The sequence below is a fragment of the Mobula birostris genome, chromosome 8, assembly GCF_030028105.1.
Source record: "Mobula birostris isolate sMobBir1 chromosome 8, sMobBir1.hap1, whole genome shotgun sequence".
NCBI lineage: Eukaryota > Metazoa > Chordata > Chondrichthyes > Myliobatiformes > Myliobatidae > Mobula > Mobula birostris.
This window is the reverse complement of record NC_092377.1, coordinates 110,230,940-110,367,043: the sequence shown is the minus strand read 5'-3', so window position 1 is coordinate 110,367,043 and position 136,104 is coordinate 110,230,940. Positions and strand designations below refer to the sequence as shown.

Sequence of the window (136,104 nt, the reverse complement as noted above, 5' to 3'; positions counted from 1 at the left end):
ATTGAACATTGAAGTTTAAAGTAAGATGGGAAAGGTATAAAGGGATATGTGAGGACTCCTTTCCTGTTCCTGTGTCTGCCCAAATATACCTATACGGTACAGTCTCTATCACTTTCATACTCAAAAGGAAACTTTTGATAAGACCTTAAGATATAGGAGCAGAATTTTCCCATTTGGTCTATTGAGTCTGCTCCATCATTTCATCATGGCTGATTTATTATCCCTCTCATCTCCATTCTCCTGCCTTCTGGCAATAAATTCCACTGATTCGCCACATTCTGTCTAAATAAATTCCTCCTCACCTCTGCTCGAGGGATGTACTTCTGTTTCGAGGCTGTGCCCTCTGGTCCTAGACTCTCCCACTATAGGAAACATTCTCTCCATATCCACTCTATCTAGGCCTTTTAATATTTGATAAGTCTCAGTGACACTCATACTGATCAAGAACCTATGAACCTGTTCCTTGTCATCACCCAGTGTGCAGAATCACCCAATGACTCGGCATCCACAGCCCTCTGATTCACTACACCTGGCTAAAGAAACTCCTCTTCTTCTCAGTTCTAAAGGGATGTTCCCCTGTTCTGAGGCTGTACCCTTTGTGATAAGGAAAAAGTGACTGCACCACTTGCAATTTATAATTACAGACATTTATAAAGATCCAGATGAACATAATTAAAAAATCACTACAAAAACTTGTCCTGCATTGCTAAGTAAACAGATATCAAAATGTTACTATAATTATGCTGATAAGGAAACTTATTTTAAAATTGAACCTTCAACTATGCTCCATTCGCTGTAATTAAGCTTATCATTTCAAAACTTTAAAAGAAGTTGGACTGCAAGTTTGGACTCTGTTATAACCTGTTGTTTCAGCACTGTAGGCGTTGACAGGCTGAAGCTCTCCACTTACATTGTAAATACAGACATCTGGTATGCAAGTTCAGCATGCTACTGTTGCTTGGAGAGGTTTGGAGGATGTCGAGATATCCCAGTGATACAGCTTCCAATATACACAAAATGGCCACTTTATTAGATACACCTGTACACCTGCTTGTTAATGCAAATATCTAATCAACCAATCAGGTGGCAGCAACACAATGCATGAAAGCACGCAGACATGGTCAAGAGGTTCAGCTGTTGTTCAGGCCAAACATCAGAATGGGGAAGTAATGTGATCTAAGTGATTTTGACTGTGGTATGATTATTGGTGCCAGACAGGGTGGTTGGTTTGAGTATCTCAGAAACTACTGAACTTCTGGGATTTTCACACAACACAGTTTCTAGGGTTTACAGAGAATGGAGCACAAGACAGAAAAAAACATGTAGTGAGCAGCAGTTCTGTGGGTGAAAATGCCTTGTTAATGAGAGAGGTCAGAGGAGAATGGCCAGAGTGGTTCAAGCTGACAGGAAGATGACAGCAACTCAGATAACCACATGTCACAACAGTGGTGTGCAGAAGAGCATCTCTGAATGTATAACACATCGAACCTTGAAGTGGATGGACTACAGCAGCAGAAGACCATGAACATACATCCAGTGGCCACTTTTTTGAGTACAGGGGATACCTAATAAAGTGGCCACTGATTGTAGTTCAGTGGGTTTGCTGAGATGTCATAGAATGGCAAAATACAAAGAGATTTGGGGTTTGGTATGCAGGTGTGCCAAGTAATTATTAAGACTAACCAATTTTGGCCTTCATTGCAAAGAATCGTAAAGAGAGCTTTCAGAACATTGGTCCTCATAAATCAACGTATTGAGTAAGGGAGTTATGATGTTATGTTGAAGTTGAATAAGACGTTGGTGATACCTAGTTTGGAGTATTCCCTGTAGTTCTGGTCGCCTACCTGCAGGAAAGTGATCAATAAGATTGAAAGAGTACAGAGAAAAGTTACAAGGATGTTGCTGGGACTTGAGGACCTGAGTTATAGGGAAAGGTTAAATAGGTTAGGATTTTATTCCCCAGAGAGTAGGAGAATGCGGGGAGATTTTATAGAGGTATATAAAATTATGAGGGATATAGATAGGGTAAATGCAAGCAGGCTTTTTCCACTGAGGTTGGTTGAGTCTAGAACTAGAGGTGATGGGTTAAGGGGACCATGAGTGAAATATCATCACTTAGAAGGTGGAGATGGAACAAGCTGCCAGTGGAAGTGGTGGATCTGGGCTTGATTTCAACATTTAAGAAAAGTTTGGATCAGTATATGGATGGAAGGCATAGGTGGGCTATGGTTTAGGGCAGGTTCATGTGAACAGAGAGAATAATAATTCGGCATAGACCAAGAGAGCAATGTCCTTGAACAGAAAATCCTGCAAAAAGCAGTGGATGCCACCCAGTCCATCACGGGTAAAGCCCATCCCTGCATGAGCACAACATAGAGCATTAGCACTGGAAAGCAGCATCCATCAGCAGGGGCTCCCACCACCTAGCTCATGCCCTCTTCTCACTGCTGCAATCAGGATGAAGGTACAAGAGCCTCAGAACCCACACCACCAGGTTCAGGAACAGTTATTGCCCCTCAAACATCAGGCTCTGGAACCAAAGGGAATAACTTCACTCAGCTTCACTTGCGCCATCACTGAAATTTTCACACAACCCATGGACTTTCAAGGACTCTTCATCTCATGTTCCCGATATTTTTTGTTTCTTTCTTCTTATTATTATTTCTTTCTTTTTGTATTTGCACAGTTTATGTCTTTTGCACATTGGTGCGGTCTTTCATTGATTCTATAATGGTTATTATTCTGTTATGGATTTATTGAGTATTCCCACAAGAAAATGAATCTCAGAGTTGTATTTGGTGACATATGCAAACTTTATTAATAAATTTACTTTGAACTTCAACAAGCGGGCTGAAGGGCCTGCGGTTAAATCTAAACTGGCCATACACTTAGTGAGGGCTAGTGTCAAATCAGCCTTGCATTGACATTCTACCCAACTTCCTATACTGGGTTCACCCCCCCACCCTCCAACATGGGTGGGTGAGGCATGCCACCCATTCTGTAGATAATGCACACTGTTTTTGATCAAGATGGCAGGTAAATCTGTATGCATGGCACTGAAACCTTAATTGTTATCAGTTATGGAAAAAAATATTGGAGTTAATTTCTAAGTGAGTGGTAACAACACTTAGAAACGCAGACGGCTCCTGTATTACAGGAGGGTTGTCTTCCAAGGAAAGTGGTCAATATCACATCTTTCCATAATGCAAAGCCACTTCATTTGTTCATGTGTGAAGACAAGCCAAGTGGAAACCTATACCCCCAGGTTCAGGAACAGTCGATACGCTTCAACCATCAGCCTCCTGAACTGGTGTGGATAACTTCAGTGAACAATGAACCAATTCCACACCCCATAGACTCACTTTCAAGGACTCTGCAACTCATGTTCCAATATTATTCATTTATTTGTTTCTTCTTGTTTTTGCACAGTTTGCCTTCTTTTTGTACATTAGTTGTTTGTTTGTGTTTGTTTGTGTGTAGTTTTTTAATGATTCCATTGTATTTCTTCGTAGTATCAACTATGAATGTCCACATATAAAGGAATCTCCGGATGCAAGGTGGTGACATACTGATAAAAAAATTACTTTGAACTTTTTTTAAATAAAAAATTGCATTGATTTATTTACCATCTTTCTTCCCACACATGCCTCAAGAGAATAAATTTTATTCTGTATTTTAAATTATAGGTAGATGATTTGAGAATTTTGTGGAGAACTTCTGTAATCTGAACAACTGTAAAATGAGAGTCGCTTGCAATGGGATTGTTCAAGGGATGAGAAGATCATTTCAGCTCTTTCTGATCTTCAAGGAAACTGAAATAAAATTTGGAAACTTACCTGCCAGACGATTTAGGAGATTTGAATTTGTAGGAAGTCACCCCTCCTTCCCAAGCTGGGAGTGAGATTTAAAAAAAGCTATGACTATGTTGTATCATTAGTGATCGATGTATAGTACTGGCAAAAAGTCTAAGGCACATGTATATAGCTAGGGTACCTAAGACCTTTCTACAGTACTGTAGTAATCTTACATATTGCACTGTACTGTAGTTGCAAAAAAAAAACAAATTTCATGGCGTATGTGAGTGATGATAAACCTGACTCTGATATGGGTCTCTATTGAGGACTGAGAGCGGGAAGGGGTCAGGGAGAGGGGAATTATGGTTGGGAAAGGGGAAGGGAGAGGGGAGTCATGGTTGGGAAAAGGGGAAGGGAGAGGGGAGGGAGTGGGAAGCACTGGAGAAACATTCTGCGATGATCAATAAACCAATTGTTTGGAATCGAATATCCTTGCCTGGTGTCTCAGGGCTGGAGATATCTGTACCTGCACCATCCCCCTCCCTGTCCCTAGCACTCCTTCTCTGCCACCTGTCCCACACCTCTCCCATGGTACTCCACCTCACCATTCCCAACATCCTTTGCTCCCAAACTCACTGTCCGCTCCACGTTGACAAATACTGTAGCTAGATGTATGAGCTGAAGACTTTTGCACTATACTTAACATACTTAAATAGAGCTTTGTCAGCTTTGGGCTGATATCATCGTAATCATCTGGATTTGGAAAATAATAGATAAATATTCTTGATTTTAATTGTATCCAAGCTTGAAAGAGATAAATGTTGCTAAACAAACTGTAATCAGTATCATATATATTATATTATGCAGATAAGAAATTAATAAACAACTATTGCTTAAAAGTTGAGCCCTCTGTGTCATTTTTCTTCAAATTAGACTTTGCACTTTAAATGTAACAACATCTTAATGTGTGTAAAACTGAGCTCTATAGTAAGACAAACATGCTCAAAATGCTGCGGGATCTCAGCGGGCAAAGTAAGATTATTATCAACGTACGTATATATCACCATATACAACTCTGAAATTCTTTTTCTTGTGGGCAACTCACTGTAAATACAAAGAAACAAAATAGAATCAATGAAAATCAGCAACCAACAAGAAGACTGTCAAACAAACTGTTCATATCATATATAAAAGGGAAAAACAATAAGCAATAAATATCCAGAGTCCCTGAAATTAAGTCCATAGGCTGTGGATGTGGTTCATTGTTGGGGTGAGTGGAGTTCAGTGAGATTATACCCACTGGTTTGAGTGATGGTTGAGTGTAATAACTATTCCTGAACCTGGTGGTACAGAAACTGAGGGTCCCATACCTTCTTCCTGATGGTAGTAGTGAGAAGAGAGCATAGCCTGGATGCTGGGGGCCTTGATGATGGATGCTGCCTTCTTGCAACAATATTTTGTGTAGATGTGTTCAGTGGTGGGGGAAGGGTTAACCTGTGATGATCTGGGTGCATCCACTATTTTTTGCAGGCGTTTCCATTCAAGGGCGTTGGTGTTTCCATACCAGGCCATGTTGTACCCAGTCAGTATACTCTCCTCCGTGCATCTATGGAAGTTTCTCAAAGTTTAGATAACATGACAGATCTTCGCAGACTTCTAATAAAAGAGATGCACTGTTGTACTTGCTTCATAGTGGCACTTGTGTGCTGGGTCCAGAGCAGATCGCAAGAAATGATAACACTGAGCAATTTAAAGATGCTGACCCACCCCACCTCTGATCTCCCCGATATGGACTGGCTCGTGGACCTCTGGTTTTCTCCACCTGAAGTCAGAATTAGCTCTTTGGTTTTGCTGACGTTGAGTGAAAGCTTGTTGTGGCACTATCCAACCAGATTTTCAGCTTCCCTCCAATGTGCTGATTGGTCACCACCTTTGAGTTGGCTGCTGGCAGTAGCATCATCGGCAAATGTAAGTATGGCATTGGAGCTGTGCTTAGCCTCACAGTCATAAATGTGAAGCAAGCAGACTAGTGGGCTGAACACACAGCCTTGTAGAGCATCTGTGCCAATGGTGATTGTGGAGGAGATGTTTTTGCCAACCTGAACTGACTGGGGTCTGCAGGTGAGGAAATCGAGTTGCTCAAGGAGGTATTGAGGCCTAGGTCTTGGAGAGGAATGCCGAGCTGTACTGAATGAAGAACATCCTGGGGTATGCATTTTCACTGTCCAGATGCTCCAGGGTTGAGCGAGGAGCCAATGACATGTCATCTGCTGTTAACCTGTTGTGACAGTATGCAAATTGAAGTGGATCCAAGAGCAGAAGTTGATATGTTTCATCACTAACCTGGACGATAGTTGCTGAGGCAGGTTACCACATTCTTCTTATTTCTAAAGCCTTGCCCTTTAGCCTCTGCCTGTATGCAGGGAGGAGGAGGAGAGCCAGATGGTCAGATTTTCCAAAAGGCAAATCAGAGGTGGAACAGTAGATATTTCTTATGGATGTATAGCAGTTGGGCATGTTGGGACCCCTGGTGCTACAGGTGAGATGTCAATGATAATTGGGCAGAGAATTCTTGAAGCAAGCTTTTTTTTAAATTAATTTTTAATGTGTTTCTACAATACAGCGACAGAAAAAGACCATCAACAAAATGGAGATTTATACAGTGCAAAACAAACATGTCCAATATATAATTCATAACAATAAGGAAAAAGCACCCAAAATAAAATCATATAAAATTAGTGTCCTCCCCACCCTCCCACTATAAAACTTCAGGCCAACCGTTTCTATGTATAAAAGAAAAATTAATTGGAGCATTCAACCCCACAGAGCAGTAAATATACATAAAAAAAGAAAATATAATGCTGACTACCAAAACTATAATGTAATTCACAACAAAAAACCATAAAACTTCCAGAAAAAAAAGTTGAAAGTAAGGGATTGTAGTACAAAAAAAACTTAATCTAAAGAGGAGTTACGAAAGTATTCAAGAAAAGGCCCCCACACCTTATGAAACTTTATGTCCGAATTAAGAAGTGAATAATGAATTTAAGTTTAAGGTCTAAACAGGACATAATATCACTAAGCCATTGAGCATGAGTGGGTGGGGCAGCATCTTTCCACCTAAGAAGAACTAACCGTCTAGCCAAGAGAGAGGCAAAAGATAATGTTCGATGTTTAGTCAGACTCAAGTGCATATCTACTTCACCCAAGGTGCCAAAAAGAGCAATCAGAGGGTTAGGTTCTAAGTAGCAATTAAGAATATGGGATAAGGTTGAAAAAAGTTCTCTCTAGAAGTCTTTTCTCTAGACTAGGACAGGCCCAGTACATATGCATAAGGGAAGCCTCAGCCCCTTTACACTTATCACAGACAGGACTAATGTCAGGGTAAAACTGCGATAATTTAGTCTTAGACATATGAGCCCTGTGTACAACCTCAAACTGCGAAAGGCAGTGGCAAGCACATAGAGAGGTTGAGTTAACTGACTTAAGAATTGAATCCCAAACCTCAGACAGAGAAATATTTAAATCATGCTCCCAGGCAGTTCTAATTTTATCAAAGGGGGCACACCTCAAGATCACTAACTTATTCCGAATAGCAGATATTAAACCTTTACCCAATGGATTAATACAAAGAAACAGGTCCACAATGTTTTTCTCAGGCATCTCAGGAAACTTTGATATTAAAGGGTTAATGAAATGTCTAATTCGAAGATATCTAAGGAAATGACTATTAGGTAGGTTAAACTTTACAGACAGTTGTTGAAAAGTTGCAAAATGATTACCTATGAAAAGATCTTCAAAGCACCTAATACTCTCTCTGTACCAATCATGAAATGTTGAATCCCGCATAGAAGATAGGAAAAGATGATTGTGTAAAATTGGGTTAGAGAGAGAAAAACCATGAAGGCCATTATATTTTCTGAACTGAACCCATATTCTCAGAGTATGTCTAATAAGAGGATTAACAATTAGTCTAGGCAAATGACAAGGAAGTGCGGATCCAAGAAGTGCAGAGATGGAAAGAAGCAATCTTGATTGACGTCCTCGGCAATGATTTGAAAGATATCAGGGTTGGCTGTTTCTTGTTTTCTGGTGGCAGTATTCAGTACCTTGAGTACCTGCTTAACGTTGGCCTTTGGTGGTATGTAAACTGTGATTAGGGTCATGGAGGAGAACTCCCTTAGTAAGTAGAATGGACAGCAGGGGACAACAGTGTGTCAAGTCTGCAATGACTGAGCACTGTGAATAATTTATCATGAAACACAGATCCCCACCTTTTACCCTCTTTGAATCAGCAGTCCAGTCCATCTGGTGATGGAGAAACCCTCGAGTCTGTCGCCAAATCCAGTGTGTCTGAGTGAGCCATGACTCCATGAAACAGAGAACACAGCAATTCCTCATTTCCCTCTGAAACAGCAATCTTGCCCTTAAGTACTCAGTCTTGTTCTCCAGAGACTGTATATTCGCTAACAAGATATTGGGTAGAGGAAGCTTTACACCTCACTGTTTTAGCTTGGCTTGGACTCTTCCCCCCTTTCTCTCTTTCAGCCATGGCTATGTACCTTTGTTCACTTAAAGGTGCCATACCCACAGTCCTAAGAGTTTAGTTCACTGACTCCTTCAGGATATTATAAAATCGGTTGTTCATTAAGCTGGGTTAAAGGTACTTTACTTAAAGGGAAAATACACACTGCAGATTGCAGTGACAGCAGTTCAGAAGAGGTATATCTAGAGGTTCTGTGCTGTTGTTGTGTGTTGCCAGTGCCATCTTCACGCTCCAGTCAAACAGTCTGGCAGTATCTATGGCAAGGAGTAAAGAGTTGGCATTTTGGGCTGAGACACTTCAGCAGACTTGTTTAATGTGCTTAAGAGTTCACTGCCAGTTACCAACGCAGTTTCATAAATCACAAAGTAAGGCTGTTGTTGTAGGTTGAATTTTAATGAAGTCTACAACTTCTTCCACATGGCTCAAGAATGGTTATTACCTTACCACCAACAGGCTCCTGAACCAGCGAGGATAACTTCACTCACCTCAACTCTGAACTGATTTCACAACCTATACACTCACTTTCAAGGTCTCTACAACTCATGTTCTCAGCATGATTATTACTTTTTTTTGTTATTTGCATGGTTTGTCTTCTTTCACACATGTTGTTTGTCAGTCTTCATCTTTTATAGTTCATTATTTATAATTTTTTAAATAAATTCCTCTGTATTTCATTATTTTCCTGCAAAATGCCCGAAAGACAATGAATCTCAAGGTAGTATATGGTGACATATCACAAACAAGAGAAGATCTGCAGATGCTGGATTCAAGGTAGCACACACAAAATGCTGGAGGAACTCAGCAGGCCGAGCAGCATCTATGGAAAAGATTAAACAGCCATTGTTTTGAGCCAAGGCTCTTCATCAGGACTCATGAAGGGTCTCAACCCAGAACGTCAACTGTTTACTCTTTTCCATAGATGCTTTCTGGCCTACTGAATTCCTCCAACATTTTTTTGTGTTGTGTATAAGGTGACTTAATGCATTTACTTCGAACTTTGGGTGGCTTGGTGGCCATAGTCCTTCAGCTTTAGATATGAGAATTCTAGCAGCAGAACTTTTCCCTCTCATTTTCTTTTCAGTTTCCTCCATGACTTTCTGGTTTCTCTCAACCCTCTCACAGTACCTTCTCAAAACTACTGCAGCAGATGCAATTCCTGTGTCTTTTACCTTCCCACCATTCAGCAAGCTAAATAAGATCATCAGACATAGGAGCAGAATTAGAGCACTTAGTCTGCTCTGTCATTTCATCATATTATCCCTGTGACCCTCAACCTCTTGCCTTCTCCCCATAACTTTTGACACCCCTGCTAATCAAGGACCTATCAGCCTCTGCTTTAAGTAGACACAATGACTTGGTACCCACAGCCATCTGTGGTAATGAATTCCATCGATTCACCACCTACTGACTAAAGAAATTCCTCCTCATCTTTGTTCTCAAGGGACATTCCCTTATTCTGAGGCTGTGCCCTCTGGTCCTAGACTCTCACACCAGAGGAAAAATCCTCTCCACATCCACTCTGTCTAGGCCTTTCAATATTCAATAGGTTTCTATGAGATCCCCCGAAATCCTTCTAAACTTCAGAGAGTAACAAGCTTAGAGCCATCAAAAGACAAAACATTAACCTTTTCATTCCCAACATAGTCAAATTTGGGATTCCTGAATGGTCCCTTCATGTGAAGCAGTAATTCATCAATACTAAATTATGACATCTGATGCCCATCATGTGATGTCTTCTACGTTCAAAAGATCTTATACAAATTGGCATTACCACTTTGTAGAACACCACCATCAGCAAGAGTGTCTCAGACCTTCCAATTATAATCTCCCTCTCTTTCTCTTTCTCTCTCTCCCTGTCTTTCTCTCTCTCTATCTGTATTTCCCTCTATATGTTTCACTTTCTCTTTCTCTCTATCTGCCTTTATAGACTCTCTCTCTCTGTCTCTCTCTCTATCTGTATTTCCCTCTATATGTAACATTCTCTCACTCTCTATCTGCACTTACAGACTCTCTCTCTTTCTCTCCCTCTCTCTTTCTCTCTATCTGTATCATTCCCCCTCTCTATCTGTATTTCAGAATCGGAATCAGAATCCTTTATTATTGCCAACTACGTGGACACATACAGGGAATTTGATGCCGGTTTCCCCGAGCTCTCGCTGTACAGAATCAAGAAGTAAACAAAACAATAGTGCAAATAATCGTGAATATATACAAAGAGGTATACCTGTGTATGTACAGGTGGATTTGGCTTATAATAGACTAAAATTCAAGTGTTCATAAGACTGATGGCATACGGAAAGAAACTGTTCTTGTACCTATTTGTCCTGGCATACGGTGATCTAAAGCGCCTACCAGAAGGAAGGAGTTGGAACAGGTGATGTCCAGGGTGTGATGGGTCTACAATGATACTGCTTGCTCGCTTCCTGACTCTAGATGCATATAAATCCTGGATCGAGGGCAGCTTCACACCAATAATCCTTCCTGCTGCCCTGACGGTTCTTTGGAGTCTATTCTTGACTTGTTTGGTAGCTTATCTAAACCCACAGTGATGGACGAACAGAGAACAGACTGGATTATTCCTGAATAGAATTGAATCAGCATTCAATTCTATTCAGGAATAATCCAGATTCATTTTCTCTCTCTCTCTATCTGCACTTATAGACTCTCTCTCTTTCTCTCCCTCTCTCTTGCTCTCTGTCTGTATTTCCCTCTATATGTATCATTCCCCCTCTCCCTATCTGTATTTCCCTCTATATGTATCATTCTCTCTCTCTATCTGTATTTCCCTCTATATGTATCATTCTGTCTTTCTCTATCTGCATTTATAGTCTCTCTCTCTCTGCATTTATAGTCTCACTCTCTCTCGATAAACATTTCAATTTTATTTTCTTCTTGTGTCTCTAAATGTCACTTTTCGAAGTAACTGTTACCTTTAAAAATTTGATCTGCACCTATCATAAATATTCCCACTGTCCTTTTCACTCTTCCCACAGCCCTGCCACCAGTGCCCATTCACCCAACTTAAAACTCTCTTGTTTTCTTACTTTCTCCTGTTCTTAAGAAGAATTCCTGACCTGAAATCTGAGTGAGTTCTCTAATGTTGTTTTGGTACCTGGAGATCGGTGGACCACCCTTAGTCTGGCCTCTACCCTTTGACCTTTTTGTCATGGGTAAGTTGTGGTCATGCCACGTTGGCATTGGAAATATAGTGACACTTGGGTTCTGCTCCACGCACATCTCGGGTTGGGTTGGTCGCTGATGTATGTCACGTACTCCGTGACGGGAATAAAGAACCAGCAGAAATATTATTAACTAATAATATTTATTAGTAACTACCCAATACAGTAATATAAATGCAGATAAATCAAACAGGTTAGCAATTATTATGTATAAGTAAGTAAATCAGTAAGTGTGGAAATATATGTGAAAAACCAAGCTTCTTCAAGTCTAGGGGTAAAAAGATACAGTCTTATGACGATGAGTAAAGTTCAGTTCAGTTCAGTTTGTGGTATTAAGTTGACTAGTGATGGAGAGAGACAGAGGGAGAGATTTGAGTCTTCAGATGAGCTGACGCCGTCGATCTTCTCGTTGTCCTTCGAAATCCTTTAAAAGTCACCGACTGTGACCACAACAAAGAGGTCTGGTTTTCTGAGGTGGAGCTATCACCCAGGCAAAGGTGGACACATGGACAACTCCCCACTGGTCATTACCTTTCCTTTTCACTGCAAGAGCTGCTGATCGATCTGCCTGATCGATCCTCCAAAACCCCACTTTTCCTGTGGGCACACAAAGCTCATTCAGTGTCCAAACCATGTGCCTGATGTCTCTCATCCGACCTTCTATTTTATCTTCCTGTGCTGAGCATCTACTGTCACTCAAATAACTCCTCCTTCCTTTGCCTGTGTAAGAAATGTACAAGCAGGCACATATCCTTGAAGAAAGTATAAACTCGCTGCCGAAAAATCATAACATCGATCATCCATCAAATAACACCCCCCATCACCATAGCAACTTACGAGCTGCTCGGTGCCATCTCCAACTCAGCAGAAATCCAAAAGTTAGCCAGTTCTTTCTCGTGCCTTAAGGTGACAGTCCAACCGTTAGTCTTTGTCTCTCTCTCTCTCTCTATCTCTCTCTCTCTCTCTCTCTCTTTTCAAAAACACAGTTCATAGGGATAATTATGCACAGTTCATAGGGGTAATTCAGGACCCCGTCTTCAGAGAAAAAAAATTTGACGAAGGTGAATTTTTTTGTCCAAATGTAAATTACAGAGTTTGAAACAATACAGGTAAAATCATCAGATGACAGAGCAAAAATGTGTACAATTTCCAACTTAACAATGAGATAAACAATCAGCTATAATATTGTCAGTATTTTTCACATGTTTGATTGTCAGATCAAATTCTTGCAATATCAGACTCCAATTTAACAAATTTCTATTTTTATCCTTCATTTTGGTTAGAAATACCAATGGATTATGATCCATGTATACCACAAGTGGTCTCTGGGCAAGAGAAATTTTGAGGTCTCTGAACATAGACCTTAAAATGTTGTAAGGCCAGATAAGTGCTAACAATTCCTTTTCAACAGTTGAGTAATTTTGTCTGGTGCCCATTAAATTCCTTTGAGAAATAAGCTACTGGATGCTCAATGTCATCCACACCCTTCTGTAACAGTACTGCCCCAGCAGCTTCGTCACCAGTGTCTGTTGCTATCGAGAATGGTTTTGAAAAATCACGTACTTGGAGCACAGGATGATAACACAGGATGGTTTTCAGGCGTTCAAATGCCTCCTGGCAAAGGTCATTCCATACAAATCTTTCACTCTTCCCTAGGAGTTTTGTTAGGGGAAGAGCGATGTCAGCAAAGTTCTTATAAAACTTACGATAATACCCAGCCATTCCTAAAAACCTTCTTAAAGCTTCCTTGCAGGCCGGCACAGGAACTTCAGCAATAGCTTGAACCTTGGCCTGTACAGGAACCAGTTGGCCCTGGCCTACCACATAGCCAAGATAAATACCAGTAGCTTGACCAAACTCACTTTTAGCGAGGTTCACAGTAAGATTGGCCTTGGAAAGTCTGTTAAACAGTTTTGCTACCACTGCAATATGCTCTTCCCACATGTCATTCCAGACCCCTAAATCATTGATATAAGCCTCTGTGTTTTCTAAACCTCTAATCACAGAATTGATCATTCTTTGAAATTTCTCTGGAGCATTTTCCATCCTGAAGTGTAAAACATTGTATTCATACAGTCTAGATGGTATCACAAATGCTGATATCTCTTTAGCCCTCTTTGTTAAAGGAACACCCCAGTATCCTTTTAACAAATCAATCTTTGTAAGGTATTTAGCCTTCCCCACTCTATCAATACAGTTATCTATTCTCTTTCCTTGTTCTTTCTTGTTTCTAATTTCTTCGACCATTTTACTTTTCTCAAAGTTCACTCTTGAAGATTCTGTTTCATGGGCTGGGCTGAATTGATAATGACGTGATGCCCTGCACCTGGACACCGCTTCAAAATGCCAATTAGTCCTTTCACTTGTTTTTGCTGTGTAGGGTCCAACTGATGGACCTTATCAGTAATATTTTCCAAAACAAAGGAATTCTGACATCTTGATGAGACTAGATTCAGTGGGTTAACATGTTTTTCCACCCCACTATCAGATTCCACAACTCCATTTTGTTCCATAACAATTCTCCCAGCTGCAATTCTAGCAAACAAGTGTTTTATTTTAATTCAACCATTTTGTAAACTTTCCTTTGCAAGGACGCAGATCTTATTAAATCCCTTCCAGAGTTCTGAAACATAATTAAGCACACTGACACATGTTTCCAAATCAGACCATAGTTCTCTGAGTAGGGTCAAAGGTCCTTTTGGTCTGTAACTGAACACAGATTCCAACAAACTACCCTCCAATGGCTTCTGAATTGAATCTCCAACAATAAATAAGAGGAGGGGAACCCTCTCATCCCAATTTTTCCCATTTTTCACACAATATGTTTTAATCGTGGTCTTAAGAGTTGAGTTGAACTGTTCCAAGGTTCCCTTGGACTCTGTGTGATATGCAGATGACACAATGTGTTTAGCTTCCAATTCTCTAACTATCCCCTGGAATGTTCTTGAAGTAAAGTTACTGCCCTGGTCAAATTGAATTTCTTTGGGCAGACCTACTAATGTGCAAAACTTACTGAATGCTGTTACCACAGTCTTTGCCTCGATACTTTCACAAAATATGGCTTCAGGGAACCTAGACACAGCACACATAATTGTTAACACATGCTGATAACCAGCTGCAGTCTTTTACAATGGGCCTACACAATCCACTATGGCCCTAGAAAAAGATCTACCAAAAGCAGATACTGGTTTAAGTGGTGTGACTTGAATAACCTGATTAAATTTCCCCTCAACTTGACAGGTATAGCAAGTCCTGTTACAATTCACAACATCCTTTCTTAAACTAGGCCAGTAAAATTCCTTCATAATCCTGTTCACTGTCTTTCTCACTCCACGAGGTCCACCTAAAGGTAAGCCATGTTTAAAATTTCAGCCCTGTAAACTTTCAGAACCACCACGTGACTTTCAGGCATAGTGACTGGTCTCCACTTCCTCATTAACATCCCTTCTTTAAGGTAATGTCCCACTGACTCTCTCTGAACCTCCTCTCCTGTGAGAGCTATCTCTTTTAAAGCCACCATTCCAGAATCTCGCTTCTGTTCCTCTATAAATTCCTTCCTCAATAAGGACAAACCTTTCTTTTCCTCCTTGCTCTCCTCAGCTTTACTACCCTCTAAGTCCTGTGGAAATCTGGAAGGTAGGAAAGTCTGTGACACATTCTCATAATTTAAACTTCTGGTTTTACTATCATAGGCCTCAACAGCAACTTTGCTTATCAGTTGAACAGCTATATCAACCTTACCTTGGAGAGGTGTCAACATGTCTCCATTGTTTACCAAACTTAGCACCATCACCAGGCTTATAAGACCCATGTATACATTATGGAAGAGACCAAACAATCCATTCATCTGATTACAACTTCCACTTTGACTTGCTTTCATAACAACTTCCACTCCAAAATCATAACAATTCTTCTTCTTTACAACACCATAACCTTGCAGGTGTGTTTCTCCAAATGTCCAAACAAAATTCAACAGAGTAGCACATCTTTCTTCAGCAGCCCTCTGTCCTGCAAGCAGGGTTAAAGGTCGCGCAACCAATCCAACCTCTTCCAGCACTTTATGCAAAAGTCCAGGAACAGCCCTATTCCCATTATTTTCAGCAACACTGACTTCATCAATTTACATCTCATCACTAACTTTTAAAACACTGTCTAATACAAGTGACTGAGAATCCTCACATTCCACCGGTACCAATGTTAACCCCTTATTCATTGAATCAAGATCATCTGACACAACAAAACTGCATTCCTTTTCAACCAAGTCAGACACCTCAGACTTTAACTGAGCTTTAACACAAGGTTCAGTACCCTGTGAATTCACAAGTACTTCAACAATCTGAACACAGGCAATCCGGACAGCTGCCTCTTCTGGGCTGTCATCACTTGTCCCAGTTTCAAATTCAAGGTCATCCCGAACCTCCCAGCTATTCTCTGGCAAACTCTCATCTGGAGTAAACTCAAGCTTGTGGGTTAAAACAACTTCATCTGCTTTCTTAGCAGACCCCTGCAAGGTAGCGGCATCCTCTGCATCTGGGTCTGCCCTTACATCATCAGGAACACACCTTTCAAATTCATCACACAAAACAAGCCCTTCCAAGCTGTAAAAATCATCAGGGTCCGACACTAAACCTCTCAGCTGCCACATCTTCCTTTTAAACTGTCTCTGTCTTCCTGCCTCTCTAGCCTCGAGCTGTTTCAGTTGCAACTCATGCTGTCTTTTCCTCTCCTCAGCCTCCAGCCTGCATTGCTCCACCTGAAGCTGAAGCTCAGCCTCAGCAGATTCACCTCCACGAACGTTTTCAACACATCCTCAGTAAATTGCTTCATCGAAATATAATATTCAACTATTTTTCTTTGAATTTCTACCTTAGTCATACCCTTCTTTACCTCAGTTCTCAATTCTTTAGCAATATCCCACACATCATCCTTTCTAGTTATCTTCAAAGTCACCAGGTCTGGTGATCTCAGAAAGTCCCTAACATCCAATTCTGCTGTATTTCCACACAACCAAATCAAAGGCGAATTTCCCCAATCAATTCAAACAAGCCTCCCAAACAATTTTGTTCATATCACGGACGCAGGCCCCAATTTTGTGAGGGACCCAGGATGGGAATAAAGAACCAGCAGACATAGAAAACTCTTTGAAGTCCAGTATTGCTATTAACTAATAATATTGATTAGTAACTATGCAATACAGTAATATAAATGTAGATAAATCAAACAGGTTAGCAGTAATTATGTATAAGCAAGTAAATCAGTAAGTGTGAAAATATATGTGAAAAACCAAACTTCTTTAAGTCTGGTGGGGGGGGGGGTAAAAAGATACAGTCTTATGACGATGAGTAAAGATCAGTTCAGTTCAGTTTGTGGTATTAAGTTGACTAGTGATGGAGAGAGAGAGAGAGAGATTTGAGTCTTCAGGTGAGCTGACGCCGTTGACCTTCTCGTTGTCCTTCGAAATCCTTTAAAAGTCTCCGACTGTGACCACAACAAAGAGGTCTGGTTTTCTGAGGTGGAGCTATCACCCAGGCAAGGGTGGACACATGGACAACTCCCCACTGGTCATTACCTTTCCTTTTCACTGCAAGAGCTGCTGATCGATCTGCCTGATCGATCCTCCAAAAACCCACTTTTCCTGTGGGCACACAAAGCTCATTCAGTGTCCAAACCATGTGCCTGTTGTCTCTCATCCGACCTTCTATTTTATCTTCCTGTGCTGAGCATCTACTGTCACTCAAATAACTCCTCCTTCCTTTGCCTGTGTAAGAAATGTACAAGCAGGCACATATCCTTGAAGAAAGTATAAATACGCTGCCGAAAAATCATAACATCGATCATCCATCAAATAACACCCCCCATCACCATAGCAACTTACGAGCTGCTCGGTGCCATCTCCAACTCAGCAGAAATCCAAAAGTTAGCCAGTTCTTTCTCGTGCCTTAAGGTGACAGTCCAACCGTTAGTCTTTGTCTCTCTCTCTCTCTCTATCTCTCTCTCTCTTTCTCTCTCTTTTCAAAAACACAGTTCATAGGGGTAGTTCAGGACCCCGTTACACATAAAACAACACATTTCACTGTATGTTTCCATGTTTCACTGTACACGTGACCAATAAAGCTCATCTTTACACCATTTCCACCAGGTATTTAAAAGTAAATTTTATCCCCTTCTCTCTCTCACATACACACACACACAGACTGAATAACCCTACCCAGATCCTGACTACTAAATCCTATTTGATTTTATAAGGCAACAAGAGTTTATAAATTTATACATTGCCATTAGTGTAAGATTTTAACTTCCCCAAAAATCACATATTATCCAAAAGGTCAAGAGAGAGAGCAGTTTTATAAGCTTGTACAGAAATGACAGTTACTGCATTTATTACGGCAGACTAAACTGATACACAAACTTTAGGAAGTCTGGAGATGCTGGAAATCAAAGCAACACACACAAAATGCTGGAGGAACTCAGCAAGCCAGGCAGCATCTACGGAAAAGAATGAACAGTTGACGTTTCAGGCTGAGACCCTTCATCAGGACTGAAAAGGAAGGGGGATGAAGACAGAATAAGAAGGTGGGGGGAGGGGAGGAAGAAGTACTAAGGGGTAGGTGATAGGTGAGACTGAGAGAGGGGGAGAGATGAAGTAAAGCTCACCTAACACCTTGTACTTCTTCCTCCCCTCCCCCAACCTTCTTATTCTGACTTCATCCCCCTTCCTTTCCAGTCCTGATGAAGGGTCTCCCCTGAAACATCAACTCTTTTCCATAGATGCTGCCTGGCCTGCTGAGTTCCTCCAGCATTCTGTGTGTGTTGCTACACTGGGACCAATTCCCTTACATTGAATTGGTCTGTCAGTAGTAAACATCAAAGTGCCTCAGCTTTAGCTATGGGCAGCACGGCTATTTTTCTCAGCATCCTTCTTCTTGGATGTCTTACCCCTACCTTTACCCTTCATGCTCAAACCTAAATATTTCAAGAGATGAACAAATGCTTCCTGTCCATACGTGAATCAATCACAAATGAGCAAATAGCTTGAGCGGAGTCACCTTGACTAAGTAATGTGGTTTTCACCTCTTCACCTCTGATTTAAAAAAGTGGTCTTGATATGCTGCCTTGTTTTGACACCAGGGCCTCTTTTTCCTGTACCTGTATCTCAGCTGTAATGACACATTTACATTATTTCTCCAGAGAAATTGTGACCTGGCCTTACCCGGATACTCGAACACAAAACCGTTGCTAAAACTAAGCTGTTGAAGCTTTTAAGTTGAAAAGTGACTTTTCAACATTTTTCTGTTCTTTCTTCCTAAAGTGGAAGTTAGAAGTTCAAAGACCAAAGTAAACGTGTTATCAAGTATGTATTTGTTATCAAATACCACCATGAGATTCTTTTTTTTTTGCAGGCATTCACAGCAGAACAAAGAAACACAACAGAATCACACACAAAGGCTGACAGGGCACCCAATGAGCAAAAGAAGATAAACTGCAAATACCAAAATACAAATAATCAATCTGAGAACATGAGTTGTAGAGTCATTGAAAGAGAGTCTGTAGGTTGTGGAATCAGTTCAGCGTTGAGGTGAGTGAAGTTATATACACTGGTTCAGGAGCCTGATGGTTGTGGGGTAATAACTGTTCCTGAACCTGGTGGTTCGGGACCTACATCTCCCATACCTCCTTCCCAATGGTAGCAGTGAGAAGAGAGCATGGCCTGGGTGGTGGGGGTCCTTGGTGATGCATGCTGCCTTCTTGTGGTAGCACTCCTTGTAAATATGCTCAGTTGTGGGGAGGGCTTGACCTGTGATAGACTAGATTCTATCATCACTTTTGTAGACTTTTCCATTCTTGGGTCCTGGTGTTTCCATACCAGGTCATGATGAAACCAGTCAATATACTCTCCACCACACATCTATTGATGCTTGTCAAAGTTTTAAAAGACATGTCAACTCTAAAGCAAACTGTTAAGCAAGCAGAGGCTTGAATGATTTTCTTCCTGATTGCAATACCTTTGCCATAGCTAGTCTGTTACATTGTTAATGTTGTGTGCAAGTGATGCCTCAACTTTTCTCATTATAATCCTACCAACTAATGAAAGCCTGAAAACACATGCATTTCAGGGCAGCGGTTTCAAGGTCATCTGTTCCTGTACATCAATTAAAACTGTTATACTTCCTTGATTCCTTGCAAGCAAGATGTTACTAGTGAGACACAGTGACCCTTTAAAGGTAGCAAGCAAAACTACTAACTATTCTATTAATTTTATTTTTTCTGGACTAGGATCACCGCAACCCACAACCTGTAATTTTCCTTCGGGAGTTGTGCTTTTGAACCATCTGAATCACCTTGCGTTTTTCTGATACCCTGAGGGATTTGGCAAACTGCACTCTCCAGAATGCAGCTACAGCCACGGTGGCCATTGCTGGAGTAGACTTGGGGCCAAGTTGAAATTTTGGGCTGGATCGAAGCAGCCCAGGCTCGAGAGCCGAAAACAAACCAATGTTTAGCCAATTTAAGCGCCGAGCCAGATTAAAAAGATCAAGGCATCGAGGCTGAGGGTGAAAGATAAACCAGTGTTCTGCTCACTACCTCGTGAAGTTCACTCACCACAGACTGTACTGGATCCATGACTGTGGCCTGTAGCCATTGACACTCACCCCAGCACTGAACTGGCTCTGTGACTGTGGCCTGTAGCCATTGACACTCACCCCAGCACTGAACTGTCTCCCTGACTGTGGTCTGCAGCCATTGATACTCACCTCAGTATTGAACTGACTCTGCAGCTGTGGCCTGCAGCCATTGACACCCTCCTCAGTATTGAACTGTCTGTGACTGTGGCCTGCAACCATTGACAGTCACCTCAGTATTGAACTGTCTGTGACTGTGGCCTGCAACCATTGACAGTCACCTCAGTACTGAACTGTCTCCCTGACTGCGGCCTGCAGCCATCGGCACTAACCTCAGCACTGAACTGGCTCTGTGGCTGTGGTCTGCAGCCATTGGGCTCCTGGACCAGCTACAACGCTGAACTGGCTCTGTGGACTCACTTTCGGGGACTTTGTAGTTCAAGCCCTTTGCGCTATTTGTTTACTTTTTTATTGTTTGCACGGTTTGTTTTTTTTTGTACTTTTGGTGTTTGATGGTGTTTGTTGTGTGGGTTTTTTTAATGGGGTCTATTGTCTTTGTTTTGTGGCTGCCTGTAAGAAGACGAAATTCAAGGCTGTATATACTTTGATAATAAATGTACTTTGAAATACAATTTAAACTAAGAATTGGATGCTTATCACCCTGTCTAAATGTTCTGGTAGGATACAAAAGGAAATGTTCAAAGTACATTTATTATTAGAGTTCAATAACTTATTGTCCAAATGTAGCCGAGTGATGCTGCCCAGCAGGTACAGTGTCAAGGGTGTTTTTAACCCATTGAGGAGCCTGTAGTAACATTAATGGAGATAAACATTCACTTCAAATTCCAGCAAACACAGCATGACCAGGTGGCCCTGCAGGGGAGGCGGGGCTTCATCTTCAAACTTTCTCAGCACTCCACACCCACACAGAGTGTCAATGCGTACAGAGTGGACGTGGACACCAGCTCCTGGCTTCTTTGAATCTTCCTCCCAAATGACGATCCTCTGCCTCACAAATTACCCAGGGTCAGGGATTAGTTAAGAGAACTGTCAATCATCTCCAGCCATCCAGAGCTGGTTTTACTACGGCATGCTCATACAGCACGTTATGCATTATAAACTGGATAGAACTGTAAACCTACACATGAGGGTCGGAAAAGTTGGCAAAGAAGTGTTCTTTACAATTTGGAATCAGCACATACACCATGAAAGAAGCCAGCACAGACTCAGCGATCAATTTCATTTCTCACCTCCATCTGAACTAGATCCAAACTAGAACATTATTGTGGCCAATTTGACCACAAGTTAAGATTTTGACCTAATGTTTTCTCCATCGTCAGTACCAGCCATATCTGATTCTGTGACAAAGCTCTTCCCCATCCATTTGCCACCTCATGTGCCACCGAAAATCTTGATCTGTGTCTTTGCTTTCCTTAGAGTGAACAATATTTTGGCCACCCTCTTCGCATGCAACCTTCATCAACTTGCACACATCCAAAGAACATTGACCTCATTAACTCTCATCGTCATATTCACTTCTTCCTTGCTTGATAACACTGAACAACACAGACTTTGTTTCCTACATACTTTTGGATGTATCTTATAGATTTTGGGCCACTGATCATGAAAATCACCCTATCATGAAATTTCCCTATCATGCACAATTTTTTAAAAAATGGCTATATTTGTTATTTCAATTCACAATTCAAGTCAGGATTACTGATGCCAAGATTAAGGAAGATTTTTTTGTAGGTCCACAAAATCAAACAGGTCATCAATGATGGGAAATTTGAAGAACTTCTAGTGGGACCAGAGAAAATCACATGGAAGGCATTCAAGGATGCCTTGATGGAAAGCAGCCAGTGAGTGAGTGGGCCAGTGAAGGAGCAGAGCTTTGAGGCTTTGACTCGAGAGATTCTGACAGTTTTGGCAGTTGGTCTGTGCAATCAAGTCAATCAAGATTTGAATCGATCAGCAGAAAGCTGTTGATAAGGCAATCAAGATTTGAATAGCTCAGACTCAGCAGAAAGCAGTTGATGGGGCAATCGAGGTCAGGAGACCAAGCATTTTGAAAAGCTCAAACAGATAAATAGGGGGATAGCTTAAGTGAAGCGGCCTGTGGAAAGCAGCCAGTGAGTGAGTGGGCCAGTGAAGGAGTGGAGCTTTGAGGCTTTGACTCGAGAGATTCTGACAGTTTTGGCAGTTGGTCTGTGCAATCAAGTCAATCAAGATTTGAATCGATCAGCAGAAAGCTGTTGATAAGGCAATCAAGATTTGAATAGCTCAGACTCAGCAGAAAGCAGCTGATGGGGCAATCGAGGTCAGGAGACCAAGCATTTTGAAAAGCTCAAACAGATAAATAGGGGGATAGCTTAAGTGAAGCGGCCTGTGGAAAGCAGCCAGTGAGTGAGTGGGCCAGTGAAGGAGTGGAGCTTTGAGGCTTTGACTCGAGAGGCTTCGACAAGAAGAGGCGGAGGACAAGCTAGCTCGCAGTTAGTTTTTACAATGCCTCCTGAGACGGTGATGTGCCTCTCATGTGAGATGTGCAGTCTTGGGGGAACGCCCCTCTCCCGCAGAGTCACACCTGCCAGAAGTGTATACAGCTGGGCGATCTGGAAGACCGTGTAAGGAATCTGGAGCAGCAGCTGGATGACCTTCAACTGATAAGGGAGAATGAGGCAGTCATAGATGAGAGCTACAGGGAGGTAGTCACACCTAGGCTGTCGGAAGCAGGTCGTTGGGTGACAGTCAGAGGGGGGAAGGCGAAGGTGAGCAGACAGGTAGTGCAGAGCACCCCTGTAGCCATTCCCCTGAATAATAAGTTTACCATCCTGGATACTGTTGGCGGGGACGACTGACTGGGTGTGAGCCATGGTAGCAGGGCCTCCGGCACTGAGTCTGACCCGGTGGTGCAGAAGGGTGGGACGGAGAACAGGAGAGCTGTCGTCATTGGAGATTCTATAGTCAGGGGAGCAGACAGGAGATTTTGTGGACATGAGAAGGACACCCACATGGTTTGTTGCCTCCCGGGTGCCAGGGTCCGGGATGTCTCTGACCGGGTGCACGACATCCTGGTACGAGAGGGAAGGCAACCAGAAGTCGTGATACATGTTGGGACCAATGACATGGGCAGGAAGAAGGATGAGGTCCTGAAGTGTGAGTTTCGGGAACTAGGCAGTTTGCAGATGACACAAAGGTTGGTGGTGTTGTAGATAGTGTAGAGGATTGTCAAAGACTACAGAGAGACGTTGATAGGATGTAGAAGTGGGCTGAGAAGTGGCAGATGGAGTTCAACCCGGAGAAGTGTGAGGTGGTACACTTTGGAAGGACAAACTCCAAGGTCGGGTACAAAGTAAATGGCAGGATACTTGGTAGTGTGGAGGAGCAGAGGGATCTGGGGGTACATGTCCACAGATCCCTGAAAGTTGCCTCACAGGTGGATAGGGTAGTTAAGAAAGCTTATGGGGTGTTAGCTTTCATAAGTCGAGGGATAGAGTTTAAGTGTCACGATGTAATGATGCAGCTCTATAAAACTCTGGTTAGGCCACACTTGGAGTACTGTGTCCAATTCTGGTCTCCTCACTATAGGAAGGTTGTGGAAGCATTGGAAAGGGTACAGAGGAGATTTACCAGGATGCTGCCTGGTTTAGAGAGTATGCTTTATGATCAGAGATTAAGGGAGCTAGGGCTTTACTCTTTGGAGAGAAGGAAGATGCGAGGAGTTGTTGCTGCAAAGATTCATGTCAAATCAGTTATCGAAAAGCTCCATGAACAGCATTGCAATCATCGGAACACTGAAATTCTCCTGATTCAGAGATGGGGAAAACATCACTGAACAATAGCTATCCCTTGCTCAGACATACATTGTTAACTAGAGTGAACTCTTAATGTATAATACAGAAGATGTTCAAAGACATTTTTTGATTAAAATACAAAACCAATACATTAATGATTTCTTTAAAATTAGCACGATAGAGATTGAAGATCACGTCAATGTAAAATGTATAGGTGAAATATGGTTTAAGTTTGACTAATAAATGTTCAAGTCCGGGATTATTAAGTAGAGAATTTGTTATTTATTTAGAGATAGGCATCCGTTAGTCTCATGAGACCATGGATTTGTGCCTTGGAAGGTTTCCGGGGCAGGCCTGGGCAAGGTTGTATGGAAGACCAGCAGTTGCCCATGCTGCAAGTCTCCCCTCTCCACACCACCGATGTTGCTCAAGGGAAGGGCACTAGGACCCATACAGCTTGGCACTGGTGTCGTCGCAGAGCAATGTGTGGTTAAGTGCCTTGCTCAAGGACACAACACGCTGCCTCAGCAGAGGCTCGAACTAGCAACCTTCAGATCACTAGACTGACGCCTTAACCACTTGGCCATGCACCAACATAGTTATTTAGAGATACAGAGCAGAAAAAGCCCCTCCGGCCCAACGAGCCATACTACGCAGCAACGCAGCTATTTAACTCTAGCACAGGACAACTTACTGTACAATTACCAACCAGTACGCCTTTGGTATGTGGGAGGGATCCGGTGTGCTCAGAAGAAACCCATGCACTCATGGGTAGGACGTACAAATCCTTACAAAATTGAACTCCAAAATATGACGCCCCAAGCTGGTACCTTCCAGATGGCTACATTTAGAAGCTTAATAATCAAGTAATTTTCCACTTATTCCTTTTTAATGAGACTGTATACAGTATTTCATAAATTTAGGTAGTTTTTTCAGATAATAGAATCCTGGTAGCAGTATATGTTCTATCTCAGGTCAAGGTCAGGCAGATACTGTCGGAGCTGAGCAGCCTGATCAGCAGGCATGTAACTGTGCACCCTGATGACTTTCCTATCATTGTGGGAGATTTCAACCAGGCCAGCCTGGCAAAGTCTCTGAACAAATACCACCAACATGTACGAACATGAAACCAGAGGAACCAACACACTTGACTACTGTCATGCCACCATCAAGACCGCTTACCATACCATCACCCACCCTCACTTTGGAAAGCTGGATCACTTGGCTGTACTTCTACTCCCAGTGTACAGACAGAGTCCAAAGATCACAGCACCAGTGATGAGGACCAAGATGGTATGGTCAACGGAGGCAGAGGATCGCTTACAGGACTGCTTTAAGTCGGTGGACTGGACAATATTCAGGGATTCAACTTCGTCAAGACCTGTGTGGATGAGTGTGTGCCTTTGGGAACCTACCAGACATACACAAACCAAAAGCCATGGATGAACCAAGATATTCATAGTCTGCTGAGGGCGAGATCCATGGCAAGAGATCCAGGTATGACCTACAGAAGGCTCTTTTAAGGTTGAAAAAACAATTCGATTGATGTTAGAAAAGGAATCGGATGTACGTCAACTATGGCAGGATTTGCAGGCCATTACTTCCCGAAAAGCAAAACCTAACATCATGAATGGCTGTAATGCTTCACTCCCAGATGAGCTCAACACCTTTCATGCACACTTTGAAATGGAGAATAAAACCACTGCTGAAGTTAGAAGTTCCCACCTGTTTCAAGAGGATGACAATCATACCAGAGCCCAGGAAGAGAGAGCGGAATGAGCCTCAACAACTATCGCCCAGTGGCACTCACATCTACTGTAATGAAATGCTTTGACAGGCTGCTTATGATTAGAATTCACACCTGCCGAAGCAAGAACCTGAACCTTCTGCAATTTGCCTATCGCCACAATCGGTCTACAGTGGATGCAATCTCACTGGCTCTCCACTCTGCCATGGACAAATGCAATACCTACGTCAAGCTGCCATTTAGTGATTACAGCTCAGCAATCAACACAATCGTACCCCCAGTTCTAATTAACAAGCTACAAAACCTGGGTCTTTGTATTTCCCTCAGGATGCTTGACTTTCTCATCAGGAGACCACAGTCTGTGTGGATCAGAAATAACACCTCCTTCTCGCTAACAATTAACACCGGCGCACCTCAACAATATGAGCTTAGCCCTCTGCTCTACTCTCTACACCCATGATTGTGTAGTCAGGCACAGCTCAAAAGCCATCTATAAATTTGACGATGACAGCTATTGTTGACATAGTCTCAGACGGTGATGAGGTGGCAGGGAACATAAAAAGTGACTGTAAAAGCTTTTATAGATATGTGAAAAGAAAAAGATTGGTTAAGACAAATGTAGGTCCCCTACAGACAGAAACAGGTGAATTGATTATAGGGGGCAAGGACATGGCAGACCAATTGAATAATTACTTTGGTTCTGTCTTCACTGAGGAGGACATAAATAATCTTCCAGAAATAGTAGGGGACAGAGGGTCCAGTGAGATGGAGGAACTGAGCGAAATACATGTTAGTAGGGAAGTGGTGTTAGGTAAATTGAAGGTATTGAAGGCAGATAAATCCCCAGGGCCAGATGGTCTGCATCCCAGGGTGCTTAAGGAAGTAGCCCAAGAAATAGTGGATGCATTAGTGATAATTTTTCAAAACTCTTTAGATTCTGGACTAGTTCCTGAGGATTGGAGGGTGGCTAATGTAACCCCACTTTTTAAAAAAGGAGAGAGAGAGAAACCAGGGAATTATAGACCGGTTAGCCTAACATCAGTGGTGGGGAAACTGCTAGAGTCAGTTATCAAAGATGAGATAACAGCACATTTGGAAAGCGGTGAAATCATCGGACAAAGTCAGCATGGATTTGTGAAAGGAAAATCATGTCTGACGAATCTCATAGAATTTTTTGAGGATGTAACTAGTAAAGTGGATAGGGGAGAACCAGTGGATGTGGTATATTTGGATTTTCAAAAGGCTTTTGACAAGATTCCACACAGGAGATTAGTGTGCAAACTTAAAGCACACGGTATTGGGGGTAAGGTATTGATGTGGATACAGAATTGGTTGGCAGACAGGAAGCAAAGAGTGGAAATAAACGGGACTTTTTCAGAATGGCAGGCAGTGACTGGTGGGGTACCACAAGGCTCAGTGCTGGGACCCCAGTTGTTTACAGTATATATTAATGACTTGGATGAGGGAATTAAATGCAGCATCTCCAAGTTTGTGGATGACACGAAGCTGGGCAGTAGTGTTAGTTGTGAGGAGGATGCTAAGAGGATGCAGGGTGACTTGGATAGGTTAAGTGAGTGGGCAAATTCATGGCAGATGCAATTTAATGTGGATAAGTGTGAAGTTATCCACTTTGGTGGCAAAAACAGGAAAACAGATTATTATCAGAATGGTGGCCGATTAGGAAAAGGGGAGGTGCAACGAGACCTGGGTGTCATTATACACCAGTCATTGAAAGTGGGCATGCAGGTACAGCAGGCGGTGAAAAAGGCGAATGGTATGCTGGCATTTATAGCGAGAGGATTCGAGTACAGGAGCAGGGAGGTACCACTGCAGTTGTACAAGGCCTTGGTGAGACCACACCTGGAGTATTGTGTGCAGTTTTGGCCCCCTAATCTGAGGAAAGACATCCATGCCATAGAGGGAGTACAAAGAAGTTTCACCAGATTGATTCCTGGAATGGCAAGACTTTCATATGATGAAAGACTGGATGAACTAGGCTTATTTTCGCTGGAATTTAGAAGATTGAGGGGGGATCTGATTGAAATGTATAAAATCCTAAAGGGATTGGACAGGCTACATGCAGGAAGATTGTTCCCGATGTTGGGGAAGTCCAGAATGAAGGGTCACAGTTTGAGGATAAGGGGGAAGCCTTTTAGGACCGAGATTAGGAAGAACTTCTTCATACAGAGAGTGGTGAATCTGTGGAATTCTCTGCCACAGGAAACAGTTGAGGCCAGTTCACTGGCTATATTTAAGAGGGAGTTAGATATGGCCCTTGTGGCTAAAGGGATCAGGGGGTATGGAGGGAAGGCTGGTGCAGGGTTCTGAGTTGGATGATCAGCCATGATCATACTGAATGGCGGTGCAGGCTCGAAGGGCCGAATGGCCTACTCCTGCACTTATTTTCTATGTTCCTATGTTTCATACAGGAGTGAGATGGATCATCTGGCTGAGTGGTGTCACAACAACCATGCCCTCACAATCAGTAAGACCAAGGAATTGATTGTAGACTTCAGGAAGAAGCTGAAGGACAGCAAACACCAAAAGAATCAACAATCTCATTCGTAAGGCCAGTGATGTTGTGGGGATGGAACTGGACTCTCTGACGGTGGTGTCTGAAAAGAGGATGCTGTCCAAGTTGCATGCCATCTTGGACAATGTCTCCCATCCACTACATAATGGACTGGTTGGGCACAGGAGTACATTCAGACAGAGACTCATTCCACCGAGATGCAACACTGAGCGTCATAGGAGGTCATTCCTGCCTGTGGCCATCAAACTTTACAACTCCTCCTTTGGAGGGTCAGACACCCTGAGCCAATAGGCTGGTCCTGGACTTATTTCCTGGCATAAGTTACATATTACTATTTAATTATTTATGGTTTTATATTGCTATATTTATACTCTATTCTTGGTTGGTGTAACTGTAATGAAACTCAGTTTCCCTCGGGATCAATAAAGTATGACTATGACAATGACTATGACTAGGAACTCACACCAGTCCTCATTGAGGGAACAACAGTGGAAGGGGTGAGCAGATTCAAGTTCTTGGGTGTCAACATCTCTATCCAGGGCTAAACATATTGCTGCAATTAAGAAGAAGGCAGAACAGTGGCTATATTTCATTAGGAGATTGAGGAGAATCGGCATGTTATCAAAAACGAAAATTTCTACAGATATAAATTCTTACTGGTTGAATCACTGTCTTGTACGGAGGGGCCACTGCACAGGATCAGAAAGAGCTGCAGAAAGTTGGAAACTCAGCTAGCTCCATCCTGGACACATTCAAAAGAGACTGCCTCAAAAATTCAGCATCCATCATTAAGTACCCTATCACCAAAGACATGCCCTCTTCTCACTGCTACCATCAGGGAGGAGGTACGGGAGTCTGAAGACACAGTCATCATTTTGGGAACAGCGTTTTCCCCTCTACCATCAGATTTCTGAATGGACAATGAATCCATACATATGGATGTATCACTATGTACATATGGATAGATAGATAGATAGACAGATATACTTCTTATTGTAATTTATAGTTTTTATTATTATGCATTGCACTATACTGCTGCCACAAAACAGCAAATTTCACGACAGTCTGCCAATGATGTTAAACCTGCCTCTGATTCTGATTCTAACAGATTAGAGAGTGGGATTTTTGTCATTGTAGTATGTACATGACATAATAATTAACATGTATAAAGCATATTAAAGCTTGCTTACAGGAGTTTTGCTCTTGCTGAAGATGGAACAAAAGAAAAGCCTGCTCTTCCCATTTGTGCCTTTTATGGTCTCCACAAGACTAGAAGACACGGGAGCAGAATTAGGCCACTCAGCCCATCAACTCTGCTCCGCCATTTCCAACATGGCTGATTTATTATCTTTCTCCTGCTTTCTCCCTGTAGCAGTCAGCAAATGTAGAGAAGGGATGACCCAAAAGCGAAACCAGTGGAGATGATTCAGTAGTAAATGATAATTTTAATAATAAACCACAAGGGGCCACAAAACAAAAGGGAAGAGAAACTAAACACAACAGGCAACAAGGTAAACCTTAGGCAGGGAGAGGGAAAGCTCGGGATGACTGGTTTGTATAGTGACCGAGGGCTGTGGACAAGAACTGGGAATGGGCTGCAGATGATGAATATGGAACAAGTGGCAGGTGAATCCTGCAGACAGGGAGGGGCCTGTATGTGTGGGTGGGAGGTGTCAGTAGGAGCAGGCCTGACAAGGTACCCTCTGACCCGACCCCCATGGTTTCATGCTGACTGCCCTGGGCAATCTGGATGAGTCCGGTGGGACTCATTGATAAGCAATGGATCCAAGATGTAACTGGACAACATCCAAGACCTCTCCTCTTCCCAGTCAGCAGGTACCCCATCCAGGGAGATGTGAATCCAGCAACTGGTGAACGATATACACCATCCTGGGTTCTGGAGGTGCATGCTCAGGTTCGTTGAGTGGTCCATGGACCATGGTCTTGAAGCAGGACACGTGGAAGGTAGGTGTGTTCCTGAGGTTCGGTGCCAGCTGGAGATGCTAAGGGATTGGGTTCATGCCGAGGGTAATGTTAAAGGGACCAATGAACCGGGGCGAGAGCTTGAGGTGTACAGGGGCGGATCTGGGGTGGACAGTCAGATACAGTCCCCAGGCCGATGTGGTCTGGCTGGGCACTGACGGCGGTTAGCAGTTGGCACTGACGGCGGTTGGCCAGGCTGCGGTAGGTGCGATTGGCGGCTAGGCTGGCCCTCTTCCGGCATCAGCAAACCAGAGCCCTGGCAGCCCTCTCCTCTTGTAAGGCAATGAGGTTCCAGTGGTCACACCAGATCAGGAAGAGCTTGGAGTTTCCCATCAGACAAAGTGTCCATTCCTCCAGGGCCCATTTAATAGCGAATAGCTCTCTGCCTCCTACTCCATAATGACATTATGGGGGTTATGACGCCATCTTCCACTCATCCCATGGGGAATGCGGATCAGGTTAGACGAGCTCTGTAAATCCAGTTTGGTGAAGATATGCGCCCCGCGGAGTGTTTCAAATGCGCTATCATCAATGGGAGAAGGTAGCAGTTCTTAATGGTGGTTTTGTTGAGTCCATAGCAGTTGATGCAGGGTCGAAGACCCCAATCTTTATTCTTCACAAAGAAGAATCCTACACTAGCTGGAGACTGGGAAGAGAAAATGAAGCCATGCTGTAATGCTTCGGTGATGTAGTCATTCATGGCTTGGGGAAGAGAGGGAGAACAGATGGTCTCGGGGAGCAGGGTGGTGCCCCGGTTGTGTGGTCTGTGAGGTGGCAAGGTGCTGACTTCCCCTTTACTGAAAGCAATAGCTAGGTCATGATATTCGAGCGGGAGATTGCTGAGGTCAAGGATTTCTTCCATCTCCATGGGTTAACGGGGTGAAGTCGGCTGAGGTTGCAGGTCATCAGACAGGTGGGTCCCCAACTCAGCAGTGAACCGGATGGCTGGGCGAAGAGAGGGTCATGAGCGGAGAGCCAGGAGTAATCCAAGAAGATGAGGAGAGTGTTGGATGAGTTGATAAGGAGGAATTAGATGGACTCCTGGTGCTCTCTGTTGCTCATCTGCACAGGCTGAGGGTTCAATGTGACCATCCCAGACCTCGAGGGATATCTGTCTGTGGCCGTGATGCAGAAGGGGTGAGATGAGAGTCAGGTTCAGTAGGGATTTCCAAGCTGCTGACACAGAGTCCGGTCCAGAGGGTTGTCTCTGCATGGGAATCCACTGGAGCCTCCTGTAGCCGACCAAGTGTGGGGGGGTGGGATACAGAGAGAGTGAGACAGGCTGGAACGAGGAGATGTGCTCAGTTTGCCAGGTAGAAGTGTTGGGGGGTGGGACAGAGAGAGAGTGAGACAGGCTGGAATGAGGAGATGTGCTCAGTTTGCCAGGTAGAAGTGTTGGGAGGTGGGACACAGAGAGAGTGAGACAGGCTGGAATGAGGAGCTGTGCTCAGCTTGCTAGGTGGAAAGCCCCTCATCTCTAATTGGAGGGGGTATTTCCCTGACACAGAGGGCATTTGATGCGTTGGTGGTCAGCTGCTCTGCAGTAAGTGCTCAAGTGCTTTTCCACCAATGCTCGTGCTTGGGGGAAGGGGGTTAAGGGAATTCTCCCTAACTGTACTGGTTCTGGAGGCATTCATGATGAAGGTCTTGCAGCATGAAATGGTTTTGGGAATGGAACTGAGCACCAGGCTGATGATCTGGAGGGTTGTTCCACAAGACACTTTGCAAATACAGAGGGCCAGGGTGATGTGGTTTTCGAGGCCAGGTAGACAGCTTGTCCTTCAAGTACTCCAAGAAGCCATGTTGGTAATGGGCCAGTAGCACTTCGACATTCCAGCTGCACTCTGCTGCCAGGTTTCTGAACTCCACAGTGTAACCCAGCACAGAGCACAAGCCTTGACACAGACCAAGTACCTGATCTGGTGCCTCCCTTCCCCTTCCTGGATAGTCGACAACCCGCTGCACCTCAGCAGTGACACCCGTCCTGGAGCCCTCGGCAATCTCTATTCGTGAGTCAACTAATGTATTTGGCATTATTCGTGGGAATGGAACACATAAAGTATCACTATATGCAGATGACCAGTTACTATATATCTCTAATCCAGAGAAAACTATCCTTGCAGTAATAACACTATTTGCTCAGTTTAGTAGTTTTTCTGGTTATAAATTGAATCTTAATAGGAGTGTGCTTTTCCCATTAAATATGCCAGTTGCAATTTATAGACAATCACCATTTAGATTAGTTACTGATTATTTTACTTATTTGGGTGTTAAAATTACTAAGAAGCACAAGGATCTATTTAAAGTTAATTTTTTACCCTTAATTGATCAGGTTAAACAAACGTTTACTAAATGGTCCCCTTTGACCTTAACTTTGATTGGTTGAATTAATACTATTAAGATGACTATTTTACCTAAATTTTTGTATCTATTTCAGGCAGTATCGATTTTTACCCCTGAATCTTTTTTTGATATTATTGATTCTAAAATTTCTTCATATATATGGCAGAATAGAAATCCCAGGTTAAGTAAGAAATATTTGCAGTAATCAAAAAAAAGAAGGCGGTTTGGCTCTGCTGAATCTTAGATTTTACTACTGGGCAATTAACATTCGGTATTTAATGTTTTGGACACAAGAATTGGATGAAACTCAATGACCACAATGGATGAACCTCGAGCGGGAGTCTGTACAGGGTTTTTCGCTGGCTTCTATTCTAGGAGCTGCGTTTCCCTTTGCACTTACTAAATTTAATTTAATAAACAAATGATAAATCCAATAATTAAACATACAATACGAATATGGTTTCAATTTCGTAAATTCTTTGGATTGAACAAATTTATCCTGTCAAGTTCTACTATATCTAATTTTTTCTTTCAACCATCTAGAATTGATCAAGCTTTTCTTTTATGGAAAACAAAGGGAATAACGTGCTTTTGCGATTTGCTCATGGATGATTGTTTTCTGTCTTTTGAACAGCTGTCTAATAAATATAATTTGCCTAGATCACATTTTTTCAGATATTTACAGATTAGAAACTTTCTGAACACTGCTTTATCTACCTTTCCAATATCGCACCAAATTGAAGTTACAGAAAAAAATTTTAGGTTTAAACCCCTATCAGAAGAGTTTAATAGCAATTATTTATGATCTGATTATGAAAATATGTCTAGGTACATCTGATAAAATTAAGTATGAGTGGGACAGAGAACTTCAAATATCTTTAACTACAGATAAATGGGAAAAAATTCTTCAATTAGTCAATACTTCCTCAATGTGCGCCGGACCCCCTTGATACAATTTAAGGTGGTTCACAGGGCTCATATGTCCAAGGATAAGCTAGCTCGCTTTTATTGCCACATAAATCCTGTTTGTGATAGATGTAGATCTGAGGTAGCTTCCTTGATACATATGTTCTGTTCTTGTCCTTTTCTAGGAAAATATTGGAAAGATATTTTTGATATTTTCAGTAGTTCTGCATATTGATTTACAACCTCACCCTATTACTACAATTTCTGGACTACCAGTGATAGACTCTAGTTGTTTATCCTTGTCAGCCTGTCGTCTAATTGCGTTTGTTACATTAATATCCATTTTATTTAAATGGAAAGACTCTAATCCCCCTACTACATTTCAATGGTTTTCCCAAATGATAGCATGCCTAAACTTGGAAAAAATTAGGAGTGGTACTATGGATCCTTGGGTTAAATTTGAAGAAACTTGGAGGCCATTTATTCAATATTTTCATATGATGTAAGCTGACCCTTTCTGAATCCTTTGTAGTAATTTTTTTGTTCAGGTATAGAGGAACGGAGTTAACGACAAATAATAATTTTAGTCGATGTAATTTGACAGCCCAAGCTTTGTTTTTTTTTAAGTTAATTTTTCTTTAGTTTAGGGGGTTTCATTTTTTTTTCTCTTTATAAAATATCTTTTTCATGGTCAGTTACTTGAGATTGGGAGGGTAAACTATATTTGCTACTTGGAATCTGTGCTTGTTAACTGTTATTATTGTAATCTCGATCTCTATGTATCATTACTATTATCATTATATTTAATTTTGAAACTTAATAAAAAGATTGAAAAAGAAAAAAGCAGTGAAATCCTGTTGTTTGAAATATTGGTCTTATTGTCCCAGTTAACAGTGGTCCAGGTCAGAGTTTGCACAGACACAAGAGAGAGATGAGGAAGCCGACCTTGGGCCGGTGCATAGAATACAGAAACAGTGGAAGTGTTCAGGCACGGGAACCAGAGGGAGGAGGTTAACTGGTGTGCAATTGCTTCACCATAGCGGAGAGCTGGTTGGGAGTGGCGAGGAAACAGCCAATGGTTTCCTGCTACTTTGGGATTGTGCGCTTTTGTCAACAGAGAACTTCCTTTAGGTAAGCATACTCTTCTGGGTCAGTCGAGGGTTTGTTCATCTTGTCAGGAAATGTAGAGAAGGCTTGACCCGACAGTAGAGCAGCTGACATGACTTAGCAGTAAATGAGGCCAGTTGGTTCAATGAGTGAACCAGCACTGAGGATGAGGACTAGGGTTAAATAGGCTGCAAGCGATGATTCTGGAATGAGTGGCAGGTGAATCTTATTAAATGGATGGAGGCTGGGAGGTGCCTGCATATGCAAGCTGGAAGATGTCAGGTGGGAAGAGGCCCAGCAGTAACCTTTGACCTTTCCACATCTGCTTTAAATATACCCAATGACTTGGCCTCCACAGAGTCACCATCCTCCGGCTAAAGAAATTCCTTTTCACCTCTGTTCTGAAGGGACATCCTTGAATTCTGAGGCTGTACCCTCTGGTCCTGGACTCCCCCACTGTAGGAAGCACACACTCCACATTCACTTTATCTAGGCCTTTCAATATTTAATAGGCTTCAATGAGACCTCCCCTCATCCTTCTAAACCCCAGTGAGTGCAGGCCCAGAGCCATCAAACATTCTTAATATATTAACCCTTCCAATCCTGGAATCCTTCTTATGAACCTCCTCTTAGACCTGCTTCAATTCCAGCACATCTTTTTTTGGATGAAAACCCCAAAACTGCTCACACTATTCCATGTGTGGTCTGAAAAAAGCCTTTTAAAGTCTCAGCATTACATCCTTGCTTTCATATTCTAGTCCTCTCGAAATGAATGCTAACGTTGCATTTGCCTTCCTCACCACTAACTCAAACTACAAGTTAACCTTTAGGGAATCCTACATGACGACTCTCAAGGCCCCTTGCACCCCTGATTTCTGATTTTGCTTCCTGTTTAGAACATAGTCTATGCCTTAATTCCTTCAACAGACTCAGTATGCCTGCTCTTCAGTAGAAGTGTTGGATCTCGACCAGCCAGGGGAGCAGCTTCACTGTAGTGCAGCTCCCATCAGCTCTGAGAAAAGATAGTCAAGCACTAAATGTCACTAGCCCAATCACAGCCATATCTCAGTAGCTTGAAGGTCATCAAAGAGAAGAGGCAGCTTGTAGTAAAATCAAAATCGTTAAAAATTCAACCTTTCTGTGTTTCCTTCCCCAGAGACAGATTTCTTCCTGGAGTTCCCTGCCATCTCAAACATTAACCTTGTCTTATCAACCGGATGAACACCGAGCCAAGCATAACCCTTTTCCCCTGTCAGGTAAATTGTGCAGAGTGCTGGTTTTGTTAGTCTGAACACAGAGCGAGCAGTGTACAAGGTATACTGTATTGAGATATTTCCAATGAATTTTGGAGCTGCTTTGTGAGGTTTTCAAAATCAGAATCAGAATCAGGTTTAAATCCACTGACATATGTAGGGTTCTCAGTAATATTAATTATAATGTTAACTGTTAACTGCTAATAATAAAATGGCTTCTCTGTAGTGTTATAATGAAATGCTTCTCTGTAATGTTAACTATGAGAGAATATTCTCTGTAGCTGAAATGTTTGGGTTATAGTTATAGATAACAGAGGAACTAACCAATGGAAGTCATGTTATTCTATCTGTATGTGTGGGAACCTGAGCGAGTGCGGGAGAATTCGGCGAGAAGAAGCGAAGAGGAAGGACGTGTGGAAAGTGCCTTGGTAGACCACCGTGGTTGGTCCCAGTCCGAGGGTCGAGGAGTTCGGAGGAGATCGAATGGTGGAGAGAAGACCTCTGGTTCTTGAGCTCCAATGACTGTGCACAAACTGATTAACTCTGATAAGTGTGGCGCCTTTTTCTTTTATATTTGTTTCCCTACTAACCACATAGTCACAGTAAGATTTATAAAGTGTAATCATTTAATCATACCTTGTGTCCTGTCTGATGTTTTACTGTGTGGGGTTTGTGCCGGGTGCATTAAACAGCATCTATGCAGACATGAGACACAGTTTGGCGGGCAGACGGCGGTTTCCCCTGGACGAATGTGAGCTGATAGCACTGAGCGTTACACATGTATAGTGTATGTCATGAAATTTGTTGTTTTGCAACAGCAGTATGGGGCAATAAGTTAATAAAATTAAAATTACAATAAGAAAGGTTTATTAAAAATTGAATTAAATAAGTAGTGCAAAAAGAGAGCAAAATACTGAGCAAGTATTCATAGTTTGTGTCATGTTTGTAGCTCCAAAAACTAACTGAAAGAGAGCTTGTGGATAACATGTACATTTTGTTTTTACTTCTAGTGAGACACACACCTATATGTTAGTGTAATGATATATGCTGTTCACATAATTTTACTTATAACTCATAATGAATTATATAAACAACAAAGAGTGCTTAATCAAACAATATATTTACAATATTACTGAAATATTAAATGCACTGCAGGTTGGTTCAGAAATCTGATAGTGGAAGGGAAGAACCTAAAACACAGGAGGTTCCTAATAAAGTGGCCAGTGAGTAACTTACAGTTGTAATTATTTCCGGTAGCAAGATTATTACAACACATTTGTCCCCAAAGAAATTTGCTCAGCAAACTCGTCCATCCAACAAATCTAGTAAAATCAGCAAAGGTTACTGTGGTGTTTCAGGAATAAATATCTCCCGTTTAACACTTCGGAATTGACTTGTTGCCGAGTATTAAATATTGAAAATTAACAGTGGGGGTTTGACAACATAGCCTTCCCTTGAACAGAGATAATATAGCACATTGTCCCTCCTAAATCAGTGCCCAGGTTTATTATTAACAGAAGCTAATACCAATATTCAGATGCTAAATGTAGGATTTGCTGTGTTGCATGACAAAGCTATTTGTCATGCTGAAGTCCACACAGACTGTAAACAATTGATTGAAAAATATTTTAATTGTTAGCATTTTTGTACATAAATTTTAAAAACTCGAATTATACTATGAAAGTTCCCATTAGTTTTTTTTAATTATAAAGATTGCGTTTAAAAAATAACTTCCCAGAATTACTGTATTTCTTCAGGTAAATATTACAGCACCAGTGATGGTGTTCAAATCCCGCCGCTGTCTGTTAGGAGTGTATACGTTTTCCCTGTGACTCCGTTTCCTCCAGGCGCACCAGTTTCTCCACACATTCTAACAATGTCCAGTTTGGCGACATGGCGTGATTGGGCAGCACGGTCTTGCTGGGCATTAAGGGCCAGTTACTGTGCTGTATTTCTGAAAAGAATTAAAAATGATAAGTAACTATGGGAAAATTACTATGACAAATAGTGAATATAACGATATCAGAAACTACAGCTATCCACATCTCTTTAAAAGGGGACCAATGTCAACCTAATGCTCGTAGCGTGACCATGTTTAATTGTTCTGCATGTGTAAGTGGATTGTAACTTTAAAGAAAATTCAATGTTACTTGAAAACGTTCATTTTGCAACTCAGTTAGAGTCTAGTGGGCCTACAATTGGAAATATGGTAAACAGTTTTAATTTCCACATTGATGGAAGGATGTGCTTGCATTAGAGTCAGTGCAAGGAGCGTTCTTGGAATGAAGGAGGTGTCTTATGAAGAAAGGTTGAACAGGTTCAATTTGTAATTATGGAAATGTAGAAGAACAGGAGCTGATCTTATTAAAATATCAAACTTCTGAGAGAGATTAACAGGATGGATGCTGAGAAGACATTTTCCCACATAGGACAGTCCCTTAGGTCTGTTCTCCATTCGGTAAGATCACAGCTGATCCCATCTTGGCTTCCGCACCACTTTCCCCCTCTTTATCCCCACCTGTCGATTCCCCTGTACTTCAAACATCTGCCGAACTCTGCCTGGAATAAGCCATGTTTCCACAGCTTTCTGGGATACAAAACACTAAAGGGTTACAAGACCATAAGACATTAGAGCAGAATTAGGGCATTTAGCCCATCTTTCATGCCTGACATTTTCTTTCTCAACTCCATTCTCCCCCTTCTCTCTGTAACCTTTCACACTCTTACTAATCTACCCAATGACTTGGCCTCCACAGCTCTCTGTGGTGATGAACTCCACAGCCATTTGGGTAAAGAAATCCCTCCTCATCTCTGTTCTAATGAGACACCCTGGTATTCTGGTGTGCCCTCTGGTCCTAGACTCCCTCACTAATGGAAACATCCTCTCCAAGTCCACTCTGTATAGGCCAGATCATTTGTCAGAATAGATTCTCCCCCCGCCATCTGCATCTGAAATAGGCAACTATTATTTTGAAACTGTTTTCCAATTTCTATTGTGCCCATGAAAGTGGGGTTAACAGACTTCAAATAGAGATTCAAGTAGAGTTCAATGTTTCCAAGTAAGAATAAACTCCATTGAAGCCACTTGAACTATTACTTGCAGAGCTATAGAAGTATCTGTTCACATTTAAATCTGTTTGAAGTAAAATGGAGCCAGAAAAACCATGTAATGTTGTAATAATGTAGTTATTGCAACTTCAAAATTTTGCCTTGCAATGTGCCTTCCCTCCTCTCTAACACCTCTTGCCTTACCTTCATCATTGGTAGATTGGTTTGTTATTGTCACAGTTACCGAGGTACAGTAAGAAACTTATCTTGCATACCGTCCGTAAGATAATTTTAGTACAACAGTGCATCGAGATAGTACAAGGTTAAAGAATAGCAGAATGCAGAATCAGGGCTCCCATTCCAGAGGAGGTGCAGTGCAGGTAGGCAATAAGGTGCAAGGTCATAACAAGATAAATTGTGAGGTCAAGGGTTCATTTGATCATATTAAAGGACCATTCAATAGTCTTAAATCAGTGGGATAGAGCTTGATGGTATACGCCTTTAGACTTCTCTGCCTTCTCCACAATGAGGGGAAGAGAAGAGAAAATGTTTGGGGTGGGTGGAATACTTCATTATGCCGGCTACTTCATTCTTCCTGAACTTCAATAATATGATAGCTATGTCCATTTATTGAACACTATTAATGTAGCAAAATTCTCGAAAGGCACTTTGCGAGAGCATCATGTGAAATAAAAATTGATAGCAAGGCAATGTCCAAAGACTTAGTCATTTTAGTAGGGTCTTAAGAGCATTTTATAATAAATGGGCTTGTTCTGGAACTCCTGCAGCTTTAAGCTTTGATAGTTTAAGGTGCACTCAGTGACCAATTCATTAGCTACACCTGTACGTTTGATCGTTAATGCAGATATTTAATCAGCCAATTGTGTGTCAGCAACTCAATGCCTAAAAGCATGCAGACATGGTCAAGAAGTTCAATTGTTGTTTGGATCAAACATCAGAATGTGGAAGAAATGTGATCCAAGTCACTTTGACCATAGAGTGACTGTTGGTGGGTTGATTGTCTCATAAACTCTGGATCTACTGGGATTTTCACACACAACACAACTGTCAGTTTACAGAGAATGATGTGAGAAATAATAAAGATACCCAGTGAGCGAGGTTTCTGTGGGTGAAAATACCTTGTTAATGAGAGAGGACAGAGGACAATGGCCAGAGTGATTCAGGCTGACAGTAACTCAAATAACGCCCATGTGTTACAACAGTGGTGTGCAGACGAGCGTCCCTGAGCACAGGTGTTGAACCTTGAAGTGGATGGGCTACGGCAGCAGCAGAAAACCATGAACTTACACTCCGTGGCCTCTTTATTAGGTCCAGAAGGTCCATTATAAAGTAGCCACTGAATGTATGTATGCCAGTGGTGAAATGATTAAACTTGACCTGATTTGAAAGAATCATGGAAGGATTCGAAAAGGGATGAAAAGCTGAAATTGGAAGGTACAGGGAAGTCGGGTGAGGGGCTTGGTGTGATTTAGAACTGAGGGAACAAGGTGAGAGCAAAGGTTATTACTGAAGAATTGAATGCACAGGCCACATTTCAGGAGGAGTTTGAAGAATCTCATAATAAAGAGCTAATGTTTAAACTGGAAAGAAAACACAGTTATCTGAAGAGAAAGAGACAAAGTCAACATTTCAGGTCAGCGGACTTTCATGTAAAGGAGTTTGTAAATTATAGCTCAATTTGTGCCACTCCGCTCCTGCAAATTTATGAAAAGTGGGTCCTTCAAGATATTAACTACTTCTGCCTCCTCAGATGCTAGTGGTTGTGTAGTCCACTGCACTAATTTTATTAATTTAGCAAAATTCCAATAATCCGGCATCTTCAAGACTTTGGTGGTGCTGGACGAGCAGATTTATTGACCTATTGGATATACGGTACCCTTATTAATACACCAACACCGTTTTCATTTTTTAAATGTTACTACATCTAGAGATCATGGGTTAAAGGTGAAAGGGAAATAAAGGGGAATGTGAGAGAGAACTGCTTCACACAGACAGTGGTCAGAATGTGGATCGGGCTACCTATGCAAGTGGTAGATGTGAGTTCAATGTCAATATTAAGGATAAATTTGGATAGGTACATGGATGGGATGGTATGTTGGGCTGTGGTCCGGGAGCAGAATAGAATAGAATAGAACTTTATTGTTATTGCTCAAGACAACAAGATTGTACAGCTACTCCAGTTCGTAGAAAACAAATATTTATAATGCATGTGGGACGGATTAATTAAAAAAACACTAAATTTACATGCAACAAGTGACTTTGATAGTCCATAACACTCAAAGGCCACTGGCAAGCCAGGGCATAGCATTGTTCAGCTGCACAACAGGCCTCGGGAAGAAGCTGCTGTTCAGTCTTTGCTGCTGTCTTGGCAAAGATGTTTCTGTATCTCTTACCAGATGGCAGGAGATTGATTAATAATTGATTAATAGTTAATGGCAGATTAATACTTCAGCATGGACTAGATGGGCTGAAGGGCCTGTTTCTATACTGTGGTGCTCTATGACTCTTTAACACAACGATAGGATAAAATTGATAAATTGACTTATTTTTGCAGAATGTACTGAAGAACAGTGAAAAACTGCATCGATCTCATTTTATTATGACAGTGCAAGAGAAAACAATAATGTAATGCAGAGTAAAGTGTCACAGTTACAGAGAATGTGCAGTGCAGGCAGACAAAAAGGTGCAAGGCCCCAACAAGGTTGTTTGTGAGGTTAGGAGTCCATCTTATAGTAAGGGACTGTCTGGGATAGATGCTGAATTTGAACCTGGAGTACATGCTTTACTGCTTTTGCATCTTCTGCCTGACGGGGGTGGGCATTGGGGGAGAAGACCCCATCCGGGGTGGATGGGATACTTGATTATATTGGTTGCTTAATGGATTTTCCTGTGAATCAAGTGAGCTTAAAGGGAGTTTAGGAAGTCTAGCCTATGAGCTGAAAGGGACTGCGGGAAACGGAGCCCTGGTGAGCTAGAGGAGCGTGGGAACAAAGTCCTAATGAATTTAAAAGGAATGTGGGAGAAGGGCTCCAGATAATTTCAAAGCAGATTGGTAACAGGAGACAGGGAATTTAAAAGAAGCAATGGAAACAGGGTGCTGGTGAGTTTCATGGGAGTGCAGGAAACGGGGCCATGCTGAGTTTAAAGGGAATGTGTAACAGAGCATAGGGAGCATAAGAAACTGAACCAACAGGCCAGATATTGAATCATCAGGATATCCAAACAATAACAGAGTGAATTATCAGAGGGTTACTGCATTGTCTACCTGTGAGAGAGCTTTTGTCTTCTTTAAAAGAATCAGACCTTCCATTCAGCAAATGAAGGCATTTAAAAGCAGCACAGAGGTGCCTGTTTCTTGTGAAACCCTGGCACTTGCTGGTTGCCATCAGGCCCAGTGCCTCCAGCAGCAGGGTGACAGAGCTCGCACTCTCAACACTGAACCCTCACCAATGCCCTCGCATTCGCTCTACATCCACTGCCCAGACTGAGGTAGTCCATGCACAGATGGTACAATTACCCACCTGTGCTTTCTATGCAAAACTCCGCCATAGACAGTCCCAAGCCTGGCTACAAAAGGAGGAGAATTGGATATGAGGCTAGTAAACCCATCCCATAATAACCCGGAGCTACAGAAGCCCCAAAGACCTCATGCCTGGAAGGTGTATGAATTTGTGTTGTTAAATCTGTAGGTTCGTGGAACCACAAGGCCAATCAAATTTCTTCATCCAGGACCACCACCAGACCAGCCGAGGCCTGAGGACTTTGGCGAGCTGCTGTTGGTGGCCTACGTTCCAGTAAGGGTGATGGGTTTAAAATGTGAAAGAAAAACTTTCTATGCAACAGCTAATGGCAGAGAACTTTGATAGGCTCCTGCTAACATTGGCTCTGCCACAGAGCAGCTGTCTGACCAACCAATCTCCCCCTGGGATCAATAAAGTATGACTATGACTATGACCATGACTGAGGGCTGGAAAGCAACTTCTAGAAGGAGTAAGACTTTCAAAGCAGCTTGAAAACGATCTCACGGCTGCCATGACAGTGCAGTGGTTAGAGCGATGCTATTACAGCTTGGGGTGTCGAAGTTCAGAATTCTCTGTAAGAAAGTTTGTACGTCCTGACCACACTGGCGTGTGTTTCCTCCAGGTGCTCCAGATTTCTCCCATAGTCCAAAGATGTACCAGTTAGTAGGTTAATTGGTCATTGTAAATTGTCCTGAGATTAGACTAGTGGGCTGCCAGGTGGAGCATGTCATTGGTCTGGAAGGGCCTGTGCTCTGCTATAAATAAAGTAAATAAAGGTCAATCAAAAAAAGTCAAGAGTGAATAATGAGCAATGGCACCAATTTAGAAAATACTTTCAGATTGGAACTAATTGATGTTATAGTTTTATTTATAGATAGTGAGATTGAGAGATCTGTTTCAACAACACTCTGTTGCATGTTTTTAAAAAAATTTTCTACCAGACCTTTCAGCTTCTAAAACACAGAGTCATCGTGCAGACAGCTGGAGAGCTGTGATATGATAAACAGCCTGAGAGAGCGATGGTGGTGATGACCTGGTCATAGCCAAGCTCTGCAAGATAGTGCCATCTTCTTCCGTCATAACGAACACTTCAAACGTATTGCTTTCAATCTACTTGAGGTGTTTTTAGAACATCGTACATAGACTAGATTAGATTAGATTCAATTTTATTGTCATTGTGTCAAGTACAGATACAAAGCCAATGAAATGCAGTTAGCATCTGACCAGAAATGCAAAGAATAGTGTTATTTACAAAATAACTGTGAATAAAAAGTAAGTGCTACAGCACACAAACATAAAAGTACTGAGACAGTACAATACGGATGCAATACTGCTCAGCGCTGTGATATGAGGTTCAGCAGGGTCACAGCCTCAGGGAAGAAGCTCTTCCTGTGCCTGCTGGTGCAGGAGCAGAGGCTCCTGTATCGCCTACCGGATGGGAGGCGAGTAAAAAGTCCATGGTTAGGATGAGATGTATCCTTGATAATGCTTTTCACCCTGCCCAGGCAGCGTTTATGGTAGATGTTCTCAATGGTGGGCAATTGGGTGCCGATAATCCGCTGGGCAGTTTTCACCACACGCTGGAGTGCTTTGCGGTCCGATACGGGACAATTGCCATACCACACTGAGATGCAGTTGGTGAGTATGCTCTCAATGGTACAGCGGTAAAAGTCCATCAGTATCCTGGGACAGAGGTGAGCTTTCTTGATGTTCCGCAGGAAATAAAGGCGCTGTTGCGCCTTTTTGATCAGGATGGAGGAGTTCAGGGACCAGGTGAGATCCTCGGAAATGTGGACACCAAGGAATTTGAAACTTGATACACGCTCCACCACAGCTCCGTTGATGTAGATGGGGACATGAGTGTGGCTCCTAGCATGCCTGAAGTCCACAACCTTGGTCTTCTGGGTGTTAAGGGGCTGTTTCGTCATCTCCTCTGATCAGGCCAACCACCATGGTGTCATCTGCGAACTTGATTATGGAGTTAGAGCCATGTACAGGAAGGCAGTCATAGGTGAAAAGGGAGTACAGAAGAGGGCTCGGCACACAGCCTTGAGGCCCGCTGGTGTTCAGGGTGAGAGTGGAGGAGGAGAGGTTATCTAACTTAACAGATTGGGGTCTGTTAGTCTGAAAGTCCAAGGTCCAATTGCAGAGGGATGAGCTGATACCAAGCTGGTGAAGTCTGGTGATCAGCTTGGAGGGGATCACAGTATTGAATACCGAACTAAAGTCAATGAACAGCATTCTGACATAAGTGTTGGGGCTGTCCAGGTGGGTCAGGGCAGAGTGAAGTGCCGTGGAGATGGCATCCTCTGTTGACCTGTTGGTGCGATAGGCAAATTGATGGGGGTCCAGAGTAGCGGGCAGACAGGATTTCAGATGTGAATGCTATAGCATAGTACAGGCCCTTCGTTGTGTATTACATATTACAGTAATCTTGTACATATTGTTTGATTAAGCATTCTTTGTTCATTTAAACAATTCATTATGGGTTACATGTATAAATACGTGAATTACATACATCATCATGCTACCACATGATACGTGTGCATCTCGCTTAATGTAAAGAAGAAACTAAGACTTGCATTTTGGACTCTCTGTCTTTTCCTTTGAATAGGGAGGTACAATGCAAACTTTTGAGGGGTAGTTAGACACGTGCACAGATGGGAGGATTTGAAGGGTTGTGGGCAACTGGGACTAGCTTGTATGGGCATTGAGGACAGCATGGAAAAGATGGGCCAAAGGGCCTGTTTTCATTCTCCATCGCTGCTTCCTTCTGGTGACCTTAACACCTTTAACGCATGCTTTGAAAAGGAGAATAAAACGACATCTGTGAGAATCCCTACAACCTACAATGGCTCTCTGACCTCTGTCTCGTAGGCCAATGTCAAAATACCTTTCAAGCGACTGAACCCTCACAAGGCATCAGGTCCCAATGGTGTACCTGGCAGGGTACTGAAAAACCATGGTGACCGTCTAGTGGAAGTGTTCAGGGACACCTTCAGTCTCACTGCTGCGGACAGAGGGTCCCACCTGCTTCAAAAGGGTGACAGTCATACCAGTGCCCAAGGAGAGCAGGGTGAACGGCCTTGACAACCATCGCCCAGTGACACTCACAACTACAATGATGAAGTGCTTTGAGAGGTTGCACAAAATCACCCGATTCGATGAGAAACCTGTGGCCAGAAACATTTGCTATGGGACATACACCCCATTGTTTACCTGCACCGCACTTCCTCTGTAGCTGTTACACTTTATTCTGCAATGTTATTGTTTTACCTTGTTTCGCCTCATTGCACTGTGTAATGATCTGACCTGTACAGACTGTAAGCCAGGCAAGCTTTTTACTGTACCTCAATAAATTTGACAACAATAAATCAATTGTAATTCATCAGGGAATGATCGTGTGCAAGGATTTTGACTGATTCAATTCAAGAGTCTCTGTTGGTCAGAAAACCACGGATATTGCATCCTAGTAGTCTAGATACACAAGCCTGAGCAGTGCAATATGGAGAGGAAGCTGTTGCCCATGTGCAAGCTCCCCAGCTTCATGCATCTGATGAACCCAAAGGAACGGCAGAGACCGATACAGTTGGTGCCAGTCAGCGTCGAACTCAACACAGGACTGCCTCAGGGACTCCAGATCTGGATTTTTCCCTCAGGGTTTACTCTCAAAGCCTTCCCCATGAGTGGGTATAGCAGAGGCTTGAGATCAGAGTTTCCCTCCTCCAAGATGAGCTGCCAACCACTGCTGACGAGCCCCACCTGTCCAAAGCGATTTGTTTTAAGGTGCCTGTAACCTATCTTTGCCCCTTCTCCTCTCAGTAGGAACAGTTCCTCCGGGCTTGGTAGCTCAGCCACACATGAAGGCCAAGGCCAGGAGCTGGACTTGGTTGTCAGAGGCTATTTGAGGCGCACACCATTAATAGGTAGTGGGAGCTTGTCCCCATACAACCCCTGGCTATAACAATCTTTAGAAACCATTTGATTGATTAAACACTACAATTTCACGTTTGTGCTAAAACTGAAAAATGCAATCACACAGCCCACATGAGAATTGCTCTATTTATACAAATTCTAGGCCAGATGATCCATTTCTTCTGGTGAGTCAGACAGAACAAAGGTGCACAATTTTATAATTGGGCAGTTAGGGAACTATACAAGGAAATATATTTTTCTGCATAAGCACAGAATCTGGTGTGCCATGGGAAGTTCCAAGATTCAGCAATTTGCTATTTTTTCCTATCTTTAGTAGTGCATATTTTTCGCATAACGAACCAAACCATTTTTTTTTCAATTCTGCCTCATCCAAAACTAACTTAAGAGGAGCTCAAAATGCAGTGCCTGGCACTCAACACAAAAAGCTGGAAGAACTCAGCAGGCCAGGCAGCATCCATGGAGAGGAATAAATGGTCAACATTTTGGGGCAATACTCTTCATCATGACTGAGGATCCTGCAGAGTCCTGTTGAAGGGTCTCTGCCCGAAATGTCAGGTCTTTATTCCTCTCCATAGACACTGCCTGGCTTGTTGAGTTCCTCCAGCAATTTTATATTACTCTGAATTTGTAGCATCTGCAGAATCTCTAACGTTTAAGTGTTACTCAGCGACAAGAGTTGGGGCTGATGCCAGTCAGGTTCAGTGCTGGGATTTACGTGACAGAGTCTGTTGGGGATTGACTTGTTGTGGGATCACATTTGGTACTGGACCCTGTGACTGCAGACCTTCACATGTCATTGGGAAAAGATCATACATAAATGCACCTGGATGTTCTTGAACATCAGCAACTAAAATCAAACAATTGGGTGCAACAAGCAGTTCAGAAGGCAAGTGAAACATTGGCTTTTATTGCAAGAGGTTTGAGATTTTGAGTATAGGGGTAAGGATGTGGGAAACTGGGCAGGACACCATGTGGAGTTTGCACGTCCTCCCACATCCCAGGGACATGTAGGTCGCCAGATTGACTGACCACTGTGAATCATACCACATGTTGGTGAGAGATGGAACAGGGGAGGCGTCAATCACAACGTGGGTCACTCCGTGTATCAGTGAGCTATGGACGGGGGAGCTGTCGATGACGATGTGGGTGAGGGATGGAACTGGGGAGGTGTCAATGACGGTGTGGGTGAGGGATGGAACTGGGGAGGTGTCGATACCGATGTGGGTGGGGGATGGAACCAGGGAGGTGTCGATGACGATGTGGGTGGGGGATGGAACTGGGGGGGTGTCGATGACGATGTGGGTGAGGGATGGAACCGGGGGGGTGTCGATGACGATGTGGGTGGGGGATGGAACCGGGGGGGGTGTCGATGACGATGTGGGTGAGGGATGGAACCGGGGGGGGTGTCGATGACGATGTGGGTGAGGGATGGAACTGGGGAGGTGTCAATGACGATGTGGGTGAGGGATGGAACCGGGGAGGTGTCGATATCCATGTGGGTGAGGGATGGAACCGGGGAGGTGTCGATATCCATGTGGGTGGGGGATGGAACCGGGGAGGTGTCAATATCCATGTGGGTGGGGGATGGAACTGGGGGGGTGTCGATGATGTTGTGGGAGAGGGATGGAACTGGGGAGTTGTCAATCACAATGTGAAATGTAGAATTAAATGTGGGAGATACAGTGACCACACATTTTAATTCCATGTCCCATTCCCATTCTGATATGTCCACCCACAGCCTCCTCTACTGTAAAGATGAAGCCACACTCAGGTTGCATTCTGTCTGGGTAGCCTCCAACCTGATGGCATTAACATTGACTTCTCAAACTTCCGTTTATGCCCCACCTCCCTTTCTTACCCCATCCCTTATTCATTTATTATTTATTATTTTTTTCCCTTTCTTTCTTTCTCTCTCTTCTCTTGCCCTCTGTCCCTCTCACAATATCTTCCTCTGATGCCGCCCTCCCCCTTTCTTTCTCCCTAGGCCTCTTGTCCCATAATCCTCTCCCTTCTCCAGCCTTGTATCCCTTTTGCCAATCAACTTTCCCGTTCTTAGCTCCATCCCTCCCCCTCCTGTCTTCTCCTATCATTTCGGATCTCCCCTTCCTCCTCCCCTTTTCAAATCTCTACTAGCCCTTCTTTCAGTTAGTCCTGATGAAGGGTCTCGGCCCGAAACGTCGACTGTACCTCTTCCTAGAGATGCTGCCTAGCCTGCTGCGTTCACCAGCATTTTGTGAGTTAACTATGTCAATATTCATCACTTTTCATAGAATGATTGAAATCTTCATTGAAATATGCAACGTTCTGACAGATTTTTAACAGAGTGTGGATCTTTCTCCAATATCAGGATTATGGAGCAAGGCACTTAACACTGCAATGAGGAAACATCTCTTCACACAGACACTGGTGAACTTCTCTATCAGAAAGGGGTGTAGAAGACAAGCTGCTGAATATTTAAGAGTGATAGACAGATAGAGGTAGAGAGGGAGAGAAGGTGGGAGAGAGAGAGAGAAAGAGAGAAAGAGAGAGAGAAATGGAGAGTGTGAGAGATAGAGGTAGAGAGAGAGATGGAGAGAGTGGGAGAGGGAGAAAGACTTTGAGGGAGAGAGAGAAAGGGAGGCAGAGAGAGAGGGTCTTGCAAGAAGATCTGTGTACAGGAGAAAGACTGCCTTGCCACAATTAATAAGAGCCAGGGCGGGAAAACACTCCTGCTTTCTATGTGGTGCATACTTCCAAATGGCTTCTGGCCCCACCTTCTCCTTAGAGTCTGTGGACAGCAGATAACTGCAGCCGCACCCCAGCAGCATGGTTCTAGCCAAAAGATTTCATTTCAATAGCTCCCTGGGCACATCAGGGTTACTGACCTATGAGAGCCTGAGCTAGCAGGTGGATGGTGCCAGTATTGAGCTTCGAGGGACGAGTGCCAAGTCTCGACCCACTCAGGCGGGGCACAGAGCCTTCACACTCTTTGCTCTGGCAAGTTATATTTTCCCTCACAAAAAATAAAAGACTGCACTTCACTTAACATAGAAAGGCGGTTCAAGCAACAAATTGACTCATGAACATGAGGAAATCTGCAGATGCTGGAAATTCAAGCAACACACATCAAAGTTGCTGGTGAACGCAGCAGGCCAGGCAGCATCTCTAGGAAGAGGTACAGTCGACGTTTCGGGCCGAGACCCTTGATCCTCTCTTGAATCATGAGTCCTGACAAAGGGTCTCGGCCCGAAACGTCAACTGTACCTCTTCCTACAACTGACTCATGAACCTTGTTACTGAAAGGGGATATGTGCAGCATTTTCAGTAGATCCATGTCATAAGGGACCATTGTGAAATTGTAGATATTAAAGACTTAAAAGACTGCAGATTCTGGAATCCACAGCAACCAGTAATCTACTGGAAGAATGCAGCGGGTCGGGGAATTGGGTGAATATTTTAAATCAAAATCTTGCCTGAATACTGAGCATAGAGAGACAAGATAGCCAGTAGATCTTGTAGGTCTTTAATGCATTATTGAGGTCCCCAACAAACAATTGCAAGTGAAACAAAGAATGTTATCAACATCAGCTTCGGATTTTTCTGCCCTTTACTATTTATGGAGCACTTTAAATTATCCAGATATGTTGGTCCAACATTTCAAGTTACTTCTTGATAAAACTTTACAATATGCAGTTTGTGGCCAGCATGGGAATGTCATAGTTAATGTAATGCTATACAGTGCAAGTGACCCATGTTCGATGCCCTCCATTTTCTGTAAGGAGTTTGTACTTTTGCTCTGTGTCCGCGTGGGTTTCCTCTGGGTGCTCTGGTTTCCTCCCACAGTCTAAAGATGTACAGGTTCGTAGGTTAATTAGTCACATGGGTGTATTCGGGTGGTGCACGCTCATTGGAATGCAAGGGCCTGATACCATGCTGTACCTCTAAATAAATTGTGGAGGAGGAGCTTAAGAGAACGATGGCGCCTAACGGCGGCTTCTTTGCTTGCATCTCTGGAAACAGCTCTATTTCTATCTTTAATATCTCTATTTTTCCCTTTCAGGGTTCTTTTGAAGACCCTGACCTGGAGTTACACGCTGACTTCGGTTCTTTGTGGGAATGGGACCCGCTCACGGGGTCTCACAACTGGCCACTATTCAATATACCAAAGACACGGCCCAGAAGACTAGCGCGCCTTCAGGGTTCCAGGATTTCGTGGCTTTGGAAACAGGTAGACTTGAGGTCGGTGTCATCGCAGGAAACTGGTGTGTCGTGGGAGATGGAAGATCGAAAGCAGCAAGCTGGCTGCTGACTGTGTGCCCAGAGACTCGAGTTCTTTGGGCACAGAGCTCAGAAGAAGTGACACAACAGACTTCTAACATCATAAATCAGTGAGTTGTTTTGTTATGTCTCCCCTCTCACCCGTGAAAAGGGGACACCCCTTTTTCCCTTATTAGGGAGAGAGAGAACTGTGGTATGTCGAATACCAGGTGAACGAGTAGTCTTTGGGGTACTGCAAATCTGTATCTTTATTGATGCTGGAGTGCTCAGTGGAGGGCGCTGATGCTTTTTTGCTGGTGGGGGGGGGTCATTACTTTGCTGCTGCATACGCATGGGAGGGGGGAGCTGGGGAGGCCTTTGGGGTTCAAAGTTCCTCCGCAACTTCTGCCACCTTCAACAGGACCCCACCACTAAGCACATCTTTCCCTCTCCACCCCTCTCCGCTTTCCGCAGGGATCGATCCCTCTGCCACTCACTTATCCACACGTCCCTCCCCACGGATCTCCCACCCGGCGCTTATCCCTGTAAGCGTAAGTGCTACACCTGTCCCTACACCTCCTCTCTTGTCACCGTTCAGGGCCCCAAACAGTCCTTCCAAGTGAGACAACACTTCCCTTGTTGGTCTGTTGGGGTCATCTATTGCATCCAGTGCTCCCGGTGCGGCCTCCTCTACATCGGTGAAACCCGACGCAGATTGGGGGACCGCTTCGTCGAGCACCTCTGCTTTGTCTGCCACAACAGACAGGGTCTCCTGGTTGCCACTCACTTCAACTCTGCTTCCCACTCCCATTCAGATATGTCCATACATGGCCTCCTCTACTGCCATGATGAGGCTAAACTCAGGTTGGAGGAGCAACACCTCATGTACCGTCTAGGTAGTCTCCAGCACCTTGGTATGAACATAGAATTCTCCAACTTCTGGTAATTCCCTCCCCCTCCCTTCCTCTATCCCTATTTCGCATCACCTCCCTCATAGTTCCGCCTCCTTCTACTATTGTTCTCCTGCCAATCACCTCCCTGCTTCCCCTCCCCAACCCCTTTGTCTTAAAAATTACTGTTTTTTTCAACTACCAGCATTCTTCAAACCCTCCCCAAAGTTCTTCCTTCAGTCCTGATGAAGGGTTTCGGCCTGAAACGTCAACTAATCTTTTCAACTGATGCTGACTGACCTGCTGAGTTCCTCCAGCGCATTGTGAGTGTTCCTTTGGGGTTCAAACGGTTAACTGTCATTCATTCTTTGGGGCACTCCTCTGTTTTTGTGGATGTTTGCGAAGAAAAAGAATTTCAGGATGTATATTGTATACCTTTCTCTGACATTAAATTTACCTTTGAAACCATTCAAACTTTACATTGCAACTTTAAGAAGGATGTGCTTGCATGCTTGCCATGTCATAGTTTGTCAAATTTTGTTCAAATTTTTAAGGAGGAAGCAGATATTTTTGTTTTCAAAGGCTGGGAACTGAGGGCTTTGGGAAAGAGATCAGTCATTATCTTATTGAGGAAATAGGTGACCCACTCAGACACTTATTTTCATGTGTTCTTAGCATCCTAGAGCACAGAAGCGGGCCCTTTGGGCCAACAATTCAATTCCAACTTAAATTAGTCTCATTTCCCTGCATTCTAAACCTTTCCTATTCATGTACCTGTCCAAGTACCTGCTAAATGCTTCTGTACCTGCTTCAACCATGTCCATGTCCACACTCCCTTCGTGGCTACACAGCAACTACACCAGGTTCACCAGATTCACAGCTACTTCCCCCAAGCTGTCAGAATGACCAACATCTCCATCCTTTAACCCACCCCACCACCACTAAATACACATCGCCACTCCTTTCCACAGATCCTCAGCACCCTTCATCTCCCCCCGCCCCGCCAATGCACAGCCAGTTCACACTTACATTCCACACCTCATACCTACACTGACGCAGTCACTGTCCTACAGTGTTTCCATATGTCCTGCTGCTGCCTGGAAGAGTTCCTCTTGCCAAGAGTCACTTTGTCACTTAATCATTTCCTGTAAGAGTCAACTAATGTAGAGGTACTCCTGTCCTAGTGTCACTCTATGTACATATGATCAGTCTATCCGTATAAACTAATCTTATGTACATATGGCTACACTCAAACTTACAATGTGTTTTATAGGATTGCTTTTATATTTATATTTATTGTGTTTTTTCATGCTAGTTCTGTTTTTTTAACACTGTATCAGATCCATAAGACCATTAGATAGAGAAGAAGAATTAGGCTATCTGACCTATCAAACCCACCCCGCCTTTCCATCATGGTTGATTATCATCCCTCTCAACCCCATTCTCCTGCCTTTTCCTCAGAACTGTTCACACCCTTACTACTCAAGGACATACAGAAACCAGGCGTGAGCTCTGGAAAGCCATTAAGGGCGCCAAGAGGCAATATCTAGCCAAGGTGGAAGCCCAGGCTAACCAGAGGGATGCCAGTAGACTATGGCAGGGTCTAAATGAGATCACTGGGAGCAAAGAAAAGGCTGAGAATATCAATAACAGTGGTGCTTCTCTTCCTGACAAACTTAACATATTCTACACAAGATTCGAACAGAAGAGGAGCATCCGGCTCCCTCCGGATGAACCGGACCTGGTGGCATCGAGATTCATCGTCACCGAGGAGGACGTTAGAAGGGCCTTCCTGAAGATAAATCCAAGGAAGGCGACAGGCCCAGATGGCGTCCCGGGACGGGTTCTCTGGGCCTGTGCAAGTGAGCTAGCTGGAGTGTTTGTTGTCATCTTCAACTGCTCCTTGCTTCAGTCTAAGATTCCCTCATGTTTTAAGAAGGCAACAATAATCCCAGTGCCAAAGAACAGCAAGGCAGCATGCCTGAATGACTATCGACCTGTGGCTCTGACATCAATTGTTATGAGGTGCTTCGAGCGATTGGTTATGGCACACATCAACCACAGCCTACCGGTCAACCTCAACGCCTTGCAATTCGCCTACCAGAGCAACAAGTCAACGGCAGATACCATCCCTCTGGCCCTACATTCCACCTTAGAACACCTGGAGAATAAAGACGCATACGTAAGGCTCCTTTTCATTGACTACAGCTCTGCCTTTAATACCATCATTAAAAATAAACTGATTCCTAAGCTCCAGAACCTGGGCCTTAGCACACAGATCTGCAGCTGGATCTTCAACTTCCTCACAGACAGGACCCAGGCTGTAAAAATAGGGGACAAGCTCTCCTCTACAATCACTCTGAGCACCTGTGCCCCACAAGGCTGTGTACTCAGCACCCTGCTGTACTCACTGTACACCCATGATTGTGTAGCCAAGTTTCCATCAAACTCAATATATAAGTTTGCTGATGACACAACAATTGTAGGCCGTATCTCGGGTAATGATGAGTTTGAGTACAGAGAGGAAATTAAGAACCTCGTGGCATGGTGTGAAGACAATAACCTATCCCCCAAAGTCAGCAAGACAAAGGAATTGGTTGTTGACTTCAGAAGGAGTAGCAGACCACACAACCCAATTTACATCAGTGGTGCGTAAGTCGAACAGATCAAAAGCTTTAAGTTCCTCGGGGTCAATATCACAAATGACATGACTTGGTCCAACCAAACAGAGTCCACGGCCAAGAAGGCCCACCAGCGCCTTTACTTCCTGAGAAAACTGAAGGAATTTGGCCTGTTCCCTAAAACCCTCACTAATTTTTATAGATGCACGGTAGAAAGCATTCTTCTAGGGTGCATCACAACCTGGTATGGAAGTTGTCTTGTCCAAGACCGGAAGAAGCTGCAGAAGATCGCGAACACGGCGCAGCACATCACACAAACCAATCTTCTGTCCTTGGACTCACCTTACACCGCACGCTGTCGGAGCAGTGCAGCCAGGATAATCAAGAACACGACCCACCCAGCCAACACACTTTTTGTCCCTCTTCCCTCCGGGAGAAGGCTCAGGAGCTTGAAGACTCGTACAGCCAGATTTGGGAACAGCTTCTTTCCAACTGTGATAAGACTGCTGAATGGATCCTGACCCGGATCTGGGCCATACTCTCCAAATATCCAGACCTGCCTCTCGTTTTTTTTTGCACTACCTTACTTCCCATTTTTCTATTTTCTATTTATGATTTATAATTTAAATTTTTAATATTTACTCTTGATTTGTAATCCAGGGAGCTGGAAGCGTAGAATCAAATCTCGCTGTGATGATTATACGTTCTAGTATCAATTGTTTGGCGACAATAAAATATAAAGTATAAAGTACAAAGTACAGCGACATGCAAAAGTTTGGGCACCCCTGGTCAAAGTTTCTGTTACTGTGAATAGTTAAGCGTGTAAAAGATGAACTGATTTCCAAAAGGCATAAAGTTAAAAATGACACATTTCTTTAATATTTTAAGCAAGAAAACTTTTTCACCCCCATCTTTTACAGTTTCAAAATAACAAAAAATGAAAAGGGCCTGAAGCAAAAGTTTGGGCACCCTGCACGGCAGTACTTAATAACACCCCCTTTGGCAAGTATCATAGATTATAAATGCTTTTTGTAGCCAGCCAAGAGTCTTTCAATTCTTGTTTGGGGGATTTTCACCCATTCTTCCTTGAAAAGGGCTTCTAGTTCTGTGAGGTTCTTGGGCCGTCTTGCATGCACTGCTCTTTTGAGGTCTATCCACAGATTTTCGATGATGTTTAGGTCAGGCGACTGTGAGGGCCATGGCAAAACCTTTAGCTTGCGCCTCTTGAGGTAGTCTATTGTGGATTTTGAGGTGTGTTTAGGGTCATTATCCTGTTGTAGAAGCCAGCCTCTTTTCATCTTCAGCTTTTTTATATGGTGTAATGTTTGCTTCCAGAGTTTGCTGGTATTGAATTGAATTCATTCCAGTGAAATGTTCTCCGTGCCACTGGCTGCAACACAAGCCCAAAGCATGATCGATCCACCCCCGTGCTTAACAGTTGGAGAAGTGTTCTTTTCATGAAATTCTGCACCCTTTTTTCTCCAAACATACCTTTGCTCATTGTGGCCAAAAAGTTCTATTCAAAAGGTTCAAAGGAACAACAGTCCTTTGGACTGCTGAAGTTAAAATACAACTTTTTGGCTGCAATGAGCCTCACTCATATAGATTCTGTGTCCATTTCCTGAGCAAATACAGATGCAAAAAATCCATTTAATATCTTCTCCATCTCTTTTGGCTCCACGCATAGATTACCGTTCTGATCTTCCAGAAGTCTAATTTTGTTCCTTGCAATCCTTTGCTCTTAACATATCTGTAGAATCCCTTAGGATTCTCCTTCACTTTGCCTGCTAGAGCAACCTCCTGCTTCCTTTTATCCCTCCTGATTCCTTTCTTGTGTTCTCTTGTGTTTCTTATACTCCATAAGTACCTCATTTGTTCCTACCTGCCTATACCTGCTATGCACTTCCCTTTTTTCTTAACCACAGCCTCACTATCTCTTGAAAACCAAGATCCCCGAAACCTGTTATCTTTACCTTTTATTCTGACACGCACATACAAGCTTTGTACTCTCAAAATTTCCCTTTTGAAGGCCTCTCACTCACCAAGTACACCTTTGCCAGAAAATAGCCTATCCCAATCCATACTTGCCAGATCCTTTCTGATACCATCGAGATTGGGCTTTCTCCAATTTAGAACCTCAACTCGCAGACCAGACCTATCTTTTTCCATATTTACTTCGAAACTAATGGTATTATGACCACGATATGCAAAGTATTTTCCTATCCAAACATGTTACCTGCCCTGTCTTATTCCCTAATAGGAGATCAAGTATCGCACACTCTCTAGTTGGACTTCTATGTGCTGATTAAGGAAACTTTCCTGAACACAAATGACAAACTCTATCCCATCTAGTCCCTTTACAGTATGGGAGTCCCAGTCAGTACGTGGCAAGTTTAAATCACCTACTATAACATTCCTGTTTCTTGCAACAATCTGCAATCTTTTTACAAAGGTGTTTCTATAAATCTCGCGGACAGTTGGGTATTCTATAATATAACCGCATTAACGCGGTTACACCGTTCTAATTCCTCAGATTCGTTCAGCCTTTCTAGACGAGTTCTCCAGTCTGTCCTGACTTTGCACTGCCGTGATGTTTTCCCTGACTAGTAACACATTAGTCGCTCAACCTTTTGATTCCTGATTTTGTCTCCGGTCTTAACAACTTTTGTCTCCACCTATTAGCTCCTCCCCCTCCAGTTCAGGTGCAAACCGTATTTTCTGTACAGGTCACGACTTCCCTGAAAGAGAGCCCAATGATCCGAAAATCATCCTCCTTCCTACATCAGATCCGTAGCCACGTGTTAAACCGAATAATCTTCCCATATCTGGCCTCACCAGCACGTGGCGCGAGTAGCAGTTCTGAGATCACGACCCTGGAGATCCTGCCCTTTAATTTAGCACTTAACTCACTTTGCAGAACCCCGTCACTCGTCCTACCCATGTCCTTGGTACCTACATGGACCACGATCTCTGACTGCTCAACCTCCCAGTTAAGAACGGCCAGGACTCGATCCGAGATGTCCCGGACACTGGCACCCGGAAGGCAGCATACCATCTGGGAATCTCGTTCTCGCCTTTCTGTCCCCCTAACTAGCGAATCTGCTATCACTACAGCCCGCCACTTCTCCCCTCCTGACCTTCTGCGTCGCAGAGTCAGAGTCAGTTTCCTAGGCTGGGTCATCCCCACCGCCCCTCCCCGACAGAACCTGCTGCTCAGATCCTCCCTCGTTCTATCCCGATTTTTACAAAATCATTTCGCTCTCCTTTGCTGAAGAATAGCAATAAACAATCTTGAAACTTGAACATTGTGTTCAAGTGCATATAGTCTGCCTTAGGGTGGAATAATACCCCTTGTGATAAATTTGTGCAAAGTTACGATGCTATTACGTAAAGAGACACAATTCAGATACTAACGCGCGAAGACGAGTGAATCGATTGGTGAACCGCGACCACACCGTGCCGGCTGGTGAGTGGACTAGTGTAACTTACGTAAGGAAACCAGTCGGTGAAATACTAGTGGTTCCCATGACAGAACCAGAGCAAGAAAATACTTCCGCTCTTACAAGGGTTATTGCAATACCAGTTAACTGATTTCGTCACCAAAATAATAAATTTCCAGTACAATATACACAATCGCTTACATGTGAACTTTGTCATCCAATCAAGGTCATCTAGCTGACATGCATATCAAACGAGGCGAACCCGGAGAGCAGTTCACCGTAGGACTATTTCACCCCGTTCCTTGCACGTTTCTAAGGTCTCAGGAGTCGCTCGGTTTTAACTAGCGGGATTGAAATCACTCGGATAATAACCAATCAGCAGGATGAAAATTACTAGAGAAACAAAGAATGCCGTTGTTGTGAGCTTTGGGTTTTTACTGCTGTTTACTGCTTACGGAGGGCTTCAAACTGTCCAGGTATCTATTTCCAGTAAAATAAACTTAATACTTCAATATAACTTTCAATTTTCGATTTCAGGAGGGGTGCAAATTTATAATTTGGAATATATAATGCGTTTTCTTTTAAGTATTGATAGCTTTGCCCCGAGATAAGCTTCTATTGTATACAACAGGAATTCTGCAAATGCTGGAAATTTAAGCAACGCACATCAAAGTTGCTGGTGAACGCAGCAGGCCAGGCAGCATCTGTAGGAAGAGGTGCAGTCGACGTTTCAGGCCGAGACCCTTCGTCAGGACTAACTGAAGGAAGAGTGAGTAAGGGATTTGAAAGTTGGAGGGGGAGGGGGAGATTCAAATCCCTTACTCACTCTTCCTTCAGTTAGTCCTGACGAAGGGTCTCGGCCTGAAACGTTACCTGTACCTCTTCCTGCAGATGCTGCCTGGCCTGCTGCGTTCACCAGCAACTTTGATGTGTGTTGCTTCTATTGTATACAACAACGTGAGTACGCCGCTCGGTTCGCAGTGTGCAGACCTTTAACATGCCCTGGCTGATAGTTAAAATGATCCGTCACAAACAGAAACCTGTCACTACGGGGCTGTTACCCATAGCGATATAGATCATCCGGCAACCAACTCCAATCTTAAAATTATAGAAGTTAAAGAACACTATATGCGAATTGAATTCTCTATAAATACGTGTAGGTTAATTTCAGATCAAATCCTTTCCCGGCGTCGGTAGAAACACTACAATTAGTTTAGCGCTTTTAGACCAGAGAGGTGGGGAGAGGACATCTGCGTGAATGTGTTAAAAACAAGCCAGGGAAGACAAGGGAACCTTTCTAAATCAGGATTGCGGGGGACGCCATTCCCACGCAGCGGCTGACATTCGTTCCCTCTTACTGGCCAGTGCAAGGCGGGGCTCCCGTCCGATGCGCGGACGTGGCCGGCGAAGTGGGCAGACGGTGCTGGACAGGAAGGGAGGCGAAGGGCTGAAGGAAGGTGGTCAGAGTGGGCGATGAGATGCGGAGGTTGGAAACTTTAACACTTAGTGTGAAAAAGGATCTCGTGCATTCCCGGCGCATGTGACGTATAAACTCTTCTCGGGCTTCCAGCTGGGTATATCCTCTCTCGACGCCGATGAAAAGGCTTCCTCCACACTCCCGATCCGAATCTCAGTCTTCTTTCTCGCAATTAAACTCGAATCAGGATTTCAGTCCTATTAAATCTTCCTCGTTTCCCTCCACCACGTCACACGCCTGCGCAGTCCTGCCTCTCTCGACGCCGATGAAAAAAACCGAAAACTTTAGAAAAGACTTCCTCCCCACGCCTGCTCCGAATCTCAGTCTGCTTTCGCCCAATTGGGTGGAATCGAGGAATTGGAAAGGTGTTGTGATGCTTATAGGGGTGTATTATAGACCACCTAATGGGGACCGAGAACTGGAGGAGCAAATTTGTAAGGAGATAGCAGATATTTGCAGTAAGCACAAGGTTGTGATTGTGGGAGATTTTAATTTTCCACACATAGACTGGGAAGCCCATTCTGTAAAAGGGCTGGATGGTTTGTAGTTTGTAAAATGTGTGCAGGATAGTTTTTTGAAGCAATACATAGGGGTACTGACTAGAGAAGGGGCAGTGTTGGATCTTCTGTTAGGGAATGAGACAGGGCAGGTGACGGAGGTATTTGTTGGGGAGCAGTTCGAGTTCAGTGATCACAATACCATTAGTTTCAGTGTAATTATGGAGAAGGATAGGACTGGACCTAGGATTGAGATTTTTGATTGGAGAAAGGCTAACCTTGCGAAAGGATTTAGAAGGAGTGGATTGGGAAAATTTGTTTTATGGGAAGGATGTAACAGAGAAATGGAGGTCGTTTAAAGGTGAAATTTTGTGGGTTCAGAATCTTTATGTTCCTGTTAGGTTGAAAGGAAAGGTTTAAAGTTTGAGAGAACCGTGGTTTTCAAGAGATATTAGAAACTTGGTTCAGAAAAAGAGAGCGATCTTCAATAAATATAGGAAGCTTGGGGTTAATGAGGTACTCGAGGAATATAAAGAATGTAAGAAGAATCTTAAGAAAGAAATTAGAAAAGCTAAAAGAAGATACGAGGCTGCTTTGGCAAGTAAGGTGAAAATAAATCCAAAGGGTTTCTACAGTTATGTTAGTGGCAAAGGGATAATGAGGGTTAAAATTAGTCCCTTGGAGAATCAGAGTGGACGGCTATGTGCGGAGCCAAAAGAGACGGGGGAGATTTTGAACAATTTCTTTTCTTCGGTGTTCACTAAGGAGAAGGATATTGAATTGTGTAAGGTAAAGGAAACAAGAAGGGTAGTTATGGAAAGTATGACGATTAAAGAAGAGGAAGTACTGGCACTTTTAAGGAATATAAAAGTGGATAAGTCTCTGGGTCTGGACAAGATATTCCCTAGGACTTTGAAGGAAGTTAGTGTAGAAATAGCAGGGGCTCTGATAGAAATATTTCAAATGTTATTAGAAACGGGGATGGTGCCGGAGGATTGGCGTATTGCTCATGTGGTTCCATTGTTTAAAAAGGGTTCTAAGAGTAAACCTGGCAATTATCGGCCTGTGAGTTTGACGTCAGTGGTGGGTAAATTGATGGAAAATATTCTTAGAGATGGTATATATAATTTTCTGGATAGACAGGGTGTGATTAGGAGCAGTCAACATGGATTTGTGCGTGGAAGGTCATGTTGGACAAATCTTACTGAATTTTTTGAAGAGGTTACTAAGAAAATTGACAAGGGTAAAGCGGTGGATGTTGTCTATATGGACTTCAGTAAGGCTTTTGACAAGGTTCCACACAGAAGGTTAGTTAGGAAGGTTCAATCGTTAGGCATTAATATGGAAGTAGTAAAATAGATTCAGCAGTGGATAGATGGGAGATGCCAGAGAGTAGTGGTGAATAACTGTGTGTCAGATTGGAGGACGGTGTGTAGCGGTGTGCCTCAGGGATCTGTACTGACTTCAATGTTGTTTGTCATATATATTAATGATCTGGATGATGGGCTGGTAAATTGGCTTAGTAAGTACGCAGATGATACTAAGATAGGTGGCGTTGTGGATAATGAAGTAGGTTTTCAAAACTTGCAGAGAGATTTAGGCCAGTTGGAAGAGTGGGCTGAAAGATGGCAGATGGAGTTTAATGCTGAAAAATGTGAGGTGCTACATTTTGGTAGAACTAATCAAAATAGGACATACATGGTAAATGGTAGGGCATTGAAGAATGCTTTAGAACAGAGGGATCTAGGGATAATGGTGCATACTTCCCTGAAGAAGGAATCTCATGTGGATAGGGTGGTGAAGAAAGCTTTTGGTTTGCTGGCCTTTATTAATCAGAGCATTGAGTATAGGAGTTGGGATGTAATGTTGAATTTGTATAAGGCATTTGTAAGGCCAAATCTGGAGATTTGTGTACAGTTCTGGTCACCGAATTATAGGAAAGATGTCAATTTAATTGAGAGAGTACAGAGGAGGTTGCCTGGGTTTCATCTCCTAAGTTACAGAGAAAGGTTGAACAAGTTAGGTCTTTATTCTTTGGAGCGTAGAAGGTTGAGAGGGGACTTGATAGAGATGTTTAAAATTATGAGGGGGATTGATAGAGTTGACGTGGTTAGACTTTTTCCATTGAGAGTGGGGAAGATTCAAACAAGAGGACATGGGTTGAGAATTAGAGGACAAAAGTTTAGGGGTAACATGAGGGGGAACTTCTTTACTCAGAGAGTGGTAGCTGTGTGGAATGAGCTTCCAGCAGAAGTGGTTGAGGCAGGTTCTATGTTGTCGATACAGGAAGGGAATGGAGGGCTATGGGCTGAGTGCAGGTCGGTGGGACTAGGATCGGGTAAGAGTTCGGCACGGACTAGAAGGGCCGAGATGGCCTGTTTCCGTGCTGTAATTGTTTTATGGTTATATGGGTACAAATATCGGTTTTAACCAACGTTTCAATAACATCTTCATCAGGGATGATGCCGAGGTACTTAGAGTTCGCTGGTATATATACTCCCGTCATCCGTCCCTTCTGATTGGTTAGTCCTCATCCAATCAGGTTTCTGGTGTCCCACCTTGTTTATGATTGAATTCCAGTACTTACTAAGGGCAAGACCTTCATCTTTGTTAAAGCTATTATCCTCTAGTTTTATTTCAATGGTTCCTTCACCAGGCGGTCCCAAAAACCTATTGGTGCGGCACAGTAGATTTAAGCCTCCTAAGTCAATCCCATGGCTACAGCCAATTTTTTCCGGGGAACCCAAATGAATACACCTCCTGTTCTCCTTAATATGGCTTTCCACCATGCGTCCCGTCTGGCCGATATGCGCTGCTCCGCATTCACAGGGAATGCTGTAAACGTCAGCCGTCTAGTGCAGGGGTCCCCAACCTTTCTTGCATTGTGGACGGGTTTAATATTGACAATATTTTTGCAGACCGGCCGACCCGGTGGGGGGGTAGGGTTGCCAACGGACAAGAGTAGCAGTCAAGTATGTTGTGTTTACCCAGAGAAAGACTACAATGACCACGAAGCCTTGTGCTGGCACCAGTGCACATGCGTGACCTGCGCATGCGTGTACCTGCCGATTTTTTTTCTGCAAATCGTTTTTGGTGATTCTGTTGCTGGGGAGGGGTGTTAATCACGACCGGAATATAGGTGATAAGTGGCTAATACACTCATTTTCATTCCTAAAAGGGTTTATCTAATGAATTTAATATTAAACACACAGCGCATATTTTCCACGCGTGAATATAGTGATAACTCAATTATCAGGGGAGGACAGGAGAGCTTGAAGTAAGTGTTGAACGAACAACCAGTAGAAGTGGTAGAGACAGGTTCGATGTTGTCATTTAAAGTTAAATTGGATAGGTATATGGACAGGAAAGGAACGGAGGGTTATGGGCTGAGTGCAGGTCGGTGGGACTAGGTGAGAGTAGCGTTCAGCACGGACTAGAAGGGCCGAGATGGCCTGTTTCCATGCTGTAATTGTTATATGGTTACATAAGTCACTTATAAGTCAATAGCATCATAACACACATCATGTTCCCAGACACTTGGAACTTTTACCATATTGTAAGTGTCCTCCATGGTGAAGACTGATGCAAAATACTTATTCAGATCTTCTGCTATTTCTTTGTCCCCCATTACTACCTCTCCAGCATAATTTTCCAGTGGTCCAATATCCACTCTTACCTCTCTCTTACACTTCACATATCTGAAGAAACTTTTGGTATCCTCTTTAATATTATTGGCTAGCTTACTTTTATATTGAAGCAACACTCACAACATGCTGGAGGAACTTAGCAGGTTGGGCAGCATCCGTGGAAACGATGAGTCGACGTTTCGGGCCGGAACCCTTCGTCAACCCTTCCCCTCCTTCAGTTTCCTGCTGCTCTGCCATTATCCCTGCCAGTGTTCTTTTCCAATCAATTTTGGCCAATTTCTCTCTCATGCCTCTGTAATTTCCTTTAAATTTACTGTAATACTGATGTAATACTGACTTTAGCTTCTCTTTCTCAAATTTCAGGGTGAATTCAATCATATTATGATCACTTAACCCTAAGGATTCTTTTACCTTAAGCTCGCTAATCAATTCTGGTTCATTGCACAATATCCAATCCAGAGTAACTGATCCCCTAGTGGGTTCAACCACGAGCTGCTCTAAAAAGCCATCTTGTAGGGATTCTACAAATCCTCCCCTCTTGCAATCCAGTACCAACTTGATTTTCCTAATGTACCTGCATATTAAAATCTCCCATGACTACTGTTACATTACGCTTTTGGTGTGCATTTTTTATCTCCTGTTGTAACTTGTAGACCACCTCCTTACTACTGTTCAGGGGCCTGTATACAACTCCCATCAAGGTCTTTATACATTTGCAGTTCCTTGGCTCTATGCACAATGATTCAGCATCTTCCGACCCTATGTCGCCTCTCTCTAAAGATTTGATTTCATTTTTTTTACCAAAAGAGCAACACCATCCCTCTGCCTTCCAGCCTGTCCTTTTGATACAAATTGTATCCTTGGACGTTAAGCTCCCAGCTAAAATCTTCGTTCAGCCATGTTTCAGTGATACCTGCAACATCATACATGCTAATCTGTAACTGTGCTACAAGTTCTAACGTTATTCTAAATACTGCTTGCTTTCAAATGTAACACTGTAAGAGTCCTGCATTCACTCTCCTCAATTTTGTCCACCTTTTATGCTGCAACCCATCCTGTTAACAGTAACTTTGCCCCATCATCAGCCTGTCACTTGCTTGGAGTCTCACTACACATTACCTCTACCTCATCCTCAGCACTATCACTCCGGTTCTCATCCCCCTGCCAAATTAGTTTAAACCGACCCGAATTACTGTAGCCAACTGGCCACTGGGGTATCAGACCCCCTTGGGTTCAGGTGTAACCCATCCCTTTTGTATCAGTTATATCTTCCCCAGAAGAGATCCCAATGATCCATAAATCTGAACCCCTGCCCCCTGCACCAGTTCCTCAGCCACACATTCACCCACCAAATCATCCTATTCTTACCCTCACTGGCACATTACACAGGCAGCAATCCAGACATTACTATCCTGGAGGTCCTGTTTCTCAGCTTTCTACCTAGCTCCCTAAAATCTCTCTTCAGGACCTCCTCAACTTGTCTACCTATGTCATTGGTGCCAATATGTACCAGGAGTTCTGGCTGCTCACCCTCACCCTTGAGAATGCCTTGAACATGATCTGAGACATCTGTGACCCTGGCACCATGGAGGGAACATACCATCCAGGTGTCTCTGTCGTGCCCAAAGAACATTGTCTCTGTCCTTCTGGCTATAGAATCTCCTTTCGACCTGCAGTCCTCTTCACCTCTCTGCCCTTCTGAGCCACAGCACCAGACTCAATGCCAGACCCTGTCACTGTGGTGCCCCCCACCCCTGTAGGTTATCCCCCTCAATAGTATCTAAATTTGTTTAATTATTATTGAAGGAATGGCTACAGGTGTACTCTGCACTGACTGTGCATTTCCCCTCCTTCTCCTGACAGCCACCTAGTTACCAGTCTCCTGCAACCTAGGGGTGACTACCTCCCTGTAGCTCCTGTCTATCCCCTCCTCATTCTCCTGCATGAGGTGAAGGTTATCGAGCTGCAGCTCCAGTTCCTTAATACCTTCCCTCAGGACCTGTAGCTCGGTACACCTGTGCAAATGTGTTTATCTGGGAGACTGGAGGCATCCCAGACTTCCCACATCCCACACTAAGCACAAAGCACTGCCACTGGAGGCATTCTCACTACACTAAACAAATAACAGAGAGAGTAACTTACAGGACAATCTACCTCACTCAAGCCTGATGAGCCAAAGCCACTCTAAAGTCCGGCACACTCAAATGAATGACTACACTGCTTGCACTTGAATTGTTCTTACTGGCCCTTTCGAATGAATCCCTCTTATTGATTAAAAAGTAGCTCTTTTCACGCACCCCTGGTGTGAATTGTCCAACTCAGAGAAAACTGGTTTGAAGTTCTGCTTTTTAAATCTTGAACATGGACCTGACTGAAAGGAGCCTTTTACGCATTGTCGCTTGCTGATTGGTCACTCCTCAAATCAGAAAAACTGCCGCAAAACTCTGCCTTCAAAATCTCAATTGCTGCCTTGATTAAAAAGCTCTTTTCGCACACCCCTGGTGTGGATCATTCGGTTAGTATGGAGAGCCAAAGGAAATGACAAGGTCCTAAATGAATACACCTCCTCAGTATTTACTGTATAGAAGGCCATGAAAGTTTGTGAATTCAAGCAAAGACAACAGTAGCACCCTAAAATGTATCAATGTCATGGAGGAGCAGTTGTTAGTGGTTTTGAAGTACATAGAGGTGGATAAATCCCTGGTGCAAAATCAGGTGTACCTAGGATGTTGTGGGAAGTAAGGGAGGGAGTTGCTGGGACCCTGTGAGAGAGCAAGGACAGGACGGGGGACTACAGGCCAGTGAACCTCATGTCAGTGGGGGGAAAGTTAGTGCGAGGGATTCAGAAGTACAGGATATATTTTTAATTGGAAAAGCAAGGACTTTTTAGGGTTAGTCAGCATGGCTTTGGTTATGGGAGATCACATCTCACAAATATAACTTGAATGTTTTGAGGAGGTGGGCAAGATGATTGATGAGGGCAAGGTTGTGAACTTGATCCACATAGACTTTAGCAAGGCCTTTAGAAAGGACCCACATGGTAGGCTGCTCCAGAAGGTTAGAATCCATGGGATCCAGAATGCGATAGCAAACTGGAATCAAAATTAGCTTGGTGGAAGATGGCAGAGAGTAGTCGTGGGGAGTTACTTTTCAGATGGAGATCTGTAACCATTGGAGTCCCACAGAGACAAGTGCTGGCTCCTTTTTTTTTGTCATCTGTCTATATTAATGATTTAGAAAAGAATGCATATGCTATGATTGGTAAATTTTCAGGTGATATCAAAATTGGTGAAACACTATAGTGAAAAATGAAGTATGTTGTGTAATGCTGTAACATGATCTAGATCAATTGGAAAAGTGAAAAATTAACTCCAAGTGTGGAGTGATGCTTTGGAGGAAGTTAAATCAAGACACGACATGCAGTGAATGTCAGGGCTCTGGAGAGTCTCATTGAATAGCAAGACCTGGGGTACAAGTACATAGTTCCATCAAAGTGGTGATACAGTTCCACAAAGTTGTGAAGAAGTCATATTTTGGAATGGGATTTGGAATGTGATGCTACAGTTGTGTAAGTCATTCAACAGCTCAAACGTGGATAATCCTGTGCAGTTCTGGTTGCCATGCTATAGAAAAAATATGATTAAGCTAGAGGAGGTGCAGAAATGATTTACAGAAGGGGTTCCCAATCCTTGCTTAATGGCATTGGTTCATGGCATAAAAAACGGTTGGGAACCCCTCAGTGATGGAGAAGTTGCCTTCACTAGTGGGCTTGAGATACAAGGAGTGATTGGATAGGATGGGATAGTGAAGGAGGATGAGGGGTGAACTTACAGAGGTTTATAAAACTATAATGGGCATAGATAGAGTAGGTAGCTAAAGTCACTTTCACAGGGTTGGAGAGTTTAAAAGGTTGGGGTGGAACAGTAGTGTAACGGTTAGCATAACGCTATCACAGCACCATCAAGCTGGGTTCAATTCCTGCTACTGCCTGCGAGGGATTTGTACGTTCTCCCCATGATCACTTGTGTTTCTTCAGGATGCTCCCGTTTCCTCCCACATTCAAATTGGGCAGCACAGTCTCAATGGGGCCAGAAGGCCATTTACCATATTGTAGCTGTAAAAAAAAAACTGGAGGCCATAGCTTTAAGGTGAGAGTGGGAAAGATTTAACAGGTTTGAACTAAAATGCCCACAAAAGTTAGTGGACGCAGCACAGTCCATCACAAGTCAAGTTCTCCCCACCATTGAACACATCTACAAAGAGTGATGTTTGCAGGAAAGCAGCATCCATCATGGAGGACCCCCACCATCCAAACCATGCTCTTTTCTCACTGTTGTCATCAGGAAGAAGGTACAGGAGCCTTAGATCCCACACCACCAGGTTCAGGAACAGTTATTACTCCTCAACCATCAGGCTCCTGAACCAGTGTAGATAAATGAGATTCCATAACCTATGGACTCACTTTCAAGGACTGTGCAACTCATGTTCTCAATATTATTTATTACATATTTTTCATTATTTTGTTTTTCTTTTTCTATTTGCACAACTTGTTGTCTTTTACACATTGGTTGTTTGTCCATCCTTGTCATAGAGAAGTACAGCACAGAACAGGCCCATCGGCCCATCTAGTCCATACCGAAACCATTTCAACTGCCTGTTCCCAGCGACCTGCACTAGGACCATAGCCCTCCATACCCTTACCATTCATCTTAAACATTGAAATCAAGCTGGCATGCACCACTCGCACTGGCAGCTTCATCCACACCCTCACAACCTTCTGAGTGAAGAAGTTTCCCTTCATGTTCCCCCTAAACTTTTCACCTTTCACCCTTAACCCATGACTTCTGGTTGGAGTACTATCCAACCTCAGTGGAAAAAGCCTGCTTGCATTTATCCTATCTATACCCCTCATGAACCAGATCTCCACTTATGGGTAAATAGCTTCACTGCCTCATGGCTGCCTCGGGAGAGACAAAGACTATGGGAGTAAACCCAGACAGCAAATCCAGAGTGTAACCAGATGTATTGTCTCATAAGCTTCCCTTTGAACTACACTGATGAGGCTGAGAGGGGTATCTTGATGACGGGAATCTCAGGATCTCCATACATTCAACCCAGGCTTGTGATAATGATCATCATCACCCATTGTCCTTTGAGACAGATGGATGCTAACCAATCTCCACCCCTCATAATTTGTGTCCCTCTATCAAACCTCCTCTCAATCTTTTACGTTCCAAGGAACACAGTCCAAACTTATTCAATCTTTCCTTATAACTATGGTCCTCCAGACCTAGCAACATCCTTGTAAATTTTCTCTGTACTCTTTCAGCCTTGTTTACACCTTTCCTGTAGGTAGGTGATCAAAACTCCACACAATACTCCAAATTAGGCCTCACTAACATCCTATACAACTTCAACATAACATTGCATCTCCTGTACTCAGTACTTTAAGTTACGAAGGCCAAGGTGCCAAAAGCTTTCTTTACGACCCTATCTACCTGTTTCACCACTTTCAATGAATTATGGTCCTCTATTCCCAGATCCCTTTGTCCTGTTACATTCCTCAGTGCCTTCCTGTTCACTGTGTAAGACCTATCCTGGTTGGCCCTACCGAAGTCCAAAACCTTGCAATTGTCTGCATTAAATTCCATCCGCCATTTCTCAGCCCATTTTCCCAGCTGATGCAGATCCCTCTTCAAGCCATGGTGGCCATCCTCGCTGTTCACTACACCCCAATCTTGGTGTCATCTGCAAATTTGCTGATCCAATCACATTATCATCCAGATCATTGACATAGATGGCAAACAACAACGAACCCAACACCAATCCCTGTGGCACAATCACTAGTCCCAGACCTCCAGTCAGAGAGGCAACCATCCAGTACCACTCTCTGGCTTCTCCCACAAAGCCAACGTCTAATCCAGTTTACTACCTCACCCTAAATGCCGAGCGTCTGAACCTTCTTGACCAACCTCCCGTGTATTTTATCATTGTACTTTGTGTATTTTATCATTGATTCTATTGGGCTTTTTCGTATCTAATATGAATGCTCACAAGAAGATGAATCTCAGGATAGTTGGTATACCGAATGTACTTTGATAACAAAATTTACTTTGAATTTGGAGGCGCAGGGGTCTCTGAGAGTGTTGGGTATATGGATGAGTTGCCAGAGGCAGGTAAAAAATTTGGTTTTGAAAGACATTTGGATAGGTACATGGTTAAGAAAATTTAAGAATATACATCAAATGTAGGCAAATGGGATAAGCATAGATAATCACCTGCAGGGACAAATTGAATTAAAGTGCCTGTTTCCATGCTGTACAACCATAAATCTATGAAAATAGTATGGGTGTTTAAAATTGATAAGAGAAATTCTTTCCTTGTAGGGAAATCAGAACAAAAGGCTGGGTCAATTGAAAGTCTGAAGACTGAGATTAATATATTTATTGACAGTTATCATGTTAGGAGATAGAGAACAAAGATATAGAATAGAAACTTCACAGCAGTACTCAGATAGGACAGACTGGAGGGTTCATCTACTGAGGCCATATGGGTGGAACTGAGGAATAAGAAAGGGATGATCAGATTATTGGGACCACCCAGTAGTCAACTGGATTTAGAGGATTAAGTTTATAGATAGATCGCAGACAGTTGCAAGAAAAATAAGGTTGCGATCGTAGGTGATTTTAACTTTCTCCCTTTTGACTACGGCTCCCATACTGTAAAAGGGCTGGATGGGATAGAGGATGTCAAGTGTGTTCAGGAAAATTTCCTTAATCAGTACATAGAGGTCTCAACTAGACAGAGCACGGTACTGGATCTCCTTTTAGGGAACGAGACAGGGGAAGTGGCAGAGGTGATCATAATTCCATTAGTTTCAAGATAACTATGGAGGATAGGACGGGTCCTTGAGTTGAGATTCTAAGTTGGAGATAAGCCCATTTTGATGGCATCAGAAAGGATCTGGCAGGTGTGGATTTTTTTTTATGGCAAAGGGATGCTTGGTAATTGGGAGGCCTTCAAAATGAAATATTGCAGGTGCAGAGTTTGTTTGTTTGTTACTGTTAGAATAAAAGGTAAAGCTAACAGGTTTAGGGAACCTTGGTTTTTGATGGCCCTGGTTAAGAAGAAGAAGAAGAAGAAGGGGCTGTATAGGAGGTATAGGTAACAAGGAACAAATGAGATGCTTGACGAGTACAAGAAATGCAAGAGAACATATAAGAGGAAAGTCAGGAGGGCTAAAAGAAGTTATGTGTTTGCTCTGACAAACAAGGTGAAGGAGAATCCCAAAGGCCTCTAAAGATATATAAAGAGCAAAACGATAGCGGGAGCAAAATTGGTCATATTGAAGATCAGAATGGTCATCTATGCATGGTGCTAAAAGAAATGGGGGAGATCTTAATGGATCTTTCATATCTGTATTTACTCAGGAGACTAACACAGAGAACTGAGGCAAAACAACAGTGAGCTCATACACCATATTTAGATTATAGAGAAGAAGGTGCTTGCTATCTTGAGGTAAATTAGGGTGGATAAGACCCCATGGCCTGACAAGGTGACCCCTTGGACCTTATGGGAGATTAGTAAGAAATTTCAGGGGCTCTGACAGATAGTTAAAATGTCCTTAGCCACAGGTGAGGTGCCAGATGATCGAAGGATAGCTAATGTTGTCCCATTGTTTAAGAAAGGCTCCAAGAATAAGCTGCAAGATTATAGGCCGGTGAGGTTGATGTCAGTAGTGGGTAGATTATTCAAAAGTACTCTAAGTGGCAGGATGTATAAACAGGGCCTGATTAGGGTTAGTTGACTTGGCTTTGTGCACGGTAGGTGATTTCTAACCATTCTTATAAAGCTTTTCCAAGGAGCTTACTGAGAAAGTTGATGAAGGGAAGGCAGTGGATGTGGTCTTTAGCAAGGTTTTTGACCATGTCCTAGTCAGAAAATTCTGTCACTTGGCATTCAGGGTGAGGTAGGAAATTGGTCTCAAAATTGGCTTAGCAGGGGAAGCCACAGAGTGGTAATAGAGGGTTGGTTTCTGACTAGAGACCTGTGGCTAGTGGTGTGCCACAGGGATCAGTGCCTGGTTTGTTGTTGTTTGTCATCAACATTAAAGATTTGAATGATATTGTAAGTTAACTGCATCAGCAATCTGTGGTTGACACCAAGATTGGGAGCATTGTGAACAATGAGAAAGGCTATCAAAGCTTGCAGTGGGAGCTGGAACTGCTGAAAAAATGACCCGAGAAATGGCCGATGGAATTTAATGCAGACAAGTGTACTTGGGGAGGGCAAGACAGTGAACGGTAGGCCACCGAGGAGTGCGGTAGAGCAGTGATATCTGGGAATACTGATCCTTAATTCCTTGAAAGTGTCATCATGGGTGGATAGGGTCATAATGAGAGCTTTCATTATACTGGTCCTCGTCAGTCAGAATATTGAGTGCTGGAGCTGGGATGTTATGTTGAAGTTGTATAAAATGTTGGTGAGACCAAATTTGGAGCATTGAGTGCATTTATGGTCACCTACCTTTGGGAACGACATCAATAAGATTGAAAAAGTACATAGGAAACGTACATGGATATTATCAGAAGTTTGAGAAATCAATGTTCATGCCATCAGGTTGGAAGCTACCCAGATGGAATATAAGGTGTTGCTCCTTCAATCTGAGTGTGGCCTTATCGTGACAGTGGAGGATGGGATTGGGAAGCAGTATTAAGATGAGTGGCCACCGGGAGATCCTGATTTTTCTGGCAGACAGAGCATAAATGCTTGGTGAAGCGGTCTCCCACTCTGCATTGGGTCTCATTGATATGTAGGAGACCGGACCGGGAGCACTGGATACAGTAGATGACCCTAACAGACTCACAGATGAAGTGTCGCCTCACCTGGAAGAATCGTTTGGGGCCCTGAATGGTAGTGAGGGAGGAGGTGTAGCACTTGTTCCGCTTTCAAGGATAAGTGCCAAGAGGGAGATTTGTGGGAACTTTCATTGATCCTGTTATAGTTATTATTCTATCAATTTGCTGAGTGTACCCACAAGAAAATGAATCTCAGGTTTGTACATCATGACATATATGTACTTTGATAATAAAATTTACTTTGAACCCAGGTCACTGACATTGTAATAATGTTATGCTAACTGCTACACTCTCATGCCTCCACCCCAAACCTGATCTGGTTAGAGCTGCTGGGTTTTTAATGGCTATCCAGTTCTGTCTTTATCACCACTAAAGCTCATATTTGCTTTAAATTCCAGATTATGTATTGAAGTTAAGTTCCAGAAATGCCTTGGAAGGGTTTGAACCCAAATCTCAGGATGTCAGTCAAGGTCTCTGGAATACCCGTTTGCTGTGCCATCCAAATCCTGCAGATCCTGGCAGTGAACTTGGGGGATTCTGCAGGAGTAGCATTTTGATGGCAAACACAGGAGATTCTGCAGATAACGGAAGTCCAGAGTAACACAGACAAAACGTTGCAGGAACTCAGATCAGGCAGCATCCATGGAGAGGAATAAACAGTCAACATTTCAGACCAGGAAACAGTACAAGCTAGAAGGTGATTGGCAAATCTAGTTGAAGATAGAATCCTAACAGAGCCCTTCTTCTTCAGTCCTTTACCTTTTCCAACTATCACACCCACAAGCCTTCGCATATCACCTTCTAGATTGTGCTCCCTCCTCTCCTCTCCACCTTCTTATTCTGGCTTCTTCTCCTTTCCTTTCCAGTCCTGATGATGGGTCTCCGCTTGAAACATCAATTGGTTGCTCCTCTCCATAGGTGCTACCTAGCCTGCTGCATTCCTCCAGCAGTTAGTATGCATTCAATGGTACTTCTCCAGTTCCTTGAGCTGTCTGCTGTAGGTAGTTCTTGTCTCAGAAGCATATAGGGATGTAGGGATCACTCCCTGTTAGTAGACCATAAGCTTGGTGCCCGGTTTGAGGTTTGCTCTTCAAACACGCTTTTCATCAGATGTTCGAAGGATTTGCATGGGCTTTAGAGGTTATACAATGAAGTGAATTTCACTGCTCTCTGCTTTGGCTGTGAAATACGGAAATTCTCAATGTTTTCGGGGGTCTGATGTTGGGCCTTTATTGTTATTATTAACTGATATCTGTAAGTTGAGAGAGGACCTTTGTTTTGTGGACTTTTAATGTGAGGCCAGTTCTCTCCTGTGCTCCAAATAAGCAAACATCTTCTTTACAGTTCTGACTGAGGTTGGACTTTAGATTTTTTTAGATTATAAAGACACGCATTCCTCTTTTATTGTCATTTAGTAATGCATGCATTAAGAAATGATACAATATTTCCTCCGGTGTGATATCACAAAACACAGGACAGACCAAGACTAAAACAACTAACAAAACCACATAATTATAACACATAGTTACAACAGTGCAACAATACCATAACTTGATGAAGAAGTCCATGAGCACAGTAAAAAGTTCAAAGTCTCTCAATTGTTCCACATCTCATGCAGACGGGAGAAGGAAGAAAAACTCTCCCTGCCATGCCCGACCACAGTCCGACTCTGAGTCATCCGAAAACTTTGAGCCTCCAATCAGCTCTCCAACACCGAGTACTGAGCGCCATCTCTGTCCGAACGATTCGACCTCCATCTCGGTCGCCAACAGCAGGCAAAGCCGGGGATTTGAGGCCTTCCCTCCGGAAGATTCCCGACTGCGCAGTAACAACAGCAGTGAACTGGCGTTTCAGAAATTTCTCCAGATGTTCTCTCTGCTTTCATGGCTGTCTCCATCAAATCAGAATTGTCCATGGCCCCTACTTAACGGATACAATAACATTTTTCACCGGAGGGCTGCACACGCGCAGCGCGCTGCTCTCTCTCCTCCCGCCAATATTACCCCTCAATCTTGAGCCAAAAGGGATAATTTAACTCAACTTCATGTGCTCCTTCGTTGAAATGTTCCCACAACCTATGGATGCACTTTCAAGGGCCGTTCATCTCATGTTTTCAAAATTTATTGCTTATTTATTTTTTATTATTATTATTGTTATTATTACTTTTATTCTCTATTTGCACAGTTTGTTATCTTTTGCATATTGGTCACTTGTCCATCCTGCTGGGTGTGATATTTCATTGATTCTGTTATGTTTCTTGGATTTACTGGGTATGCCCACAAGAAAATGAATCTCAGGGTTGTATATAGTGATACAGATGTAATTTGATGGTAAACTTTCTTTGAAATTGAACTTTTCATGAATTTGCAGCCATTGTGCATACTGCACCATGTGACCCACAGGAGGGGAATCCTAGGCATCAAGAATACCTGTCATCTTGTTTGTAACTGCCTCACACTTACCTTTACACAATTCAATAGATCACACTCCCAGAATTACACCTCGTATTATAAAATACATTGGGTGATTCTTTTTTCTACATAACCAATCATGCAATTTGCCTATCTTTTATTCTGTTGTAATTCCACGAGTCCACCAATTCATAGATTCTGCGATCTTTGACTATTATTATACAAAGCAAATTTGATGATAGAATTTTAGGTTTATTAGCATTTTAAAGGTTCATTCCAGTGACAACCTCAGCACAACATTTCTAAAGGCTTTTGGGGAAGAATTTGCAGTGGACAGAACCAAGGTTGCTTCTTTCATCTCCATTAAGTATTTGAGCCTTTTTTTTATAAAAGAGGTTCATTATGGAACTACCTGTTTCTTCAAACCATGCTGCCATATTAAGCATGGTAATTGGTAATATTTTACCTTTGTCCTTACCTACCACTACACAAGCCCTCCATTTTCAGCATATCATTCTCCGTAATGTCTGCCAACTTCAACTGGATCCTAGCACTAAGCATGTCTTCCCCTCCCTACAACTCTGCTTTCTACAGGGATTGCTCTCTACTTGATTCCCCTGTCCGCTCATTTCTCCCCACTGATCTTCTTCCTGGCACTTATTCCTGCAAGTGGGACAAGTGTTAAACCTACTAATTCACTTCTTCTCTCACCTACATTCAGGACCGCAGTCCTTTCAGGTGAGATGACACTTCACCTGCGAGTCTATCAGAGTCATCTTTTGTATCTGATGCTCTAGGTTTCACCTCTTCTACATTGGTGAGACCCAACATAGATTGGGGGATCACTTCGTCAAGCACCTTCACTTCATCCAGTACAACAGGCATGATTTTCTGGTGACCACTATTTTAATTCTACTTCCCATTTCCATCCCGACATATTGGTTCATAACTGACTACAGAAGCTTTGTAACTGGTTTTCAAACCTATCCATACTATCCTTTGATCTTTCAATTGGTAAACCCAGCTGTTTTTCTCAGGCACAGGTTAGTCAAATGACAAGTCCCCTAGAGACACCTCCTTATATACCCTCTCAAATGAGCATGGTTGGGGCTTTTAACCTAAAACCTTGAGGGACAACGTCATTGTTCCTGCAAGTTATTAGGGACATTAAGTTAGCATGTTGGCTCATGGCCTCCTCTACTGCCATGACGAGGCCAAACTCGGGTTGGAGGAGCAACATCTCATGTTCCATCTGGTTAGCCTCCAACCTATCAGCGTTATGATTTTTTTCTCTAACTTCCAGTAATTTCTCCCCCTCCTCTTACCTCTTTCATTGATTCTGATGAAAGCTTATCAACTGAAAATATCAATTCTTTTCTCCCCCAACAGATACTGCTAATGGGTAACCCAATTGAAGCTCATCGATTCTAACAAACATCACTCACTCAACAGACTGAAGTCAGTCAGCTAGTCATAGAGAAGTACAGTACAGAAAAAGGCACTCCAGACCATCTAATCCATGCCAAAACCATTTAAATTGCTTACTCCTATTAACTTGCATCGGGACTGTAGTCCTCCATACCCCTACCATCATGTATCCATCCAAACCTGTCTTAAACCTTGAAATTGAACTCCCATGCACCACCTGTGCTGGCAGCTCATTCCACACTCTCATCACCCACTGAACCTTTAACCTTTCACCTTTAACTCATGACCTCAGTGGAAAAAAATCTGCTTGCATTAACCCTATCTATAACCTCATAATTTCGTATACCACTATCAAATATCCTCTCAGTCTTTTATGTTCTAAGGAATACAGTCCTAACCTATTCAATCTTTCCTTATAACGCAGGTCCTCCAGACCCAACAACATTCTTCTAAGTTTTCTCTGAACTCTTTCAACCTTATTTACATCTTTCCTATAGATAGTGACCAAAACTGCACAGAATACTCCAAATTAGGCCTCATCAACATCTTATACAACTTCAACAGAACATCTCACCTCCTGTACTCAATACATTGATTTATGAAGGCCAATGTGCCAAAAGCTTTCTTAACAACCTTATCTACCTGTGACGCCACTTTCAATGAATTGTGGACCTCTCTTCCCACACTCCTTAGTGCCCTGCCATTCACTGTATAAGACCTACTCTGGTTGGTTCTCCCACTTGTCTGCATTAAATTCCATCTGCCATTTTCAGCCCATTTTCCTATCTGATGCAGATCCCATCCACTGCCTTATCTTCTTCAACTTTCCTGTTAACTTCCTTAAAAAACTCTATAAAATTGGTCAGTCATGATCTAACACACACAAAACCATGCTGATTATCCTTAATCAGCCCACATTTATCCAAATACTTATATATATGGTCCCTTAGGACACCTTCCAATAACTTTCCCACAATTCATGTCGGACTCACCAATCTATAATTTCCTGGTTTACGTTTAGAGCTTTTTTTTAAAACAGTGGAACAAGATTGGCTATCCTCTAATCTTCTGGTACCTCTCCTGTTGCTAAGAATGATTTATCTATCTCTGTTAGGGCCCTGGCAATTTCTGCACTTGCCTCCCTCAGGGTCCAAGGGAACACCTTGTCAGAACCTGGGGATTTCTCCACCCTGATTTGCCTCAGGATAGCAAACACATCCTCCTCCTGGATGGATTCTTAATGAAAAGTTCAACAATTAAATATCCATCTTGATAAAACCATAAGACAAAGGAGCAGAATTAAGCCATTCAGCCCATCAAACTCTACCATTTCATCATGGCTGATCCTGGATCCTATTCAACCCCATACACCTGCCCTCTCACCATTCCTCTATCCATGCCTGTATATTTCTTGTAACACCATAGGATTTTATCTTGTTAAACAGCCTCATGTGTGGCACCTTATCAAATGCCTTCAGAAAATTTAAGTAAAGGACATCCACTGTCTCTTCTTTGTCCATCCTGCTTGTTCCTTCGTCGAAGAATTCCAACAGATTTGTAAGGCAAGATTTCCCTCTACAGAAACCATGCTGACTTTGACTTGTTTTGTCGTTAAGTAGCCCGAAATCTCATCCTTAATAATAGACTCCAATACTTTCCCAACCATTGAAGTTAGGCTAACTGGCCTATAATATCCTCTCTTTTGTCTTCCTCCTTCTTAAAGAGTGGTGTGACATTTGCAATTTTCCAGTCCTTCGGGGCCATGCCAGAATCCAGTGATTCTTGAAAGATTGTGACCGATGCATCCATTATCTCTTCAACAACCTCTTTCAGGACTCTGAGATGTAGTCCATCTGGTCCAGGTGACTTATCCACCATAAGACCTTTCAGCTTGCCAAACACTTTTTCCCTTTGTAATAGCAATGGCACTCACTCCTGCTCCCTGACACACATAGAATCTGGGATACAACTGGTGTCTTCCACAGTAAAGACTGAAGCAAAGTACTTACTAAGTTCATCTACCATTTCTTCCCCCTCCCCCATTACTACGTCACTAGCATCATTTTTTAGTAGTCCAACATCAACTCTCACCTTCCTTTTATTCTTTGTATAATTGAAAAAAAAACTTTTAATATCCTGCTTTATATTTTTGACTAGTTTACCCTCATCTTTCATCTTTTCCCTTCTTATAGCCTTTTTTAGTTGCCTTTTGTTGGATTTTAAAAGCTTCCCAATCATCCTATGTCCTACTCACTTATATGCCCTTTCCTTGGCTTTTATGCAGTCCTTAACTTCCCTTGTCAGTCACAGTTGCCTGTCCTTGCCATTTGGGAACAACTTCTTCTGTAGGAGATATCTATCCTGTGCCTTGTGAACTATTCCCAGAAACTTCAGCTACCTCTGCTCCGCCATTATCTTTAACAGTATCCCCCTCCAATCCACCTGGGCAAGCTCCTCTCTCATGCCTCTGTAGTTCTCTTTATTCCATTGTGATATTGATACATGTGACTTATGCCTCTTCCTCTTAAATTACAGTATAAATTCAATCATATTATAATCACTGCCTCCTAAAGGTTCCTTTACGTTAAGCTGACTAATAAAATCTGGGTTGTTACACAACACCCAACCTAAGATAGCCTTTCCCCAAATAAGCTTGAGCACAAGCTGCTCTAAAAAGCCATCTCATAGGCATTCAACAAATTACCTCTTGTGATCTGATACTAAGCTGATTTTCCCAATCCCCTTGCATATTGAAGACCCATATCACAATTGTGACATTACCCTTAAAACATGCCCATTCCATAGTCATAGTCATAGTCATAGTCATACTTTATTGATCCTGGGGGAAATTGGTTTTCGTTACAGTTGCACCATAAATAATAAATAGTAATAAAACCATAAATAGTTAAATATAAATAGTAATAGAACCATAAATAGTTAAATAATAATAATTCCAGCTCACTTTGCAATTTCTATCCCACATCATGGCTATTATTTGGAGGCCTATATGAGATTCCCATAATATTTTTTCTTATCCTTGTAGTTTCTGAACCCCACCCACAAGTTTTGACATTCTCTAACCCTATGTCACCTCTTTCTAAAGATGTAATTCCATCTCTTACCAACAGAGCCACACCACCATCTATCCCTTATGAATTTTGCCTCTGTGTGGTACAACTTAACTCTTAGCTCTGTCTGCACCCAAAACTTGATCCTTGAAAAATATTTGTCAGGATACCCAAAACCCACTTTCTTTACTTAAAGGACAACATGGCCTCTATATTTTTCCACATGGCTGGTATAATCTGAAAAAAATTGTGACTAAAGGCATTAGTTATTTTTTAATATAAAACGCTATAGAACCTATCCATAAGACGCAAAAGAATTTTCTGAACATGCTGTGATCTTTTGAGAAGGAAGAATTAAAAATGATTTGGTTTGCCAGTGCTTGTTATGTCCTGCTAGTTTTCTGTGATTGTGCACCCCCAACTAGTAGAATGTTGTGTATTAATTCAGAGCTGCCTGTAAACAGAACTTAACTGTTCAGTTACTGAACACAGATTTGGCAGATCTGACACATGCAGTGTGGATGAGATCAGCCATGATATGTGTATGAATTTTTCCTAGAACTGTATTTTCATTATTAGAAAATAATTTAAAAATATTGATTCTATTGGATACAGTTGGGGAGGTGGGGGGAACCTACCAGGGGAAAAGTGCAGTGACAGGTCTCTGCTACCCGAGTCTGGCTCTGTGGTTCAGAAGGGAGGTGTGGAGGGGGGGGGGGGGGAAGAGGAGAAGACGTGACCAGTTGTGATAGGGAATTCATTGGTTAGGGGAACAGACAGGAGATTCTGTGGTGAGAACGAGATTCCGAGATATATGTTGCCTCCTGGGTGCAAGGATCAGGCACATCTCAGATCAAGTCAATGGTTGTAAAGGGGGAGGGTGGAGGAGCCAGAGGTGTGGTCCACTCGGTACTAATGACCGAGACAGGAAGGGTGACAAGGTCCTGCACAGTAAGTTCAGGACGTTAGGTACTACCTCTCCCTCTTGCTGCTGCTGGTGGAATCTGCATGAGTCTTGGTTCCCCTGTTCAGCTGCCTCGGCGGCTTGTGGATGTGGACTCAACTTCGGCTGTGGGTTTTATGTTTAATGTCCTCAGCAACGAATGTGCTTTACTGTTTGCGCAATTTGATCGAGGGACTTCGGTGCAGAACTGGATCTCGATTGTGGCCTTCAGCTTGCTATCATGAAAAAATTAAGATGGATAATTCCCCAGGGCCTGACAAAGTGTGCCCTTGGACCTTGTGGGAGGTTAGTGCAGAAACTGCAGGGACCATGTCAGAGGTGTTTAAAATCTTTGAAGCCACAGGTGAGGTGACAGAGGACTACAGATGGATAATGTTGTTCCATTGTTCATGAAATTCTAAGAATAAGCTGGGCAATTATAGACTGGTGAGCCTGACGTCAGTAGTGGGTAAATTATTGAGAGGTATTCTAAGGGAACAGATATACAGGTATTTGGATAGATAGGACCTGAATAGGGATGGTCAACATGGCTTTGTTTGTTGGAAGTTGTGTCTAACAAATCCTACAGATTTTTTGAGGAGGTTACCAGAAAAGTTGATGAAGGAAAGGTGGTGGACATAGTCTTTGATAAGGTTCGGCATGGGAGGTTGGTCAGAAAGGTTCAGTTGCTTGGCATTCAGGATGAGGCAGTAAAATGAATTCAACATTGGCTTAGTGGTGGAAGCCAGAGAATAGCAGTAGATTGCTACCTCTCTGATGGGAGGCCTGTGACTGGTGGTTTGCTGCAGGGATCGATGCTGGATCCATTGTTGTTTGTCATCTACTACAACTATCTGGATGATAATGTGGAAAATTGGATCAGCAAGTTTGGGTCATAGTGATTAAAGCTTGCAGCAGGACCTAGACCAGCTGGAAAAATGTGCTGGAAAATGGCTGATGGAATTAATGCAGACGAGTATGAGGCATTCACCTTGGGAGGACAAACCAAAATACAACATACACAGTGAACGGTAGGGCACTGATGAGTGTGGTAGAACAAAGAGATCTGGGAATACAGATCCACAATTCCTTGAAAGTGGCATCACAGGTAGATAGGGTGGTAAAGACAGCTTTCAGCATATTGGCCTTCATAAATCCGAGTTCTGTGGACAGGAATTAGGATGTTACATGAGGGGAAATTTGATAGAGGTACACAAAAGTATGAGAGACATAGGTAGAGTACATGCAAGCAGGCTTTGTCCACTGAGGTAGGCTGAGACTAGAACTAGAAGTTATGGGTTAAGGGTGAAAGGTGAAATATTTAAGAGGAATCTGAGGGGGAGCTTCTTCACTTGAGGGTGGCATTAGTGTGGAACGAACTGCCAATGGAAGTGGTGAATGCGGGTCTGATTGCAGTATTTAAGAGAAGTTTGTGTGAGTACATAGTTGGGAGGTGTATGGAGAGCAATGGGACAAGGCATAATAAAAGTTCAGTGCAAATTAGAAGGACAAAAGGCCTGTTTCTGTGTTGTAGAGCTCTATGACCCTATGTTACTCATTTCTTTAATTGAAATGTACTTAATTTGTATTATGTAAAGTATCAATTATGGATTTAACTTATTTCCCGCCTTACTTTATTTCTGTTTTACAGAGCAGTCTGAATAGTGATGAAGGCCTTGGCCTGGCCTCATTAAGTGTCATCTACACAGCTCTTATCACCTCTTCAATGTTTCTTCCACCTATAATGATAAAATATTTTGGCTGTAAGTGGACCATAGTTATGTCCATGTGCTGCTACGTTACATTTTCAATTGGCAATTTTCATCCAAGCTGGTAATATAAAATTTTAACTTTTATTTGTGGTTTGAATGACATTATTGCACTGTAATATTGCTAAATTTCCTATGCATTTCCATGCCTTATAAAGACTCAGCATCACGTTCTTGCTTTTATATTCTAGTCTTCTCAAAATGAATGCTAACATTGCATTTGCCTTCCTTACCATCAGCTCAATCTGCAAGTTAATCTTTAGGGAATTCTGCACGAGAACTCCAAATCCCTTCATACCTCAAATCTTTGAATTTTTCCCCCTGTTTAAAAAGTAGTCTACACCTTTATTCCTCCTATCAAAGTGCATGATCATACACTTCCCGACATTATATTTCATTTGCTGCTTCTTTGTCCATTACCCCAATCTGTCCATATCCTTCTGCAGACTCTTTGCTTCCTCAACACTACCTGGCCCTCCAACTATCTTTGTATTGTCTGCAAACTTGGTCACAAAGCCAACAATTCCATTATCCAAACTGACTACTAGACACCAGCAGCGAACCAGAATAGGCCCCCTTCATTCTCACTCTTTGCCTCCTGCCAGTCAGCCAACCTTATATCCATGCTAGTATCTTTTCTGTAAACCACGGACTCTTACCTTGCTAAGCATCCTCATATGCAACACCTTGTCAGTGGTCTTCTGAAAACTCCTTTGTCTATCCTACCTGTTATTTCCTCAAAGAATTCCAACAGAAATTTCAAGCAAGATTTCCCCTCAAGGAAATCATGTTGAATTCAGCCTATTTTTTTCATGTACCTCCTCGTACCCTGAAACCTCATCCTTAATAATGGACTGCAACATCTTCCCAACCACTGAAGTCAGGCCAACTTTCTTCTACCTCCATCCCTTCTTAAAGAGTGCAAACTTTCAGTCCTCTTAAGAAGATGTTGGCATGCCCAGGTGGAAGGAGTTATTTGGGAAAGCACTGCAATGGTAGTAATCTGAACTTAGTGCTTATAGAAAATAATTAAATTAATTAAAGATTTGTACCCTTTTGGCTCGTCACTTCAAAGCCAACTATCATGTTTATCCCTACCAGGAGTTCCCAACCTGGGATCCACAGATCCACAGACTTGCTTAATGGTATTTGTCCATGGCATAAAAAAAGGCTGGGAACCCCTGATCTATATTAACTTCAGTTACCTGCATTAAATTCACATTCTTCTAAGCCTTGCATATTCACGTACCTGTACAGATACCTCTTAAATATTATTCCTGCCTCCATGACTTGCTCAGATCCCTTTCAAACCTTATTCCACTCACCTTAAACCTATGCTTCTTAATTTCAGACATCCCTACCATGGGAAGTCAAGTTTGGTTATCTCCCCTATCTATGCCTCTCAGAATTATATATACCTCTATCATGTCTTCTGTCTGTCTCTGTTGTCCAGGGGAAACAGACCTGGCCTTTCCAATCTCCTTGAAGGAGGATTGAAAGACTGAGCCCATGCTAATACATTTTTTTAAAGTGTAGAACAATAATAGTTTTAGAAAGTAATTTAAATAATTAAGGAGGTTGCTTGCAGTAATGTAGTTTTATTGTTTACTCACATTTCCCCTTTTCTGTTTTACCTGAAAATTTGTGTTGTATTAGTTCATTACATTAGGGGTGTGTATTCCATTGTAGGCCTGAAAGTGAACACAAAAGGCTAAATTACTGGATATACATCCAGTATCAGCACTCATGGTCTCACAATGAAACAGGTAATGTAAAGTAATCAATGTCTATAAAGTAACAAATATGTTACCTCTGGTGTCTGTAATGGAATCTATTACTTCAAATCAAACTCCGTTTTCCTGTAAATCCAAATAGAATTGAGAAGTGAAATAAATTGGGAAATTTTAAGTGTGGATTATGAACAATTATAATCAGTTTATTGTTTTCCACAGGTACACACTTATTCCCACTGCAGTAATCCTTGGACTGGGAGGAGCTCCACTGTGGTCTGCTAAATGTGCATACCTGACCATTTGTGGGAACCGCTATGCAGAGAAGTTCAATAAACTTGCAGAAAATGTAGTAAATCACTACTTTGGAATTTTCTTCCTTATATTTCAATCATCTGCTGTTTGGGGGAATCTAATGTCTTCATTAATATTCCAATATACTTCCACTGAAGGTACTAATACATACTTCTTTGGAAGTACTGTAATCTTTGCTGCATGGTCATTACTGATGAAAAAAACGTTAATGCCTTAAGTGATCAAAGAGAAGAAATTTTAAAGGCTACATAATTAATATTAACTGTAGTTCAAACCTTTATCCTTTATTAAATCATTTAATTGATCTGTCAGACTGATGTTTATTCAAGATATTAGTGAACAGAGAGCTATGTACCAGGATGGATTTAATTGTTTACATCTTGCAGAGATGGGGGCACATTAGAGAAAAGTCAATTCTGAGGGATTGCTAACACTTTCCCTAAGTGGCATAATCTAGAAATTGCTCCCCCCCCCCCTGTTCTCGTCATATAAACCTAGGGTTAGTACACAATTCAATCCTTCCTGAGTGCCAAAACCTTTTTCAACAAGGAAATTATGGAATGATGAAAATAAACTGGAAGTAAAAGTGGAAAATACTGGAGATGCTCAGCAGGTCAGGCAGCAGCCACAGAGAGAGAAATGAAGTTAATGCTTCAGATCAATGACCTTTAATGTTAGGAGGATGAAACATTGCTCTCCAGTTGCCTATGGCTGTCAAGAATTCTAAGTGTAAGTTAATATTCATAAAATTCTTATCACCTTGGCTCTTTCTATTCTATTTTTATGATTCAGCCAACTAGGCCTTGGCTTCAGCAGAAAATGAGCATAAACATTAATACCAAATCCTAAATTGTCTTTTGTATTGCGGTGATGTGGAGCTTGGTTTGGAAGGGGGTGGGGGAAGGCAAGTCTCACTCCTTATGACCTAACCTCTCTCCTGCTACTCTGTGATCTCCCTGCTTGGCAATTTCATTCTCACTCCCCCACAGTCATTAAACTCCCTTTTCTTTTTCTACTGCAGCAGCAGTTACGTTATGGTGACCTTTCTACCCAGTAGCTTGCTGCCAGTCAGCTTCTCAATCTGGATAGACACAGAGCAGGAAATAAATATGCAAATGAGGTAACCGTATTAATTGGGAAGGGTTGAATTCCCAGCTACTGATCCCTGCTTCTGCTTCCTCTCCATTTCCCCATAAATGTCCACAATTAAATCTGTATGTGGGGAAAAAAAGGCTAACAAACGTTAGTCACAGAATGCCCATTAGTGCCTGCCTTCTGGGATGATTACTTCTCCAAATTCTTTTTGAGGGATAATCCCCAGTCACTGAGTTGGACATTGTAAGGCCAGAGGTTTCCATTGAGGACTATTTGGACAGTAGTTGGAGGCAACTATAGTTGGCTTGTGGTGTAGTGGCACCGGCACCGGACTTCAAAGCAAATGGTCGAATGGTTTGACTCTGGCCGGCCCCTTGCACACTTTACATCCGTGACTGTCGAGCTAGCAACTTGGCCTCATAGAAAATAGACAAACGCCAAGGAAATGGCAAAAATGTCACCCAATGCACCCACCGCAAGACGCGATAAGGAACAACAATAGGATCTTGAGTTCTGTGCTGTAGACTACATATCGGCAGGAGAAAGTTGCAAACTAAATGAAGCAGCAAGCTAGTAGATCAGGAAAACCCATATGCATGTACTCTCCATGGCTGAGGGGAAAATACTATGCATCTTAAGTAAGGACTAGCCTCCGATGGAGGAATGGATGATAGAAAAACAAACATGCTGCCTTCCTGAGAGAGAAGTGCAGATTCCAGTGTCACTCCTCAGGAGTACTTTTACAATTCAATAGATAGGAGCCCTGTCAGCACCAGAAATACCAAGTCAAAATGCTTCCATGGAAACTGGCAGTGTTGTCAACAGACGTTACCTCATGTTAAAACCCATAACCGTGTTCATGAAGCTGACAATGTGCCATTGCATTGCTCACATTTCCTGATTAAACTTTGTAAGAATTGTCTACTGAGCACTGAATACCGTATAACTCGTCTACCACATGATCATGAGTACTGATAATTTGGCACCTATTTCATCTTCTAAAGCCCCCCTCTTTCTGTTTCTAACTTGTACTTTATTGGATAATGTGAGCCAGTTTCTGACGTAGTGTTTGCCACGACTGTGTTCAAGATGGCATCCTTTGAAGAGCTACTTTTCTGGTGCCAGTGTAAGGCTTTGGAGCTTTTCAGCAATCAAAATGCAAGGATTAGTTCTTGTAGAGAACAGAGAACAGAGGAACCCGAGTAGTTTGTGAAAGCAGTTGCGGATTGTCATTCAGTCTGTGGGATGAAAAGCAGGAGGGGAGGATAAATTGGAGCACTGTTTGAGGAATTATATGCAGTATCTACTCCAGCATTAGCTGTCACCACGGCAGAGGCTCATTCCCACCCTATGATTTTGCCTTCACATGCAGATCAGTTCCTCGGGCTTTATAGCTTGCTGGTCCATATTGTTTGCAATTGTTGAGGAAGTCTGAGGAGATTTGGTATGTCACCAAAGACTCTAGCAAATTTCTACAGGTGTACTGTGGGGAGAATTCTAACTTGTTACACCACCATCTGGTATGAAGGGCCATGCACAGGAGCAGACAAAACTGCAGAGCAGAGGATTGCAAACTCCATCATGGGCATTAGCTCACACACAATCGAGGATATCTTCAGAAGGTGGTGCCTCAGAAAGGTGGTATCCATCATTAAGCACCCCCACCACCCAGGACATACCTACTTCTCATTACTGAAGGTAATAGGAGAAGGTACAGGAGCCTGAAGGCACACCCTCCCCATTCTAGGAACAGCGTCTTCCCCTCCACCATCAGATTCCTGAAAAGTTCCGAACACATGAACACTACCTTACTATTTTGCTCTTTTTGCTATACTTATTTTTTTAATGTATTTTTTATTTTAACTTAGTTACAATATTGCACTGTCTTGTTACCGCAGAACAACAAATTTCATGACATATGTCAGTGATGGTAAACCTGATTCTGACTCCCCTGCAAAGCAAGGTCAAAATATTAGAGAGAGCCGGTGTGTTAGTTTGAGAATGGTTCAATACTGCAAATATTGTGTGCAAGGTGTGGGGGAATGTAGAGGCACCAGGAAGAGTAGGTGCAGTGAGATAGAGCTAAAAAGGAGTGTTGTAAGCTATGTGATTACAGGCGTAAAGAGGCAGCCACTGAGGAGAGTGGTTCATGGGAGCTATGCTCTTCGCATACTACTGTAAATCTCCCACTCAATGGAAATGTTACGCAAATGAAGTATCCAGCATCAACAATTTACCTCCTCTTAGGAGTTTATACTGTTGTGTAAAACTTAATGACAATATGTCCAACTGCACAAATTCTGCTACTGCATGGTTTATTTTTCCTCCACAGGTATTTGTTGTTTATATTCTAGTCCCAGATCTTTAATATTAGTAGACCATCTGTAAGTTGTGATGTGAAAACAACTTCAGTTTCTTGTACTATATGCTGAGACTCAAAACACAAGACTAGAACATGCACCTATATTTACTTACCTAAATTGTTTATGTTCCTTTGAAAGGTGTCACCAGGAAGGTTTTCCTTCTCCAAACTCTGAAGGGATTAGGAATTTTCAATAGCTTGTCCTCTGCCTGGACTTTGGTTTCAAAAGGAAGTAATTGCTGCCTGATTTGTTGGGTATTTACCCCATTTTCTACAATTTCAGATTTCCAGATTCTCCAGCCTTGATTTTTTTTTGCTTTTCAGTAGGAAAACATGGAAGCCAACAGGGGCTAGCAGTTCCTTTCATCTTCACAGCATGTCTCCTTCATAGGAAGTATTGACTATCTTCAAGTGAGAGACACAGACAAACAGGCACTTACCCAATGAACAATGTAGGCCCCACAGACTACATATTTTACATTTTGTTACAAACCCTGGACATTAATTCCACTTTTTGGGAACAACTCCATTTCTCGGCTTATTATTATGATGACATATATTAATTAACTCTTGACTACAATTTTTGCCAAAATTGCTAACTAAATTTTAAATTCCTAATCAATTTTTAATGTACTGTCATTGAACTATAGCAGAGGCATAATACAGCTGTTATACTATCCATTCAATAAAGCAAAGTAACCTCCAAATAAATACAGCAAAAAATTGCATTGCTTTATTAATTTAAGTTCTCTGACTAAATCTGGATTGCAAACTTAAGTTATGCAACAAGAATATAGTGATTATGATAATTAATCATATTCAAAGTTCCTCAATCTCTCTCAGTATAATATGATGTAAAGATTTGGTAGCAAAAGAATGTTACAGAAAAATCTGAACTTGTGTTTTTCTCATCTGACAAATCATGTTCTTTGGCCTACAGCTAACATCACTGAAGAGCAGTTATCATATTGTGGAGCTGCTAATTGCCCAGCATATGATTCAATGTTCAATATAAATGTAACACAAACAAGCTATCCAGCACCCACAATTTACCTCCTCTCAGGAGTTTATACTGGTACGTAAAACTTACATCCAAGAAGGAAAAGTCTGTTTCTGTATGGTTTGTTTTCTCAGGAGGTATTTGTTCTTGTTTATATTTTAATCCCAGATCTTTACCATTAGTGTAGAGCATCAGTAAGTTGTGAAAACGTTAGTTTCTCCCACCATGTGCTAAGACTTACAACGCACAACTAGAACATATAGCTACATACCTAAGCTGTCTACATCCCTTTGTTAACATTTCCACCTTCTGCACAGCTCACTTTTCCACCCACCTTTGGATCATCAAACAGGCATACACGATCATTTTAATGCAAAATAATTCATGTAAATTATAAATAGCTGAGTATCCAGGGCTGATCCTAGTAGTAGCAGTATGCCAATCTTAAAAAAAACATTCATTTGGAAATACAGTAATTTTTTCTCTGCCCAAGCTAAAATGTTACCCTTCCGCAACCCTGCTAATTCCTCCGAGCCTTATTTCACATAATATCTCTTTTGTTTCCTTATTATTTACTTTTCAACATCTAGGAACGTGATCCCCTCCTTTCTTAACTTCCTTAACTTAAGGAAGGCAAATGTGAGTTGGTGATAAGGAAGGCATTCATTTCAAGAGGACAAGAACATAAAAGCAGGGACGTAGTGCTGAGGCTGTACAGAGAGGGTATGGGGGGGCGTGTGTGAGAGAAGGGGTGTGTAGAGTGGGAGAATAGATCAATGTGCATCACTAAGTTACCAGTCCATAAGTAGTGCTAAGAAGAGTGATTACTCTATAAAAATAGATCCATCATCGAGACCTATTGAATATTGAAAGGCCCAAAGTAGACAGCGAGAGGATATTTCCAATAGTGGGGGAGTCTCAGACCAGAGGGCACAGACTCAGAATAGAAGGAAGTCCCTTTAGAACTGAGATGAGAAGGTATTTCTTCAGCCATAAGATGGTGAATCTGTGAAATTCATTGCTATATATGGCTGTGGAGGCAGTGGGAAAAGCAGAGGCTGGTAAGGGTATCAAAGGTTATGGGGAGAAACAAGAGAATAGGATTGAGAGGGATAATAAATCAGCCATGATCAAATAGTGGAGCAGACTTAATGGGCCAAATAGCCTCATTCTACCCCCATCTCTTATTGTCTCATTTCATACTGTATGGAAAAAAAGGCTCCCATTCTGGAAAAGACCTATTCTAACACCTGAACTTCTCTGTAGTAACTAATCTTCAAACCACATTAACAGACTTGCACCAATATCATGTGCTCTTAAACTGTTTACCAGCTTTTTATGTCATGTCTTACTGAATACCTTTTGGAAATCCAAACACAGTGCATCTATAGGTTTCCCGCTATCAAGTTTTCTTTCTCTTCTTGAAGAAACTCTTCCTTTCCTAAGATCATGTTGACTTGGTTTTCTTACATTAGATTTAAGGAAGGACAATTTCAAGCTGATGAAATGTAAAATTTTAAAGGCAAGCCTACGTTACAACCTGATGAAATGATGGTTGAAATTATAAGCAGCTGAAGCATTCCATTATTATATACCATCACTTCAAAAGTGATTTTTATTTTTGCTGTCTTCTTTCTGTTAACTGATCCTTAGTCTATGGCAAGATATTACCTGCAATGTCATGAGCTCTGATCAAAGCTAACCATTTTTTGGTCCTGGAGAAGGGTCTCGGCCCAAAACGTCGACTGTTTATTCTTTTCCATAGATGCTGCCAGGCCTGCTGAGTTCCTCTAGCATTTTGTGTGTGGTGATAAGGGGCAATAACTGTTCCTGAACCTGATGGTGTGAGTCCTGAGGCTCTTGTACCTTCTTCCTGATGGTAGCAGTGTGAAGAGAGCATGGCCTGGATGGTGGGGGTCCCTGATGATGGATGCTGCTTTCAACACTGCGTAGATGTGCTCTGTGGTGGGAAAGCCTTCAACCATAATGGACTGGGTGAATACAAGAAGCTGGAGAACTATCAGGGGTTGAAAGAGCAGATAAGAATTATGTGGAAGGTTAAAACCAGAGTAATCCTGGTGGTGATAGGAACACCTGGACTGGGAGAGTGGCTCCAACAAATTCCAGGAACAACATATGATAATGTAATTCAGAGGTCTTTTACTCTATAGTTATGTATTGCACTGTACTGTCGCACAAAGACAACTAATTTCATAGTGATATTAAACCTGATTCTGATCAAGTTTCAGTTAGTATCTCTGGATCAGAGAATGTGGCAAACAAGGAATACCCTTGCACTGAAATATCTGTAAATTTCTGGCAGGCCAGAAAGTGCCTCTCACTAAGTTGGACTCCATACATGTCCCTCTGAACAATCTACAGGACAGAGGTTTTCAAACAAAACTCAAGTTAAATTTATAAAACATGCAAAGATATGCCCCTACATTTCTTTCCCCTTCTCCAGCTTTTTCTAATGCTGCTTTGTGTTGTCTTGTCCTTCTGGTAGGTGTCGGTTTAAGTGGAGTGATCTTTGTTGCTATTTTTTTGGATCAGCTCGATAAGCAAGATGTGGATGAGTTCAAAAAGCAGAAGATAGATGTGTGTACTCATCTGGTGGCTACACTTACACATCTAAAGGATAAACGGCAGATTCTGCTTATTGTCATGACAATGTATAGCGGGTTAGAACAGGGTTTCCTTGCAGGTGATTACACAAAGGTAAGAGCTCCAAAAGCAATTACATTGACAGAGTTTCTAAGTGTACTATATAATGCAATAGGATTCTTTTTGGCCTTTAAAATGAACAATTATTGAAATGTCACCAACATGTTTTTGTTCTCTATTGTGATAAGAAACTTTATTTTCCAGAATTAAGTTTTATTGTTCACAAATGGGATGGGGAGGGGTGGTTTAAGTTAATAACATTGGATGTTTCTAGTGCTCAGTTAAGAACCTTCACCACCAACGGGCCCACTAGGTTCTAGAAACCATATGGCAGATATGACAAAGGAAAACTACACTGAATTTGTCGTACGGACTCAGGCCATTTAGTCCTCTCCTTAACAATAACCTATGAGGACAGTTTCTATCTTGGGCGGACTACAGGTTTAATTTGAAAAGAAAATATTCAGTGAAAAATTGGCCAAAGAAGTTATGTTGTTTGAATCCCATAGTTGCTTATGGGTCACATAATATGCATTTCACAGCTCTGCCAAATCAAAAAGTGCATTATTATTAAAGTCTGTTTAAATTATACAGCCTTGAGATTCATCTGCTTACAGGGCTGCCACTAAACAAGAAACCTGAAAGAACCCAATTAAAAAAAAAGACCAACACCTAATGTGCAGAGAGGGGAAAAAACACAAATCGTGCAAAAAATAAAAGCAACCAAACAACATTTAGAAGGAAAGTGAGTCCATAGACACGAAGCCCAGGGCAGCCTGGGCAGGCCCACACCCTTAGCCTCAGTTCATCGCACAGCAGGACAGATCGTCGGGAAGCTTACAGACACGAAGCCTGGAGTGACCAGAGCAGTACACAGGACATGGCCTTGGCCTCAGTGCCACAGAGAGCTAAGTAACAGTCGCAGAGCAGAACCAGCCTGACCCTCACTCCAGTCCCGACCCCTTGACTTTTCAATTCATCTGGCGCAGCAATGGCGCAATCTTTTTAAAATTCTGAAATCACTCACCTTTTTTTGATATTCAAATGATTAAACTCTGCAGAAGTATATAAAAGGTTATGGATCTTTAATTCAAGAAGGGCAAAAATGTCCTTATTAAAGATTAATGCTAAACACAAAATTATAAAACAAACAAAACATGGAAGCTGTATTTAAAGATTATATTGTCAAATTTATTTTGTTTTCTTACTTATTTACTTAAGTCCATCACCCTAGTGGGGCATAGGGCACCAACAGCAGCACACCAGTGCCCTCTCTCCTGGACCAGACTTTCAAGCTGTCCCCAGGTGTAACCATCTTTGAAGGTCATTCCCCTCCCAGGGATGAGGTCTTTGGAGCTCCTGTTGGCTTTCCTGTAGCTCTGGGTTTTAAATGGGATGGAGTTGCTGGCCCCATGCCCAGCCCTCCTTGTTTCGCAGCCGGGCTTGGGACCATCCATGACAGAGTTTTATTTTGTTTTCATAAAGCTAAAATGATTAGATAAATATCAAATGAACAGGTGAAAAGCATACAAGATGTACACATTTTTAACAACTATGGTCTCAGGTTCAGGAAGGTATGTCAATTTCATGGAAATCTCCATGAACTTTAAATAGGGAGTTAATATTAATTCTCTTGGAAAATGAAAATGACATGGATAGAAAACTGGTTGGCGGATAGAAAGCAAAGGGTAGCAGTGAATGGGTGTTTCTCAGAATGGCAGGTGGTGACTAGTGGGGTGCCACAGGGCTCGGTATTGGGACCACGGCTGTTTACGATTTACGTCAATGATTTAGAGGAAGGCATTGTGAATAACATCAGCAAGTTTGCTGATGATACTAAGCTGGGTGGCAGTGTGACATGTGATGAGGATGTTAGGAGAATTCAAGGTGACTTGGATAGGCTGGGTGAGTGGGCAGAAACTTGGCAGATGGCGCTTAATGTGAATAAGTGTGAGGTTATACACTTTGGGAGCAAGAACAGGTAGGCAGATTATTATCTGAACGGTGTGGAGTTAGGTAAGGGAGAAATACAAAGAGATCTAGGAGTACTTGTTCATCAGTCTCTGAAGGTGAATGAGCAAGTGCAGCAGGCAGTGAAGAAGGCTAATGGAATGTTGGCCTTTATTACAAAGGGTATTGAGTACAAGAGCAAGGAAATCCTTTTGCATTTGTACAGGGCCCTGGTGAGACCACACCTGGAGTACTGTGTGCAGTTTTGGTCTCCAGGGTTAAGGAAGGACATCCTGGCTGTGGAGGAGGTGCAGCGTAGGTTCACTAGGTTAATTCTTGGGATGTCCAGACTGTCTTACGCAGAGAGGTTAGAGAGACTGGGCTTGTACACGCTGGAATTAAGGAGATTGAGGGGGTATCTGATTGAGATTGGACAAGATAGAGGCAGGAAATATGTTCCAGATGCTGGGAGAGTCCAGTACCAGAGGGCATGGTTTAAGAATAGGGGTTAGGTCATTTAGGACAGAGTTGAGGAGGAACTTCTTCTCCCAGAGAGTTGTGTAGGTGTGGAACGTGCTGCCTCAGAAGGCAGTGGAGGCCAATTCTCTGGATGCTTTCAAGAAGGAGCTAGATAGGTATCTTATGGATAGGGGAATCAAGGGTTATGGGGACAAGGCAGGAACTGGGTATTGATAGTAGATGATCAGCCATGATCTCAGAATGGCAGTGCAGGCTCGAAGGGCCGAATGGTCTACTTCTGCACCTATTGTCTATTGTCTATTGAAAGGAAGGTTTTTGTTTAGAGCTCCATCCCAGACAACATCCTTATGACCATCCTTTGCATCCAAATCAGTCCATTAATTTCCTTCATATAGTGCAGTCCCGGTTCTTCTGCTGCAGTCTAACATTTTACCATAGCCTCCCTGCCCTTATATTTTAAGCCCTGCCCCACTTTACTGCTATAAGTATCCTTGGACCTGAATATCAAGATCCCATGGTTCCTCACTCAACCCATAAGGTTTATGTATCATGTATCCTTTTTGCTATAATGCTGCATCTTACCTCCAATGAGCTTCCTCCTGGAATGGAGTTAACCTACAGGACAAAGGAAACTGTTTAACCAGCAACACACCCACTTCAGAACCAAGGCTACTGAACCTCAGTCACTGACAGTTTCCATGTATGTGTACATTCAGAGTCATCGTCAACTCATTCAATAGGACCATAAGACCATAAGATATAGGAGCAGAATTAGGCCACTTGGCCCATCGCATCTGTTCTGCCACTACATCATGGCTGAAACAATTTTCCTCTCAGCCCCAGTCTCCCCATATACCTTCATGCCCTGAGCAATCAAGAATCTATCAACCTCTGCCTTAAATATACATAAAGACGGCCTCCGCAGCTGCCTGTGGCAATGAATTCCACTGATTCCCCACTCCCTGTTAAAGAAATTCCTCCTCATCTCCGTCCTAAAAGGACACCCCTCTATTCTGAGGCACATCCACTCTATCAAAGCCTTTCACCATCAATAGGTTTCAATGAGGTCACCCCTCATTCTTCCGAATTCTAGTGAATACAAGCCCAGATCCAAATTCTCTTCATATGACAAGCCATTAAATCCTGGAATCATTTTTGTGAACCTCCTTTGAACCCTCTCCAGTTTCAGCACATCCTTTCTAAGATACGGGGCCCAAAACTGCTCACAATACTCCAAGTGAAGCCTCACTAGTGCTTTATAAAGTCTCAATGTTACATCCTTGCTTTTATGTTTGAGTCCTCTTGAAATGAATGCTAACATTGCATTTGCCTTCCTCACCACAAACTCAACCTGCAAATTAACCTTCATGGAATCCTGCACAAGGACTCTTAAGTCCCTTTGCACCTCTGTTTTTAGTGTTTTCTCTCCATTTGGAAAATAATCAATCCTTTCATTTCTTCTATCAAAGTGCATGACCATACAGCTCCCAACACTGTATTCCATCTGCCATTTCTTTGCCCTTTCTCCTAACCTGTCTAAGTCCTTCTGTGGCCTCCATACTTCCTAAAAACTACCTGTCTCTCCACCTACCTTCATATGGTCTGCAAACTTTGCAACAAAGCCATCAATTCCATCATCCACATCATTGACATACAATGTAAATTGATCTCACCACACAGCCCTGTGGAACACCACTAGTCACCTGCACCAGAAAAGGCTCCCTTCATTCCCATTCTTTGCCTCCTGCCAATCAGCTGCTGCTTTATCCATGCTACAATCTTTCCTGTAATGCCATGGGCTCGTAGCTTGTTAAGCAGTCTCACATATGGCACCTTGTCAAAAACCTTCTAAAAATCCAAGTACCCAATATCAACCAATTCTCCTTTCTCTATCTTGTTTGTTATTTCTTCAAAGAATTCCAACAGATTTGTCAGGAAAGACTTTCCCTTGAGGAAATCATGCTGACTACAGACTACTTTATCATGTGCCTCAAAGTACCGCAAAAACACATCCTTAACAATCGACTCCAACCTTTCAATCATATTATGATCATAGTCACCAAGGGTTCTTTTACCTTTAGCTACCTAATCAATTCTGGTTCATTGCACAACACACAATCCAGAATAGCTGATCTTCTAGTGTGCTCAACCACAGGTTGCTCTAAAAAGCTATCTCGTAGGCACTCTAGAAATCCTCTCTTGTAAGCCAACGCCAACCTAATTTTCCCAATCTACCTGCATACTGAAGTCCCCTATAACTATTATAACATTGCCCTTTTGACATGCATTTTCTCTCTCCCATTGTAATTTGTAAGCCACATCCTTACTATTGTTGGGGGTCTGTATACAACTCCCATCAGGGTCTTATTACCCTTGCAGTTCCTTAGCTCTATCCACAATGATTCAACACCTTCCAACCCTATATCACCTCTTTTTAATGATTTGATTTCATTTTTTAACCAACAGAGCAACACCACCCCCTCTCCCTTCCTGCCTATTCTTTCGGTACAATGTGTATCTTTGGACATTAAGCTCCCAGCTATAATCTCTCAGCCATGATTCAGTGATGCCAACAACATCACACCTGCCTATCTGCAACTGTGCTGTAAGTTCATCTACTTTATTCCATATACTGCGTGCATTCAAATACAATACCTTCAGTCCTGTATACACCCTTTTATATTTTGTCACACCATGCTCAACCTTTTGATTCCTGACTTTGTCTGAGGTCTCACCAACATCTGCCTCCACAACCTCTCCACTATCTGTTCTGCCATTCTAGTTCCCATCCCCCTGCAACTCTGGTTTAAACCTCATCGTGCAGAATTAACAAACCTTCCCACTAAGATATTGGTCCCTCTCTAGTTCAGGTGCAAACCATCCCTTCTGTACAGATCCCAACTTCCCGGAAGACAGCCCTTTTATCCTCGGGCAATGGACCTGATGAAGTCCCCTCCTCTCCAAATTTCCGATGCCCTGATCGGTCGCTAGTCAAAGCTCTATTACGCTGCCGTGACCTGCTCCTGCTTTTTATTCTCAGGCAGTGGACTTGATTGAAGTCCCCTCCACTCCAAATCCTATGTCCGGATTGGCTGCTGGTCAAAGCTATCAACATCAACAATGGACCTCAAATTAAACTTCTCCTAAGCAAATAAGCTTACCAACCTGCCATCATCAAAATACATTGTCCTCCGGTGGTGTAAAAGGCACTTTTGAAGATTAGCTTTATTTCTCATATGTACATGAAAATATCAAATCATTAAGTTCTGCGTCGGCAACCGAAACAGTCTGAGGATGTGTTGGTGTAAGCTGCAAGTGTCAACCCACTTCCGGCACTATGATAGCATGGCTACTTCAATAGTCAACGAGAATTGGAAGTGCAAATCTGCAGAGAGATAGCAGGCAACTGCAGGAAACATGAAGTTGTGGTGGTAGGGGATTTTAATTTTCCATATATTGATTGGGTCTCCCATACTGTTAGGGGTCCAGATGGTTTAGAGTTTGTAAAATGTGTTCAGGAAAGTTTTCTAAATCAATATATAGAGGGCCCAACTAGAGGGGATGCAATATTGGATCTCCTGTTAGGAAATGAGTTAGTACGAGAGGGCATGACTTCAGGATTGAAGGGCGCCCTTTCAGAACAGAAATGCAAAGAAATTTTTTTAGTCAGAGGGTGGTGGATCTACGGAATTTGTTGCCACGGGCAGCAGTGGAGGCCAAGTCATTGGGTGTATTTAAGGCAGAGATTGATAGGTATCTGAGTAGCCAGGGCATCAAAGGTAATGGTGAGAAGGCGGGGCAGTGGGACTAAATAGGATAAAATGGAGCAGCTCATGATAAAATGGCGGAGCAGACTCGATGGGCTGAATGGCCTACTTCTGCTCCTTTGTCTTATGGTCTTATGGTCTTATGGACAAGTGACAGAAGTCTGTGTAGGGGAGCACTTTGGTTCCAGTGATTCTAACACCATTAGTTTCAACTTGATCATGGACAAGGATAGATCTGGTCCTAGGGTTGAGGTTCTTAACTGGAAGAAGGCCAAATTTGAAGAAATGAGAAAGGATCTAAAAAGCGTGGATTGGGACAGGTTGTTCTCTGGCAAGGATGTGATCGGTAGGTGGGAAGCCTTCAAAGCAGAAATTTTGAGAGTGCAGAATTTGTATGTTCCTATCAGGATTAAAGGCAACGTGAATAGGAATAAGGAACCTTGGTTCTCAAGGGATATTGTAACTCTGATAAAGAAGAAGAGGGAGTTGAATGACGTGTATAGGAAGCAGGGAGTAAATAAGGTGCTTGAGGAGTATAAGAAGTGCAAGAAAATATTTAAGAAAGAAATCAGGAGGGCTAAAAGAAGACATGAGGTTGCCTTGGCAATCAAAGTGAAGGATAATCCAAAGAGCTTTTACAGGTATATTAAGAGCAAAAGGATTGTAAGGGATAAAATTGGTCCTCTTGAAGATCAGAGTGGTCGGCTATGTGCGGAACCAAAGGAAATGGGGGAGATCTTAAATAGGTTTTTTTCATCTGTATTTACTAAGGAAATTGGCATGAAGTCTGTGGAATTAAGGGAAACAAGTAATGAGATGATGGAAACTGTACAGATCGAAAATGAGGAGGTCCTTGCTGTCTTGAGGAAAATTAAAGTGGATAAATCCCCGGGACCTGACAGGGTGTTCCCCCGGACCTTGAAGGAGACTAGTGTTGAAATTGCAGGGGCCCTGGCTGAAATATTTAAAATGTCGCTGTCTACAGGTGAGGTGCCGGAGGATTGGAGAGTGGCTCATGTTATTCCGTTGTTTAAAAAAGGATCGAAAAGTAATCTGGGAAATTATAGGCCAGTAAGTTTAACGTTGGTAGTAGGTAAGTTATTGGAGGGAGTACTAAGAGACAGAATCTACAAGCATTTGGATAGACAGGGACTTATTAGGGAGAGTCAACATGGCCTCGTGTGTAGTAGGTCATGTTTGACCAATCTATTGGAGTTTTTCGAGGAGGTTACCAGGAAAGTGGATGAAGGGAAGGCAGTGGATATTGTCTACATGGACTTCAGTAAGGCCTTTGACAAGGTCCCGCATGGGAGGTTAGTTAGGAAAATTCAGTCACGAGGTATACATGGAGAGCTGGTAAATTGGATTAGACATTGGCTCAATGGAAGAAGCCAAAGAGTGGTAGTAGAGAATTGCTTCTCCGAGTGGAGGCCTGTGACTAGTGGTGTGCCACAGGGATCAGTGCTGGGTCCATTGTTATTTGTCATCTATGTCAATGATCTGGATGATAATGTGGTAAATTGGATCAGCAAGTTTGCTGATGATACAAAGATTGGAGGTGTAGTAGACAGTGAGGAAGGTTTTCAGAGCCTGCAGAGGGACTTGGACCAGCTGGAAAAATGGGCTGAAAAATGGCAGATGGAGTTTAATACTGACAAGTGTGAGGTATTGCACGTCGGAAGGACAAACCAACGTAGAACATACAGGGTTAATGGTAAGGCACTGAGGAGTGCAGTGGAACAGAGGGATCTGGGAATACAGATACAAAATTCCCTAAAAGTGGCGTCACAGGTAGATAGGGTCGTAAAGAGAGCTTTTGGTACATTGGCCTTTATTAATCAAAGTATTGAGTATAAGAGCTGGAATGTTATGATGAGGTTGTATAAGGCATTGGTGAGGCCGAATCTGGAGTATTGTGTTCCGTTTTGGTCACCAAATTACAGGAAGGATATAAATAAGGTTGAAAGAGTGCAGAGAAGGTTTACAAGGATGTTGCCAGGACTTGAGAAACTCAGTTACAGAGAAAGGTTGAATAGGTTAGGACTTTATTCCCTGGAGCGTAGAAGAATGAGGGGAGATTTGATAGAGGTATAGAAAATTATGATGGGTATAGGTAGAGTGAATGCAAGCAGGCTTTTTCCACTGAGGCAAGGGGAGAAAAAAACCAGAGGACATGGGTTAAAGGTGAGGGGGGAAAAGTTTAAAGGGAACATTAGAGGGGGCTTCTTCACACAGAGAGTGGTGGGAGTATGGAATGAGCTGCCAGACGAGGTGGTAAATGCGGGTTTTTTTTAACATTTAAGAATAAATTGGACAGATACATGGATGGGAGGTGTATGGAGGGATATGGTCCGTGTGCAGGTCAGTGGGACTAGGCAGAAAATGGTTCAGCACAGCCAAGAAGGGCCAAAAGGCCTGTTTCTGTGCTGTAGTTTCTATGGTTTCTATGGTTTCTCATTGGAACATGGGAGGAGAATGGAACTCCTGAAGGAAACCCAAGTTCACAAGCACGACCTATGTACAGACAGCGATGGGAATTGAACCCCGATTGGTGATTGTTGCCGTTGTACAGCAATGGATGTGCTGACCTCTACGCTACCATGCCGCCATGATAAGAACTTTTTTTAAGCAATTGAATTTAAATTTCTGCTGGGATTTGAACTCATGACTATGAATTGTTAGACCAGACTTCTAGACTACTGGGAAAGTAACCATTGGGCTATTGTAACTTACATAACTTACTTTCATACCTCAGGAATCAAGCTTTTCTTTTAAATGACCATTTTAATCAAGTTTAAAGTCATGTAGATGATTGTAGACAGAGCACTGAAGAGCAAATTTTTGGTAACAGTTGTCTGATGCTAACTCGACACTCATTTGTCACTTTATTATTGTGAGAACATTTATGGGAAGCTGATTGATTGCAATTGATAGCTACAACAATTAATATTTTTACTTGGTAAGCAGGTAGTAGGCATTTAGAATAGTTGTGTTTTTCTACAAGATTCCCAGGTGCATTGATGTAATTTCATTTAAATATTTAGCTTCACATACAGATTCTTTAACCAGATGCACTTTTTAAAATTCTGTTGATAGGCCTACATCACCTGTGCCCTTGGAATACAATACGTTGGTTACTGCATGATCTGCTTTGGTGCCTTTAACTCTGTTTTTTCTCTAACTTTTGGAAAATTATCAAAATATACTGGACGTATTCCATTGTTCTTCTATGGTGAGTTAAGTAGTTTTTATTTTTAAACTGACAGGACTCAAGAGAACATCTGAGGTCTAATCCACCAAGAAACTGTTCATACTAGTTACCAAATTTAATACATTGTCATTGTCTGATAAGAAACCACTCAGTTGGATTGTATCTCCTATATTAATTGACTTTATGAAGGAAACTTTTCTGTGAAGATATGAGGGAAAGAAACAAGGGAGGTGAAGAGAAACAGTGCTTAGAAGAGGGGAGAGGCAGCATCAGAAAGAAGAGGGTTGCACGTGTCTGGGAAAAGTTAAAAGTTCAAAGTAAATTATCGAAGTAGGTATATGTCATCATGTACCACCCTGAGATTCATTTTCTTATGGACATTCACAGCAGAACCAGGAAATACAATAGAATCATTGAAAACTACATACAAAAATGGACAAACAACCAATGTGCAAAAGAAGACAAAGTGTACATATATAAAAATAAATTAATAATAATGATAATAAATAAATAAATAATATTGAGTTGTAGAGTTCTTGTAGAATCAGTCCAGACTTTAGGTGAGTGAAGTTATCCACAATGGTTTGGAAGCCTGATAACTGTTCGTGAAACTGGTGGTGTGAGATCCAAGGCTCTTATATCTCCTTCCTGATAGCAAAGGAAGTTGTGTCCTAGGTGAGAATGTTGTGATGTAGGCCATGAAAGAAAAGATATATCCAACCAACCAGACATAGTAATACTGGACAAGGAACAGAAGAAAACAGTAGTAGTAGATGTAGCAATCCCGAATGACAGTAACATCAGGCAGAAAGAATATGAGAAGCTGGCGAAATACCAAGGCTTGAAAGAGCAGATAGAAAAGACTTAGGAAGTTAAAAGCAGACTAATCCTGGTGCTGGTAGGAGCACTTGGAACTGTGACACCTAGAGTGAGAGGGTGGCTCCAACAAATCCTGCGAACAACATCTGAGATAATATATAACATTCCATATTCATTTGCAGCTCACTTGGAAAACATCAGGAACAATTGATGTGTGCAGCTTCAGAATGACTGAAGCATATTTCAGGGAAGTTCTGCTCAGTACAGCTGGGTAGCTGACTGTGTCTATGCTGATCAAAAAAGAACTCATGCCACTTTCCATTAGCTGATTGCCAATTTTGCAGGTGAAGTGTACATTCAGACACTTCCTATATGTGATAAGGGTTTCTGCTCCATCATATGTCTGGGCATGGAGGTACTTCAATGATCATACAGGCAACTGAAAACAGGGAACACAGTGAAAAAAAGTCATATTGAAAAATACAGATGGAGGAGATAAACAAATGACAAAAATCTACTTGGAGTTGGGAAAATTATTGGAAGATATATATTTATTTATTAAAAACACTGCGGATTTTGTTTTGGGCAACACACATCAAAGTTGCTGGTGAACGCAGCAGGCCAGGCAGCATCTCTAGGAAGAGGCACAGTCGACGTTTCGGGCCGAGACCCTTTGTCAGGACTAACTGAAGGAAGAGCTAGTAAGAGATTTGAAAGTGGGAGGGGGAGGGGGAGATCCAAAATGATAGGAGAAGACAGGAGGGGGAGGGATGGAGCCAAGAGTTGGAAAGAGGTACAGTCGACATTTCGGGCCGAGACCCTTCGTCAGGACTAACTGAAGGAAGAGCTAGTAAGAGATTTGAAAGTGGGAGGGGGAGGTGGAGGCCGATTTTGTTTTTAAGTTTTTTTCTTACCACCAACCATAGATTATAATGAATGGTGAAAGGCCTTGATAGAGGGGATGTGGAGAGGGTGTTTCCTACAGTGGAATAGTCTAAGACCAGAGGACACAGCCTCAGAATAGAGAGACGTCCTTTTAGAACAGAGATGAGTTGGAATTTTTTTTAGCCAGAGTGTGGTGAATCTGTGGAATTCTTTGCCACAGGCGGCTGTGGAGGCCAAGTCTTTATGTATATTTAAGGTTGAGGTTGATAGGTTCTTGATTGGTCAGGGCATGAAGGGATAAGGGAGAAGGCAGGCGACTGGGGTTGAGAGGAGAATTGGATCAGCCATGATGAAATGACACAGCAAACTTGAGGGGCCAAATGGTCTAATTCAGCTCCTATATCTTATGGTCTTATTTCAGTTCTAATTTATCAGGCTACTGTTAGGAATGATTTATAGGTCTCTGGATCTTCAGAATTGTCTTGACTGACAATCTAGATCAGCCTTTCTCAACCTTTTTGCCCTGGAGGAACCCTTGAATTAATTTTCAGGTCTCAGGGAAACCCTGCATAAAAATTATTGTATCTCAGCTCACAGTACATTAGCATGATCAAGTTGTAGATATAGTAATCCAAAAATAATTGTCCATGCTCTCTGTCAATGAATTTTTAGCCAACCTTTCTTGAAAAAAAGCTGGTAGTTAAACTTAGCTTGCCTTCCTTGAAATTAATTTCTTTCTTTCCCCTTCATAAATTTTAAAAACTCATAAGGCAAACATAATAAATATCTGTTAAATAACTGGCTTAAGCCAAAATGGGATTTAATATTTCTGAAGGTAGGCTCAGTGGATTTATTTTAAATAAAGGCTGTAAATTGATTTTAATTAATGTGATTTACAACATGAAAATTTATTGACAATGTTAAATAGTAAAGTTACTAAAAGTATAAGTCAAAACAACATGAATAAAAAGACATAGTTTTATACAAGACTTTGAAAAAACATTTTCTTACTAAGTGACATAATCAGGTTCAAATACAAGCCTAGCATGTGAAACCTGTGCTTGTTTTTACTCCACAAATACTTAATTCTGGGTTGAACTTGAGATAAGCACACACGGATTTCACCTTCAACTGGAATGAAATGATTTCTAACATTGCTCTTGATGCTTATTAAACAAGGGAAAGCTTGCTCACTCATGTAAGAAGTTGAAAACTGCAGTTAAATGTCCATTGCTTTCGTATGAATGGCAGGATACTCTTCTTTCACAGAAACCCAGAACTCGTCCAGGGGCAGGCCAGTAAACCTGCACGATCAGACTGCAGCTCACAAAATTCTTCCTCTACTCTCAAAGTCAAGTTCTGAGGCTGTGTATAAGACTTAGAGAAAGAGTCCCTCACTCAGTCATACACTTGTGTTGAAAGAGAGGAAAAATACTGTTCATTTTTGTTCTGCAGTTCTTCCAGGTGATTTTCAATAGGACTCGAGACTTTCTGATCCTTCGTCACTCTCAAAACTAAGCAACAGTGGAAATATTTCACGATTTCCACTTGCAACATGATTTTTCCAAAGATTCACTTTCCTTTTAAATCCAAGAATCTTTTAACTTGAAGTCAAAACATTTTCTCCAGGGCCTCACAGAGATTTTTTTTTTGTTCAACTGGTTCCACAAATACTCTAGCCGAAGTTATCCCTCCTTAGCCCAGTTCTAAAGGACTGTCCTTTGACCCTAGATTTCCCCACTACAGGAAACATCCTCTCCACGTCCACCCTTTCTAGGTCTTTAAACGGGACCTTCGACAGGAGTTCAGTGAAACCATCTCTCACGGCTCCCCATCTGTAATTTCTTCAGCTCTTCCTTCCTTTAGTTAGTCCTGATGAAGGGTCTCGGCCCAAAACATGGACTGTACCTCTTCCTAGAGATGCTGCCTGGCCTGCTGCGTTCACCAGCAACTTTTATGTGTGTTGTCGTTCAATATTTGATAGGTTTCAGTGAAATTTCCCCTCCCGCTCATTCATGGGAATACAGTTCCCTGCACTATATATTCAATCTGTATTCGGAGCCACTTCGTTGCTCATTATCCTAATCTGTCCAAATCCTTCTGCAGACTCACTAGTTCCTCAACACTACCACCTCTCCACTTTATATTGTCTGCAAATTTGGCCACAAAGCCATCAATTCCATCATCTAAATCACTGACAAATAACATGAAAAGAAGCAGTCCCAACACGGAACCCTGCAGAATACCAACATCTGGGAGCATTTCATAGGTAGTGGGAGCATGTCCCCATTACCACATCTAGCTATTACAGAGGTTTATTAAACAGAGATTAATAAAAGTCTAATGGGGTGGGGGGGGGGTGGTCATCATTTCCCCGGCTATAGAGCCTAATGGCTGAGGTAAGAATGACCTCATATAGCAGTCTTTGGAGCAGTGCAGTTGTCTTAGTCTATTACTAATGTGCTCCTTTGTTCAGCCAAGGTGGCATGCAGAGGACGAGAGACGTTGTCCAGAATTGCCAAGATTTTCCAGAGGGTCCTTTGTTTTACCACATCCTCCAGTTTGTCCAATTTAACTCCTACAACAGAGCCAGCTTTTCTAATCAGTTTACTGAGCCAGTTGGTTTACCTGTGTTCATACCATTGCCCCAGCACACCACTGCATAGAGGATTGTACTGGCAACAATGAACCGATAGAACATGTGAAGGAGAGGCCTGCATACTCCAAAGGACCTCAGTCTCCTCAGGAAGCAGAGGCCAATCTGACCTTCTTGTACACAGCCTCTGTGTTGGTGCTTCACTCAAGTCTGTCATCTGGGTGCAGCCCCAGGAACTTGTTAGTCCTCACCACATCCATGTCCTCACTGTCAATAGTAACGGGGAGTAGTGCAGGCTTAGTCTTCCTACAGTCCATCACCATCTCCTTTGTCTTACTGATATTGAGCTGCAGATGATTCAGCTTACACCATTTGACAAAGTCCTCCACCAGGGCCATGTATTCATCCTCCTGTCCTTGCTTTATGCACCCACTCATCAGAGAATTTCTCAAATGACATGATTCAGCGTTGTATCTAAAGTCTAAGGTATACAGGATAAACAGCAAGGGAGCCAATACAGTCCCCTGTGGGGCCCCAGTGCTGCCTATAGCCATGCCTGACACACAGCCCTGAAGCCACACAGATTGTGGTCTGCCAGTCAGGTAGTGCTTTATCCAGGATACAATGGAAGTGCCAACCTGCATTGAACAGAGCTTTTCTGCCAGTAATGAGGGCTGTGTGGTATTGAAGGCAATTGGGAAATCAAAAAACATGATCCTCACAGAGCTGCCCTGCTTATCCAAATGGGAGTAGGCTCTGTTCAGCAGGTAGATGACAGCATCGTCGATGCCAATGTGCTCCTGGTAGGCAAATTGCAGAGGATGGATGGCTGATCTGACCAGGGGACGGAGATGAGCCAGGACCGGCCACTCTAGGGACTTCATGATGTGTGAGGTCAGGGCCACTGGGTGGTAGTCATTCGAGACTTTCCGGCAGACCTTGTTGGGTACTGGGACCACACACGATATTTTCCACACCGTCAGGATCCTTCCCAGGCTGAGACTCAGATTATAAATGCACTGGAGAACTCCACACAGCTGCTCAGCGCACTCCTTCCGGACCTTGGGGTTCACACCATCCGGTTCCAACGTTTTGCCAGGTCTGATTTTCCCCAGAGCCCTTTTCACCTGCTCAATAGGTGAAGGTGAAGTATAAAGATTTAGGGGGGAACCTGCAGGATATAGACAGTTAAAGGTGCAGGTATTAATAATGAAATAACAAAAATAACTGAAATAGTGGAGGCCAGTTTAGAGCAGGGATGGAGGAGGTTATAGAACTTGGATACAAATCACAGAAGGTTAATATGCAGGTACAGCAAGCAGAAAGGAAAATTTCATGGAGAGATATCATACTTCTAAAATCTATTTAAGTATGATAAGATGGACTCTTGATCTCACAATCAACTTCGTTAAGATCTTGCACTGTATTGCTTACCTGCACTGCACCTTCTCTGTAGCTATACACTTTATTTTGCACTGTTATTGTTTGACCTAGTTCTACATCAAAGCACTGTTAATTTGATCAGTATGAATAGTAAGCAAGACAAGCTGTTAGTCATAGTCATAGTCATACTTTATTGATCTCAGGGCAAATTGGTTAAATGTACAGTGTCTATAAAAGCATTCAACTCCTCCCCCCCCCCCAGAAGTTTTCATGTTTTATTGTTTTATAGCATTGAATCACAGTGGAGTTATTTTTTTTACACAGGTCAGCAGTAAAAAAGATTCTTTTGTTTCGAAGTGAAAACAGATCTCTACAAAGTGATCTAAATTAATTACAAATATAAAACAAAATAATTGATTGCCCACTGTATGTATTCACCCCTTTCAAATCAATATTTAGTAGATGCACCTTTGGCAGCAATTACAGCCATGAGTCTGTGTGGATAGGTCTCTATCAACTTTGCACATCTGGACACTGCAATTTTTCTCCTTTCTTCTTTACAAAACTGCTCAAGCTCTGTCAGATCCCTCCCCCTCCTGTCTTCGCCTATCATTTTGGATCTCCCCCTCCCCCTCCCACTTTCAAATCTCTTCCTAGAGATGCTGCCTGGTCTGCTGCGTTCACCAGCAACTTTGATGTGTGTTGCTTGAATTTCTAACATCTGCAGAATTCCTCGTGTTTCTGTTAGATTGAATGGGGATTGTGAGTGAAAGGAGCCCTTTTCAAATCCAGCCACAAATACTCAATTGGATTGAGGTCTGGACTCTAACTTGTCCATTCCAGGACATTAACTTTGTTGTTTTTAAGCCATTGCCGTGTAGCTTTGGCTTTATGCTTAGGGTTATTGTCTTGCTGGAAAGCAAATCTTCTCCCAAGTCGCAGTTCTCTTGCAGACTGCGTCAGGTTTTCCTGCAGGATTTCCTTGTATTTTGCTGCATTCATTTCACCCTCTACCTTCACAAGCCTTCCAGGGCCTGCTATAGTGAATCATCCCCACAGCATGATGCCACTATCATGCTTCACGGTAAGGATGCTGTGTTTTTGTTGATGTGCGGTGTTTGGCTTACGCCAAACACAGCATTTAGTCTGCTAGCCAAAAAAGTTCAATTTTGGTTTCATCAGACCTTAGAACCTCCTTCCAGCTGACTTCAGAGTCTCTCACATGCCTTCTGTCAAACTCTAGCCGAGATTTTATGTGTTTTTTTTTCCAATAGTGGCTTTTTCTTTGCTACTCTCCTAGAAAGCGGTGACTGGCGAAACACCTAGGCAACAGTTGTTGTATGCACAGTGTCTCCCATTTCAGCCACTAAAGTTGTCATAGGTCTCTTGGTAGCCTCCCACACTAGTCCTCTTCTTGCACTGTCACTCAGTTTTTGAGGATGGCCTGTTCTAGTCAGATTTAGAGCTGTGCTATATTCTTTCCACTTCTTGATAATTAACTTAACTGTACTCCAAGGGATATTCAGTGACTTGGAAATTTTCTTGTAACCATCTCCTGACTTGTGCTTTTCAAAAACTATTTTACAGAGTGGCTTTGAGTTTTCTTTTGTCTTCATGGTGTAGTTTTTGCCAGGATACTGACTAACCAGCAGTTAGACCTTCTAGATACAGGTGTATTTTTACTATAATCAATTGAAACACCTTGACTGCACACAGGTTCATACAGGATACTTTAACTAATTAAGTGACTTCTAAAACCAATTGGCTGCACCAGTGATGATTTGGTGTGTCATATTAAAGGGGGTAAATACTTAGGCAATCAATTATTTGTAATTAATTTAGATCACTTTGTAGTGATCTGTTTCCATTTTGACATGTTGATCAGTGTCAAAAAAGCCTAATTAAATCCACCGTGATTCAATCTTGTAAAGCAATAAAACATGAAAACTTCTGGGGGTGGGGAATAATATGACAATAAACCAATTCCAATTTGTAAATCGTTTAAGTAGCTGTAATATTTGTTCCATAAACAATCTCACCAATTATATTAAAAGGAATGGGTGGGGAGGTTAAGGGTTAGTGAAACTATGATTATTATTAATTCATCCAATAAACACCCATGGAGCAGACTAAAGCTTTCAGAAAACTATGTTTTGTTGCACATTACACCAAAAATTGGTGCAAACTTTCAGTAATTCCACTCGATGATTTTAAGATATAAAGGTCTATTATATGTATATTACTGTACAATAATCTTACCACTTTCATTTGCTTCATGTTACAGCAACTCTTGTCAATCTGGCATCAATAATTTCATTGCTTTTATGGAAACCACATCCAAATCAACTACCGGTGTTTTTTGTGTTTCCCGTTCTTTGGGGAATGGCTGATGCTATCTGGCAGACACAAACTAATGGTATGATGAAAAGTAATAAGCAATAAGATAATATTATTATTAAATTAAAAATGAAATTAAGATTAATATTGAAAAAGAACTGTTATTGCAAGGAAGATTAAGTTAAGGTCAGATTTTTTGGTATAAATATGTGTTCTGCCTTTACTGTGTGGTCAGTATAATTTAGGTAACAGGTCAGCAGAAAAAAAAAGATTCTTTTGTGTCAAAGTGAAAACAGATCTCTACAAAGTAATCTAAATTAATTACAGATCTTCATCTGGGATTGACAGGTAACCAACATTTGGTTCATTCACATAGATTGCTACAGCATAGACACACTGAAGTTCTTCAGTCCAATGTTTCCTTAGGAACATCAAATACCCATCTATATTAATTCTATTGATCAGCACATGACTTGTAACCCACTATGTCTTGGTAATTCAAATACTCATCTAGATGCTTCTTGAATGGTCAAAGAACCCATCTCCTCTACCCACTTGGGCAGTGCTCTTCATATTTCAAAACCACTCTGGGTGAAACATACTTCCTCAGAGCCACTCTCAATTTCCACTCCTTTCCCTAAATCTATGCCCTCTAGCTCTTATAGAGAAACATTTCTTACTATCTATCCTATCTATGACCTTCTTAATTTTGAATACATTGATCATGTCCCCTGAAGCCGCCTCCACTCAAAGGAAAACTCAGCCTCTCCTCATAATTGAAATGCTCTATTTCTGGCAACGTGTTGGATCTCCTCTGCAACCTCTCCTGTGTAATCACATCTCACTTAAGTGTGGTGTATTCACTTGTCTAGCTTTTTTTAACCAATGCTTTATAAACTCATCCCATTTTTGATTTATAAAGTTGTAACCTGTTCCAATGTTTTGTGCCTGGCTCAGTATCCCACATACCTTCTCCACCACCTTACCTAACTATACTGCCACCTTCAGGACTACTTGGGCTTGTGCATCAAGGTGCCTCTGTTCCTCAATACACTTCAAGGTCCTACCATTCTTCATGTCTGTTCTACCCTAACTAGACCCCGCAAAATATATCATCCCACACACCCAGTTTAAATTCAATCCAATGTAGTTGATTGCTGTCTTGTATCCCATGACAATCCTTCCCATAATCAACTACACTAGCATTTTCTGTTGTTTCCAAGCTTACTAATCATACCTCCTACATTCACATCCAAATTGACAACAAACATTATATAATTTTCCCAGCATTGATACCTATGGTACACCGCTGGTTACAGGTTTCCGATCATTAAAACAGCCCTGCTTTATCACCCTCAGCCTCCTATTACCAAGCCAATATTAGATCCAATTTGCCAACTTGTCCTGGACATCTTGTCTTAACCTTTGAATTCTACTTCCAAACATGAAACTGGATTGTGAACAATTTAATGTGTGTTCTATATTGGATCACCCTCCATGTTGTATGCACGGTACATTCAGTGGCACTTTATTAGTTACACCTGTACACCTGCTCGTTAATACAAATATCTAATCAGCCAATCACACAGCAGCATCTCAATGCATAAAAGCATGCAGACATGGTCATAAGGTTCAGTTGTTGTTCAGACCAAACACCAGAATGGGGAAGAAATGTAATCTAAGTGACTTTGACCGTGGAATGATTGTTGGTGCTAGAGGGGGTGGTTTGAGTATTTCATAAACTGCTGATCTCCTGGGCATTTCACACGCAATAGTCTCTAGACTTTACAGAGAATGGTGCAAGAAACATCTAGTCAGCAGCAGTACTATAGATGAAAATGCCTTATTAATGAGGGAGAGAGGACTGAGGGGAATGCCTGAAATCGGTTCCAGCTGACAGATAGACAACAGTAACTCAAATAACCACACATTACAACAATGGTGTACAGGAGAGCACCTCTGAATGCACAACATGTCAAAACTTGAAGTATCAGAAGACCATGAACATACACTCAGTGTCCACTTTATTAGGTACAGGAGATGCCTAATAAAATGGACCCTGATTATATATGACTGCCCGTGGGGCAAAAAAATGTGGAAGAAAATAAATTGAATGACAGATGATACTCAAAAATTAGAAGAATTTTGAAAAGTGATAATGATATTTTTTTTCCTTCAAGCCCTCTACGGAGTTCTATTCCTGGAGCACAAAGAAGCAGCATTTTCCAACTACCGATTGTGGGAATCTGTGGGATTTGTGATTGCATTTGCTTATGCAAATTTTTTGTGCATAAAGATCAAGCTGATTATTTTATTGATTGTCCTGTTAACAGGCATGACTTTATATGGTGTTGTGGAATATATTGAATACTCAAAAGCAGGGCGTGGAGCTGCTTCACAAATATTTCCTCAAAAGACTAAAATCAAAAAGATGCTGGAAGTAGAAACTAAAATTGAAAAACCTGTTGTTGAGAGTGACATTGAAATACACGCCACAATCTCCGAAGTAAAGTTTTGAAGATTTGTATTGACTTTTACAGATGTTTCAGTTAATGACTGAAGATCAGTTTTTTTTTAAATCACCCTTATAATTTTATATGTATTGTTTATAATTTACATAATTGAAAATATTTTAAAATAAAACTATTTTATTGACTTGAAATTAACCAGATGGGTTTTTGAAATCTTCAGTCTTTAACTGAATCAGATAATTCAACTGTAATAATTATTGTTATATTTAAAAATGTTAGCAGATCACCAGGTGGCAGAGACAAGAGGCTGTTTATTGTTCATAGATTTGATCCACTAATGGAATCTCTTGTCTAGCTGGTTGCAGGTATAAATGTGTTAATGAGAAGTTGAAATTGTGGAACAAGGATTTTCCAGCAGCTTACAGTATAAGTATTTTGAAGTCCAACATCCAATTAGTTTGATGAGGGATTCCCTGATACAAACAATTGTTAAAATATTTCAGTTTTATGGATATTTTATGGTGCATTAATAGCAATGGATCTTCCCTAAAGAAATTCCCATCATGTGATGTAACTGAAGCCAAATATACCATTCAATTCCTTATGATTAATTGGTAACCTTAATGTTTCTGGACTAAAAACACACTCCTCGGTGAGAGGTCTAATCAATGTTTGTGTTTAAAATGAAGCAGTTTGTTGACAATAGATGTCTAATATTCTTATCAAAAGGTTTTTACAAGATATATCCATATTTTTTGTTGAGATCGTTATAGATTTTGTTTTGTACATTTCTCAGTAATATCTAGCTGGAGAAAGGAAAGATAACCAAAAGCATAATTAAAAGGTCAGAGGAGACACAAGAGTAAGGTGGTGAATCTGTGGAATTAATTGCCACACGTGACTGTGGAGGCCACATCATTGGGTATATTTAAAGCGGAGGTTTAAATCATCAGGACTGGTGAAGGGTCTCGGCCTGAAATGTCAATTGTTTACTCTTTTCCATATATGCTGCCAGGCCTGCTGAATTCCTCCAGCATCTTGTGTGTGTTACAAAGTGCATGAGGTCTTTTTGGATGAGTTGAGTGAAAGTGGAAAAGTCGTAGCAAAAATGTAAATAAAGGAGAACTTTTACTGAAAGGCCAACTCAGAGTTTCTGTAGAAGTGGAAGCATCAAAACATTGAGTCTAAAGTAGGGACTGTTTTCTGTCCTGAATTCCATACTAACTCAAATAGTTTTTGTAAATGTTTATATGATGACAAATGAGAAAGAGCAACAAGCACAATGGAGAGAGTAGTTTGTAGAATTACTGAATAGACCACCACCAGGTGAAGAACCTAACATACAAAAGGCAGCAGAGGACCTCAACATGAACACAGATCCACCCACCCAAGAAAGAAGATATTGGTGCTGCGAATAAATAACTAAAGAACAGCAAAGCTCCAGGACATGACAATTTGAAGGCCGAACTGTTCAAAGCTGAACCCAAAGTTGCAGGAGTCATCCTGCAACTACTGTTTGCTATAAGCTGGGAATGAGGACAAGTATCCAATGGGCAATGGGAGTCACTGTTTGGATCCCCAAGAAGGGGCATGAAGTGACTGCAACAACTAGTGTGGCATCACACTTCTGTCAATGCTCAGCAAGATTCTTGCCAACTCATTGTGCAACAGATTACAGATGTTGTCAATGTGTGCTTGAGGAAGGAGCAAGCTGGCTTCAGGAAGAACAGAGGCTGTGTCGACCAGATAATCACACTGTATAATATCATAGAGCAGTACACAGTGGCAGAGACAACTATATGCACATCTCGTGGACTTTGAAAAGATATTTGATAGGGAGAGCCTCTGGCAAATTCTCAGATCATATGGGAACCCTTCCAAAATTGTCCAGCACATCCAGAGTTTCTATGCTAATTTTACCTGCTTAGTTGGGGACAGCAACTTGAGCTTTGAAGTCAAGACAGACTCATGCAAGGCTGTGTGATGTCAGCAATACTGTTTAACCTAGTGTTTGACTGGGTTATGAGGCAAACAGTGAAAGATAAGCAGAGAGGCATTAGGTGGACTCTATTCTCTACTTTGAAAGACCTTGTCTTTGCCAATGACCTCACATTACTATCATTTACACACCAGCACATGCAAGAGAAAGCTCAGTGCCTGTGTACCTTTGGTGAACAAGTTGGACTCGGAGTCAGTTAGAGAAAGACTGAGACCAAGACCCTCAATGTAAAATCTCCTCCTCCCATCAAGGCATATGGCACGACTTACCCAGCACCAGCAGATTCATCTAACTGGGCAGTATCATTCAGCTTGGTGGGACCAAGGATGACACTCAGTGCAGAGATGCAGCAAAGTTAGACACATCTGCAGAACAATGAACAACCAAGTACAGTGCCCACACCAAGGTGAAGCTGTACCAGAGATGTGTTCTGTCCACACTCAGTATGAGTCAGAATACTGGTGCATGACAGAAAACACCCTTGCCAAGTTGTCATCATTTTGCGCCATGACCCTCCGGTAGATCCTTCGTATCTTCTGGCCAAGAAAGGTCTCCAACCACACTCTACTCCTCAGGATCATCAAGAGGACATAGCCACAATCATCACAAGGAAATGCTGGAGATGGATTGGGCACGTGATGAGAAGAGAGGCCAATTCTATCATCAAGATAGCACTTCACTGGATCTCTGAAGGGTGGAGGAAACGCGGGAGACCAAAGACAACTTGGTGCTGTTCCGTAGAGGCAGAAATGAAACCCTGAACCACACCTGAGGCACAATCGAGAAGATGGGCACAGACAGACAGAAGACAGAGATGGAGGACCTTCAATGCTGTCCCAAACAGGCAATAAGTTATATGATGACCACAGGTAACAATATTCTCAATAAATAAAATTTAAAACTTACCTGTTGCACATTTAACATTTCAGTAATATTTGAGTAATATTATAATTATACTATTGATTAAGCTTAACAACAAACAACAGGAATTCTGCAGATGCTGGAAATTCAAGCAACACACATAAAAGTTGCTGGTGAACGAAGTCCTGACGAAGGGTCTTGGCCTGAAACATCGACTGTACCTCTTCCTAGAGATGCTGCCTGGCCTGCTGCGTTCACCAGCAACTTTGATGTGTGTTATTGATTAAGCATTCTTGTTTGTTTAAATAATTCAGTACAAGTTACAGGTTTCCCCCGCCATCCGAAGGTAGAGTGTTCCTATGAAACGGTTCGTAAGCGGGAATGTCATAAAGCAAAGAAGCAATTACCATTAATTTATGTGGGAGAAGTTTGTGAGCGTTCACAGACCCAAAAATAACCTACCAAATCATGCCAAATAACACATAAAACCTAAAATAACAGTAACATATAGTAAAAGCAGGAATGATATGATAAATACACAGCATATATAAAGTAGAAATCACTTCTCTACAATCATTGCCCGCACTGTTCTCTGTAGCGAAAATCTCACGCAAGCGCTTTCGGCAGAAACATTCTCTCCAGTAACCTTTAAACTATGAAGCTGCCAAATCATACCAAATAACACATAAAAACACACAGCCTATATGTATGTACAGTGTAGTATCACTTACAGGAGTTGGGAAGACGTCGAGCACACTGATGATGGTGTGTTAGGCTGAGTCGTCGGAGGTTGGGGTGGTGCGGTAGTCCCCACCCTCCAGGCCGCCGACTGATACCGATCTGCGAAGAATGCAGTGGTACAGCGGTAGCCGGGACACACCCAGCACATCTTTAAGAAAAAAGCCGAAATAAACAAGCTAATTAATTAGGTGCCGCCCGGCACGTAAATGTCGGCCCAGATCAGAGGCGACACAATCGGCAATCGCCTCTGATCTGGGCCGACAATTACGTGCTGGGCAGCACCTAATTAATTAGCCTGTTTATTCCGGTTTTTTTCTTAAAGATTTGCTGGATGCATCCCAGCTACTGCTGCAATCTCTGCGAATCGGTATCTGCTCACAGCCCGGGGGTTGGGGTGGTGGAACACTGAGGTGTCATCTCGTCATCTGTTTCCATCAGGGCAGGCAGGTCATCTTCTTCTATGTCTGCCTGCCTCGATATCAAAGGTCGAGTTTCGTCGTCTGCTGTGGCTGATGTGGAAGGCTTGAAAAACGACAGTATGTTTGACTGCTTAGCCTCGCGCATTTTTAGATCATACAGTTCTTGGTAAGCACTCAAACCATCTTGCGAATATGCCTTAAACCGACATACCCTTTCAAAATTAAAGTCGTACTTTTCTGCAATAATTGCAGTGAAAATCACACACAGTTGCTTCACGTTCAGTTCCTGGACGACTTCACTTTCAGTCCATTTGCTACTGCATTCGGTTTCGATTATTATCCTTTCCTCTTCCAATTGCATCAGCTCTTCATCTATCAGTTCTTGGTCATGGGATGCCAAAACCCCTTCAACATCATCTTCGTCAACTTCCACAAGCCAAACTCACTTTGTCCTTACTTCGTTCACCACGATCGAAACGCTTAATTATGTCTAGTTTTACGCTAAGTGTAACACCCTTACGAGCTCTTTTAGGCTTTTCCGATACCTTAGAACTCATCTTGCAAACAGCTGCTCACAGGCACGTGTTTAAGCAATGCCAGCAAGAATGCAGTTCCGAATCCGGGGGAGGAGCGGCTGCTCGGAGCGCGCGCTGCTTTTTTTTCACGCGTTGCCTTTTTTCGTAACAGTGAAAACACCTTCTGTTGGCGAAAACAGGTAACTAATGTAGGTCTTTCGTAGCAGCGAGGTGTCGAAAAGCGAACGTTCAAAAGGTGGGGGATTTCTGTATATGTAAAAGTACATGAAAGTATACGTGATCACATCATCCACATAATACATGCGTTATTCGCTTAAAGTCAAAACAAAACCAATACAAGCATTCCGGACTCTCTGCATTTTTTTCCAATTAGTTCAATGTTTTGAAACTATAAACATAACAGTACCATTTATCCATATGAATTAATTTTACTACGTTGAGTTATTATTGCTAAAAATCTGTGCCATTCTGGAAACGTATAGAAGAGACAGAACTTAAGCACCACCATTCAATAACTTTCTTATATGAACCCCATATCTCTTGATATTCTTCATATTCAAAAACCTATACACCCCTGTCTTAAGTATGCTGCAACTAAGGGCCTAGTTCCTTTAAACTTAATGGGTTCCCTTTCCCATGTTCCTTTTAAACTTATGTTCACAGAAATCTATTATATTGCTGTGTAATGTCTAATTAAAACAGTTTTGAAAATCTGACAGTCCTGCACTATCATAGTCCCAAACATGCTGGATTGAGTGTTTTATTGTATTGATATCAGATTAATTGGTACAGGTGCACAATCCTTTACCTGAAATTCTCTGAAATATCTGAAAGCTCCGAAAACCGAAGTTTTTTTCGCCAACAGCTGACGTCACTCAGGTGTGACGAGGCAGCACTAGCAGAGGCCGCCAAACATCAGTTGTGGCTCAGCGCTCGTACTGGTTACACGTGCATTTGCTGTTCACTGATATTTTGTGTTCACTGTTGACTTTGTGTTTAATTTCACTGTGAAAATGTCAAAAAGAGCTGCAGATACCCCTGTGGGTAACAATGAGAAAAAGAGAAGGAATCTTCTCTATCAATAACGCAGAAAGTGGAGTTATTGCAGTAGCTTGATCGTGGTATGTCTGTGCGGCATCTTACTAAAGAAAATAGTGTCAGAACTACCACTGTATATGATTTAAATAAACAGAAAGACAAGTTACTGAAGTTTTATAGTGACAGGGACAGTGATGTTCTACATTTATTCCAATCAGTCATTTACCATGTGTTTGATTTGGTTTGTTTGAAGCTGTATATTTTTATGTTTTATTGAATGTTTTTATTGGAAACAAAATTTCTCCTTGTCATTATTCCCTAAACAATACAGTTTAACAATTATTTACATAGCATTTACATTGTATTAAGTATGAGTGTGAGGGCAGTTTGCTGTTCTCGGTGTCGGATGTGGGAGGCCCTGGAGTCTACAAGCCTCCCAGACGTCTACATCTGCGCCAAATGCATCGAGATGCAGCTCCTAAGGGACCGCGTTACGGAACTGGAGCTGCAGCTCGATGACCTTCGTCTGGTCAGGGAGAGTGAGGAGGTGATAGAGAGGATTTGCAGGCAGGTGGTCACGCCAGGGCCACAGGAGGCAGACAAGTGGGTCACGGTTAGGAGGGGGAAGGAGAAAAGTCAGGTAATAGGGAGTACCCCGGTGGCTGTGCCCCTTAACAACAGGTACTCCTGTTTGAGTACTGTTGGGGGGGACAGCTTACCCGGGGGAAGCAACAGTGGCCGTGCCTCCGGCACAGAGTCTGGCCCTGTAGCTCAGAAGGGTAGGGCAAGGAAGAGGAGGGCAGTTGTGATAGGGAACTCGATAGTAAGGGGGTCAGATAGGCGATTCTGTGGACGCAGTCAGGAGACCCGGATGGTAGTTTGCCTCCCTGGTGCCAGGGTCCGGGATATTTCTGATCGTGTCCAAGATATCCTGAAGTGGGAGGGTGAGGAGCCAGAGGTCGTGGTACATATAGGTACCAATGACATAGGTAGGAAAAGGGATGAGGTCCTGAAAGGAGAATATAGGGAGCTAGGAAGGGAATTGAGAAAAAGGACCGCAAAGGTTGTAGTAATCTCGGGATTACTGCCTGTGCCATGCGACAGTGAGAGTAGGAATGCGATGAGGTGGAGGATAAATGCGTGGCTGAGGGATTGGAGCAGGGGGCAGGGATTCAAGTTTTTGGATCATTGGGACCTCTTTTGACGCAGGCGTGACCTGTACAAAAAGGACGGGTTACACTTGAATCCTAGGGGGACCAATATCCTGGCAGGGAGATTAGCGGGGGCTACTGAGGTGACTTTAAACTAGAATGGTTGGGGGGTGAGAATCAAATTAAAGAGGCTAGGCGTGAGGAGGTTAGTTCACTACAGGGGGATGGGAACCAGTGCAGACAGGCAGAGGGGTGTAAAGTGAGGGTAGAAACAAAAAGTACTAAGGAGAAAAGTAAAAGTGGCAGGCCGACAAATCCAGGGCAAGCATTAAAAAGGGCCACTTTTCGGCATAATTGTATAAGGGCTAAGAGAGTTGTAAAAGAGCGCCTGAAGGCTTTGTGTGTCAATGCAAGGAGCATTTGTAACAAGGTGGATGAATTGAAAGTGCAGATTGTTATTAATGATTATGATATAGTTGGGATCACAGAGACATGGCTCCAGGGTGACCAAGGATGGGAGCTCAACGTTCAGGGATATTCAATATTCAGGAGGGATAGACATGAAGGAAGGGGAGGTGGGGTGGCGTTGCTGGTTAAAGAAGAGATTAACGCAATAGAAAGGAAGGACATAAGCCGGGAAGATGTGGAATCGATATGGGTAGAGCTGCGTAACACTAAGGGGCAGAAGACGCTGGTGGGAGTTGTGTACAGGCCACCTAACAGTAGTAGTGAGGTCGGAGATGGTATTAAACAGGAAATTAGAAATGTGTGCAATAAAGGAACAGCAGTTATAATGGGTGACTTCAATCTACAGGTAGATTGGGTGAACCAAATTGGTAAAGGTGCTGAGGAAGAGGATTTCTTGGAATGTATGCGGGATGGTTTTTTGAACCAACATGTCGAGGAACCAACTAGAGAGCAGGCTATTCTGGACTGGGTTTTGAGCAATGAGGAAGGGTTAATTAGCAATCTTGTCGTGAGAGGCCCCTTGGGTAAGAGTGACCATAATATGGTGGAATTCTTCATTAAGATGGAGAGTGACATAGTTAATTCAGAAACAAAGGTTCTGAACTTAAAGAAGGGTAACTTTGAAGGTATGAGACGTGAATTAGCTAAGATAGACTGGCAAATGACACTTAAAGGATTGACGGTGGATATGCAATGGCAAGCATTTAAAGGTTGCATGGATGAACTGCAACAAATGTTCATCCCAGTTTGGCAAAAGAATAAATCAAGGAAGGTAGTGCACCCGTGGCTGACAAGAGAAATTAGGGATAGTATCAATTCCAAAGAAGAAGCATACAAATTAGCCAGAGAAAGTGGCTCACCTGAGGACTAGGAGAAATTCAGAGTTCAGCAGAGGAGGACAAAGGGCTTAATTAGGAAGGGGAAAAAAGATTATGAGAGAAAACTGGCAGGCAACATAAAAACGGACTGTAAAAGCTTTTATAGATATGTAAAAAGGAAAAGACTGGTAAAGACAAATGTAGGTCCCCTGCAGACAGAAACAGGTGAGTTGATTATTGGGAGCAAGGACATGGCAGATCAATTGAATAATTACTTTGGTTCTGTCTTCACTAAGGAGGACATAAATAATCTTCCAGAAATAGTAGGGGACAGAGGGTCCAGTGAGATGGAGGAACTGAGCGAAATACATGTTAGTAGGGAAGTGGTGTTAGGTAAATTGAAGGGATTGAAGGCAGATAAATCCCCAGGGCCAGATGGTCTGCATCCCAGGGTGCTTAAGGAAGTAGCCCATGAAATAGTGGATGCATTAGTGATAATTTTTCAAAACTCGTTAGATTCTGGACTAGTTCCTGAGGATTGGAGGGTGGCTAATGTAACTCCACTTTTTAAAAAAGGAGGGAGAGAGAAACCGGGGAATTATAGACCGGTTAGCCTAACGTCGGTGGTGGGGAAACTGCTGGAGTCAGTTATCAAGGATGTGATAACAGCACATTTGGAAAGCGGTGAAATCATCGGACAAAGTCAGCATGGATTTGTGAAAGGAAAATCATGTCTGACGAATGTCATAGAATTTTTTGAGGATGTAACTAGTAGAGTGGATAAGGGAGAACCAGTGGATGTGGTATATTTGGATTTTCAGAAGGCTTTTGACAAGGTCCCACACAGGAGATTAGTGTGCAAACTTAAAGCACACGGTATTGGGGGTAAGGTATTGGTGTGGGTGGAGAGTTGGTTAGCAGACAGGAAGCAAAGAGTGGGAATAAACGGGACCTTTTCAGAATGGCAGGCGGTGACTAGTGGGGTACCGCAAGGCTCAGTGCTGGGACCCCAGTTGTTTACAATATATATTAATGACTTGGATGAGGGAATTAAATGCAACATCTCCAAGTTTGCGGATGACACAAAGCTGGGTGGCAGTGTTAGCTGTGAGGAGGATGCTAAGAGAATGCAGGGTGACTTGGATAGGTTGGGTGAGTGGGCAAATTCATGGCAGATGCAATTTAATGTGGATAAATGTGAAGTTATCCACTTTGGTGGCAAAAATAGGAAAACAGATTATTATCTGAATGGTGGCCGATTAGGAAAAGGGGAGGTGCAATGAGACCTGGGTGTCATTATACACCAGTCATTGAAAGTGGGCATGCAGGTACAGCAGGCGGTGAAAAAGGCGAATGGTATGCTGGCATTTATAGCGAGAGGATTTGAGTACAGGAACAGGGAGGTACTACTGCAGTTGTACAAGGCCTTGGTGAGACCACACCTGGAGTATTGTGTGCAGTTTTGGTCCCCTAATCTGAGGAAAGACATCCTTGCCATAGAGGGAGTACAGAGAAGGTTCACCAGATTGATTCCTGGGATGGCAGGACTTTCATATGAAGAAAGAATGGATGAACTGGGCATGTACTCGTTGGAATTTAGAAGATTGAGGGGGGATCTGATTGAAACGTATAAGATCCTAAAGGGATTGGACAGGCTAGATGCAGGAAGATTGTTCCCGATGTTGGGGAAGTCCAGAACGAGGGGTCACAGTTTGAGGATAGAGGGGAAGCCTTTTAGGACCGAGATTAGGAAAAACTTCTCCACACAGAGAGTGGTGAATCTGTGGAATTCTCTGCCACAGGAAACAGTTGAGGCCAGTTCATTGGCTATTTTTAAGAGGGAGTTAGATATGGCCCTTGTGGCTACGGGGGTCAGGGGGTATGGAGGGAAGGCTGGGGCGGTGTTCTGAGTTGGATGATCAGCCATGATCATAATAAATGGCGGTGCAGGCTCGAAGGGCCGAATGGCCTACTCCTGCACCTATTTTCTATGTTTCTATGTTTCTATAAGTAACCTAAAGATGATTTAAAGTATACGGGAGGATATGCGTAGGTTTGGTGTGCCGCTGGGACTTAAAAATCCACCGCACTGAGCCAGATTAAATAAGGGACTTGAGCATACGTGTTTTTTGGTATCGGGAGGGGCGGGGGGAGGTCTGAAATCCGAAATACAACTGGCCCCCAGGACTTCAGATAAGAGATTGTGGACCTGTATATACTTTCCATAACCTCCTCTGCTTCTTCAAAGTTTAAAGTAAATGTTACTATCAAAGTACATTTATGTCAATACAGTATATACAACCCTGAGATTCATTTTCCTGTGGGCATACTCAGCAAAACTATAGAATAGTAACAATAACAGCGTCAATGAAAGATCAACCAGAGTGCAGAAGACAACAAAATGTCCATATGCAGATATAAGTAAATAGCAATAAATAATGAGAACATGACATAATGAGATAGAGTCCTCAAAGTGAGATTATTGGGTGTGGGTACATCTCAATGATGAGGAAAGTGAGCATAATTATTCCCTTTTATTCAAGAGCCCTGATGACTGTCTTAATTCTTGCAGTGTGGGTCCTGAGGCTCCTCTACCATGCTTTCTTCATAATGGTACTTACGTGCTGGGCCCAGAACAGATCCTCTGAAATGATAACACTGAGAAATTTAAAGTTGCTGATCCTCTCCACCTCTGATCTCCCAATGAGGATTGGCTCATGATCATCTCCTTGGTCTTGTTGACATTGAGTGAGGGCTGTTCTGAGCAATGAGTCTGACAGGGGCTGTGAGTGAACCACCACCATCGATGCTGGTATCTCCCCACAACTCCCTCATTTCCTGCACACCTGCCCTCACTCCATCCTCCCACTGTCAAAACAGGGATAGGATTCCCTTTGTCTTTACGTACCACCCTATAAGCCTCCATATCCAGCACATTTTCTCCATAACTTCCGCCATCTCCGACAGGATTATAACTGTCCATCTTTCCCACCTCCCCACTTTACTTAGGGAATACTCTCTACATGACTCCCATGTCCACTGGTCCATCCCAATTTATCTTCCTCCTGGGACTTATCCCTGTAAGTGTGACAAATGCTACACCTACCCCTATACCTCATCGATCAATACCAATTAGGCCCCCAAGCAGTATTTCCAAGCAAGGCAACACTCACCTGTAAGTCTTGAGATCATCTATTGTATCCAGTGACCCGTGTGGCCTCTTCGACATCAATGAGATTTGACGCTGATTAGGGTACCTCTTTGTTGAGCACCCTTGCTTTGTCCACCTCAAGAAGCTGAATCTCCTAGTGTTACCCATTTCAATTCCATTTCCTATTCCCATTCTCGTGTGTGCACGATGTCCTCTCCTGCCACGACGAGATCAAACTTGGGTTGGAGGAGCAACACCTCATATTCCATCTGGATAGCCTCCAACCTGATGGTATGAACATCGATTTCTCAAACTTCTGGTAATTTCTCCCTCCTCACTCCTTACTCCTCCCCTACCCTGCCTTCTTATTCTGGCTTCTGCCCCCTTCAATTTTCAGTCATGACGAAGGTTCTTGATGCTAACATTGATCGTTTATTACCCTTCATAGGTGCTACCTGATCTGGTGTGTTCTTCCAATACTTTGTATGTGTTGTAGTAACCCCACTTGACTTGACACAAGAACACAAGGGGGTGGATGGATATGCATCATGTGCAGGCAGATGGCATTAGATTTATTTGGCATCATGATCAGCACAAATCCTGCACTGTACTATTCATTGCTCTATTTTAGTCAATTCTCATAATCCCTTTCTTTATCAATTTATTTAATCCTAAAAGTGCTCCTAGTTCTTTAGCTTATAGGAGTCAAACTAGACATTTTGGAGGCTGTGGTAGAACAAAGGACACTATGGAAAATCCTGGCAATTCTGGACAATGTTTCTCACCCTCTGCATGCCACCTTGACTAAACAGAGAAGCACTTTTAGTTTTAGTAATAGACTAAGACAACTGTGCTGCTCCAAAGAGTGCTATATGAGGTCTTTCTTACCCTCGGCCATCAGGCTCTATAATGAGTCAACCAATAGCCGGGGAAGTGATGACTCCTCCTGTTAGACTGTGGTAATTTATTTGTTATTCTTTCTACCTCTCTTCTAATATTTATATCTGCGCACTTGTAATGCTACTGTGACAATGTAATTTCTTTTGAGATCAATAAAGTATCTATCTCCATATATACCCACATCAGTACAGACAGCACAAAATAATTGCATGTACCATAAATTATACAAGAAAGTGAACAGAGATTAATAAAAAGACTGCAAACACAAGACAATACATAAAAACCAGTCAAGCTCACATTAGTGGAAGACATGATCTATAGTCCATTGCTGAGGGAAGATTAGCTTTGTGCAAATCAGTTCAAGAACCTGATGGTTGTAAGATAGTAGCCACTCCTGAGGCCAATGGTGTGGGACTTCTGTACTTCCTGCCTAATGGTGGCAGCAAGAAGGGGGCATGGCCAAATTGCAGGGGGATCTTTGATGACTGATGTCACCTTCTTGCAGCAGCACCTCCTGCAGATGCTGCCAATGGTTGGAGACGTGTCTGTATCCACAACTCTCTGAAATGCTCGTGTTCCTGTGCATTGGAACTGCTGTACTAGGCCATGATGCAACCAGTGAGTATTCTTTCAACAGTGCATATGTGCGAGTTTGTTGTGGCATTTGTGATATTGCAAATCATCAAGCTTCTGAAGGCAAAATTGCTGGTGCACCTTATTGATGATTATATCAATGTGTTGGGCTCAGGGCAGGTCATCTGAGATGTTAACACCCAGGAATTTGGAGCTGCTTATTCTCTTCACCTCTAACCCACCAATGAGAACTGGCCTCCTTATTGTTCACTGAGACATCAACACTCGTGATTTGGCCAACACTCGTGTTGTCAGTGAATTTAGAGATGGTATTGAAGTTGTGCTCAGCCACACAGTTGTGGGTATAAAAAGTACTCACCGATCTATACTGATTAAGGTCTGCCAATGAGGAAGTCAAGGATGCAGTTGCAGATGCCAAGATCTTGGAACTTGGTGGTAAGTCTGAAGTGGATGATAGTATTGAATGCCAAGCTGTAGTCATCTGACTACATGCCTCTACGGTGTCTATTTCCACCACTATCCTACAGTACATTCCTGGCACCCACCACTCCCTTTGTAAAAATCTTGTCCTGCACATTTCCTTTAAACTTGCCACCTCCCACCTTAAATCTATACCTCTCATATTTGACATTTCTCCCCTGGGAAAAAGACTGTCTGCCCTGTCTGTGCTTCTCATAATTTTATAAATATCTATCAGGTTTCCCCTAAGCCTTTAAAGTTCCAGTGAAAACAATTTATGTATATACATACTCTCTTATCCACATGGCACCTTGGTCAATCTGCTCTGCACCCTTTCCAAAGCTTCCTCATCCTTCCTTTAATGGGGTGACTCTAAATGCATCATAACTAATGTTTTGTACAACTGTGGCATGATTTCTTGAGCCTTATATTCAATACCCTGACTGATGACAGCAAGCATGCCCAAATGCCACCTACCTACTGTGTTGCCACTTGCAGAGAACTTTGAACTTCAACCCTAATATCCCTCTGTATCCCAATGCTCTTTGAGCAGCTGGTCATTGAGCATATTAAAGCTGTTTTCCTGACTACAATGGACCCTTTCCAGCTCACTTATCACTCAAATCAATCCACTGTCAATCCAATAGCTTCTGCCCTGTCCCACCTGGAAAATGGGGTCTCATATGCCAGACTGCTGTTTATAGACTTCAGTTCAGCACTCAACACCATCATACTCCAGAAACTGGTGGGGAAACTGTCTTCACTGGGTCTAACATCTCCTTCTGTAATTGGATACTGGACTTCTTAACGGCAAGGCCACAGGCGCTCCAGGTGGGCAGCAATGCCCCTCATCCCATTACGCTGAGCACTGGCACACCCCAAGCCTGTGTGCTCAGCCTGCTGCTGTTCACACTGCTGATGTATGACTATGTGACAGGATCCATCTCAAACTGCATCATCAAGTGTGTGGATGGCACAACAGTGGTTAGTCTCATCAAGAACAATGCCAAGATGGAGATAGAGAGGAAGTGGAATGGCCAGTGGATTGGTGTGAGAAGAACAACCCAAGCCTGAATGTAGCGAAGACCAAGGAAATCACTGTGGACTTCGGGAAGGTCTGGACATCATCCCCCTCTGTGAACACATGGCTCCTCCATAGAGTTAAGTACATCAAGTCCCTGGGAGTTCACATCATCGGTCCCTTAATATCATCTCCCTGAACAAGAAGGCACAGCAGCACCTCCGCTTCCTAAGAAGATTGAAGCAAACAAGGCACCCCTCCCCATCTTAACTGCATTTTACAGGAGCACCGTTGAGAGCATCCTAACAAGTTGCATCTTCATCTGGGATGGGAGCAGTCGAGGGAAGTCCCTACAAAGGACTGTGAGAACAGTTGAGAGGATCATAGGGTCTCCCTACCATCCATCGGGGACATTTATCAAGAGCGCTGCATATGCAGGGCCCTTAGTATTATCAAGGATCCCACCCATCCATCCAGCGTCCTCTTTGACTTTCTACCATCAGTCAGGGGACTCCGATACATAAAAACAAGAATGGTCAGGATGAGAAACAATTTCCTCCCCCAGGCCATTAGGCTTCTGAACTCCCTGCTGCATCAAGTTCGAAGTGTCACTGGAAAATCTCTTCGGTACCTTTCAATATTTAATATTAATGCACTTTTGCTTGTTCTTTATGTGTGATTCATCTGTAGCTTTTATCCTTACCTCCTGAAGTAATAGTGTGTTTTGTGTACTACTGTACTTGACACCCTGGTTCAAAGAAACATTATCTTGCTTCAATATAGATTATATTCATGCATATAGTTAAATGACAACAAATTTGACCTGATTTTAGGGTCCTACCACTTACTCTGCATGTTTCCTTTGTACTTGGCCTCCCAAAGTATAACACCTCACACTAGCCTGGATTAAACTCCATCTGCTTATATCTGCAACTAGTTATATTCTACTGCATCCTTCAATAACCTTCTTCACTGTCCATAACTCCACCAATTTTCATGCCATCGGCTAACTTACTAATCAGCCCATCCAAGTCATTGATTACACCTATCACAAACAACAGAAGTCCCAGCACTGAGCTCTGCACAGCACCACTGGTCACAGACCTCCAGTCAGAATAATACTCACCCCAATCACTGCTCCCTGCCTTCCATCACAGACCTCCAGTCAGAATAATACTCACCCCCCCAAATCACTACTCTCTGCCTTCCATCACAGACCTCCAGTCAGAATAATACTCACCCCAATCACTGCTCCCTGCCTTCCATTACAGACCTCCAGTCAGAATAATACTCAGCCCCCCCAAATCACTGATCTCTGCCTTCCATCACAGACCTCCAGTCAGAATAATACTCACCCCCAAATCACTACTCTCTGCCTTCCATCACAGACCTCCAATCAGAATAATACTCACCCCCCCAAATCTCACCCCCACCAATCACTACTCTCTGCCTTCCATCACAGACCTCCAGTCAGAATAATACTCAGCCCCCCCAAATCACTATTCTCTGCCTTCCATCACAGACCTCCAGTCAGAATAATACTCAGCCCCCCCAAATCACTACTCTCTGCCTTCCATCACAGACCTCCAGTCAGAATAATACTCAGCCCCCCAAATCACTACTCTCTGCCTTCCAACACAGACCTCCAGTCAGAATAATACTCACCCCCCCAAATCACTACTCTCTGCCTTCCATCACAGACCTCCAGTCAGAATAATACTCAGGCCCCCCAAATCACTACTCTCTGCCTTCCATCACAGACCTCCAGTCAGAATAATACTCAGCCCCCCCAAATCACTGATCTCTGCCTTCCATCACAGACCTCCAGTCAGAATAATACTCACCCCCAAATCACTACTCTCTGCCTTCCATCACAGACCTCCAGTCAGAATAATACTCACCCCAATCACTACTCTCTGCCTTCCATCACAGACCTCCAGTCAGAATAATACTCAGCCCCCCCAAATCACTACTCTCTGCCTTCCATCACAGACCTCCAGTCAGAATAATACTCAGCCCCCCAATCACTACTCTCTGCCTTCCATCACAGACCTCCAGTCAGAATAATACTCACCCCCCATCACTGCTCTCTGCTTTCCATCACAGACCTCCAGTCAGAATAATACTCAGCCCCCCCAAATCACTGATCTCTGCCTTCCATCACAGACCTCCAGTCAGAATAATACTCAGCCCCCCAATCACTACTCTCTGCCTTCCATCACAGACCTCCAGTCAGAATAATACTCAGCCCCCCCAAATCACTGATCTCTGCCTTCCATCACAGACCTCCAGTCAGAATAATACTCACCCCCTCCAATCACTACTCTCTGCCTTCCATCACAGACCTCCAGTCAGAATAATAGTCACCCCCCCAAATCACTACTCTCTGCCTTCCATCACAGACCTCCAGTCAGAATAATACTCAGCCCCCCGAAATCACTGATCTCTGCCTTCCATCACAGACCTCCAGTCAGAATAATACTCACCCCCCCAAATCACTACTCTCTGCCTTCCATCACAGACCTCTAGTCAGAATAATACCCGCTGTGACAACAAACCAAGTTATCAGAAGATTGATGCTGATGAGAGAGATAAGGGAGACAATGGAGAAACATTCAAAATGCTAATAAGAGAGAAGAGAGAGATTAACGAGAAAGAAACACATTTCAGATATTGACAGACCGATTGCTTTGAACCTGAGCTGTTTGAAGTTTGATGGACAGGCGATACCCCAGCAGGGGGATAAAAAGAACAGGTTCGCTAAGGCACGACAGACACACCACGAGACCACGAGATAACGAGACCCTGGAAGAGCGGTGTGCCCCCACAAGTTGGTGGGAGTTTGGAATTCTGGTCGTGGGAACCGACCATTGACACACAGGGTAAAAAGGGTACAATCGGTGGGAACCTGGTGTGTGTGTCCGCCCTTGCCTGGGTGCTGGGTTCACTGTGGAAGAACAGTCATATCTGGAATGGAGGGGTCACAGTCGGTGACCACAGAAAATATAAAAAAGAGTCCGTCGGAAAGCTAACTACGAAGAACATCAAAGGTCTGTTTGAATCAAAATTTACATTCTCTCTCTCCTGCTCTCTCTCTCTCTCTCCAACGGCACAACAGCGATTACTGCAAACTGTACTAAGCTGAACTGAACTCTGCATCACTTGAGACTGATCATTTTACCCCTAGACTGTGAAAGAGCTTGGTTGATTCCTATTACCCTAGTTCTGTGTACATGTGTGTTCTAGCATTGCTAACCTGTTGTATTTATATCCCTACGATTAGGGTACTGTGTTACTTATTTCTTTAATAAAACTTTCCTAGTTTCTGTTAAACCAGACTCCAACTAAATGGTCCTTTTCTGCTAGTTTGGCAACCCAGTTACGGGGTACGTAGCATAAGTGGGGGCTCGTCCGGGATTTTGAACGCCAAATTTGGGACTGGGTAAATTGATTGGGTTAAAATTCCTGAAACAAAGGAAGGGCAAACAGTAGAAATGGAGATTGAGGAATTTCTAAAGGCACCAACCTTGGAGGCATTGGAGGATGCCAGGAAATCAGAATTAGCAACTGTGGCCAAACGGTTAAATCTTTTTAAGGGGAAGTCGACAATGAGGAGAGCTGAGATGCACAGAGCTATCTTTGAGCATTATGTGTTTAAAGGTGTGTTTCCCCAATGGGAGCTGAAGGTAGTATCTATGGACAAACCTGGTGGAGAAGCAGTACAGCTGCAGATTGAAAAATTGAGACTCGAGCACAAGTTCCGGGTAAAACAGCTGGAACGAGAAGAGAGGGACAGGCAGTTGGACCGAGAAGAGAGGGACAGGCAGTTAGAACAAGAAGAGAGAGAAAAACAGAGGGAAAGGGAATTTGAGCTGGAGAAGTTAAGGATGAGGCTAGCGCTGGGGCCCATGCTGAACCAAGGTGGAGGGTTCAGAGCAACCCAGGAGGTAAGGCTGGTTCCCCCATTTGAAGAGGCCGATATTGATCGGTACTTTCTACATTTTGAAAAAGTCGCTGCAAATCAGGACTAGCCGGGGGATAAATGTTTTGCTTCAGAGCGTACTTAAAGGAAAAGCCCAGCAAGCTTACTTGGCCTTGTCCGCCGAAGATGCCCGGAGGTATGATGTGGTGAAAGAGGTGATACTCAGGATTTATGAGTTGGTCCCAGAGGCATACCGGCAGAGGTTCTGGAATGTGAGGAAGCAGTGGGGCCGCACGTATTTAGAGTTTGCCCGTGAGACGCAGATGTATTGTGAGCATTGGTGCGCCTTGAAAGGGGTCAAGGGGGATTATGACAGACTGCTACAGCTAGTACTGATTGAGCAGTTTAAAGGTTGTGTCCCTGAAGGTATGAGGCCCTATCTGGATGAGAAAGAGGCAGAAACCTTAGCCGCAACTGCTAAGTTAGCGGATGAATACGCGTTAACGCACAAAGCGAAGTTTACCCCGAGTAAAAGCTACCAGAAGGGTAGTCAAGAGGGCGGAGAGAGTCCGCCAGAAGAGTCAGAAAGTAAGCCGGGGACTAGTGAGAAGGATAAGGAAGACCGGGAGCAGTTTGGTAGGAAGTCTACTGGGGTCGTATGCTATAATTGTGGAAAAGCCGGTCACTTTGCGTCCAGGTGCTTTGCCCCAAAGAAGGAGACGCGGAAAGGAAAAACGACGGTTCCCACTGGCTGTATTGAGCTGGCAAACAAACCGCTAGGGGAGAAGAGGTCTGATAAAGTTCAGGAAGGGCGCGAGAAGTTTATCTCGGTCAGATTGGTGTCAGTGAAGAAGGGGTTAAACCCGGTTCCAGTACGGATCTGGAGAGACACTAGAGCTTGTCAGTCATTGATCTTAAAGAGTGTGTTAGACTTCAGTTCAGAGACCCAGACTGGGGAGGTCAGTGTGATAAAAGGCATTGGGAAAGGGACTGAAGCAGTACCTTTGCACCAGATACACCTAAAAAGCGACTTGGTCTCCGGACCGGTCACGATCGGGGTGAGGCCCGAACTACCGATGGAAGACGTGGAGGTCTTACTCTGTAATGACCTTGCCGGCGGAAATGTGTACTCAGCAGTAAAACTGACAAGCCAGCCTGCCAGGATTGAGGCTCCGCCCATGGACTCACAGGTTTATCCCATTTGCGCAGTGACTCGGTGCACGTCCAGAAAGGCTGCCAAAGTGAATATAGATTTAGCTGAGACGTTTTTACCAGCCTTGTACCAGGAGGGGTTAGAAAGTGAGAAGGGGCGTAGTGAAACGGAAGTTGAGGTAGACTTATCATTAGCAAGGAAGGAATTTATACAGACACAGGAGCGAGACGAGGAGCTGATGGTATTGACGGAGACAGCTCTCTCTGAAGCAGAATTAAAAAGGGAGCCAGTGGGCTATTATGTGAAGGAGGGAGTACTAATGAGGAAATGGAGACCACGTACCGTGCCCGCAGATGAGGAATGGGGGGCGGTACACCAGGTGGTAGTGCCGAAAATTTATAGGGGCAAGATTCTTAACCTGGCCCACAAGATACCCCTCGGTGGACATTTTGGGGTGAGGAAGGCAGTCGATAGAATCATGAAAGAGTTTTACTGGCTGCACAGGAGGAAGGACACTATGGACTATTGTAGACATGTGCTAACACAGTTACAGGCTATTAACATGTTAAAAGGTTACCACAATCAGAAAACAGATCTAGTTGGTGTTATCATGAAAATTAATGAGGCTAGGGTGCCACCTGATAAGGGGAAAACCCATTTTGAAAAGATTAAGTATGGTGCCGACCAGATGGGAGAACTCTATTGTTTTGGCCAACTTTGCTGATAAGTTCTCTCATTTAACCTCCGAACAGAGCGAGCCACTGAGAAAGCTAATTAACTGGCACGCACACGTATGTCCGGATGTCCCGAGGCGATGCAAAGAGCCGGTACCTGGTGCTGTTGTCACATCAGGTCAGCCTAGTGAGCAACATCCCTATAGGATGATTAATTCAATGACAAAAGAGCTAAAGAATGCAGAAGCGTATATTGACAATTTAGTGGTCTGGAGTAACACATGGGAGGGGCACATTGTGGCAGTAGAGGAGCCTTTTAAGAGGCTGTCAGAAACCAACCTGACGGTGAACCTCGCAAAAAGTGAATTCGGCCATGCGAAGGTCACTTATATGGGATTTGTGTAGGACAGGGGCAGCTGGCTCCGATGCAGGCTAAGGTGCAGGCTATCTCTGAAGTCCCCATCCCGACAGACAAGAGAGCCCTTAGAAGGTTCTTGGGGATGGTGGGGTACTATCGGAAGTTTTGCAAAAACTTTGCGGATATTACCCTCCCTCTTACTAAGCTCTTGCCAAAGAATGCTAAGTTTGTGTGGGACGACCTTTGTTATATTTGTCCGGGACAGAAACCACTGAGAATTTACACTGATCACAACCCATTAGTGTTTTTGGACACTATGAAGGATAAAAACAAAAGATTGCTAAGTTGGAGCCTGGTCTTAGAGGATATTAAAACAACACATATAAAAGGAACGGAAAATGTGATTACTGAATGTCTGTCAAGGTGTTGACAACTTAAGTCCTCTGTATTAGCCGAATAGCTGATGACCATGTATATTAGTGTGTATCTAATAATGTATTCATGCTCATAACTTTTACCCCGGTAAAAATCCTTTGAAGGATAGGGGTGTGACGACAAACCAAGTTATCAGAAGATTGGTGCTGATGAGAGAGATAAGGGAGACAATGGAGAAACATTCAAAATTCTAATAAGAGAGAAGAGAGAGATTAACGAGAAAGAAACACATTTCAGAATATTGACAGACCGTTTGCTTTGAACCTGAACTGTTTGAAGTTTGATGGACAGGCAATACCCCAGCAGGGGGATAAAAAGAACAGGTTCGCTAAGGCACGACAGACACACCGCGAGACCACGAGATAACGAGACCCTGGAAGAACGGTGTGCCCCACAAGTTGGTGGGAGTTTGGAGGTCTGGTCGCGGGAACCGACCATAGATGCACAGGGTGAAAAGGGTACAATCAGTGGGAACCTGGTGTGTGTGTCCGCCCTTGCCTGGGTGCCGGGTTCACCGCGGAAGAACGGTTGTATCTGGAACGGAGGGGTCACAGTCGGTGACCACAGAAGACAGAAAAAAGGGTCCGCCTGAAAGCTAACTGCGAAGAACATTAAAGGTCTGTTTGAATCAAAATTTGCATTCTCTCTCTCTCTCTCTCTCCCCAACGGCACCACAGCGATTACTGCGAACTGTACTAAGCTGAACTGAACTCTGCGTCACTTGAGACTGATCATTTCATCCCTAGACTGCAATAGAGCTCGGTTGATTCCTATTACCCTAGTTCTGTGTAGATGTGTGTTTTCTCATTGCTAACCTGTTGCATTTATATCCCTACGATTAGAGTACTGTGTTACTTATTTCTTTAATAAAACTTTATTAGTTTCTGTTAAACCAGACTCCAACTAAGTGGTCCATTTCTGCTGGTTTGGCAACCCAGTTAGGGGTTACGTAACACTCCCCCCAATCACTACTCTCTGCCTTCTATGTTCAAGCCAATTTTGAATCCAATCCCATGTAGGCCATGTATCTTAATCTTCTAGATCAGCCAACCGTAGAATCATAGAGTCATAGAGCACTACGTCACAAAAAAGGCCATTTGGCCCTTCTACTCTGTGCTGAACTATTATTTTGCCAAGTCCAATCAACCTGGACCTGGACTTACTCAAATTTCTCTTAGATGTTGAAATAAAACCTGCATCCACCACTTCCTCTGGCAGCTCGTTCCACACTCTTACCACCCTCTGAGTGAAGAAGTTCCCCCTCATGTTCCCCTTAAACATTTCATCTTTCACTCTAAACCCATGTCAAATGCCTTACTACAATGTGCAGAAATTTTGTCCCAAAGAATCCTCACCAAAAGCCTCCCTACCACTGACATGAGACTTACCATTCTATAATTTCCTTTATAGAATCCAATTATCCAATTGCCTTTCTTAAAATGGAAGGGCTTTTATAGAAATGTGAAAAGGATAAGAGGCAAATGTGACAGGTGAATTTAAAATAGGAAATAAGGAAATGGTAGAAGATTTAAATAAATACTTGTCTGTTTTCACAGCAGGTAGCACAAAAAGCTCCCCAAAATACCGAAGAATCAGAGTCTATTGCAAATGAGGCAGTTCTTAAAAATAACTAGAAAACAAAACTTCTAAACTTCCAACATCGAATTATTCATACAGCAGAGTTTTGAAGGAGGTAACTACCGAAATATAGGTTATCAGTTTTCAGAATTCTACAGGTTGTGGATAGGTTCTTGCAAGATGGAAGGTGGCAAGTGGTGTCCCACTACCCAAGAAAGCAGAAAGACATAAAACAAGGGAACCACAGAACTGGTAGCTTGACATTGATAGTAGGAAAAGTGCTTGGAATCTATAGTGGAACTATACATAGTAATAGTATTTCTCCTGTGGAGGGAGGAGGAGATGGCGGCGCGACGCAGTGCACTCGGCCGTTCCAAATCATATTGTATGTGTTAACTAGGATGCCGTGCACAATCCTGATTTGATGGAGACAGCCGTGAGAAGCACTGAGGAACATCTAGGGAAACTTCTGAAATGCCCGCTTCGCTGTTGCTGCTACTGTGCGATCGAGAATCTCCGGAGGGGAAGGCCCCAGATCCTCAGCTTTGCCTATCGCCTGTTGCCAGGGCCGGGGTTGAAGCGCTTGGCAGAGGTGGTGCTCAGTGCTTGGTGTTGGAGAGCTGGTCGGAGGCTCGGAGTTTTCAGACAATGCTTCCGGGGTGCTGCATCAGCAAGTTTAGCAGCGCTGGAGGTTCACCATCTGCGTGAGATGATGGGACTTTCGAGAGACTTTGAGACTTTTTACCATGCCATGATCTGTTCTTTATCAAATTATGGTATTGCTTTGCACTGTTGTAACTATATGTTATAATTATGTGGTTTTTGTCAGTTTTTCAGTCGATTTGTCATGTGTTTCAGTGATATCATTCTGGAGAAACATTGTATCATTTCTTAATGCATGCATTATTAAATGACAATAAAAGAGGACTGCGTGTCCTCATAATTTAATTATGGCACAGAGTCAACACGGATTTATGACTTTTGTCTGTCCCACTAACAACATTAAGGATATAACTTATAGAGTTTAACCAGTGTATAAGGTGCATTTGGATTTTCTGAAGATTTTCGATGAAGTTCGGAACAAAAGATTTCATATCATTTCATATTTTGTTATGAAATGGGAGGCCAGTCAGCTGATTGAGTCTACATTGGCTCTCTTAGCAATAGCATTCTGCCACTGATTTTCCTCCAAGCTACCCTCTCCGTCTTCTCCGACAATTGTCACCTTGTCATGGTGGAGAGGCTTGTGAGTTCCTGAGATCCCAAAAGCAATGCCACCTGGTGCTTAGCACCTGATAAGGTCACCTGTGGTGGTAAGGTCAAGGGGGAGGTTCAAGACAAAGAGCCATCCAATCTAAACCTCAATGTAGGAGCTGGCGGAAGATGATGACACATCACAATGGCAGTGAAGGCGGAGGAAGGCTGCCGCAGTGAAGGGCCCTCAGTCGTCTTGCACTCCATGCCAATGAACCCTGACCCCGATAGGTCAAGGGCCATGAGATGGCTGCCCGTGCATCACCCTTCCCACATCAAACAAAGTTACACACAGGTGTTCTCCATTAAGGGAATAAAGCCTTAGGAGAACATTATCCTCGACTCAAGTGATCACCCTATTACTAATCTCTCAATTACACCTCACCGATTCAACAAACATCTACCCTAGGGGCAAATTTACAGTAGTCAACCCCAACAAAAGCAACACGTCTTTGGGATGTAGGAGGAAACAGGAGCACCCAGGAGAAACCCATGCAATTGTAGGAAGAATGTGCAACCTGCACGAGTCGAACAGAGCAGAGAGACAGCTGCACCACAACTGTGCTGCCCTCCACAGTGGGAAAAATGTGAGGATTGTCACTGTACCAGAGAAAAAGCTGAATGCAAGTATCTTTTCTAAAACGGCAAGATATTCAGAATTATTTATGTTCACAAGTCACTAGAAACTAACATGCAAGTACCCCAGGCATTTTGGAAGGTATGTGATATGTTGGCAAGAGGGTATGAGTAAATATGTCTTATTACAATTATACAGTGAAATTACCCCAGAGTAATCTGAATCATTGTGAACAATATACCTTTTACTTACACAGATATATTTCCTTTAAAGAGAATTCAACAATTCCTAGGATGATAGATCTTTTGCACCAAGAAAGACTCGATTCTTCAGAGAATGGAGGTGACCTCACACAATAATTCTAAAAGGTTCACCATGGTACACGGAGACATCTAGAAGCAGAGGTCCTAATATAAGCACAGCTCTAATTCAATACAAGGCTAGTTAAGACTGAAATGGGGAGAATTTCCTTCACTCAAAGGGCGGTGAATCTCTAAAATTCTTATTTCTGGAGGTCTGTGGTGACTCTGGCATTAATCCCACTTAAAACAGAGGTCAATAAGAATCAATTGATGGAGGGATTAGGCAGGAAAGTAATGTTGAGGTAGAAGCTCAGCCACAATCCAAATGAAGGGCAAAGCAGGCGGGGTGGGGGGGGGGAACCAATATAACCTACCATACTCTTATTCCTCAAGTTGAAACAAAGCATATGGCCACAACTGGGTCTATTTGATAACACCCTATTGGTGATGAATGCTCCACAGCAGACCACCTTCTAAAAATGTCAGCTAATTTTCCTGGACTTGGTTTTCCACATAGAAACTACAGACTCAGTTTTAACCCTCACCCTGGCGAAAATAGTCAGCAGACGGGATGAAGATAAAATTGTGACTGATTGTACATCAACAAAAAAACTATACAGGTGTTACCATCAGGTAGGAGGTACAGAAGCCTGAAGGCTCACACTCAGCGATTCAGGAACAGCTTCTTCCCCTCTGCCATCCGATTCCTAAATGGACATTGAACCCTTGGACACGACCTCACTTTTTAAGTATATTTTATTTCTGGTTTTTTGCATGATTTTTAATGTATTCAATATATGTATACTGTAAATGATTTATTTTTTTCTTCTATATTATGTATTGCAATGAACTGCTGCTAAGTTAACAAATTTGACGACACATGCCAGACAGTGATAATAAACCTGACTCTGATTCTAAGATGCTATAAAGTTAGACACAAAACCAGACAGTGTTTCAGCTTCTGCTTGGTACTGCGCAAGCACCGCTGCCCGACGGCTGTTAGAACGCGCAGT

At 42.7% G+C, this 136,104-nt stretch overlaps 1 protein-coding gene across 3 annotated transcripts; it reads left to right on the top strand.

Moving 5' to 3' along the window:
- The first annotated feature begins 57,628 nt into the window (after positions 1 to 57,628).
- Positions 57,629 to 133,582, top strand: unc93a (unc-93 homolog A). Of its 3 annotated transcripts, XR_011886904.1 has the most exons (9): positions 57,629 to 57,995; positions 81,500 to 81,681; positions 83,570 to 83,799; positions 88,060 to 88,194; positions 90,626 to 90,837; positions 100,077 to 100,212; positions 108,159 to 108,290; positions 110,392 to 113,550; positions 133,359 to 133,582. XR_011886904.1 is itself a non-coding variant. In XM_072265964.1 (8 exons), exons 1-8 carry the CDS (start codon positions 57,903 to 57,905, stop codon positions 110,727 to 110,729), a joined length of 1,458 nt encoding a protein of 485 aa, XP_072122065.1. In that variant the 5' UTR covers positions 57,629 to 57,902; the 3' UTR covers positions 110,730 to 114,424. The 3 variants fall into 3 exon arrangements, 2 of the variants coding, with proteins under 2 accessions (XP_072122065.1, XP_072122066.1); XM_072265964.1 differs by lacking the exon at positions 133,359 to 133,582 and having other exon boundaries at positions 110,392 to 114,424; XM_072265965.1 differs by lacking the exons at positions 88,060 to 88,194; positions 133,359 to 133,582 and having other exon boundaries at positions 110,392 to 114,424.
- Positions 133,583 to 136,104: the final 2,522 nt, after the last annotated feature.

Excerpts from the sequence above, each read along its gene's own strand:
- unc93a (XM_072265964.1), top strand. The coding sequence starts at position 57,903 with ATGAAAATTACTAGAGAAACAAAGAATGCCGTTGTTGTGAGCTTTGGG. Across the intron at positions 88,195-90,625 it reads CCTCTCAGGAGTTTATACTG|GTGTCGGTTTAAGTGGAGTG; the intron begins GTACGTAAAACT and ends TCCTTCTGGTAG. Across the intron at positions 108,291-110,391 it reads CTGGCAGACACAAACTAATG|CCCTCTACGGAGTTCTATTC; the intron begins GTATGATGAAAA and ends TTTTCCTTCAAG.